At 42.5% G+C, this 138,060-nt stretch overlaps 13 protein-coding genes, 1 non-coding gene and 1 pseudogene across 29 annotated transcripts in view; 7 read left to right on the top strand and 8 right to left on the bottom strand.

The window, feature by feature from the left end:
- LOC104933162 (plexin domain-containing protein 1) overlaps positions 1 to 7,247 on the top strand; it is a 17,543-nt gene extending 10,296 nt beyond the window's left edge. The window contains exons 3-13 of the mRNA XM_010748544.3: positions 1,147 to 1,290; positions 1,377 to 1,446; positions 2,685 to 2,807; positions 2,896 to 3,014; positions 3,136 to 3,235; positions 4,119 to 4,214; positions 4,309 to 4,390; positions 4,477 to 4,537; positions 4,623 to 4,746; positions 6,169 to 6,332; positions 6,452 to 7,247. Of these exons, the coding sequence (XP_010746846.3) occupies positions 1,147 to 1,290; positions 1,377 to 1,446; positions 2,685 to 2,807; positions 2,896 to 3,014; positions 3,136 to 3,235; positions 4,119 to 4,214; positions 4,309 to 4,390; positions 4,477 to 4,537; positions 4,623 to 4,746; positions 6,169 to 6,332; positions 6,452 to 6,577 (1,209 nt within the window). The 3' untranslated portion in view covers positions 6,578 to 7,247. The remainder of the gene's footprint in view (positions 1 to 1,146; positions 1,291 to 1,376; positions 1,447 to 2,684; positions 2,808 to 2,895; positions 3,015 to 3,135; positions 3,236 to 4,118; positions 4,215 to 4,308; positions 4,391 to 4,476; positions 4,538 to 4,622; positions 4,747 to 6,168; positions 6,333 to 6,451) is intronic.
- Positions 1 to 8,605, bottom strand: part of LOC104933161 (dickkopf-related protein 3) — a 31,978-nt gene extending 23,373 nt beyond the window's left edge. The window contains exons 1-2 of one of the 3 annotated variants that reach the window (XM_027289075.1): positions 8,588 to 8,605; positions 101 to 203 (exon numbers count right to left, since the gene is read on the bottom strand). In XM_027289075.1, coding sequence (XP_027144876.1) covers positions 101 to 121 — 21 coding nt within the window. In that variant the 5' untranslated portion in view covers positions 122 to 203; positions 8,588 to 8,605. Of the gene's footprint in view, positions 1 to 100; positions 204 to 8,491; positions 8,510 to 8,587 lie in introns of those variants that run through there. The other 2 variants (XM_027289074.1, XM_019259248.2) reach the window with 2 other exon arrangements.
- A 261-nt stretch (positions 8,606 to 8,866) lies between these two features.
- Positions 8,867 to 8,938, bottom strand: trnac-gca (transfer RNA cysteine (anticodon GCA)). The gene has a single exon. It is a non-coding gene; the product is annotated as a tRNA-Cys (tRNA).
- A 706-nt stretch (positions 8,939 to 9,644) lies between these two features.
- LOC104933163 (LIM and SH3 domain protein 1) lies at positions 9,645 to 19,492 on the top strand. Of its 2 annotated transcripts, XM_019259147.2 has the most exons (8): positions 9,645 to 9,855; positions 11,167 to 11,261; positions 12,585 to 12,669; positions 14,814 to 14,921; positions 16,031 to 16,138; positions 18,290 to 18,359; positions 18,467 to 18,555; positions 18,907 to 19,492. In XM_019259147.2, exons 1-8 carry the CDS (start codon positions 9,787 to 9,789, stop codon positions 19,078 to 19,080), a joined length of 798 nt encoding a protein of 265 aa, XP_019114692.1. In that variant the 5' UTR covers positions 9,645 to 9,786; the 3' UTR covers positions 19,081 to 19,492. The 2 variants fall into 2 exon arrangements, with proteins under 2 accessions (XP_019114692.1, XP_019114702.1); XM_019259157.2 differs by lacking the exon at positions 14,814 to 14,921.
- Positions 19,493 to 20,350: 858 nt separating this feature from the next.
- LOC104933164 (kelch domain-containing protein 1) lies at positions 20,351 to 26,862 on the bottom strand. The gene is made up of 14 exons (XM_027289062.1): positions 26,701 to 26,862; positions 26,474 to 26,609; positions 25,457 to 25,527; positions 25,254 to 25,371; positions 24,116 to 24,228; positions 23,923 to 24,013; positions 23,719 to 23,817; positions 23,561 to 23,635; positions 22,889 to 22,947; positions 22,684 to 22,796; positions 22,095 to 22,167; positions 21,851 to 21,935; positions 21,406 to 21,485; positions 20,351 to 20,613 (listed from the first exon to the last, which is right to left on the bottom strand). Exons 2-14 carry the CDS (start codon positions 26,573 to 26,575, stop codon positions 20,481 to 20,483), a joined length of 1,212 nt encoding a protein of 403 aa, XP_027144863.1. The 5' UTR covers positions 26,576 to 26,609; positions 26,701 to 26,862; the 3' UTR covers positions 20,351 to 20,480.
- A 786-nt stretch (positions 26,863 to 27,648) lies between these two features.
- Positions 27,649 to 38,610, bottom strand: plekhm1 (pleckstrin homology domain containing, family M (with RUN domain) member 1). 2 transcript variants are annotated; one of them, XM_019259292.2, is made up of 12 exons: positions 38,388 to 38,610; positions 36,611 to 36,700; positions 35,087 to 35,328; positions 34,205 to 34,876; positions 33,630 to 34,122; positions 32,516 to 32,663; positions 30,108 to 31,073; positions 29,863 to 30,008; positions 29,601 to 29,794; positions 29,453 to 29,516; positions 29,206 to 29,363; positions 27,649 to 28,834 (listed from the first exon to the last, which is right to left on the bottom strand). In XM_019259292.2, exons 2-12 carry the CDS (start codon positions 36,662 to 36,664, stop codon positions 28,726 to 28,728), a joined length of 3,246 nt encoding a protein of 1,081 aa, XP_019114837.2. In that variant the 5' UTR covers positions 36,665 to 36,700; positions 38,388 to 38,610; the 3' UTR covers positions 27,649 to 28,725. The 2 variants fall into 2 exon arrangements, with proteins under 2 accessions (XP_019114837.2, XP_027144843.1); XM_027289042.1 differs by lacking the exon at positions 38,388 to 38,610 and adding an exon at positions 36,842 to 36,896.
- Positions 38,611 to 41,674: 3,064 nt separating this feature from the next.
- LOC113747816 (interferon a3-like) lies at positions 41,675 to 43,179 on the bottom strand. 2 transcript variants are annotated; one of them, XM_027289077.1, is made up of 7 exons: positions 43,090 to 43,179; positions 42,907 to 43,009; positions 42,705 to 42,798; positions 42,503 to 42,595; positions 42,230 to 42,379; positions 42,005 to 42,088; positions 41,675 to 41,874 (listed from the first exon to the last, which is right to left on the bottom strand). In XM_027289077.1, exons 2-7 carry the CDS (start codon positions 42,918 to 42,920, stop codon positions 41,776 to 41,778), a joined length of 534 nt encoding a protein of 177 aa, XP_027144878.1. In that variant the 5' UTR covers positions 42,921 to 43,009; positions 43,090 to 43,179; the 3' UTR covers positions 41,675 to 41,775. The 2 variants fall into 2 exon arrangements, with proteins under 2 accessions (XP_027144878.1, XP_027144877.1); XM_027289076.1 differs by lacking the exons at positions 42,907 to 43,009; positions 43,090 to 43,179 and having other exon boundaries at positions 42,705 to 42,898.
- A 2,295-nt stretch (positions 43,180 to 45,474) lies between these two features.
- LOC113747818 (interferon a3-like) lies at positions 45,475 to 46,600 on the top strand. The gene is made up of 5 exons (XM_027289079.1): positions 45,475 to 45,668; positions 45,780 to 45,854; positions 45,956 to 46,105; positions 46,247 to 46,326; positions 46,423 to 46,600. Exons 1-5 carry the CDS (start codon positions 45,537 to 45,539, stop codon positions 46,517 to 46,519), a joined length of 534 nt encoding a protein of 177 aa, XP_027144880.1. The 5' UTR covers positions 45,475 to 45,536; the 3' UTR covers positions 46,520 to 46,600.
- A 111-nt stretch (positions 46,601 to 46,711) lies between these two features.
- Positions 46,712 to 51,661, bottom strand: cd79b (CD79b molecule, immunoglobulin-associated beta). 2 transcript variants are annotated; one of them, XM_027289071.1, is made up of 5 exons: positions 51,508 to 51,661; positions 49,544 to 49,879; positions 49,321 to 49,439; positions 48,052 to 48,108; positions 46,712 to 47,266 (listed from the first exon to the last, which is right to left on the bottom strand). In XM_027289071.1, the coding sequence occupies exons 1-5, from the start codon at positions 51,557 to 51,559 to the stop codon at positions 47,177 to 47,179; spliced, it is 654 nt and encodes a 217-aa protein (XP_027144872.1). In that variant the 5' UTR covers positions 51,560 to 51,661; the 3' UTR covers positions 46,712 to 47,176. The 2 variants fall into 2 exon arrangements, with proteins under 2 accessions (XP_027144872.1, XP_027144873.1); XM_027289072.1 differs by having other exon boundaries at positions 48,052 to 48,105.
- Positions 51,662 to 55,685: 4,024 nt separating this feature from the next.
- Positions 55,686 to 79,220, bottom strand: scn4aa (sodium channel, voltage-gated, type IV, alpha, a). Of its 4 annotated transcripts, none has more exons than XM_027289032.1 (27): positions 77,375 to 79,220; positions 70,738 to 71,041; positions 70,351 to 70,469; positions 70,162 to 70,251; positions 69,960 to 70,088; positions 69,591 to 69,682; positions 69,202 to 69,495; positions 69,057 to 69,120; positions 68,802 to 68,943; positions 68,507 to 68,704; positions 68,194 to 68,364; positions 67,945 to 68,071; positions 67,170 to 67,408; positions 66,895 to 67,068; positions 66,447 to 66,803; positions 63,720 to 64,184; positions 62,232 to 62,273; positions 61,994 to 62,126; positions 61,744 to 61,898; positions 61,454 to 61,627; positions 61,234 to 61,356; positions 59,999 to 60,280; positions 59,851 to 59,904; positions 59,346 to 59,483; positions 59,139 to 59,243; positions 58,488 to 58,758; positions 55,686 to 58,399 (listed from the first exon to the last, which is right to left on the bottom strand). In XM_027289032.1, exons 2-27 carry the CDS (start codon positions 70,990 to 70,992, stop codon positions 57,099 to 57,101), a joined length of 5,694 nt encoding a protein of 1,897 aa, XP_027144833.1. In that variant the 5' UTR covers positions 70,993 to 71,041; positions 77,375 to 79,220; the 3' UTR covers positions 55,686 to 57,098. The 4 variants fall into 4 exon arrangements, with proteins under 4 accessions (XP_027144833.1, XP_027144834.1, XP_027144835.1 ...); XM_027289033.1 differs by lacking the exon at positions 77,375 to 79,220 and adding an exon at positions 72,980 to 73,044; XM_027289034.1 differs by lacking the exons at positions 69,057 to 69,120; positions 69,202 to 69,495; positions 69,591 to 69,682; ... (3 more) ...; positions 70,738 to 71,041; positions 77,375 to 79,220 and having other exon boundaries at positions 55,689 to 58,399; positions 68,507 to 68,727; positions 68,802 to 68,864.
- Positions 79,221 to 80,241: 1,021 nt separating this feature from the next.
- Positions 80,242 to 90,075, top strand: dydc2 (DPY30 domain containing 2). Of its 2 annotated transcripts, none has more exons than XM_027289065.1 (8): positions 80,242 to 80,447; positions 87,920 to 88,042; positions 88,252 to 88,422; positions 88,620 to 88,880; positions 89,021 to 89,188; positions 89,448 to 89,582; positions 89,743 to 89,863; positions 89,944 to 90,075. In XM_027289065.1, exons 1-7 carry the CDS (start codon positions 80,301 to 80,303, stop codon positions 89,839 to 89,841), a joined length of 1,104 nt encoding a protein of 367 aa, XP_027144866.1. In that variant the 5' UTR covers positions 80,242 to 80,300; the 3' UTR covers positions 89,842 to 89,863; positions 89,944 to 90,075. The 2 variants fall into 2 exon arrangements, with proteins under 2 accessions (XP_027144866.1, XP_027144865.1); XM_027289064.1 differs by having other exon boundaries at positions 89,445 to 89,582.
- A 168-nt stretch (positions 90,076 to 90,243) lies between these two features.
- LOC104928461 (peroxiredoxin-like 2A) lies at positions 90,244 to 92,396 on the top strand. Its single transcript, XM_010742753.3, has 5 exons — positions 90,244 to 90,604; positions 90,696 to 90,787; positions 91,401 to 91,541; positions 91,729 to 91,893; positions 91,979 to 92,396. The coding sequence occupies exons 1-5, from the start codon at positions 90,454 to 90,456 to the stop codon at positions 92,090 to 92,092; spliced, it is 663 nt and encodes a 220-aa protein (XP_010741055.2). The 5' UTR covers positions 90,244 to 90,453; the 3' UTR covers positions 92,093 to 92,396.
- A 132-nt stretch (positions 92,397 to 92,528) lies between these two features.
- On the top strand, positions 92,529 to 94,973 carry LOC104928474 (peroxiredoxin-like 2A; annotated as a pseudogene).
- Positions 94,974 to 95,152: 179 nt separating this feature from the next.
- Positions 95,153 to 105,218, top strand: LOC104928475 (PDZ domain-containing protein 7). 4 transcript variants are annotated; one of them, XM_027289048.1, is made up of 19 exons: positions 95,153 to 95,186; positions 95,294 to 95,353; positions 95,783 to 95,859; positions 95,966 to 96,194; positions 97,448 to 97,585; positions 97,668 to 97,842; positions 97,927 to 98,103; positions 98,186 to 98,333; positions 99,964 to 100,024; positions 100,157 to 100,331; positions 100,459 to 100,649; positions 100,736 to 100,873; positions 100,964 to 101,064; positions 101,147 to 101,238; positions 101,428 to 101,519; positions 101,606 to 101,677; positions 101,895 to 102,470; positions 102,626 to 102,726; positions 102,925 to 105,218. In XM_027289048.1, the coding sequence occupies exons 4-19, from the start codon at positions 96,032 to 96,034 to the stop codon at positions 103,066 to 103,068; spliced, it is 2,544 nt and encodes an 847-aa protein (XP_027144849.1). In that variant the 5' UTR covers positions 95,153 to 95,186; positions 95,294 to 95,353; positions 95,783 to 95,859; positions 95,966 to 96,031; the 3' UTR covers positions 103,069 to 105,218. The 4 variants fall into 4 exon arrangements, with proteins under 4 accessions (XP_027144849.1, XP_019118375.2, XP_027144850.1 ...); XM_019262830.2 differs by having other exon boundaries at positions 95,158 to 95,220; XM_027289049.1 differs by having other exon boundaries at positions 95,158 to 95,220; positions 95,777 to 95,859.
- Positions 103,860 to 132,834, bottom strand: LOC109139384 (leucine zipper putative tumor suppressor 2 homolog). 3 transcript variants are annotated; one of them, XM_019262831.2, is made up of 7 exons: positions 132,617 to 132,834; positions 119,918 to 120,042; positions 109,114 to 109,674; positions 108,425 to 109,030; positions 108,139 to 108,261; positions 107,214 to 107,360; positions 103,860 to 106,471 (listed from the first exon to the last, which is right to left on the bottom strand). In XM_019262831.2, the coding sequence occupies exons 3-7, from the start codon at positions 109,645 to 109,647 to the stop codon at positions 105,764 to 105,766; spliced, it is 2,118 nt and encodes a 705-aa protein (XP_019118376.2). In that variant the 5' UTR covers positions 109,648 to 109,674; positions 119,918 to 120,042; positions 132,617 to 132,834; the 3' UTR covers positions 103,860 to 105,763. The 3 variants fall into 3 exon arrangements, with proteins under 3 accessions (XP_019118376.2, XP_019118378.2, XP_019118377.2); XM_019262833.2 differs by lacking the exons at positions 119,918 to 120,042; positions 132,617 to 132,834 and adding an exon at positions 116,965 to 117,121; XM_019262832.2 differs by lacking the exons at positions 119,918 to 120,042; positions 132,617 to 132,834 and adding an exon at positions 110,799 to 110,856.
- Positions 132,835 to 138,060: the final 5,226 nt, after the last annotated feature.

The following is a 138,060-nucleotide window of genomic DNA, read 5'->3' as shown; positions in this document are numbered from 1 at the left end:
TTATGTCTTTGTTTTGTGACTGTTGCTTCTCAGATTGACTGAATATTTATATAAGAAAGATAAAAACAGAAAGAAAAATCTCAGATTTTGTGTTTCTTACCTTATACTTCCTCGGGTTCATCCTGTGGGTTGCCAACTCTCAGCTTGGGCACTGCTATCCTCGTGCGGCATCCATTTCTGATTCACCATTGATGATTTCATGACTGAAAATAAATAAACAGACATGTTGACTTGTCAAAGCCAGCTGGCTCCAGAAGTGAGTCAGTCTCCATAAGTCCCCATGTTAAAAACTTCACAGCAGAAATAAACATGTTTACAGCCTGGTACAAAAACAGTTTTGGTCTCTGTAGCTAATTTCCCCGTTCATGACAACTGTACTGAGGGTGAATTTATATACAACTCACCTGTTCACATTATATTAGGTTAAACTTAAACTTAAAGTTATGAATAATTAACAGCGTGGTCACTGAAAGGTAGGCGCCGTTACAGGTGGCTTGTTTGAGCACCCAAGCTTCATTCAGTCCGCCTTAGGTCCGCTGATAATCAACGTCTTTTCCGATTTTTAGACTAGCCGGGAGGCGGAAGAGGCCAACATGGCGCCACCACCGTCTCAGCTTCAAAACAGCTCTTCAGAAAGCTTTGGCTGACGTCACGGATACAATGTCACAATCTTTATATTGTCAAACGTCGGATCCAACCAACCAGTTTACTATCACACGACAAAGAAACACCGAATGCTCACCTCTAAAAGGCTGTAACCAGCAAAAGTTTGTCATTTCTGCTTGATAAATGAGTTTAATGATTAATCGATTAATTAAAGGATTGCAGAACAATTTTTTCTTGATTAACAAACAGATTATGTTTATAGGCAGCTCCAATCCATTCCAGTATTCACCACTGTTTATCCAAATTGGTAATAAATCATCTCTTTTCTGTACAAAACTGTGCTGAATCACAATTTAAATAATGTTATTAACAATTTCTTAACAAGCTGTGAAACACTGTGGACAGGCTGTTGCTGTTTACTCAGCTGTGTCTAATTACCATTAATTCTCTGAGCTGACCGAACTTCAGAACTCCACCTCACCCATAAATAATGTTTTATGAGAACTTCACTTCTTCTAATGAGTGTCCTGTTTCTCTCAGGAGGACTCCCAGAGGTACTACAGATGGCAGAGTTTTGGTCCAACAGACAGACGGACTGAGGACTTGTGGGTGGATCTGAACAACCTGCACAAGAGCCAAGTTCAAATCCACGGCATACTGTCCAACAAATACCGACAGGCAGCAGTGAGACGAGCACAAACACACACACATACATACATAACCGTCTGATTTAACACCCAGCCATGTCTGATATATTTTCTTTTCCACAGAGGGTAGCGCTTTCTTTTGATTTCCCTTTTTATGGACACTACTTGAGACAAATTATCGTAGCGACTGGTGGTGAGTTTCACTTTACATTATTTGATATCATAGCAGGACTCCATCCATTGTGCTCTTCCAAATAAGAGATTGGTGCGTCTACCAGTATGCTGAAGGAGACTTTGTCCTACCCTGGGGAAATATTCAAGCATACCATTTTAATTGCTTAAAGACTTGCTGTGCATGTCCTACATTTTTAACCCCAAGAAAATTACCATGAGAGTTATTTGTTCAACATTCCTGCTTCAGTTACACAAAAATAAGCGAATGTGCAGCACAACATTTGTTTAGTTTCTTCATGCCTTTATACCTCATGATGAACAACCAAAAAACAAACTCATACTACACTGCTGTTATTTATGTTTGTGCTGAATTGCTGCACTTTCATCACATCACATCACACAAGCAAAATAAGATGTGTAGAGAGAAACCAGTTGACCCATGAGTGGTACCATGCATCTGCAGCTTTTACCTTCATTACTACAAATCACCTATACTCTGCATCACTGACTGTACAATTTGTTGTGTATTCTTCCTCTTCCACGTGACCAAATGGAGTTTGGTCTATTGTCATTAACATGGGGACTTATGGAGACTGACTCACTTCTGGAGCCAGCCTTGAGTGGACGTTTGAGGAACTGCAGCTTTAGGCTTCACTTCCTTTTCCTTTCGCAAAAGTTACAGTTACCAAGGACTGAGTCTTCCTGATGGTGGTTTGTGCTTTCTTGATGACCAGTGCCCGCAATCGAGTACACGTCCTTCTAACGGGTGATGCGATTTGATATGTAGCTCCTCTTGAAAGGTCACTGGAATATAGCAAACTACATGATCTTTCTCTGAAGCAGTGTAATATTCCCAACCCAACCAACACAAACCCACATGTGCACGTCAACCCTCTTGCGTCCAGCCAGTGGTTTCTCTAAATCAGCAATTGGGTATGTGTCTACCATTGTCCGAATTCAGGCCAATAACTAACACGCAACACGCGCAAAATTGATGCGACACAACCGATAAACATTGGCCACTGCCAATGGTGAATGTCGTCTAATTTGCAGATAAGCCGATGGCAGTAAACAACAAGGTGATTAGCAGCTGAACATTGCTATCAGTTGACATTGGGTGCTTCCCTAAACGCAATACCTGTACAAAGGTTTTGATTAATAAAAGAACCCAAAGTTCTCAAATGCTGAATTTTGGTCTTGTACTCAGCAGTCATACAAGAACTAAAATAAGATAAATTTTGTATATCTGCTCCCCAGGCTTCATCTTCATGGGGGAGATTACTCATCGGATGCTGACGGCTACACAGTACGTCGCTCCACTCATGGCCAACTTTGACCCAAGCTTTTCCCAGAACTCAACAGTGAGGTACTCGGACAACGGTAGGTGGGAGTTCCTAAGTAAAGTCAGTCATGTGTGTGGGAGCTCCTGGTTTTTCTTTGACCAACCTCTGTATCCTGCTCCGCTCAGGTAATCTATTTGTTGTGGAGTGGGACAAAGTGCGGCTAAAGGACCGAGAGGCTGAAGGATCTTTTGTTTTCCAGGCAGCGCTCCATAGAAATGGAACCATTGTTTTCAACTACAGAGATGTAAGTAATTCATTTCGACTGTTTGCTCTGTCGTCTATGAATGGATTTTACATCTGCGAGGGAAACCACCTGAAGATCCCATGTCACATTTAGCCAAACAAACACTGTTATTATTTTTCAGATCCCTGTGCCAGTGGTGAAAATTAATTCCACCGAGCATCCAGTGAAAGTGGGACTGTCTGATGCTTTCATGGCACACGTCCCCTCCTCACAGGCCTCAGGTCAGTCCTCTAAATCTTTCTTTAAACACTACCTCATCCAAGATTTATCTATTGGCAGGAATGTAAGATAATATTCTTTAATGCATAACGACCTGAAAACAATAAAAATAATGGTTTTGTTGCTATAAATGAGCCCTTTTAAAAAGCAGATGCATGAAGAGAAAACATTAGCATGCGGACATCAGGCACATTTTTGATTTTATGTCTATTTTTTATTCTAAACAGGATTTATTGAGCAGTCAGTGGTTTTCTTTCCTTGTGGGCATCAACTTGTTCAGAAACCTGTTTTCTTTTAGCTTTGTACACAATTTTATACCAAATTTATGACTTTATATCTTTCTAGGTTTGTGTGTTTTGCTTTTGAAGTGGGCAGACTCAGTTTGTCACATTTCTGTCCAGCAACTCGACTTTATCAGCAAAAGTTTGAAGCAAATCTGATCAGAGTTATGGGGTTGTTTGCTTATGTTACCAGCACTGTGAAGTCTAAATAAATAAATGCTTCATCTCTTCTCAATCTCAACTTTGACATTGTTATATAAAGATACTTACTTTAAAGGTTATCTGATAACAGACCAGACTTATAATCCTGAGTGTGTAGCATTCTTGCATTCTTCGGTGTCTACAGTTGATCAATGAGTACTTCTAAGAAGTCAGACTGACATGTTCAAAAGATAATTACTGCTCACTAACAGCAGAATCTCACTGTGTCTCACCCCAAGTATAACATGCAACTTAATTGGTGTAAATGGGTCATCGCCTGTTTCTCTTTCCTTTTGAGGCCTTGTCTGGACCTTTATGACATATAATGACCAGCTTCTTTCTAACTTCTCTTGTTATAATGAGGTACAGCAGAACACGCTAACATTTTATATTTGTGTTGAAGATACCAAGCACCGTACTATCTATGAGTATCATCGTGTTGAGATTGACGCCACAAAGATTGTTAGCAGATCTGCTTTTGAGTTCACGCCTTTGCCCAGTAAGTATCCTCACAAACCTGAACAGTGTATGGCAGCATCGCCTCATTGTTCATCCCTTTAACTGTAGCACACTGGTTTATCCGATTCTTCCAGCTTGTCTTCAACACACAACCTGCGATCTCTGCCTATCATCCAACTTGACAACCGGCTGTGGCTGGTGCAACACACTTCAACGGTAGGGTGAAAACCTGAGAGCTTTATCTTGTAATGATAAATCTTAGAGAGCCCGGCTCCTCTCATTGTGTCCTCGCTGAGTTTCAGATGCTCTGACGGCATCGACCGGCATCGACAAGAGTGGTTAGATTATAACTGTCCTGAAGAGGTGAGATACATTTTCCCATTTATACGACAGAGAAATTAACAGTGTTTCGTTCTTTCTTGAGTCATTCCTGTGGGTATTCACTCAGGCTAAAGGCACATGTGAGGACTACAACCAGGAACTACCTGAGGGGTCTATGATCTCCTTCAACAACTCTTCCCCAGGTCCAACACCAACTGCAGTGGTGGCCGAAGACCAGCCTGTCACTCGAGGTACATTTTCTGAAGCAGGAATCTATAGACCAATTTCACAGACATGAAGTATCCTCAAAATATCATGACGCCTTGTGGTACAAAGAGTAATTCTGGTTTATTACAACTTTGGTCTTATTTTCTTAGTTTTGGCCATCATTGTTTTTGGTAATTGTAGCTTTGTACCCATAAAGTTAATTGCTAAGATTTGAAAATACAACAACACTGCTAAAAGGAAGGTTATCCAAAGTTATTTGGAAGAGAAACAGTATAATTATTACCAAAACTGTTGCTTGTAAGTAAACTTAAAACAAACAAATGTCAAATGTCAGCAATTCTGACTCAAAATGTGAAATAAAAGTGGATCAGGAGTACGCCTTTAACACCAGATGAGGTCTGGTTCTTAAACCGGTTCTGTTCAGGATCCCACAACAGTCAACAATGATTAATCTTCTTCACGTCTGCAAACTGTCTGTAGTTGAACACAATAGTTGTTTCCAGATCTTGGCAACTATTTTGGCACAATGTTATTATTATTAGATTAATTTATGAGAAATTGCCAAAGCAATGAAAAAAGTTCCAAAGATGTAATAAAGCAGAATTGAAGCTGGCTATATACTATCTTTGGCTTTATTTGTCAATAAAGTTGACAAAGCAACACAGACACTAATTTTCTTTCCTTTTTATGTTGTCATCTGTTTTCTCTTGGGTAAACTATGATGTGTGCAAAGTGCCGTATAAATAAAGCTGCGCTGAGCTGAGATGTTTTCCTGAACATATGAAAGCTTTTAGAAATACTATATAAACACACCGACATTAGCTGGCAAGTACAAGTACTCCGGTCGCCTTTCTCAACAACACTCTGGAACTCTTTCTAGTACCAGAGACAAATCCACGTGGATGAAGGCTCCACCTCCAGCTGAACCTGTCAATAACTGAACTGCTGGTCCTCCCAGTCGAACCTACTATACACGACATCAACTGAAAAATTGACTTCCTATCACTGGCCCCTATCAGGGTAGCAAGAAACTTAGGAATCATGATCAATGACCAAACCACCTTCTCTGATCTGAACGACGCCTGGCTCTGCCACCCGTACGCTCTGGGCGATCCAAACTTTTCTTGTCCGTTGTTCCCTGTTGGTGGAACGTCTTACCAGTTCCTACCAGATCACTCGGGGGCGTCCCTCTCTACCTTCAAAAACCTCCTGAAGACCTCCAGCTCTTCAGAGAGGACCTCCTCTCCAACACTACCAACAAATGGACATGATAAATCTATCCCCTCTTTAGAATTGTCACTTGCTTCTATGCGAGTAGCACTTATTGCTGCATTAACAGGTCCTTGTCGAACTGTACTTTGTTTGTTTCCACAATGGCCTCTTTAAGCAGCCACCTCTACATGCAGTATTGCTCTAACAACAATCTCTGCTTTCCTTTCTTTCAGATTCACAGACCGGGGGTCCTCCAAGTCATAAGGGGATAACTGAGAACACGGCCATCATAGCAGGTGTAGTGGCTGCGTTGGTTCTGCTTGTAGCGCTGACCTTACTGGCTGTCTACTACATCAACACACACCCCACAGTGGCTCCACCGTTCTACCTCATGCAGGTAAGAAAACTAAATCCACACAATCTGTAGAGCATGTTTAATAGTTTATAGATATCCCACATGCACATTCATGTCTGTCTGCTGCCTGGCCTTTAGCAACTACTGTCTGTTGTTCGTAGCGACGCACCAATAACTTCTGGCCCTCCATGAAGTTCCACAACCAGGGCTGTCACTCCAGTTACGCCGAGGTTGAGCTTGGGGGTCACGAAAAGGAAGGTTTCATTGAAGCTGAGCAGTGCTGCTAAGGGTCCTGGACCTTCAGGACTCGGACAGAAGAAGAAAGGACACCATCTTGAGGACTGTAAAGGTATAACAAGGGGATGTATATGGACGATCAGGCCGACCATCGACACAGAATGTCCTCACTCCAACCTTGGCGGCTGGACAGTGTTTACTGTAACTGCTCTTGTAGCTCTTGCCAGCTTTCTCTGTGTCTTCTGCTCTTTGCCATCACACAGGGGATTTGCCATATTATCCAAGGGTTGGAGGGTCTGAGCGGAAGACGACTGTACAGAAATAATGAGATGCAAACGTGTAACTGTACGAAACCAATCAATGCAAGGGGATGTCAGGGAACGAATCGAACAAGCCTTCATACTGCAAACCAATGTACAGCTCAACTTAACTATGTGTTTTTATTTTGTTTTCATTCAGTTTATGTTATTAATTATTGTTATATTCAGTTACTTTTGTTTCATGAAACTTCCACGCGACCAATGACTGGTTCATAACATGTTATATCTCTGTGGACTTCACTATAACAGATATTTAGCTATATAACTGATAGTGATTATAATGAAATTCTCTGGAGAAATGTTGTTGTTTGGATGAATTTTAGAGGCATCAAGTTACCAGAGTTTTCTTTGAACCTTTCTGTTTAAATGTCTTCTAATAAAAGCTGGTGGTGAGTGTTGATATTAAATCTCATGCTTTGGTCAAGAGATGAAAACCGATCACTGAGGAAAATTATCCCAGTCACTGACAGGTGAGTGCCATCAGGTAACTATGCTGATATTTAATTTTAATAACGTGTCAGAAAGTGATCCATCGATCCTTTTTCCATAACTGCATGGTCATAGGGGACTGGAGCCGATCCTAGCTGATATAAGGCGAGAGGCAGGGTAGACACATCCACACCTAGTGGGGGATTTAGAGTGACCAATTAAAGGTCCAGTGTGTCAGATTTAGAGGGCACTACTTGCCGGATATGGCAAAATTAATGTATAATTACCTAAAATGAAGAATGTTTTTGTTCCCTTTGAGGGGAATGAGTCTTGTATATCTACTGACACAGCAGGTCCTCTTCTATGTAGTCCACCATGTTGAACCGACATGTTTCTACATTAGCCCAGAATGGACAAACCAAATGCTGGCTCTAGATAAGGCGTTTTACACGTTTTGTAGCCACCATTCTTTCACCTGCACGTCTTTGGACTGTGGGAGCAAGGCCCCAGTCGGCTGGGGGTTCAAACCAATGCTAACCACTGCACCACTGTGCCATAATAGACCCTTTTCACAGCAGCCATTTTAAACACAGGTGTTGCCAATGATACTAATTAGGGTTTGGTACCATTCAGGTCAAACAAGGTCAGGGTGCTGCTGTGCTGCATGTTGACTCACTGGAAAGTGGAACAGAACCTGATTTAGTATCATTGGAAACACCTGTTGACCCTATATTTAGTCGAAATGTTCAGCCGCAAATGAGGTAGTGATGCTTAAAATTACATGTAGCGTTTGAATAACACGAAAAATACAAACGCTCTCAGGGATTAATGACAAACAGACATGAAACTGCCACATGATCGAGCCACAAATCAACAATCTACTCAAAACTGACCTCAAATCTGGTTGTTTTATCCAACAAAACAAGGCCTCATATACAGAAACTCAACATAATGTAACAAGCAAACACAGTTTAGATATTCCTGTGACCCAATTAACGCACAGGCATGGTAACTAATTGAGTGTGCCTGAAATATACTATTCACTGAGGATGCCCAGAGGGCATTCACACTGTTCTATTCACACTACTCCCACAAATCCAGTATAGCTTTCCAGCCTCTGCTGTTATTGGTCCTAATTAGCACTGACATGAAAAACAGTCCAATTATCTCAACAAACGACGAACAAACAAATAATTATACCAATGTATGACTTACAGGTCGATGCACACACACACACACACTATAACACCTAATTTAGGAGCTTAATTAATTAGAGACACAACTACAGCAACTGGTGGAGGTGGGACGTACCATTTCCAGAGAGGAGGGTGGAAGAGTCCAAGTGCACGCTTGCATTTATTTTATATTGGAGTATTCTAAGCGTAGTAAAAGAGAAATACTTTATTTTCGAGTCAAATAAGCGAGAAAACTTTAGGTTTTAGGTCTCATTGTGCTAAGATATGTATGCATTTCCAGCATGGTGCTTGTTGTAGAGGTTGTAGGCAAATAAATTAACCGTTAGTTTCGGATTTGTATTTGTCGTGTGTGTATAAATGTAACAAAACAAACATTAGGGCTGTGCAGAAAAAGAGGGGGCACCCGGATTTGAACCGGGGACCTCTTGATCTGCAGTCAAATGCTCTACCACTGAGCTATACCCCCGATGATGACTGAGGCTGGAAGCGGTACATATTTATCTACGTACATTGAAAGTCATGTCTCGGTTCTAGTTGTTACTAGACAATATATGTATACGTACGTTATACGTATATACTTTATACAATATGTGTATTTCACAGTTGTTACGGTTTAAACCGTAATGTAGCATTTAGCTACGCGTTTGCATTGAAAACAAGATGGCTAATTCAGTTGTAACAACGGTTCTTCCCCGGCAGATGGCGCCAAAAAGACTTATTTAACACTAGCAGTTTGTTTCTCGATTAACTTATATAGTTTTTTTATATTTATATATATTTATATACAGTCACTCATAATGTGATTTAATCGGCAATATCAAGAATTACACCACATTATTTTATCGTGTTTGTCTAATTTGAAGTGAAAGCTGCTGCTCCTTTTAAGGTTATTACGGTTTCCCTTTGATGCTGCCTTCAGGTGCTCCGCAAACAACCCGTAAATTCACGTTTTCAGTGTAATTTATAAATATAAATATATGTTGTTGTTGATTTAATAAGCTTAAATCGTTAAAAATGTCACATGAAATCAAAATATAAACGTATATGTTATAATCTGGATTTTTTGGATGCTTTTGTTCCACAAGCAATAAGTGAAACCTCCTATAATCCGACTGTCCGTGAAGGCACCGTGAGGGCTTCGTGCTCCTCCTCGCTTTGATGGGGTCGCGTCCGTATATTAATTGACAAGGCTGCAGGGTGGAGGAGAGGACTGCTGGTCTCTGCTGCACATCACAGTGTGCACTCCACCTCTGAACACTTTTTACTGGATCAGGGACTTTGTTGTTGTTGTTGTTGTTGTTTTTGTTCGCCGTCATGAATCCGCCTTGTGGAAGATGCAATAAACCAGTTTACCCCACAGAAAAAATAAATTGCCTTGATAAGGTAAGGATTTCACTAATTCCTGTCTGATAATACCTTTCATGTATCTGCAGTATGCACCTCTGTCTAAATATTCTTATTATGTTTTCATTATGATTTGTGTATCCTGTGTTGCAGTATTCCTTCATTGCTTATATGCTTTTTAAAAAAGTCCAAAGATGGCCAGTATTATTACATAAATATTATTTTCTCCTATGCAATGTCTGTTTTCGTGTTAGCAGCTCTTTTGTAAGGGTAGTTCTTGTCATAACTTCTACTTTTAACCCAAGAAAAGCTGCTACTTTGACACCCTTCATGCCATACTCTCCTCTCTGGGATGCACATGCACAGAAACACACATATATATTGTATACACACACACACACACACACATAAAGACACACACTAAGGGAGTGATGATGAGAAAACAAACCCACATCTGATAGATGAACATTAGCCATAAACCACTTAAAGGACACTTGTGCACGCACATTTATGAGTCATTTATTGTCTGTTTAAGATAAAGGTTTGGTCCCTGAGTTCATTAAAGGTGCAATTTGAATTTAAATATTTTATTTTAAATGCTACAGTGAAGTTATTTATTACATTATTACTGATTGATCTTTCTAAAAATAAAAAAAAAGGAAGTTTTGAAATATTAACTTTTACAATTAGAAACGCACAGCCTCAAGTTAGTTAAAACGTCTGTTCAAACTGTCTCTTTGTTGGTTTTTATCAAAAGTAGGTCACATTGCTGCAACTTGAAGAAGCAGGAATCTGTTTCCCAAAGATCCTTTAAAGGAGAAAAATAATAATAAACATAAAAAGTGACGTAAAGAACTGTTAATCTATTTTCTTATCCTCATTAGGGCCGACATATACAGCTCATTCATGCTCCAGAGCACTTATTAGGAACCAGTTTTTCTTTGAGTGTAAGATGATTTCTCTCTGCGATGAACCACAAAGGCCACAGAGCAAACCATGCGGACGATTTTTATATATACGCTCAGTCAGGTGCATGGGTAATAGAGAGAGTTCAGACACTTTTTACAGCAAAACTTTGAAACTAGTTTCTGTGACATATTTTGTGGCAGTAAGATGTTTCCCTCTGGTTGCAGGATGTTAAATCAGAGTGTTTCTCTGTAATCATCTGTTATTGGCACTTGTTCAGTGCAGAGATGACAAACGGAGTAACAGCTGTGTTCTCATGAAGAGCTGAGACTAATTTCTGACAATTCAACACATACCATCAGGGTGTTTTTATTTTCGAGAAGTGCTGAACTTAATATTTCACCCTTTATCTCACTGAGTTTTTGTCTCTTTTCCTCTTTGCAGTACTGGCACAAAGGCTGTTTCAGCTGCGAGGTATGCAAAATGGCGCTGAGCATGACGACCTACAAAGGCTTCGAGAAGAAACCTTACTGCAGTATGTGAGTGTTTACAGCACACAAACAATTCAGATCATCTGACTTAGATCAGTTGAGGTGACTTAAATCTGACCACAGAGTTACACAAATATCGTGTTCTAACTCTGGATTACGTTTTTTTTGTTTCTCCTTTTTTTTTATGAAAGCAGAAAAAAGTTGCAAAAGTTTTTTTGGAGGTTTTCATCACAAATAAAACGACGACTATCACGACACGAGTAGACGTTCATTTCCGCAGTTGCGTTGTGTGTTTAGCGAAGTCAGTGTGTGAGTCACAGTTCCTCTAACGTCCACTTGAGGCTGGCTCCAGAAGTGAGTCAGTCTCCATAAGTCCCCATGTTTCACAGCAGAAATAAACATGTTTACAGCCTGGTACAAAAAACAGTTTTGGTCTCTGTAGCTAATTTCCCCGTTCATGACAACTGTACTGAGGGTGAATTTATATACAACTCACCTGTTCACATTATATTAAGGCTTAAAGTTATGCAGGATTAAGAGCGTGGAAGCTTTGATTGACAGGTGGATGCTGTTACAAAAGGCTTGTTTGAGCAACCAGGCGTCATTCATCCTCAGGTCCACCAATGATCCACATCTTTGCCCATTTTTAGATCAGCCAGGAGGCAGCGGAGGCAGGACTGCCAATGTCACGCATACGCTGTCCACAGCAGCTCTGCCTCTTCACTGTATATTCATCCATACTCTCATTTATTCATGGATAAGTCATATTTCACTGTCCATATGTTAATGATGGAAAACAAAACAGATACATCCATTCTAATCGGTTAACAATAAGAACATAAAGGTGACATAAAAACTAGACACACTACACAATACTACTAGTATTAATTATATGGTGGAAAATACAAAGAATTAAATTATTAGATTTGTATGTATGAAAGTATAAAGAATGGACAATGTATATGTGCCTCAGTACAGTTGTCATGAACGGGGAAATTAGCTACAGAGACCAAAACTGTTTTTTGTACCAGGCTGTAAACATGTTTATTTCTGCTGTGAAGTTTTTAACATGGGGACTTATGGAGACTGACTCAAGTGGACGATTGAGGAACTGCCAAACTTCTGCCAAAAGTGGGGTTTGTAAATCCCAATAAATCTTGTTTTTAAATAGATATTTTGTCAGAAAAACAAACAAACAGCTCTTCAATTTGTTGGTTTTACATGTTTTATTAGTTAAAAAAAATAATTAAATCAACTCTAAATTGAATCAACATAAAGCTTTTGATAACTGTTTGTTTGTCAGTGTACCCGGACTAAAGTTTATCTCAGTATCTAACATTGATTCTTTCTTATTCTCCTCTTTTCCTTCAGGCATTACCCCAAAACCTCCTTCACCATAGTGACCGACACCCCCGAGAACCTGCGTCTCAAACAACAGAGCATGCTCAACAGCCAGGTGAGACGCCCACAGGTCGCTCGCCTCCGTCTTCTCTGTTGTCACGTCTTGCCTCCAAGCCTCTGTCTCCTGTCAGCGGCAGAGATACTCGTCCTAATCTCGTTGACTCGGTGTATCTTTCACGTTCTGTCTGTCACTTTCACTCAGCTCTATATCTGTCTGACGGCAGGAGACGAGCACGCTCCTCTCGGGAGAATTGAATTTGATTGAATGGAATTTAAGCCCTTTGTCCAAAAATACAAAGTAAAGTTGAGGCTCAAACCAAATCTGAGCTTTATAAAGTGTAAAAGTGTCCTAAGTGATGATAAACTGGACGGTAGTTTTAAAAATATCTCTTTAATTCGGTCTCTCGTGCCTTCACTCTTCTTAATCTCTTAATCTAATCACACTTTTCAAGCCAACAGTTTAACCTCATCAACGGGATCAAGACACTCCTCTGCTGCTTTATCGTCTTTGTCACTCAACATGTGGAGGCAGAAGATCTATTGATTACTGCAGTTAAGCTATCGATTGATTTATTCCAGCATGTTCATCACGGAGAAGACGTGTGGTTGATCAAACACAGATAGACAAACAGCGGAGGGGGAATGGACTCTGTCGATTTTGTGGCCTGCAAAGTGGAAACAAAACATTTCACCGAGGCGGTTTTCCAAAAAAGTGAAGTTGATGAATATCTACGAACATTCCCAAAACGATGCAGAAGGAAGCAGATGGGAAAGTGAAAAACCGGAAAGTTTCTGGCAAATTTCTATGCGAAAGATAAGCTGGGGGATTTTAGAAATATTCCAATATTGGTATAAAATATAGTCCAGGTTCTAGAAATCAACTGTGCATGTGACTGAGGGATAGCAGACGTGTAGTGTAGGTGCATGAAATCTGGTTGTTTCAGTCAATATCATGCTCAAACATATTCGACTATATTTAAGCTCAAATTCACAGTTTATTCCCATAAATTATTGTTAATTCCCAGAATTTTGCAACCCTAGTTATGAGGCAGTGTCGGTGGTGAAGGAGTACGATATATGCAGCAATCGACGAAGCTACAACCAAAAACGATGCAGCTTCATTGTGGCTGAAGGAGTCACAGAGCTTTGCAGTGTTAAAGATGAACATCAACCAACCACAGACAAAAAACTTTTAGTTTGTAAAGAAACAACAGGGCAGGAGTTAAAGAACCACAGCGCATCTATATTTTTACATCCATACAAATAAAATTTGTACCTTAAATAATGAAGAGACAATATGTTAAGGAGTAGTTACATTCGTACGTTACAAGGACAGTTTGGTTTCCTTTGGTCTCACTTTATCTTTAAAATAAAAAAAAACTCCATCCTGTTTTTGAATGTTTGTTTCAGCTCAGTGCAAAGAAAACAAAACACACAGGTTTAAATAAAGGCACGACTGTTTGCTGGGAAACACAGACATGACTTACATCTACCGGTCCAGCATCCACAGAACACTTTACACAGCGACATCGAGCTGTTTTTACTCATACAAAGTATAATTATTTTTAAAAAACAGATGATTTTCATGGATACGTGAAGCAGTATTACTTCTTATAGCGTTCATACAACATACATAATACTCTTAAAGTACACTTTAAATGTTCAAAGATGAGCTGAGCGCTCCGGTTTTTGGTTGAAAGCCTTTAAAACGATCATGTAACATAAGTACGCTACATGATTGTTATGATAACATCGTGATCAGATTTACACCGAAGGCTGTTTCCTGCTCTCTGTCCGTCTGTTCTTTCCTCTCGCCTCATCCAACCGACCCAGCTCATTGTTTATAACCATAAAAGTCTCGGCAGTCGAGCTCTCCTACCGAAGCAACATAGTCCTCATAGCAAGAACATGACTCATGTGTGTGTGTGTGTGTGTGTGTGTGTGTGTGGAGATCTCAGATTTACTCTCAAGTAAACATTTCGGCTTTGTTTAATGTTGCAAGTGTTTCCCCCCCGGGGTCTGAACCTACAGGGAGATTTGACAAATGTCCCTCTGAAGCACTTCATACATGTGTGTTTGTGTCACATTAAGTGTGCGTGCAGCCTCATGAAATCTATCTGTTGGAAAACAACCTCACGGAGGGGTTTTTTTCTTTTTCTGTTTGAGTCTCTCGAATCCTGACGAATTACAAATTTACAGGCGCTCTATAAGGAGGACTTTGAAAAGAGCAAGGGGAAAGGTTTCAGCGTGGTGGCTGACACTCCGGAGATGCAGAGAGTGAAGAAGACACAAGACCAGATCAGTCACGTATGTCCGGTTCACCGCAAAGACCGTCGAAACCCATCGAATCTAATAACACTAAATCTTCATAACAGCTCTCCTCCTTCGTTTTTTACGTGTTCTTTCCGACCTCTGTGTATATATATGTCTGCATGTCTGCATGCACTTTTATTAAACTGTACTTTAACATGAAAACTTCCTTTTTTAATGGTTTTAATCCAATGCTGCATTCAGGTTATGTTGAATTTATCGTTGCCTTCAAGTACACTGCAAAAAATAAGTCCCACAACCAAGAAAAGGAAACTTTTTTGCTTTAAATTCTGTTTATTTTTTAAGATTTAATGTAATTTTTTTGGCTGAGAGAGCTGATCTAGTCGATGTTTCAAGCAGCTCGCCTCAATCTGCACAGAGCAGCTCGAGCTGATGGGAAGTCAGACACAAAAAATTCATAGGGAATCCAGTTGATTTTCAAAATAAAACATCCTGTCCAAACTAACTACATATTTAGAATCACACGATCAACTCTGAGCAAGTTAAAGTCTGACGGGTCAACCAAAACATGTACTCTTTAAACTGAAGGGAAGCAAAGAAATCTTTTTAATGTTTGGTGTCATTGATACCAATACACCGTGAATGCAGCTTCTTGTTCTCAGCTGAAGGATAAAACTGTGCATGAATTCAAAACATAACAAACCTTTCATCCTGTCACATATTTGTGCAGCAATCTTAAAGGTTCCACATTACGGGAAAGAGCGTTTATCTGCTTTCTTGTCGAGTGTTAGACGAGAAGATTGATGTGACTCTGACTTCCATAACTTAATAATATCTCTCATGTTCCCACACAAAACCTGTTGTGGTGTTACGGTCGGGTGCAGTGGTTGCCAGGCAAACTCACAGTGACGACAAGACTCCAGGAAGTCTTTGGATTAAACAAACGAGATCTATTGTGTTAATTAACGAGCTTTAGAGCTGCCAGCAGGTGGATTTCATTACCTCTGGGCAGAACCAGGCGAGTTCCTGTTCATCATGAGAACATGAAAGAATTAATCTTCTCGTCGAACTTGTCAAGGAAGCAAATCGGCGTATTTCCCAAAATGTCTATGAATGACTAACGTGAGGTTAACTGTGCGTTTCAGGCTCTTTACAAGGAGGACTTTGAGAAGAGCAAGGGGAAAGGCTTCAGCGTGGTGGTCGACACTCCAGAGATGCAGAGAGTGAAGAAGACACAAGACCAGATCAGTAATGTAAGTGTTGTAATGTAACCTGCAGTTCCTCAAACGTCCACTTGAGGCTGGCTCCAGAAGTGAGTCAGTCTCCATAAGTCCCCATGTTAGACAGCAGAAATAAACATGTTTACAGCCTGGTACAAAAAACAGTTTTGGTCTCTGTAGCTAATTTCCCCGTTCATGACAACTGTACTGAGGGTGAATTTATATACAACTCACCTGTTCACATTATATTAAGGCTTAAAGTTATGCAGGATTAAGAGCGTGGACAAGTTAAAATGTGACGTATACATATTAAAGAAGCAGTACTTTAACCTCTGATACCTTAAGTACTTTTACATAAGCGTGAATATGGATGCAGGATTTGTACTTACTACATATTTTTATTAAATCACATTGCTGGCGTGCGGTGTGTAACAGTCATTCAGGGTCAGGATGACCCGGTCAGAGGCGGAGAAGGAGTGCTGGGATTCTTAATAACGCTCCCACCACTGGAAGCTGCAGCAGCGGCGCCAATTTTAGATTTGTTATTTCTGTAAATTTCGTTTTTTTCTTTTCTCACAGACCTCGGTCAGCTTAATCAGCTGTGCATGTTTGAAAAAACCATCGATCCAAACGTCTGAAACCAGGTTTAGATGGTTCACAGTGAAACATCTGGGAGATATCACTGCAGTGAAACTGTTTTTAAAAGCACACAGGACAGAAAAAAAACAAGCCGATGACAGGGCCAGATCCACGCAGAGAGTTTCAGCCACAACAGGAAAACATCGAGTAACGGTCCAGGATGTCAGAGTGCAGCTCTGCAGAGACGCTCCGAAACATTTCAGACATTTCTGCTCGTCCAGCGAGGAGCAGCTGCCCTATATGGTCAAAGTCTGTCAGCTGTGGACACACACACACACACACACACACACACACACACACACTCACACACACACACACACACACACACACACACACACACCGTTTTTTCTCTCATGGTTGCCTGAAGGAATGACGGACGATAAGCTGCATGTCAAAAGAGCAAAAATCTGCTAACCACTTTTTCCACTGGAAGTTTTCTTTCTTTCTTTCTTTCTTTCTTTCTTTCTTTCTTTCTTTCTTTTCTTTATCTTTCCTTCTTGCTATATTTCTTTATTTCCTTCCTTCTCTTTATTTTTCTTTCTTTCCACCTTTCTTCTTTCCTTTATCTTTCCTTCTTGCTATATTTCTTTCTTTCCTTCCTTCTCTTTATCTGTCTTTCTTTCCAGCTTTCTTTCTTTCCAGCTTTCTTTCTTTCTTTCTTTCTTTCTTTCTTTCTTTCCTTCCTTCTCTTTATTTTTCTTTCTTTCCACCTTTCTTCTTTCCTTTATCTTACCTTCTTGCTATATTTCTTTCTTTCCTTCCTTCTCTTTATCTGTCTTTCTTTCAAGCTTTCTTTCTTTCTTTCTTTCTTTCTTTCTTTCTTTCTTTCTTTCTTTCTTTCTTTCTTTCTTTCTTTCTTTCCTTCCTTCTCTTTATTTTTCTTTCTTTCCACCTTTCTTCTTTCCTTTATCTTTCCTTCTTGCTATATTTCTTTCTTTCCAGCTTTCTTTCTTTCTTTCTTTCTTTCTTTCTTTCCTTCCTTCTCTTTATCTGTCTTTCGTTCCAGCTTTTTTTTTCTTTCTTTCTTTCTTTCTTGGTTTGTCTTTTTTCAATCTGTCACTCTCATCTCATCTTGTTCCCATCATCATCATCATCATCATCATCATCATCATCATCATCATCCTCTCTCTCTCTCTGTGTTTAAATCATGTCACATTCAGGTCATCCTGTCTGTCTCTGTGTTCTCTGAGCGTCTTCATTGTAACGTTGCACAAACGTTTCACCACAACAGTTTCTCTTCTACAAAGACGTCTGAGCGCGTGAATCTATTTCAAGACGCGTTGATCTTTGAACCGTCACTTTTGTTCAGTCACAGTGTGACTCATAGTTTCTTCTGTTATTATTTTACTTTATTCTACTTTAGGCTGCACGTCTGAAAACAGATCCCTGCTTCTCGAGCTGTTTGATGGTTGGAGGTTTCTAACCCCCCTCATCATCTCTCAGCACCTCCTAAAATGGTGAACTACCTCTGGCAGTGAACTTGATTAACGTGTGTGTGTGTGTGTGTGTGTGTGTGTGTGTGTGTGTGTGTGTGTGTGTGTGTAGATAAAGTACCATGAAGAATTTGAGAAGAGCAGGATCCGAAGTGATGCACCTCCTCCTGAAAACAGACAAGGTAACAAAGCACGAGACTTAATCCTCTAAATAAACCAAATTTAACTGTTTATATATTTGTATTAACTGTGTGTGTGTGTGTGTGTGTGTGTGTGTGTGTGTGTGTAGACAATGAAGCGCAACCACCCAACCCTGAGAGATTCAGTCAGCCAGTCGGACAAATGCGTCCTGCTGCTGTAGCACCACCTAGTGGAGGGGTAAGGCTAATGCAGAAGAATACATTATATGTCCAAAAGTATGTGGACACCTGAACGAGCATTAAGGGTATAATTTTGGGACCAGCCTGCAGGAAGGTCCAACACTGATGGTGCATGTATTTGTTATGATTACATTACCTATGATCAAAAACTACTAGTCCTATTACAGCAAGAAGCCCAGAACTCATAAATGCATGACCTTTAATCATGTTCAAAGTTTTCCCATGTGTGAATGTATTCATGTTTGTGGTTTGAGTGCCGCTGTATGTAAAGTTTATATGTCCTGAGTGTGTGTTGCAAATTCAATGCAAATCAAGCTCTGTATACTTTTTATCTTACACGTCAATGCAGAAGCGTTTCCAGGCCATATACAGCTACATGGCAGCAGAAGCGGATGAGGTTTCCCTCCAGGAAGGTGATCTGATCTTAGATGTGGAGCCGGTAGACGACGGGTGGATGTTCGGATTCAACCAGCGCACGGGGCAGCGAGGCTTGCTGCCTGCCAACTACGTCCGACCTGTGTGAATCGGAAAAACACGCCTGTACGAATCTGCTGTCACCAACAACAATCAAAATTTTGCAAATAAAAAACAAGTGGTTAGTTTTTGAAATATGTCTGGTTCTGCGTTGTCCCTTCTCACTGTAGGGAAGAACAGTGATGCTAAAGATTGAAGTGAAATCATCCATCTGTAAGAGAAACCTAAGAATGTAAAGCAGAAAGAATAAATAATTAACCTACTATTTGCTACAATGCTTCACATGTAATGTTTTTAATCTCTCTCAGGTAACATTTACCTTTATCCGTACGGCAGTAACATGCACACAAACTGATGAACCAAAGACATCCTGAATTGATGTTTTGTAAAAACCCATTTAACACTTTTAAACCATACATTAATGATTTTATCATGTAAGCAGATTTAATTAAAAGTGGAATATTTAACTTTGTGTGTTAAAAGATGCTTCTGTTCTACATCATATACACCAATCAGCCATAACATTACGACCACCCAACAACTCTGACCTATCAAGGCATGGACTCCGCTAGACATCTGAAGGTGTGCTTGGGTGTCTGTCAGCAGATCATTCAAGTCCTGTAAGGTGCGAGGTGGACCAGACCACAGATGTTCATCATCAACACCTTGAACTTGGAATACCATGAAAGGGTCCACATGGTCTGCAACAATGCTTTCACGTATACGCAATATGTACCCAAGATTTCCCAAAGCTTCACACCGCTTGCCTTCTTCCTATAGTGCATCCTGGTGCCATGTGTTCCCCAGATAAGCGACACACTCACCTGGACATTCATCAGACCAGGCCACCTTCTTCTTCCATTGCTTTGTGGTCCAGTCCTGATGTTCCATGCCCATTGTTGGTTCTGACAGGAGTCAGCAGTCTGTCAGAACCAGCATTAACATGATCTACAGCAGCATTTCTGTTGGATCGGACCAGCCTTCGCACCCCACATGCATCAATGAGCCTTGTTTGCCCATGACCCTATTGCTGGTTCACCACTTTTGATGGTATTGACCACTGCAGACTGCAAACACCCCACAAGAGCTGCAGTTTGCTCTGACCCAGCTGTCTAGTCGTCACAGTTTGGGTCATATGAGTTCTTACTTTGGAGCCACGATAACGAGAAAATCTTGAGTCAGAAGTTATGTCATGGCTGATCGGTGTTCATGTAGTAAAATGACGACCACAGTAATATACAACATATCAATACCTTTATTCAAAAACAGATTGCACATCAAATCACTATAGGAGTAAAACTTTACCCAATATAAACTGGTTGTTTAAAATAAGGCAACAAACACTTTATTTACAAATTATGTTTAAGTTAAAACAATAGCACCTTTTTTAAGTCTTTAAACATGAAAACAGATTGGCTCAGAATCTCGTCACTTATAAATAAAACATATTCAAGCTCTAACAGGCGTCGCAGCAGAGAAAAACGCCACTCGCTTGTCGACTTTGTTGCGCAGTTTTGGTGGCAGCCAGTCGAGCAGCAGCCCGAACAGCTCCGGGTTTCTTCCTAAGAAGTCTTCACATAATCTAAAAAGCAAAGAAAAGCACCGATTAGACGCTCTGACACATTCTCTAGTGTACTGCCTCATGCGTTAACTGTAGTTCTGCTCAGACATGCTCTTCTACTGGTGGTGTATTTCACTATCATTTGCATGTTTATGAGCGACCTTTGGACGACCTGACGGCTGCAATGTTGCCTGTCTCCTTGATTTCAGGAGGCGTTCGAGACTGATTCAAAACGGTTTGTCTGTTTACTTTGGTTCATAATTACTGTACATCTTTGACACAGTGGTAGCCATTTGCATTACAGTCTTTTTGTAAGGTTATGCAATACTTAAAAAAAAAAAATATGCCACCATCTTGCATGTTATCAGAGGTCAGCATTTGGCTCAATCTGAGGTCCACATTTTAAATTGTTGGAGCAATTATTTTCTTTTAATTGACCTTTCAAAATAATCTTTTCAGTGTTCTGAGGGTCAAATGTACACAACACTAAACATTTTAATCAGTCCCATTGTCCATCCACACGTAATATCAATGTAAAGCTCATTAGTTTAACACCATGTCCTCTGTTTTTGTACATGAACTAGTACACAGGTCCCACAGTGAGAGACCGCATATAGCTCCAAGCGTTTTAAAGGGTCTCTGTGGACTTTGTTAAAACCGCTTAATCATGTGTGAACACGCAAACGTGCTCTCACATGCTGCAAATGTACATAATGTGCAGAGCTAACAACAAATACATGTGACCGACCACCACATGGAAGTTGTAGGAGTAGAAGCAGTCGTAGTATCATGAACATGGAGGGTTGAACACACCTGTAGAGGGAGTACGGCTGGGTCTGGAAGATGAGCACGTCTTTGCAGTGGTTTTGTGACGGAGCCCTCAGAACAGTCATCTGATAAGAGGATGGATGACAAAGTGAGATACTGGAGGTATTTTAAGTTTTTGTACACACAAAGTTCATGATCCCAAGAGGAAGAATCTGTAAAACCTTTGTGATCCTTTAACTTCTCATTTAGCACCATTATCATCAGGTAAAATTCTTAATCTGTCTTGGTTTAGATCATGACATTCCCATCAGCCTCAGTTTTGTTTCCATACTTTGTTAGATTGGGATATTTATAAATATAACAGAAGGAATGAGGAGTTTAAAGTCTGCACAATGCTAAACGATTATGTTGCATGTTTGACCTTCCCGTGGAGTTAAAAATAAAGCGACTTTAATTAAAAAAAAGCACAGTTAAGATTCAAAACACGTACCGAGTCCATGAGGAAGTGCATGTCGCTGCTTCCCCCGAACACAACAACATCGTCGTCACTTCCCAGGCACGCCGTGTGACACACCCTGAAGGAAGACAAATATGTGGGTGAATAAGGACACGATCACCGTTTTTTACTTGGAGCCATGAGACTTCAGCAGGAACGAATGGTTTAATAGCTCAATACTGTTTTTAACAAAGCGAGCAGAAACAAGCAGAACTTTAACGAGCTTCAAATTAACTACCTGGGCTTGTCCTTGTGTGGGTGTGTCATCTTGGTCCACTCTTTCTTTTGAGTGTTAAACTGCCAGGCGTCGTCTAGAAGAAGGAGATCAGTGATAAATAAAATAACTCTTAGTCATCTGTGAAAACAAAACCACCTCAGCAGCAATGATTGTGTCCGTCTATTTTTAGAGGTGTATTAAAAACAACACGTACTTCAACCAACCTTGGGCACACAGGTCCAAGGCAGATTAGGACAGATTAAGACGATTAGAATATACAGAGCATGGATGGATTACCGAGTGGAGCTACCGGGCCTCATGGGTCAGAGCATCTGTTTGAAGTGATTTAGTATTTCTTGTTGGAAAGTCAATGAAACAACTACAAACAGACGGCACCTTGTGGTGATTTTGTGCCTCTTTGTAGTCAGCAGCAGAAGACTTGAAGTTAAAACGTAGAGGCATTTGAAATACTCACTGAGACGATACAAAATAAGCCCAGGAAGAGACGCAAGACACACAAAACTCATTACTTTCGTCACTCTTTGCATTTGTCTGCCTCAATCCGTCCATGAGTCTCATACATGCAGCGTAAAGACTTTGAGATACTCACTGAGAGTGTTTCCGTCTGTGCCGAGACCTCCGTATATGAAGAGTGTGTGATCCGATATGGACGTCATGGTGAACATGGAGCGGCCCAGAGGTGTACAGGACTGTGAGAGGTCACTGGTGGAAAGTAGACAGAATTAAAACAGTAAAATCATTGGACCAAAAAACAGCTGAAGAAATCAACTGTATGTCTGAGAGTGAAGGCTTACAATTGAGTCCAGGTCCAGGTCTCCAGGTCCAAGCAGAACATGTCCAACGCTGCCGTTTCCTGCAAAAACACTCATTTATAAGTAAAGACAGTCAGTGATCAGTCATCACTACAATACTATGATGTACGGCCAAAAGTATGTCGAGTGTGATTGCTAAACATCTCTAAACTATGGGCCTCAATCTGCTGCCTGCATGGGGCATTAGTGAAGTTGGGTGATGAAGTCTGGTTCATTAGTTCATCCTGAAGGTGTGGGATGGGGTTGAGGTCAGGTCACAACACACAAAACTCAATGAAAACCATTTCTTCATAGATCTATCTTTGTGCATGCGGGCATGGTCAGGTCACAACAGGAAAGGGATGTTGAAACAGGAAAGGACCTTCCCCAAACTGTTACCACAAAGTTGCAAACATACTATTGTCTGAAATATCTTGGTATGCCGCATCATTAGGATTTCTCTTTCCATGAAAAAACACCTCACGAGGCATGTATAGTGTAGATGATCTGTAACATTTTCTACCATAAAATAAGTTTAAAACCATGTTGATGCTACACGGACTTGTCAGACAATGTAACCGGGCTCAGCAGCCTCTATGAACATAACGGCAGAGGAGAAAAGACCGAAGAGGACGCCGTCAAAGGTCGCAAAAGTGTTGCTTTAATCCAACTCACCACACCACCAGAGATGTAACCTTTGTTCCCCAGGAGGGCACTCGCATGGCAGCCTCTGGGGGCAGGAACAGGACCCTGGACATAAAAAAACCAAACATTAAATCCCCCATTGTCTAAAAGTAAATATCATACGGAAAAAGTCAAATTATTTTACACACCCGGGTCTCTGGCATGCTCCACGTAGCAGTATGTGTGTCAAACACGTTGACTTCATTGTTCCAGCCCCAACACCTGAACAACGCGTTTCCTATTGCCGTCTAAAAGACAAGATTGGAAAAACATGGGTACCAGACAAGCTACATGCGAAACAGTGAACATGTCGAAGTATAACTGATGATCGTCAGTGGCTGTGATGGATTTACCCAGGACATCTCCTCCACAATGAAGCTTGTCGATGATGTGTTTCGTACCTCCCCAATGGTCTTACATCCATACCCACCAAAGTAGATTAACCTGCAGCGAGACAACATTTCACATGTGTAAGGCTGTGAACATGCATTTTTAAAAAGGAGGTACACAATGAGCAGAACTTGGGAGGAACTTTCTCAGACTGACCGGTCTCTGTGCACCCAGCAGGAGTGTTTGTTTCGCGGTGACGGCGTCGTTCCATTGGTGTCGGTCACCATCTTCCATGAGTAGAGCTGCTCCGTGAGGTCAAGACTGAACATCTACGAAAACAAGAGTCATGAGATCAGTTCAGGTCTGTCCATGTAACATAACATCTTTTTCTCCTTTTCTGTACGTCTTCAGCTTTAAAGCCATTCCTGTCTACCTCGATAAAAACGTTATCAGACCAGATGATTCATCTCTGAGCCTGACAAAACTCTTACAGTACACACCGTGAGATTAAAATCTTTTAGACGACAACACAGCGTTCATAAGGCCACATTTAGAAGGTTGCTGTGTCTCAATTCACATACTTAGTAGACTGGCAGTTGTGGCAAAATGCAGTGTACTATGAGTTCCTGAATGGTCTTCTAATAATGGTTAAAATGCTCAATGTGTTGGACACTTTTAGCTACATAGCAGAAGAGGACGGACCACCGGCAAGAGAAATGTGTGTTTTATATTTAGGCACTCATGCTCTGCCAGGTTGAAGTTTGGTGAAGAAGAAGAAGCAGTAAAATATTGAGCTGTGCACCAACAGCCGTACTAGAATTGAGACAACGCTACCCTGCTGAAATTACGCTGGGAAGTACACCACGTACTACAATGAAATGTGGAAGTATCTGAAGTGAGGCACAGCGTGTTATTGTTTTACACAGACAGCACCAACTATTTCACACATTTTGGTGAAACTGGAGTTTCCTGATGGACAGTAAATAAAACTGTAGCCGCTGTTAGCTCAGTCTGTTAGTCAGGCTGTGCGAACTGTGAGCTCAGAGGAAAAGAAGGTTTTCAGGTCTGCATGGGGGTGGGTAGCGGAGCTGGTGTTGTGCCAGGCTCAGCACGCTCTGTGGACACAATGGCAGAGGAGAAAAGACTGAAGAGGACGACAAAAGGAGAGCAAGAAGCCGTCGGACAAAAGTAAATCTGGGCTTTTTTTTAAGTCGCTGGCGAGAGCTCTATCTGTCTCAGATTAAAAAGTTCATCTCGTACACTCAAATGTGATAAGTCATGACGGGCACGACCTGATACCAGCTGCTTTTTACAAAACAAACAGCCCGACCTGTGGTCGTCAAGGGCAACTCACCTGGTTTGTGTATCCGACGGGGTCGCATCCTCCAAAGATGTACAGAGTGCCGTTAACATGAGCGCCACAGAAGTCTGATAAGTCTGGAGGTTTGTCTCCGGTGATCTCTTTCTGCTCCCTGAAGCACACAGAAAAACAAACAGTTAGGTTCAGATACAACAAACGCAAACTTTATCACACAAAATGTCAAGATGACATCTCACCACGTCCCGCTGTCCAAATCACAGAGCCATATCTCGTCACCGGGCAACATGACGTCCGCTCCAGCAACTACCTGTAAAAAGATAAAAAACACACAGTGTACATGTAACGACGAGATACAGCTCCAGAGAAACGTCCTCTTGTTCAAACATGTTCGAGCTGTGAACGTTTCACACCGAGCTCGTTGCCATCGAGTCGCTTGAATTTCTTCATGTTTTTGTTTCCAGAGTGAGTCACAGATGGAAAAGTTAAAAAACTGAATGTGCAGGAACGAGGCGAGTTCATAAGATCAGGTCGACAGAACAGGAAAACCTGCCAACAAACAGCCCTGAGCTGATTAGATGATGTGAAAAGTGGCTCACAAAGAGGATTCTCTCCCTTTTTTTGGATGCAAGTTACATTAAAACAGACCTAAACACATTGTCTGTGTTTATAGTGCTGAGGTGACGGCCTGTGTCATGGTGGTTTGTCCATGACAGCTGGTGCCTATAATCTGTGATGGATTGCCATCAGCATTTGGCATCTTTATGAACACTTGTCTGGCTTTTGTTTGATATTATTTCATTTTAATTAGTGGAAAATAAACTCCACGTCTCTGTATTTTTAATCATAATTCATGAGGGAACTTTTAATCCAACTTTGAGGCTCGCCAGACTCACAATTAGGCCCCGGTTACACGTTTACATAAAAAGCACAAGTTTGTCCTCATCAGCAGTTATTTATATGCATATTTTTATGAGTTAATCATAATAAAAAAGCTTCAAGAAGGTGTTCATTTACACAGTATAAGAGGTGTTGAGTCATTTCTAAAAGGCTGAATGGTGTCAAAGCATCTGTAATATTTTATAACCTCACTTAGATTCATAATAAAAAAAAAAAGTAGATAAATATTATATTAACACCACAAACAACCTCCAAATGACCTCTCTAAAACAAACACAGGATCTGCAGAAGCCAGAGGCGGTGTTAAAAGGCTTGTTTACCTGCACAGGTGTCAGTTAAACAGAGACTTTCCTCACCTGGTAACCTCCCCAGACAAACAGAGTGTTGTTGTCTATGAACGCCGTGTGGCTGCTCCTCTCCAGCCGGCTCACCGGGGCGGTTTCCTCCGCAGCATCCATCCCAAACTCTCTCCTTCTCTGCCTGTCTCTGTCTCTGTGTGTGTGGATTGGAAATAAAAACGAGTAAAAAATGTTTCCCGGAGCGTTGCAGGAATGCAGGCAGGAATGTTTGCGGCAGCTCAGACCTGCAGCTCCGGCTGCTGCGCACAGAGAAAGCCGACTGGAGCGCACAGGTTGCGGAACGAGTTTTACAGGCTCGGCTTTACTCCTCCTCCCATCAGCTGATGATACACACCACCTCACTCATATAACACCTTTAGGCTTTGAGCTGTGTGTGTGTGTTTTAATGAACTTTTATTATGATTGAGTTTATTCATGACAAAAGTTTAAATGTTCAACAGAGTTAAAGCGACGTTCCTCAATCACAGGTGGAGCTAATTAAATGAATAATGAGGGAATGACATGAGCAAGGATGGAGCAATCACTGAGGGATTAGTTTCACCTGAGTTATATCAGGTTCTGTTTGGAGTCAACAACAGTTCATGCACCCACCCAACCAGCTCCACGTTTTTAAGCAGGCTTTGAAATAATAATAAAGTTGAATTTTAGTTTAAAGTCATCAAGTTATATTCATTAAACTTGGTATTTTTCATTCTCTAACTTTTTAAGATAGATAAACTATTTAAACCCCCTCACTGTAAAATTTATTTACGGTTGCTGTTTTATTTTACCATATAAATATAGATTTCTTTGTTTGTTTTGTCGCATAATTGAAATATTAGTGTTTTACTGCATAATCAACAGTCTCTAATATGAAATATAACTGTGTAAATTTCCTTAAAATCGTCACAAGGCCGTTCTGTGCTCATGGAAAGTTGATTTATTTTTTTAGAGAGAGATACACAGCAACACAAACAGAGCACTTTAAATTTGAAGTTCTGTTTTTAATCAGTATTTAAGTCTCTGTGGTGTCAGCTGGGATCGGCTCAGCCGTCTTTGACCCTGAAAAATGGACGGACATGCCATTGTTGATTGTTTTTGTTATGTTTAAGAAATAAAACATTAAAAAAAGGATTTTAGGATTTTATATTTTCATCATTAATGCCATAAAATGAATCTAAAGTACGACACAGTCAGAGAACTCCTTTTATTTCCCACACATTAACAATAACACCCCCACATGTTTTTTATCCTGCATGTGTTGAAAAGGTCGATAAACACCAGCGAGGCTCTGAGGAGAAGCCACCGATTCAAAAAGTAACACAGTGACATTCATTCATAATTTCTTTTATACATCAGACATAATAAATGATACAACAATTAAAAAATAACAGGTGATCTGTTCTGCATATATCAAACTGGATCTGATGAGTAAACCTTCTATGTTTTTTTTTTAATTCTTCAAACTCGACGTCAGATAAAAATGAAATAAAATGAGAAATAAAAAGTCAGGAATGCAGATTTGTTTGTTCATTTGGGGATAATTTCATGTGCTAGAAGATATTTACAACTGAGTCCGAGTTGTGAATATCGATTTAACAGTCAGAGCTGAGTGCAAATATGCAAAAATGTTTCCACACATTTATTTATTATTAATTTACTTCATCGCACGAGCAGCATAACAAACATCTTCTTTAAATCTCCCCTCTGGACTACAGAGCTGCTTGTGAGATTCAGAAACTTGAGTAAATACATTAAAGAGAGAGAAACATTCCACAAAGTCTTCTTGGCAACTGATTTTTAACTTTACACATCAGTGTTTAATGCGGTAACGTCGTGTTGTTTATCAGAAACGAGCGAGCGACAGCCTGCGTGAAGTTTTCTGTGAGTGTGAAGCTCAAATTAAAAAGAAAGCACCATCGAAATGTGTCAATCTGAACATTTCAAGTGCTGTTTGTACCCAAACCCTTCGCTTAATGCTGTGTTTAAATATGTGACAGAAGCAGAGTGTTTATGGTGAACATGATGGTTTAAGAAGACAAAGTGTGAAAAGAAAAAAAGTGACCTTCACTGCTGTCCGGTCTTTTGATTGATGCCGTGGCTGAATCGGATGTCAGAGAGGTATTAGAGTCACTGAGAGTCAAGCTGCTGCACCGTCCGCTCCAGTTTTAAAGGTCAGTTAGAGCAGAGGGGGTAAATCACACTCATAATTGCACTTGAGGTTACTTCATGTAAAAACTACATTTCCCGTTATGTCTCTCTCTTCGTCTTCAGTCCTGCAGGTCTCTCTCCAGGTATTTCCTCATTCGCTGACAGCGAGGACACGACACCCCGGGAGCTTTACAGGCCAGGTGAAACACAGCTTTACAATCTTTACACCTGAGGCAGAAATAAGGGTTTTAAAAACAAGTTTTAAAACAAGTTCCAGGACCAAAAAAACTCCACATCTCAAATACTTAAGAACACCTCATCTGTTCACGCCCTCTTTGACTCGGGTTTCACATCCCTCCCCCCTCAAAATTATTTTTCTTTGTCTTTTCTCCACCTCTCTCTCCTTTTTCTCGTCTCTCTGTCATTCGAACAAAGGAACCGAGAGCGCTCGGAGGCAGAGAGCGACACGGAGACGGTTCCCACACTCTGAGTCTCCTTCACAGTTCGCTCCTGTCTTCCTGCCTCTCATCCATCCTATGAGTCTATCCAAGAGTAATTGAGGGGATGAATGAACGAGGTGAGGGGTCAGGATGACTCACCTGGTGGTGGTGTCGAACTGAAAAGGGAAGATGATGTCGTCAGCGTGGCATATCTGACAAATGAAGCCGCGCTGGGTGCACAGGTCGCAGTGGGACACGTGGGTGGAGGCGTACTGCGACTGCGTCATCAGGTAGTTTGCGTATTCGCCCTCTGCGATCTACAAAACAAAACAAAACAAACACGCATCAGGATGTTTCAAAGAGGCAGATGAACGCAGAAATAACATAAACCACACCGGGAGGATACCTGTCGTAGATCCTTGACACTGTACAGATGGCTCGACTCCAACAGGTACGTCCGCTGCTCCAGTCTGGCACGATCAAGAAGAATGACGTCAGAAAAAAGTTGTAATAAAACATCAAATATAAACACACACACACACACATACACACACCTGGCTTGGAGTTTCTTGCAGGCTCCGCTGCGGCAGGTGAGCAGGTAGTCGCCCAGCAGGCGTAGCCTCTCCCGCAGGCGGTGAGCCTGAGCCATGGACTCTGAATGCCGCACCAGCTCCGGGTTCAACAGCTCCAGGTTCAGCAGCGGCTCCCGCTCCACCTCAGCCAGCAGCTTCAGGGCCTTCTTAGACACCTGCGCGGACACACACAGGTGAGGTGTGACGATGACGAGCACGTAGCAGATGTTTGTTGTGCACCTACCTCTCGCTGTGTGAGGTCCCAGTTGTGCACCATGCGTGAGGGGATGATGGTGGTGTCGCCGTGGTGACAGGAGTCACAGTAGTACTGGCCTGAGAACTCGCACAGCCGGGCTCGGCCCAGAGACGGACCAATCTGCTGAGGACACCCTGCGTACGACGACAAACCTCAGAGTCACCCAGACTGTCGTCAGTTATGCTGGTTATTGTTGCATAATCGCTGTACCCTCATGTGTGTTCTTGTCTTACCTGCACATTTGAAGCTCTGCGTGTCGAGCCCCTTCTCTGACGGCACGGTGCACAGATGAACTAGAAGCGCTCCGTCTTCCTTCAGTCTGTGCTGCACCAGTCTGTGGAGGTTTCCACGTGTCATAGCCGGCTCCTCAGAGATCCCGTCCTCCCCGCTGTCCAGGTACGAGTCCAGAGCGCCGCGGATCAAAACCCTCCACGAGCGAGCCTCGTCTGCGTTCTCCGCCCTGAGTCTGAGCGTCTCCCTCACGGTCAGGAGCTTGAAATAGGCCGGTCCTCCCAGAGAGACGTCCGGCACCACGTCCCGGATTTCCTCGATGGAGTGGATTTGACGCAGCAGCTTCCTTCCCTCTTGTACCCGGAAGCCTTTCAAGGCCTCCAAGGACAGGGAGAAGACCTGAGGCGTCCACGTCCGAGCTTCAGGATCTGTGGAGAAGTACAAAACAGCTTCTTTGATGGAGTCAGTTTCCAAATCAGAGGTCCGAGCCCAGTTGAGTTCCTGTGGAGTAGGAGGTGCCTCCTGCCCGCCACTCGTCCCCGTGTCAGAGGGTGATAGACCCCGCTCAGGGCTGGATGGGGCGGAGGACGGCGACTTCGCATCCACACCGTTCTCACTGGTGGGTTGCAGCACCTCCCACTGATCATCGTTTCGAGATGCTGGCCGGCATTTGTTGACAGCCTCCACTATCCGGTCCACCCAGTCCTCGGCTTCATCTCGATTGGCCGCCCGGAGGTACAGCCTCTTCCCGGGGAAGGCCAACTCGAAGCGTCCCTCTGGCAAGGCGAGGCGAGCGTCCTCGCAACGCACCAGGGAGCAGTTGTCGTAACACGTCCGCTCCTCGGCATTCAGATACAGGCGGAACTCGAAGGGCGACAGCTCGCAGTAATAATCCCGCCACAAACCCATCGCGCCTCGACGCTCGAGATGACCGAGCTTCAGCAAGCCACGGAACGGGTTGGACAGCCCTGATGGACAGACAGACGGACACAGAGGACAGGAAGAGAAGGAGTCAGCGTCATTTCATCAGAAAAACATGATAATGAACAAAAATACTCAGTTTTGGTAACAATCATTTGATTTTTGTAGCTTGTGTGTGATTCTTTAAATGCAGAGCACCATGGCTGGAGATGAAGATGATTTGTACTTGCTGATATAAAAGAGCTGCCGCAGCGGTAGACGTTTGCATGATCAAACATTGTCCAGTAAATATTGTGCACTGGCCTGCGGGCTCGGACTGGTTACACAGCGGACTGTGTCACAGCAGGAAACTCTTGTTTCCACTGGGGTGTTGTCCTGCTATTCTGCACGTTGGTTCACTTAATGGAACAGAGGCAGAATTTTTGTTTTTCAGGCTTTGACAAGACAACACGTCTGCCGTGCAACCAGTCCACTGCCTCAACAGACCATTAAATAAAAGTGTTTGAAAATTTAAAGCTTTTATTATTGCCTACAGAGCGAACACAGGGACTTCAACGAGTTAAACCAGAATGTGTAACGAGGAAGTCTGGACAAAATATTACACATTTTTTGTCTTGGAGAGCGTTTGGCTGACAGAGTCTCATCACTCAGAGTTCTTGAGCTGCTCGAGAAAATGAAGCGAACACGTATCCACCAACATGAACACAGAACAGCTGCTGAAAATCAATTACAAAGAAACAGCCGGTCTACAGAGGAATGGATGGATCTTATTACTGAGATCTTTATACTGGAAAGAGTCGAGTCAATTTGGGAAAAGTGGAAAAAGTATATCGTCCATAAACTTTTGTGTTACGTGTGTTTTAGTGTGCTGATAATATATCATGTTGATGACCAGTGAAATGGTTAAATAATGAAACGTGGTGTAGTGAGATCACACATTAGCTGCTCCCTGTTCTAACGTTATAACGTTATGATGCACAGCTCAAAGGTTCGGCGGCTCGCTGAAGCGACGTCTTGAAAGAAATCTAGTTTTATTACACATCCATTCATCCCCGATGAACGATGAGACTCGTGTTTGGACAGCTGTTGGAAAATACACGCGGTGACATCACGGTTTCCAGTTCTGCAGGAATTTTCATCCCTGCGTGAAATCTGTGATATACCCTTCAAATGATTAATGATCCACGGTGACGGAGGTGTGTTTATGTTTTAGGGTTTGACTAGTGTTGCTACGAAGCAAGAAACTAAACTTTTAAGAAGTATCTGTGATGGAAACATTCGTCCTCAAGAATACACTGATGGGAAACAGGAACTTTACTTATAAGAAAGCTCCACAGGCACCTTTAGTCTATGAAACTTCAAATATCCAAATCTTATTTGAGAAGCCCAAACCAGAGAACAGTTGGCAATTTTCACCACTGTTGTTTAAAAAAAATAAATAATAAATAATATAAAATCATCCGTTTTTCTAATCGTGCAGATGAAATACCTATCTGTCTTCGGTGGACGACACTGGGCGGTGAGGGAGAGACCCTGAGCTCGGCGGTGGGAGCAGGAGGAGGCGCCTCGTCGTGGTCCAACACCTCCTCCAGATGTGGCTTGTAGATGTCGTCCTCGGAGATCCAGGAACGAGAATGCTGAAAAAGACAAAAGTCTTGAACCTCTTTTGTTTCTGTCGGACTGAAGAATGACAACAACGTCAAAGCACTCAACCAGTACTTTCTATTTAGGGCTCCTAAGACGAGAAGATGAATTAATTATTAGTCTGCAGCTATTTTAATCATCGATTAATCATTTAAACATTTGAAGACGTTGACTTACAGTCTAGATTATCTTCTAGTATTTCCTGTTATGTAGATTTAGAGGCAGTAAGTAAATAGAGAACACGACTACGGGAAACTATTTGTCAGTAATTAAAATGACCGACGTGTCACAAGCACAGAAAGTCCTAAACTTAGAGGAAACGTTACGACATCCTGGAGCTGTTCGTGCTCGGACATCACATGAACAGTAAAGACTAAAGATCTTAATGTTTCTTTTAGTCGATGCTGGCATGTTTTTCCCTCACTGCTGACTGCTGGAAACTTGCAACAAGAGTTCATGTTGGAGAGGAAGAAATGGTCCAAAGTGTCGTTTTATGATAAAATGATCAAACAGGAGCAAAATGCTGAGACATCTTTGGTGGGCTTTACTCCAGGAATGCCACAAAGTCTGAGTGACAGAGCAGCACATCCGTTACAGAGGAGAAATATCCTGTTATGTTAATATAAAGCACGACGCAGGCGGGATTTTAAAGTGAACAGCTTCTGCAAACAGATGCAGGCTGCTTTTTCTTTCACATGATTGTTAAAGGGGCCTATGACTTAACTTGGTGTTTTTCCATTCAGACTTCTTTATCTGGATTTGTCCTCAGTGGGAACAGCCAGAACGTTATTTATCGTAACACCGGTAATTCTGCATTTCCTCTTTTTTTTTTCCCTGTGTGAATTTGTCGTCAGGAAACAACCTTTATCTCAGTCAGGAGAGTGTGTGAGCAGTCACATGATGTGACTTCACAGACAGCAGCCTGAGGTTTTGCTATTTTCAGCCGTGAACATACTCACTGATAGAGAGTCTGTGGATAACTGCCTGCTCAGGACGCTGGTGGACCGATGTGGGCCGTGGTGTACTGAAGGCACCGAGGCGATCTTCTTCGTGATTTCTGTTTCTTTCTTTTCATGGATCGGCTCGGTACTCTCCTGAACGTCAGTCGTATGTACTTCCTCGACGGGCACCACAGGCTCACTGACTGTCAAGAGTACGTCTGCGTCCAAGTTTAACTCAGAAGAGGCACTGCCGTTGACTTCGGGGGGAGAATGGTTAACATGGTTCTCGTCAGATGACGGCAACTCGAGGGTTGCCGGCAGAGGCTCTGAATCGGGCAGTGCAGAGTCTGCTTGGTCTTGGGATGGCGTAGGAGGACCCTGGGTCTCGCTGTCAGAACCGCTGAAAACAGCCGTCTCGGAGAACTGATCCAGACCCGTGCTGGAGACGAAGGAGTCTTCCCGCATGGAGTCCTGACTGCAGTGGCCGCTCTCCCGAAACTCGGCCTGAGAGCTGCAGAGACAAGGACAAGTTGTAATATATTTCACTACAAGAAGAGTTTCATTTATTTAACACGGCTAGAAGACACACTCACTCTTTCTGTGGCCTCTTGGTGCTGAGGCTGACACTAATGGGCACGTCCAGGTCACACGAGGACCACTGCTCTGTCGGGCTGCGGGGGTCCTGCCCCTGCAGGAGGCTGTCGGAGCTCAGGCTGGAGGAGAGCTGAGAGGAGCCTGTGGTGTCCAGGCTTAAGTTAGATGAGTTGAGAGCAGTCCGGTCTCCTTGTAACACGCTTTCCAACCCTCTCCCCATCAACACCGGGCACCCTCTCTGCATATCCAGCGCATCGGATGAGCTCGACGACTGAGACACTGTGTCCCACGAATCTTTGTACGTGGGCTTGGAGGTGGGAAGGTCTCCGCCGTTGAGCGGCAGGTCGAGCGCCTCAGCTTGGAACAAAGGACAGAGTCCGGCGAGAGCGAGCGGAGTGGTGGTCCATTCGTTGAGGACAGCTGACTTGTAAGAGAGGCTGAATGTAAGCGACGCCAGACCCTGGAGGTAGCTGAGCAGGACTTCCCGCTCCTCTGCATTCAGGAGCAAGGCGCTGGGCTGATAGTGCGCCCGCAGCTTGGAGTCCTCCCGAAACAGCGACGCCAGGTAGCACTCCAGCAGGCCGTGGTTGAGGGCGAGCCGCAGCCACGCTCGGCAGCGACCCACGTCGGTGCCCACGAAGCTGATCTTCTCCAGCTCTGTGATCACATCACTGGAGATTAACAGAGAGTGTTAGGACACTTTGTACCATGCTGAAACTTATTTACAGTGTCTGAAACTCAAAGAGATTCAGTTTACACATCAGAGGGGCAGGAATCAGTGACACGTTTATTAAATTAATTGTCTGTTGAGCAACTTATCGATTAATCAACTGATCATTTCCGCTCCAATCATGTCTTTGTAGCATAAATGTGCCGTTTACCGGTGGGTGACGGTCTTCAGGAGGCTCCAGAAAAACGGCTGAGGAAGGGGTCCTCGGTCTGCCTTCCTGCCCCGGCCGCCAGCGTCCGAGCGGACGTACTTGCTCTTGATCCCGTGGATGAAGATGGCCTCCAGGGCGCAGCACAGGAGGTTGGCGTCGCCGTCTTCGCTGGTGACCACGGCGTCGGACGTTACGTATCGTTTCTGCAGGGCCTTGAGCGAGTGCGCCAACTTCTCTTTGATCTGCGTGACAACGCGAGGCAGAGGAAAACATCAGGCTGGCAGGAAGGAGACATTTTTATGTGCACAGCCGACACATTTACTGCATTCCAGTGTTATAAACCACGGTCTGTACTTTCACCAACCCCCCGTCACGTGACCACTGTCAGCTGACATGGAAAGACAGAGAACATGCACATATAAAAAGCAACATTGTGCAACAAGTTGGAGAATAAAGACACTTTGAAACGTCGAGGTCTGGCTGTTAATCTACAAAGCTAATGCTGATTACTACACCACATTAAAACAATTATCCATACACTATATTCTGCAAACTATTAACTAAGTTGTGCAGATATATCTTACTGATGACTCCACCCTGTCGCCCTCCTCTCGGAGTCATCTTTAACCTCTTGTTTGAGGTCACCTGTCCGTCACTCTTCTTCTTCTCTGCTGTAGAAACCCTCGTCCACACCTTCATCACCTCCAGAATCAACGACTGCAACAGCATCCTCCACGGCACGCCACCCAAAACTTTAAATAAACTCCAGTACATCCAAAACTCTGCTGCTTGCACCACATTATGCCCGTTCTCCAGAACCTCCACTAGCTCCTGGTCCCACAGCACATCCAGTTTAAAACCCTCTTCCATAACCAGGCCCCCCTCCTACCTCACTGACTTGACCCATCCTGACTTGCAAACCATCCCGATCGAGCACCGACCCTGAGCCGACAGAGCCTTCTCCTCAAACATATCCATGACTGTACCAACCTTCAAACCACTCACAAAAACAGTAATGTTTAGCTCAGTCTAAAGTGTTTTTCGTATCTTTGAGTATCTAGAGATTGTAAATAAAATGTATTATTATTATTATTACTTCTGGACACATCTTCCTGGAATCGTCGGATGTTTTCGGGTCATTCAACGCCACACACACCCTCCTCTGAGTGACTCAGCTGAGGCTGATCACACCCAAGCTTCTTGTTTAGATGTCAAACTCTCTCTCTACCAGCACACTAGGGGCTCCCTGTAGAGATAGTATAGAGACTCTTTTGGGAAGCATCTTGCTCTCCAGCCATTCTCCGGTGCTTTATCGTCCCTCCAAACTGATTTGATTCTGTATCTGTTAATCATATTCTACCATCAGTGTGAATAACACATGCAGGCGAGCGTTCAGTGGTGTAACGTACAGTTACAACAGAAAAATGACAACATATTCCACTTAAATGTCACAACCTGAGTTAAAAACCCGACACAGGTTCGAATGAAGACGATCTTCCTCCAGCAGAACAAACGTGGTTTTACCTGTTTGACATCTTTGGCCTCTGGTGGCGTGTCTGGCATCTGTGTGGCGAGCATGGCACCTCGAGGAAAGGGTTACTCCTACATGGCACGCTGAAACGAAGAATGCAGCAGCTTATTAATAACACACATACCGAGCAATGCTTCCTCTGTTGACGTTATTTCAACATTTTCACGATGGATAAACGAGTATTGCGAGTGTGACAAGCGAGGCATGTGACGATGAGGAAACACCTCATGTTACCGCGCTGCATTATTTGTCTCCCGTCCCGAGTCCCGTCGTTACATTTTCCAAATCACAAGACCGCATGCGGCATATATATCGGCTGCAAGGTCACGGTTTCACTGAGTAACCGCTCTGTGAGTGAGTCATGTGAGGCGCGCTGATTAAGAGACGCTGTCTGCAGGGAAGTGGGTTCAAACACTAACTTCCCCAATCAGAGAGCACTGTCACATGAATCAAACAAAATCAGGAGCAATGACACGATCACACCCAGATAAGACAGCTCCAATTACGTCTAATGAGTAACCAACAAGCAGCGTGTAGAAGAGTACAGCAGTTCTGGGGGAAATTAATAATCAGACCTGTCCATCGCTGACAAACTTAAAATCAAACTTCACCTTGTGCTGGAAAGTGGATAAAGCTCCATCATGCTCGAATACGTCGCTTTAGACTGTCTGACGTGCAAAGACGATGCTTTTTGTAAAACGCGGGAACCCTTTTTGTCAAAGTTTGAATATCTCTAGGGTTTGTATCATAGAAGGTTGATTGTTTTTCGTGTTTATTGTGTTTATTGTGCAGGTTATAGATATTTCTGTCTGTTTATTGTGTTTTTTGTGCAGGTTATAGATATTTCTGTCTGTTTATTGTGTTTTTTGTGCAGGTTATAGATATTTCTGTCTGTTTATTGTGTTTTTTGTGCAGGTTATAGATATTTCTGTCCGTCTTTTTTACCTTTTTCTAACTCTGTAGTGTGTGCTACACTTTCCTCTGCTGCTGTAACGAGTAAATCTCGCCGTGGTGGGATGAATAAAGTGAATCTAATCTAATCTAGATGACGTACCATTTAATGTGAATGTATTACGCACCTTATCTTATTTTTAAGGGATGACAGATTGTCTTGCCTGTTCAAATTTGATGTGAGCCACATGTATGTTGTGTTATATTTTGTTTTTATCATGTCTTATTTCTTGGAAATTTAATAAAAATAGACAATACTACTAATATACTGACATCATGTAACACTGCTGATTTAACAGCAGTGTTTAGGCATGCATTAGCCTCATATTAAGACATGTTCAGGTCACAATGTCTAATTTAAAGTTGCTTTACATTTAAAAAAAGGCAACAAGTTGCTCATTTTATCAACAATTTAGCTTTTTAACATATTATACCATTTATTTAAGAAGCGTGTGTGACAAGTCAAGCTTGACTTAAGATAAATAAATCTTATTTATGAAGCACGTGAAGCCCCAAAAACAAAACAGAGGTGTGTTTTTAAAAGAAAGTTAGCTGACAGTTAGCGTGTGAAGGCGGTGTTTCGGTTTACCGCGCGACCGTGTTAACTGGCGTCCCCTCAGACGTAACGTATATGCGGTGTGTTGTCGTAGTTACGACGTTGTAACGTTAACGGGGAAATAACAGCAGGTGTATTAACGAGGACAGCTATTTAACTGTCTGTTTTCAACAGCTATGAAAACCTCGATAAAGGGTCAACGGTTAACACGGTCGCGAGTTAAACCGTAACACCATTGTTAAAAAGTCGCTGTATTAGCTTACCGAAACAAGGGTTTGGCTTTAGGCGCGTCTCCGCTGTGAAACACCACAAACTCGGTGACCGTACGTTAAAAAGAGAAGTCAGTGTGTACAGTCGCTCTCCATTTCTTCTGTTATAAGCTCCCAAAAACGGAGAAAAACGGCGATAAATGACGGTTTGTACCGGAGAGCTGAGCAGCTCCGCTGTCACCTAACTGACCGCAGATGCATCATGGGAGCTTGACTTAGACCCGTGATGCGTTCAGGGCTCTGTCGTAAATCCGCGCATGGTGAAACAGCGTGAGAGAAAAGTGTATTTACGTTTGTTTCTTGTTTTATATTATGCAAAAAAAACACACTAATGTGGCCAACAGACATGAGGATAATCTATTATGAATATCGATCAGTAAACCGTCGCTACTGCCTCGATTAACGCTTAAAACGAGCAGCATTAACAGTGTGACTGCAGCGGTGGTGTAGTTTACGAGTAGCACGCAAACGCAGCAGGTTTGAGGCGTGCTGGTGTTGTTGTTCTGCCATGTGAGGACTTCATGTTCCCTGTCCTGTTTCCTGTTAGACTGCCAACACACACATCCAAACACTGTCACACACACTTTGACAATAATAATAACTCATTGTTTTGTAATAACCAGGCGACTTCTATAAAGATTCAACCTCAGTACAGTTGTCATGAACGGGGAAATTAAGCTACAGAGACCAAAACTGTTTTTTGTACCAGGCTGTAAACATGTTTATTTCTGCTGTGAAGTTTTTAACATGGGGACTTATGGAGACTGACTCAAGAGGAACTCTTTGTGGTTCAGGAAACCAGATTTTATTCCAGAAAGATCAATCCACTTTATTTATATAGCCCAAGGTTTCCAAAGTGCTGCACGACAAGAAAAAACACAATAAATAGCACAATAAAAACATGAAGTATACAATAGAAAGTTAAAAAAAACAATAAAATAAAATAAAATGAATAAAAAGCACTGTCCGCACAAGATTAAAAAAAAAAATGCATGTGTAAAATAAAATCAATACTCTACATGGTGTCAAAGCCAATGAGAAGAGGTGTGTTTTAAGAAGGGAAGAGACAGAGAGGAGGCCTGTCTAATGTACAGCAGCAAAGTTTTGGAGGTGCAACGGCAAACGCTCGATTGCTCGAACATCCCTGTAGTCATGGTCTCGGCTGATCTTGAACTAAAATCCAGAATCTTCTTTATCCGAGACCGAGGCAAGACCTTTAAAAAGTGGTTCTGAGCCTGGTCTTGAGTACTACAGTACAACACTGATATTCTACTTAATGGTCAAGTCATCACATCTGTGACACATATTAAATATTAAGGTTTATTGGGTCGTCAGCAATGTTAGATTTCATTTGAATAATGTTAAGAGCATCAGGCAGCAGTTGTCTTCCTCTGCTGCAAAGCCTTTTGTACATACATATCCTGATAAAGTATAACTTCCTCTATTTTTATAACTTCTTCTTTTTCTGATGTATGCCTGATGTTTCAAATTTTCACACACCATCCTCTTGGACGATGCCGGTAGGACGTCTAAGAGGCACCACGAGTTTTGAACGACAGCCTTTGGTTGGTCTGCTTTGGAATTTTATACCTGCAAATGTCAAAAAAGTCAGAAAGCTTTGCAGCCTCAAACTCTGAATAAAGTCTTTGTATCTATCAGACTTTAGCTAACTCAAATTACTTCTAACTGTGTACTGTCCCTGTAAAATAATCCACAAAAAAAAGACATTTAAATCTCATATTTAGTTGGTTACTTGGTTCAACAGGGGGCGCCACAGTACAGCTGAATTATATGTCTTATTGTGATTTCTTTATCAGCTCTCCTCTATCTGGCATATAGACTCACATTATTATCACTAAACTTCCACTGTAAAAACTGTCTGTAGATGTTACGGGGAAAGACGTCATGCCAAACCATGACAGTAAAAGACGGTAAAGACCAGAAAATATTCTGTATACAGTAAAAAACTGTAATATTTCCTGGAAAAACCTTTATTTCATAAAGCATTCATACAGTGATGTGAATTATACAGCAAAAAAGCTTTTCTGTAGATGAAAGACACTTGTATTTATACCATAAAATGCGGAATGTCAACTTTAAACATCAAATCAACAGTACTAATGTCTTATTAGAAAAATATATACTATCTGTAGTACGGTAAAAGTCTTGAAACAGCAGCTGACAGCTGATTTGGGGATTTCTCTGGTGACATTTGGGCATTTTCAGACTTTTCAAAGTCTGAAAATGACTAAACCAATGTGACTGTAAATCAGCACAGATATATGGAGAATATTATACTATCTGTACGTACTTATTATTATGTTTTCTTTATTTCTCTATTCATCTGAGTGCCCATGAAGGTGTTATTCCAAGTAAATAACATGGAGGTGATGAAATAATAGAAAACAACTATATATATATTGTTTAAAGAAAGTAAGAGTAAGAACATTATCCACCATCCCAAACAGCCTCATTTTTGTCTCTGAATTATAAATAAACATCGACCTGAATCTATAGAGCAACAAATGGAAAATGCATTTTAATAATGCCATAAAAGCAGATGAACCTTCTCCTCAATAAAGTCTTATCTTTCTTTCTTCACGTGTGCTCGTGCTTCACAGAAGAGATTCTCATGCTACGTCACTGTGACGAAACGCATTCAGCCACATTCACTTCCACTTTCTCTTCTGAGGGAAACACTTTCTTTTTATGATATATTTGTGACGTGGACAGATCTACAGTCTTACAGGTTTAATCATGAGTATATTTGCTTTTGAACCACGTGGTAATAATGGCAATACACACATAGTTTCTTTCCTCGATTATTCAAAATAAAGAAGAAGTAAATAAATGTCTAAATGACCCTGATTAAACATTATGAATTAATGTCAGTTTTGGCTCTCATATTTATGACATCAGATGTGATATTAAAAAAATTAATTCGACAATTCAGACTCGACAGATGAGGTTTTTGGGGGAAAGAAGAGACAGTTTGATTATTTATGTTTGTCACAAATCTTTATGACAGAAGTCTGGTGTACATCAGATCCTGAGCAAAGCCCTTCATGCTTCTGTTGTTCGATCATATTTTACATTGTTTTGTTTGTGTAACAGAAATAAAAAATTAAAAACGTGTCCACGTGCTGGAGAAAGTCTCATTTTTATTGTTTTATGCAGGTATCCATGTAAAAAAAAAAAAAACTTAAATAAATAAATAAGTTGATCAACAATATATTCATTTATAAAAATAGTAGCTGTGTAGAATATCAACCAATAAATAAATACACAAACTGATCAATGATTCAATAAATAAATAAGTTAATAAATATTCTTCATGTCAATAAATAAACAGATTGTTCATCTGACAGTCAGATTACAGATTTTAGTTGGTGTTGAGCAGAGATGAAACCAGCTGGTCTGCTCTCATCAGATGGGTCCTGATTTCCTTCCTGATCAGCTCCCAGGCTTCAGCACTGTGGCTCTACAGACACAAGAAGAGGATCAATATTAAAACATGATAGATAGATAGATAGATAGATAGATAGATAGATAGATAGATAGATAGATAGATAGATAGATAGATAGATAGATAGATAGATAGATAGATTTACCATCTTCTTCAGGACGTGACTCGACAGTCTCTTGAAATACATGTGCAGCTTCTTGTTCTTCTTCTTGTGGCCGTGACTCCCAGTCTAAATGAATTACAGATCAAATATGATCAATAAATAAAACAATAACTCTCCATCACTCAGTCACCATGGACCTGTGAACTTGTACTATTCATTGATCTTTTCTAGAGAACAGGTGAGGTGTTGATCCACACTGAGACTTACACAGGAGCGAAGGCCGTCAGCCTGCTGGTTTACAACATTGACAAAGTTCTCCACTGTGTTCTCCTCCCATGAAGCATTGCTGTGATCCTCCTCAAACAGGGCAGCCGCCTCCTCCAGAACCTGAACTGTGAAATGAAGTTTATCCTCAGCCTGAAACGACAAGAAGAAGAAGATTAATAACAGCCATGATAACACACACTTTTCTATACAAGGAGAAGAAATCACTCATCACTTGTTCTGTCTGACATCTGATGACAGTTGAGGATGACTCACTGATGCTTTGGACGCCTGGCTGTACAGATCATTAGGGAAGGCCACAGTGTCCTCCACCTGAGCATCCTCAGTGCTGTTAGTGGAGTTATTAGCCTGCAGGACACACACACACACACACATGATGTGTTGAAGGACACACACAGCAAAGTAAAGTCATTCAGTGAAGATCATTCAGTGACTTCATCCAAAGAAGTCCACTTACCATGGTGTTGAGTAGATCCAGAGAAGTTTCACTGTGCTGTCTGAATTTATGATCCACCCATCTGCAGCTTAGCGAGGAGCCTGCACTGTACAGACTGAGAGACAGGCACACAAACAAGATCCTGCTGAGCATCTTTACAAACAGACAAAGTGTCTTTGAGTGGCAAAAGTCGGATGTGTCCAGGTGTTGTGTTCAAACTCACCTGCAGCGGCTCATTTATACTGTAGCAGGACGCACCTATTTCATTTTCCTCACATCCACCTGTGGGAATCTACCAGCTCACACACTTCGGATTTGAATTATTCCTGGGAATATGAAATGTCACAAAATAAAAACATGAACAACAAAGTTAAAACATCATTTGAAACAAACACAGAAACTTCACCTGTGGGAATCGCGACGTGGACTGTGGCTAACGCGGCTCAAACCCAGGTCACACATTTCGGATTTGAATTAATGTTCCTGGGAATATGAAATGTCACAAAATAAAAGCATGAACAACAATAACAACAAAGTTAAAACATCATTTAAAAAACATAGAAAATTAAAAACATAAAGATAAACACAGCTCACTCTTATTTGAGTAATTTATGGATTATTATCGGAATATTTCAGATCAAATAGAAAATGACACTGTAAATGATCCTTGAATTAAAATCACCTTCATAAATAATGATTTAAACTTTAGTTTATCTGTTAAATTTAATCAGTTTACAGTGTTTCATATTTATGATGATCACGTATGTTTTGATGTCGTCATCACGTCTGTTTGTGTTTAATTGACTTGCATCATGACTTGTGTTGATTGGTGATGAATGAGGAAGAGGAGCCATAAAGCGGAAGTTTCCCTGCAGAGAAAATGAAAGTGAGCCGTCACTGTGGCCTGACGTTCATTGATGAGAGCTGCGTGACATTTCACGTTGTCTTACCTGAGAGCATGAAGCTGCTGCTGCTGCTTCAGTGTCTGCAGTCTGTCTGTGCAGGAGGGGATTCTCCTCCAGCTCTTCATCAGAACACCTGAAACAAATCAGCACTGTGTCATATGAGGGCTGGGAGTCACTGAAGTGCTGCAGTGTTGACAGACACGTGTCTTTAGATAAGATAAGACTTCATGGGAACTTTGACTGTTGCAACACCACAAGGACAGAAAGAAAGAGGAAAGGCAAACAGCTCTAAATGGTGTGAGGATCCTCATTTCAAAATGTCACTGAGTAAATAATCCCTACATATTTAAAGAGTTATATCACATCAATAATAATAACAATAAAGCAATAAAACAGTCATTTACTGTATATTATTACTGTCTTCTCAAGAAATATCTAACTACTGTTTTTTGAGTATCACCACTGAATACTTATACTTCACTATTTCAGAAGGAAATATAGTACTTTTAAATTTTCAATTTAAACATTAAATATGTTATTAAACTAACTAAATTACAGATTTTTTTTAGAAACATAACGTTACATTTCTATGTAAGATTTCACTCTTTTTTAAACTCTTTACACAGTTCAATAAAACAACAGTTTATCTGCAGTTAATGCAACCAAAACATCTCAGAATAAACTCAAGCAACATTTGTCTCAAACAACACTTTATTATAACAATATATATATAGGTAGCATTGCATGGATTGTGTTATTTGACAGTAGACCTATATGTGAAATGAGAAATGCTGAACTAAGCTTCAGTTTTTAAATAAAAACTAAAGTTATTCCACTAATGCGACACAAAACTAAACATATTCTCTATACCTGTAGGAGAGCTGAAACACAGCAGCTTGTCTTGTCCATCACACCTGATCTCTGTTGTAATCCACCTGTAAACATTTTGTCTGTCATGATGTCTGTCCAAAACATCCAGTGTGTCCAAGAGGGACATCTGATTATGTAACTGGTGAATGAACTTTCATGAATATTCCTCTGTGAGATTTGAGAGATTTGGAAAAGTGACACCATCGTCTCTTATAATTAAAAAAATATTCTGACCCACTTCCCTCATCTGGCATCAAGGAATAAAAATTAGTTATTTTTTTAAAACTACAATGTTATATATTATTAGAAGTTTGATTTACAACACATTTGTTATGTTTGTGAAAGAGATATAAAACATATTATATAATTTTAATTAAGTATGGAGCTGTGATTTTTCTTATTACAGTCTGAAGACATCACTGTGACGTAACGCTCACTTTCAGTTTCACTTCAGGGAAACACTTTCTACTTACTACGTGTTTGTGATGAGGACACGCTGAAGTTATATCCACGGTTTGTAGTTGCATAATATAATCATGAACAATTACGTTATTAAAACGATGGCAATCCAAACAAAGAGAATCATCGTTTGTTGACACAGTTTACTGGCATCGATCTGCTGCGGACTAAATAAAACAAATAAAACTGAATAAATAAATAAATCAAGTTTCTTGCGTGAAATCTCCAAAATACAAAACAAGTAGCATAAAATCACAGACCAAATAATTAAATGTCTAAATAATTAAATTAAACTCTCAATCAGCGACACTGATGTAATTCCAGAAAAAACTTTACTTTGAAAATCATAAAAGAAAGCTTCTTTTCTATTTAAATGTGACATCATCTTATTCTAGGATAAATATATATTATGAGGACAGTAATTCAAATCCGAAATGTGTGACCTGGGTTTGAACCGGGTAAGCCACAGTCCACGTCGCGATTCCCACAGGTGGATGTGAGGAAAATGAAATAGGTGCGTCCTGCTACAGTATAAATGAGCCGCTGCAGGTGAGTTTGAACACAACACCTGGACACATCCGACTTTTGCCACTCAAAGACACTTTGTCTGTTTGTAAAGATGCTCAGCAGGATCTTGTTTGTGTGCCTGTCTCTCAGTCTGTACAGTGCAGGCTCCTCGCTAAGCTGCAGATGGGTGGATCATAAATTCAGACAGCACAGTGAAACTTCTCTGGATCTACTCAACACCATGGTAAGTGGACTTCTTTGGATGAAGTCACTGAATGATCTTCACTGAATGACTTTACTTTGCGGTGTGTGTCCTTCAACACATCATGTGTGTGTGTCTGTGTGTGTCCTGCAGGCTATTGAGGATGCTGAAGTGGAGGACACTGTGGCCTTCCCTAATCATTTGTACAGCCACGCATCCAGAGCATCAGTAAGTAAACTTTAGTCTACTGATGAGTGATTTCTTCTCCTTGTATAGAAAAGTGTGTGTTATCATGGCTGTTATTAATCTTCTTCTTCTTGTCGTTTCAGGCTGAGGATAAACTTCATTTCACAGTTCAGGTTCTGGAGGAGGCGGCTGCCCTGTTTGAGGAGGATCACAGCAATGCTTCATGGGAGGAGAACACAGTGGAGAACTTTGTCAATGTTGTAAACCAGCAGGCTGACGGCCTTCGCTCCTGTGTAAGTCTCAGTGTGGATCAACACCTCACCTGTTCTCTAGAAAAGATCAATGAATAGTACAAGTTCACAGGTCCATGGTGACTGAGTGATGGAGAGTTATTGTTTTATTTATTGATCATATTTGATCTGTAATTCATTTAGACTGGGAGTCACGGCCACAAGAAGAAGAACAAGAAGCTGCACATGTATTTCAAGAGACTGTCGAGTCACGTCCTGAAGAAGTTGATAAATCTATCTATCTATCTATCTATCTATCTATCTATCTATCTATCTATCTATCATGTTTTAATATTGATCCTCTTCTTGTGTCTGTAGAGCCACAGTGCTGAAGCCTGGGAGCTGATCAGGAAGGAAATCAGGACCCATCTGATGAGAGCAGACCAGCTGGTTTCATCTCTGCTCAACACCAACTAAAATCTGTAATCTGACTGTCAGATGAACAATCTGTTTATTTATTGACATGAAGAATATTTATTAACTTATTTATTTATTGAATCATTGAGCAGTTTGTGTATTATTTATTTATTTATGTTATTTTTTTTACATGGATACCTGCATAAAACAATAAAAATGAGACTTTCTCCAGCACGTGGACACGTTTTTAATTTTTTATTTCTGTTACACAAACAAAACAATATAAAATATGATCGAACAACAGAAGCATGAAGGGCTTTGCTCATCAACATAAATAATCAAACTGTCAATCAAAAGTCATTATGAGATCACACACACACACAAACACACACACTTTTTTACAGAAACAGTAAAAAGTCTCTTCTTGAAGCACCAAAAAACCTCATCTGTCGAGTCCGAATTGTCAAATTTACACTTCCGTGGACCTCGAATCACATCTGATCAATTAAATTACACAATTAAAACACTCAGAGTCACTAATTAGCATAAAATCAACAGCACACATGGAAAGCAAGTTGCCACATTTACAATCAAAATGCGCTTTTCACTGGAAGAAATGTACAAATCTCTACATCTGACCGTCCCCGCGGGACTCTTGACAACATCTAACTTTGACTTTTACAATCATCAAACTTCGTGAGGTGTAGTCGTTCAGTCTCACTCCCATGGGGCCTCAGTTCCTTCAGCCTGGGCGTACACAGAGAGTTCCTCATACAGACCTCCACCACACGTCTCAATCGTCAAACCCTGAGAGACAGAAATAAGTCCGTTTTAGTCTGGTTAACATACATATATATATGTGTATGAGTAAGTGACACATGGCTTTGAGGATTCATAGTTAAAGTTCAGTTTATGACTATGTTTGGGCACATATAGCTTTAATTTGCATAGACTACAGGATGCTAAATGTCACATTAGATTTTCTCACACCTACTTGAACTTTTCAAGGACTTTCCAGGGCATAGGTTAAGAAACAGATCAAGGTTGATTTCCGGGAATGCAACATAGCCTCAAAAACCTCAGAGGAACTTAAATTTCTGTTATTATTATTACACAGAATACATAAATTCAAGGACTTGATTTTCCCCCTTCTTGAATTCACTAACTTTCAAGGATTTCTAGTACCATTGGAAACCTTGCTTAGAGTTTAAGTCCAAATTTATTTTGTCTCTAGCTTTCCAGTCCCATTTGAAGCTCTGTAGTAAATGTGCCATGACAGAACTTCTCTGAGTTCAACTGAAGCTCGTTCATGTTTTCCTGACAAGGTTTGAATATCAAGTTGTTCTTGTATGTTAACATTAATCTGATTTGAAAGGTGCTACATAAAGTCACCAAGGATATGTTTATAGAATTAAAAAAAACCTGAAACCTGCATTGACAGCACAAGGTACAATTGTGGTTCAGAGCTCGGCGGCGCGTGTCTTGTATCTGTCTGTCTGCTTCTTGCACATTTTATGTAAAAACACAGCTGTGACATGTCTTCTCAGACGTAACCAGTTCAAGGACCTCCTTTTTAAATCAAACCAACGAACCTCATAAATGTGATCGGTCTCCGGCTCCTCATATATGCTGTCGCTCTTTTCCAACTGCTTAAAAGAAAGAAATTTTAAAAAATGAATGTCACTGACAAACTCACTGCACAAAGCACAAACATTTTGTCTGAGGTTACATGTTTTAAAATGACGTACGCTTCAAACAAAGGTCAGCCAAATCCATCTGTGGTTGTCATAGTTACGACAATTGTTTTTTATTATATGTTATAATTATTTAACAAAGAGGCATTCAAGGACGTATCTTCAGCAGTCTTAACTACACTGTAAAACAAACCAACAAAAAACAGTTTTTACGGAAAAAACTGGCAGCTGTAGTTGCCAGAATATTACGGTATAACTTTTTATAACCTTTTCTAATATTACGGTAAAAGGATGTTAGTACTGCTGCCATCACGTATAAGGTAGCCGTTTTTTTCCATACTTTAAAATATCTGTAGATATTTTAAAACCGTCACGGTAAAAGACCGGTATGAAATATTACGGTGTTTTACCGTACAGTTAACAGTCTCTGATATAAAATGCTTATATTTATTATGTATAAATTCCCTTAAAATGTCGTATAAATAAAGGTTTTAAAGGATTTCGTGGCATATTTTACTGTCATGGTTTGGCAGTTTTTCACTGATATTTTTAAATATGTTTGCGTAAAATGCTCGGCATCTTTGCACTTAACATCAGTTAGTTGTTACAGGTGTTGCTGTGATGCCACACGTACTGCGGGCACAGTTACAGGTGTTGAACTGCTCAGGTGTACCGGCAGTAACTAACCTGGAGAGACTGGTCCAAAGTCTCAGTCTTAACTTTCATGTTTCTGTTTTTATGTTGTGGTTGTTACTGATTATTATTTTTACTTTTTCTTACATTTAACTTTATTTGAAGCATGACTGCAATACACAGCACACTTTCTATCTATTATGACTAACCTGTACAAGGACAAAACATGTTTGATATTCGTTGAGAATATTGTAATCTGGTGATGCTGTTTCTCATGTTTCTGGACATTTGTTCATACAAAACAAGCAACGTGAAGCTGGGAACTTGTTAATGATTAATATCAATTAATTAATTAATCAAAAGGTTAATGAACATAATCAGCAGTTGCTGCTCTATGTGTTGGCCTACAGTACCTGCTACCTGTCTATCTAGATCTTTTGCCTAATATCTAAAGCCTCTTTTTCTTATGACAGTCTAAACCACAGTGCAGTCTAGTAAAGCACAGATAAGTTTTGTTCTCATCTTGTTCCTCACCAGCGTTCGTTTGCGTAGCAGTACAGCGCCGATGAACACAGCCAGCAGCACGGCTTGTAGGATCATGAGACCATCCTTCATCTTTGTCCTGTAGGCCGCATTCTTAGGGTTAAATCCTCCTGTGACGGAAGAAGATGTGTGTTAGTGGTGTGTGTTCTCGATGTAACAATGCATCGTGTGTCTTATAGGTCTGTATGAAACACATGTCGTCCCAGCCACTTACTGTAAACCTGAAGGTGAGTCCCGGGTCCCCATGTACCGTTTATCCTGCAGAAGTACACGCCTCTGTCCTCAGTTTGCACATTATGTATGACGAGAGTGCCAAGTTGTATCTTGTTCTTGAAATGGGTGTTCTTGAAACGGTTGGTATGAAACACAATCCTGCTTCCATTTGTCAGTTGGGCTTTTGTTGTAGCGTTGTACTCCTCCAACTTGTACCACTCCACTTTGCCCATTCTGTGTTCCATAGTGGTCCAACACTGAAAAATCACATCGCGTTTGGCTCTCATGACATAGAATCGGGGCATCTGGTTCACTCCAATGAAGTCTTTTAGGGCCACTGAGCAGACAAAGGGACATCGTGACACAGTTACAGCAGCAGTTACATGTGTAAATCTCTCTCTCCCTCAAACAAATATGCAAACTATGTGGCTTTGATGCAAAGGAGATGTTTGTGGATGTAGAGATGTACAATTGATTGAGCAGAGATGCTTTAAAGTAATGAGTGAGGTCAAACATCTTGGTCATCATCAACATTTTAAACAGTTTTTTGGATTTTACTGATCACTTTTAGAGCCCATTCTGCTGTGTCTGCTGCTCTGCAAAGCACTTTGTAAGCTCTGATTTTTAAGTTATAAGTTATTTTATTATTATTATAACTTTACAGATGACAGACCTGTGTAGAGAGAGTCAACACTGATGTGCATTGATGTTTTCAAGTCATGTGTTTGTGTTTTTTGGGCTGACTTTATGCTCATATTTCTCACCGGTATGCAGAGACTTACATAGATATGATGCCGCGCACAGTAAATGTAACCATCAGGGTTGCAACTCTTATTTTTTCTTAACGCTTAGTTTTTAATTTAGTCAATAAAGGTGCAAAAAAAAGATTCTTCCTCTTCCCAGAGCGCGTGGTGATGGCACCACTTTGCTTAAAGTGGCAGATTCTTATATTTGACAACCTACAACCACAGAACGTTTGGCACTTTACATGATCATCAATGAATTCTTGCCTGTGAATTTACTCATGAATGAATCAATTAACTGTGTCAAAACTCTAAACACTGTGCCGAGACGGTTAGTTAATTAGTTATTGTCCCCTCAGGAGAAGACACACACCACCAGACAACGGACGGAAATAGATGAAGTAAACACACAACAACAACAGGAAATACATGAAAGCAAAACTTGTAGCAGGCTTGTGCCAGGAGGGAGCTCTTCTCCTGTGACAGCACTGAGTCATCACAGACCAGTGATTAATTACATATTGCTGGTGGACTAGATAGATCATCAACAATCAATTAATCACTGAGGTCATTTATCATGAAGAAAATGTCAAACATCTGCTCATGGCAGCTTCTCAAATGTGAAGAGTTGTTTCTTTTTCTTCAGCTTTGGGACATTTTGTTGCCTATTTTTCACTTTTCATCCTTTGAACGTTGCATAGACTAAATCTGTTACTAATCTATGAGTAATCTATAGATTAATCTCATATCATCTCAGGATAACACCGGTAACGTAAGGGTTAATTAATCATAAAGTTGTAGCAGATTTAATGTTCTGTTCTATTCATCCACGTTGACAATAAGTAACTTATTCAGTGTTTGCTGCATATATTTTTTGTTCGAGGTACACTGTGTGTACGTTGTGTTAAAATAAACAAGAAAACAAGTCTTTGTCTCAGAAGAGAACTTCCTCTTTCCCCCCAGATGTCCAGGAAGTAATGGTATTGTGGAGTCAAAAATAACATGCAAAACAGTTTTATGCAGTGTAACTGTGGTTAAACAGACGTAAAAATTATCATTTCATTACACTGTAAAGCATTCTGAAATGTTATTTTTGCTGTAGTAGTATTCAGTGTTACTAATATTAATATTTTGTAGCAAGATGCATGATCTTGTATGCATATTTTTAAATTTTTCAGTCCCTAATTCAAAGTATCACATTGAAAGAAAAGTTAATATTTACCTGAAATACTGATCAAAGCAAGCCCACAGTATCCAGCCAGCAGCCAGCGCATGGTGACATGCAAAAAGAAAAAAATGTCTCGAATGCTGACGTCCACGCGCGTGTCTCTGCAGTCTCTCTGCAGTCGTGAAAATGTTGTGAGCGAGGAGAAGGAGTGTTTGCACCAGTGGGTGTGTTGTCTGTTACACATGCTTTAATGTCAGGCAAATGAGGGGAAGAGCACCGTAACGTGGGACCAAAATAACTTTCAGCAGCCCACACTTTTAACATTAAACACCTCTCTGCTTTCATTCACGTATATCCCATTTTTAGGGACGACTGAAACAGAGAAGTAAACCTGAGCAGAGGGTCATCATGGAGGACTTTTGAAACAGTTTGTGGGATGACGAGAAACATAATATGACACCTAATTATGACTTGGTTTTGGTTGGCATTGACCTGAGTTTCAGTATCAATACCACAGCAACTTGTTTGCTTTTTAGAGAGTGGACAACTTCCACGTCTGTGGAGGGAAAAAAAGGGGAAATATTCCCTGTTATAGTCATTTATGTATCAGAAAATATGTGCATATAAAAGGAGGGGCCTTGAATCAGCTTGGGTGGTGGGAGGAAATAGTTTATTTTAATATTCTGGGTATCTATATGATTTTACATATTTTATATCAGATATTACCGTCTTTGGTCTGTTTAGTTGTATTTTTTTTATCTATTTCTGCTGTCAGTCACACTCTTTACAGTAATATTTCATCATCTGGGCGTCGCTTTGCATTGTTCTGCTCAACACAGATGCAGGCAGGCAGGAAACTGGCATGAATGCACCACGAGCAGATCTGACAAGAGAGCGAGTGTGACACAGAACAAAGTAAATCCAAACAGGAGAAAGACTCCGACCATCCAGGACAACACCAGGAGGTCGTACCTAAAAGTCACATAGATGTGGTTTGGGTGTGAAAAGTCTGACACAGACCAGAAAACCAGACTTTGCAAATTATGCCGCAAACTTGACTTCTGGAGAAGATGGAGAACAACTTCTTCAAAGGTCAACCTTGCAAGTCTGTCTTGTCCACTGGATTGAATTCTTGAATTGTCCATTATCACAGGACTGAAGATAAAGTCCTTTAGGGTAAGACATATTAGTTCTCATAGCTATTCATAAAAAAGGAAAAAATCCAGTGTAGACTGTGTTTTCTTTTCTAATATCACATTTGCGTTGCAGCGACTCCCATCAGGATGAAAGTGTCGATGTATGTTTGTGTCGTTGGGTGGATGAGTCAATCCAAAACTTTCGTTTAGATTCAAACACTATACCAACTATCTCATGGTCCCCAGAGGATGAACCCTAATGACTTTGGTGATCCCCTGACAATACCTCTTTTGCCACCAGCTGGTTTTAATCTTCACTTATTTGGTGAAACAATTCGGTACAGACATTCGTGCTTCCGAGATGTTGTATTCCAACGACGTTGGCGATCGTCTAGTCCCACCATCGCCGTGTTAAGTTTTATTTATCCGACACTTTGATTTAGTTTATAGAGTATTATAGAGTTTATATGTACAGTCTGACAGAGTTGCGAGCATGGCATGGCAGTCGTCTTGTTAAGAAACTTCCGCATGCAGTCAAGAGTAAAGCTTCAGGTCAGCCAAGCTCATCACATTTACCTAATTCTCTTAGCGCCCAATGAGTTTTTATCTACGGTATGAAGTTTGATCAGTTTTAACAGATTACTTAGAGTATATGATATGATAAATATGTATAATATATCATAAATATATATATTATATGATAAATCATGAACACAGTATAAGCCAAGATGTCTTTTGTGCCTAAATCTAACCACAGCGGTGTAATATCGGCGCTGAATCTCAACTAATCAGCTTTTATATATATTTCTTTTACATTTTCAACCCACGATATTAACATCATTAACGTGTGCCAGCCCCACAGATCTGCCTGCATGGTGGTAGACTCTCAGTCCTGTTAAGAAACATCCACATGCAGTCAAGTGTGAAGTTTTCAGGTCAGCCAAGCTGATCGCATTTCCCTAATTCCCTTAGCAAATATTCATTTTACAGCACCCGCTAAGTTTTTTATCTACTGCATAAAGTTTTATCAGTTTTCACAGCGTGTGAGCAGGAGATACGCTGCGGCCTTCAACCATGTAACGCTGACAGGAAGTACTGTAAGAAGAAACAGAAAACATTTGAGTGAGCGGTGACTTTAGATTATCAATCTCAAATTTACGATCAGTATTTAGATTATTTTTAATCTCTTATCTTGTATGAGCAGTGGGTGCTGCCCCGGAAATGATTTAAATTAGTTCAAAGTGGGAAATATGAGCTGAAAAGCTGCAATGATAAGTCAATTCATAGATCAGTGAATCAACCGAAACTTAACAAATTCAACTCGTTTGATCATCGATTAATGATTCAAGTACATTTTCTAAAAAACATCAGCTTAACCGATAATTAAAACAGTCGTTAGTTACAGCCTTAATTATCTGTGCTGGTTGGACATCAAGGCAGCCAACGACGACGACGACGACGACGACGACGACGACGACACACATTTGGAGAGCAACTTCTCCAGTTTAGCCCACATTTCTCTTGAGTAAAAACAAACATGCAACCACAAAAATATGCAAAGTAAAAGTTTTGCATTGTTTAGATTTGTCTGTTGGCAACACACAAAGAAAAAAATAGCCACTGACTTGAGTCAGCTGAGCAGTTGGGTTCAGAGATGAAAACTTAAACCAGAGAGCCTGTAGTGTGACAAGTGACAAGACTTTGTTATATTATATTATTCATATTTTAGAAATAACTAAATTGAATTGAACCTACTGTACTAATGAGTATTGTCTGTGTAATCATATTCATCTGTGCCATCCAGCTGTTTGTTGGTATATAAATATTTGCATTATTTACTATTCATCATCTATTTTAAATGCATCAATGAGCCATACTTCCTTTGTTACGATAAGTGATAATACATTTTTATTTTGAGTCATCCTGCTGCTCGATTTACTCACTGCTAACATACCAAACGTGCGATTTAGTACTTCACACAAACTCAACAGAGCAAAAATAAAAAAAAGGGACAGTCTTGATCGTCTTCCAAGTCTTTTCCCTCAAGTTTAAAAATAAAACATGACAGTCAGAATCGGGTGTGTTAACCACCAGAGGGCCTCAGTGTAGCGGTGTAGTTTCACAGGCGACACATAATACAGCTACCGACTACTTTTCCCTACAAGAAGTATTTTATTCTCACAATATAGTTACAGTTTTTACAATAACAAAATGATATAAATATACAATACAGACAGAAAAAAAGAAAAAAAATGTATATACAGGCAACACTGACTGTGGGTGTACCAGTAAAGCTCCCCTTATGGCTCGTCCTCCATTAGAAATGTAAACAATAGGAGGTTGTGGGTTTGACTGTAGCATCAGAGGAGACTATAGCTAAGTGGTGCAGCAGTGTGTCAATCTCAGATAGGATTGCTGCAGGTCACATTACAGACTTCTGACAGGAATAACTCGCCATGCTGCGGCAGCAGGATAAGACAAAGAGAGAGACCCCTCGTAGAGGAAACATTCATTCATCATCTCTTTTTTTTTTTTTTTTTAAATCCCCCAGGGTTGATGTTAAAACAGTTCTGAACACATAAACAAGAGAAGAGACAACCCTCTATAGTCTATTGTAAAAAACAAACAAACTAGAAACTGTAAAAAGTGCTTATGTTGTTCATGTATATATTCAGAGTAAGACATTTTAAATTCAGTTAAGACTTACACAACAGCAAGTGAAGCGTACCTTTCCCCACGAGGACAGTCTTGAGGTGACTAGATACACTTGTGCTTTTTGTGAATATGTAAATAGGTGTTATCTAAAGTTATCTGCACATTAGGAAGTTGGGTATTCTTAAAGTTTGTGTAAAGTAAGTTTGTCAGACCAAAGAAGAAAGTGTTATTAATCACCCAGCTAAGTTTGAATGATTAAAAATAGAGTTTAGGAAATTAGGCGTCAAAATCAGGTAAAATTGAATTCTTAGCTTCAGGACTGTGAGCTCTATCTCTCTGCTCGGGGTGGCCTCAGCGTGTCATCGAGCCACCCTTTAAGGACCGCCCACAAAATCCTGAGTCTGAAAACTGATGAAAAAACTAACTCCACATTTCCGTAATATATCGTTCAAAGTCTTTTCAGCGACTATTTTCCAACATATTTTATGTATTTTGAAAGAAATCTCAGCTTTGCCTTTACACAGACTTTAACTCCAGAGTCATTTATTTAACTATGCTATGCCACGTTTCAGAACTTCAGCCGAAAGACAAACTCTGCACTTGATATAACCTGAGGCAAAAACGTTCAAATGTACTTGTATCATTAGTATTACTCGGTAGACAAATACAGAAAACACGTCGAAATGAGCTCAGCTGTGTTAATGTAAACATCGCGTCTTAAGATTACAGTCACAGATAACGTTTGACTGCTTGCTGGGAGTTTTGAGATCTGTCTGAGGGGACCAGAAGAAAACAGACAAGACATTTATAAGACATGCATATATCAGTGATGAAGTCATCTTAGAAAACAGGAAGGTCTCTCAGTCTTACATAGTCAACTGCTCTAACTTGACCTGGAAGGGATATAAATAGTGCAATATAAACTGGGCCATTAATGAGCCACTCAGGGACAGATGTTAACTGCATTAGCTGGCCCAAGTTATTGTTAACTAATAAAGAATAACAGAGATCAGGGTTCCACTGGTTGACTTGAATAAAAAGGTGATCAAGATGAGCCTTAGTTTCATTTTTACACGTACAAAACTCCACCATAGAAAATCAGTTAGTGTCTAATTAACATAAAAAGTGACTTAAAGTAAGCAGGAAAAGGATTATTGGATATAACTGAATCACAATTTTACCATTCGTAGCCATCGTGGCTCTGTGTGATGAAGTAATGCTTAATAGTGCTGCATTCATTGCTGCAGTTACTCTTTGGTTAGAAACTGGAGCACATGGTTTGTTTTTTCTGGCACGCGTGACAAAAAGCTAAATGAGTGCTCGCCTCAATAAAGGCGTGCATTAAAATCCATCAGACCTCTTAATTTGTGAGTAGTATAGTATTATTACAATTTCTAGATTCATTTTTCACATCACAGATTCTGGTCTAATGTTTAAAAGTTGAGAAATCTTACCCTCACCAATGCTACAATAGGTAACTGGTCTTATTATCATATTAAGCCAAATTAATTCTTATTTAACGTGTTTATTTTAAGTCGTTTATCTCTGCTTCTCATGTAGCACGGTGGTTATATTTGCTCTTTATGGTTATCAGAGAAAACCATGCACGCCAGTTGTACCTTCCACCCAAAAAGACACTTGCATGATATTGCATTTTTTTTAAAAAACAAAAACAAAAAAAAACAGGAATTGTTCGTTAAGAAATTTAAAAATGTAGTTTTGAACATTCCTTAGCACTGTGTAACCTCTTCTTCTAGTGTGGAAAATTCAGCTCCATTGGTGAGACTTTGCATCAGCTGCTAACACTACCTCCTCGACTGGTGAAAAACATCATTAAACGTCTTCGGCTGTTTGTTATACGATTGACTCTCTCAAGTTTGCCGGTAGGGTCAAGAGGTATTGGCTGGGGGCAGAATGTAATAAAACCTCATTAGTAATTTCTACAGGTACAACCATGATATTTGGCTCAAGCGGTTCTGGATCACACTCGGCCCCTGTGTGATGTGACAATGTCTCAGGACTAGGAGGCTGTTGGCTTGCTAGAGTTTCTAATGCAGCCTGCTCCATCTCCTCTGCAAGGTCCACATTGCTGCCATACAGCACTCCCATCCTTTGCGCAAGCATCCCCTCTTTCTCTGGTGGATCTTCACCTTCGTCCTTTCTACCCATCCTCTTACAGTGGTGAAGAAAAGCGGCGTGGCGTATGCAGCGCTTCAGTAGGTGGTTGCGGTAAGCCTTTTGAATGACCACAGCAGCCATCTGCTCTTCTTTGTGGCGCACCGTTGTAGTAATCGGCGCAAAGGAGTCTGAGGTGGGGTTGTTCAGGATGAACTTAGCCTCGATGCTCTCCCGCATTGCCGCCATCTCCACCGTGTCTCCCAGCACCATCTGTGTGACCGCCAACAAGACATCCAGGCAGTGGATCCTGTCCCCGATGACCAGGGGCAGATCCATTTCAATCAAGCGAAGACGGTTGGGCTTAGCAACCCTCAATGGCTCCTGCAAGGTATCACAAAAATCTGAGAGCTGGCTATACTCAATGAACATCGTTCCATCCAAGTCAAACTTCTCCCAAGTCTCATTGAACATCTCAAAGTCTTCCTCACAGAGTGCGTCGCCACTCTCCTCCTGAGCCACATTGAAGTTCTCCAAGATAATGGCGATATACATGTTGACCACCACTAAGAACGAGACGATGATGTAGCCACAGAAGAAGATCATGCTCATGCCCGGGTTGCCACAGTTGCCCTTTACATCTGTGCCTGGGTTCTCAATGTCTGGATCACAATCTGGAAAGTCCTTGTTCAGCATTGGAAGTAAAAGTCCATCCCAACCAGCCGACGTTGTAATCTCAAACAGGCAGATAATGCTTCCACCGAATGTCTCAAAATTAAATATATCATCAATTCCGGCCCCCTTTTTGACATAGGCAAAATTTGACATCCCAAATATGGAGAAGATGAACATAATGAGAAAGAGCAGGAGACCAATGTTGAAAAGGGCAGGAAGGGACATCATCAGAGCGAAGAGAAGCGTCCGAATGCCCTTCGCTCCTTTGATAAGACGCAGAATCCTGCCTATTCTTGCCAGTCTGATCACTCTGAACAGAGTTGGTGACACAAAGTACTTCTCGATTATATCTGAGAGCATCGTACCTGAAATAAAAGAAGATAAACCACAGTCAGAGACAATATATGAACACTTGCAGTCTGTCTGAATGCCTGTGATGACTTGGGTACCCACCAGCTATGGACAAGATGACCACAACGAAATCAAAAATATTCCATCCGTTGGTGAAGTAGTATTGTCGCAAGGCAAAAAGCTTCAACACGCACTCCCCAGTGAAGACAATGATGAAAGCCACGTTTAATTTGAAGAGGAATTCTTCCTTCTCTGGACTTTGGTTGTCTGTCTCCACCATCATGGACACCATATTAAGGCAGATGAGCACCATGATGAAGATGTCAAAAAACTGCTGACTGATGAAGTCAAACACCATTCCCTGGATTAGGTTCTGCAGGTCAAAGGGAGACGGGGGGAGGGAAAGAAATACAAATCCAATAGGGTCATTTGGCCTACAAGTTGTGTGCTGAAAAGGTCAGTGCAGGGGTCAACGACGTCATGGTCATGCCACGCATGCCCAACTTATGTGTCATTACTTTGGTTTAGGGATGCAGCGATGAACCGAATTCACTGTTAACGGTTTAAAATGTCACAGTTTTGTAGCCGTAAACAATCCAAGTTTTAAGAGTTTTCAGTGCAATGGAAACCAGTGGCAACAAAGCAGGAAAATCTATAATCGTATCATCCCTACTTCAGCTTACAATGTAGTCAAACTTTCCCAAACGATATAACAATAATAAGTAATCATGCAGTTGTTCGCGAATTACATACAGTTGGACGTGGAATTGGCTTCTGTGGCTTCTTGGAACCAAGTTTCTTCATGGCGTCGTAGTACTTTTTTTGTTCCTCAGTCATGAAGATGTCTTTATCTCCAAAGTGCAGACAAAACATAAAAAAGAAACACGATCATAAGTATTTAAAATTAGGTTGTTATATTGGTGCAGACCCCTTATAAAAAAAAACAACTGTGATACTTATCTTTTTCTTCTGTTGGTTGAAATTGTCAATAATGACACCAATGAAGAGGTTGAGTGTGAAGAAAGAGCCAAAGATGATAAAGATGACGAAGTACATGTACATGTAGAGGTTGATCTCGTAAGAAGGTTGTTCCTCTACCTACGAGTGATAAAATGTTTAAAACATTAGGAACATTTAAGAGAAAGCAGTCCTGTCCTTGTTCAGTAGAAGCAGTTCAGTAAGTAAATAACACACTGGAATATGATACTAGGCAGGACGGGCACTTCCAAAGACCAGACTCTCTTCACCACCACCATCTGTCACATATATATTACATATATATTCAATTAACTTAAAGTGCAGGGTGGTGTTAAAAGAGAAGGGATAATATTTGATCTCCTGGCTGAGCCGATGGAGTCCTTGATGTTACTGACGTCATTTCTATACATGAACTTAATTAATTTGAGCTTATATTTAATGCTAAATGTAATATTTCAATACTGATATAACCGTAAATAATAACTACCTCTCTTGAGTCAACAGCAGCGTACATGATGTCCATCCAGCCTTTAAAAGTCGCCTGAAAATACAGAGCATTGGTCCAAAATCTGTCACTGAACACGACAGCTTTTAAATCACAGTTATTTTTGCTATAACATAAACAGCACTCCTACCACTTGAAGCAGAGACAGGTAGCCCTTCCCTACGTTGTCGTAGTTGACTTTGACGTTGACCCAGCGGGCGTCCTGTGTGGCTTCCTTGACGGCCATGCAGTCGCTCCTGTTATTGACCTCAGACATGGGGAAAAGCTCCTCCGTGGTGGTGTTGATGCAGCGGTAGAACTTCCCGGCAAACAGGTTAACCCCCATGATGCTGAAGATGAGCCAAAAGATCAGACACACCAGCAGCACGTTGAAGATGGAGGGAATTGCTCCAACAAGAGCGTTCACTACCACCTGGCCAAAAGAGGACTTTGTTAGGATTAAGGAACTCAACAGGTTTGTTTTTGATCCCATTTTTCATGAGATGAAGTAAAATATCGAAGAAAAGAAGGTTTATTTCTCTCATATTTGTTCACAAACCCGCCCTACTCTGCATCTGATTGGCGAGTACACCCTTGTCTTTGTTGTAGACAGGTCATGACTTTGCTCTGCTCTGTAGCCATATGTGAAATATAATAAACGTCTACCTAAAATAAAACATTATAGAGCTTCCATATATTGCGACCAGTCAAAGGCGCTCCTATATCATATCATGTTTAATAGGCATGTTGATATTCCACACCTGTCAGGTGGATGGATTACTTTGGCAAGTGAGACGTTCCCACCAATGCCGGGGCCAGACTTCTCCATATTATGGTCTGTTAAAATTGTCACTGTGTCAGATTAGACGATTGTAGATGAGTCATAAATTCCTGCGCGGCAGAGAGACACGACAGACCACGCGTTGCTCGCCCAGACCGATCATTCCTTCCCATCTTTCATGACACACATGATGTTACGGGAACAACACTGTAAACAAATACTCATGTGTGTGCGTGATACTGCTTGTCTCGTGTTTGGAAAGGCCATTGCAGCACCAGTAACGTCACTCCTCTTTTGGAAGAGTGAAAGAATGTAGATGCAGCGTTGGTTTGGGTCCACAATGACACACTACAACACTCAACACCCTACATCTACAACAGATCGGGCTATATTTGGCCTAATTTTGTTTATATGAAATAAACAAACTTAAATTTTACCTGTGCTCTTACCTCAGTCAGCTCTGTTACAGCAGCCATGGTGTAAGCATGCACACAACACACATTGTAGGGGAAAGCCAGTTAGATTAGTAAGATAACGCATTCAGCTATGCAGCTTTTCCATCATCTAAAATCAGTGTTAGCCACGCGCATTGATCCAAAACTCACCCTCATCCCTTCAAATCTCGACAGGGCTCGAAGAGGCCTCAACGCCCTGAGAGTCCTGAGGGATTTGATTGGTCCAAGTTCGGAGTAGCCCATCCAGTTGGCGAATAAACTAATCAGGGAAATCTGTGGCAAAAAACAACAATCAACACATTTCCTATTGAAGTGTCACAGACTTTATCATCTACGTATGATCTGTTGAAGGTTACACGTCAAAACTTACATCTACGATGAAAAAGTCTAACCAACACCAAGCGTTGGTGAAGTAGGTCTTGAAGCCATACGCGGTCCATTTAAGGAGCATCTCGATGATAAAGATGTAGGTGAAAACTTTGTCGGCAAACTCCAGAATAATTTTGATGGTTCGGCGTCTTTCTATGTGTATGTCTTCAAAGGCCTGCCAAAAGAAAACATGAGATACCTAGATACATGTCCCGATGGTGATAAAGTTTCTTAACACTATCATGAAACAGTCAACTTTTCTAAATTTGTTGCACTGATGACAGCACTCACCAGAGCTCCACTGCTGAGGAGGATCATAAAAATGATGAAGGTTTCAAACCAGTCATGCTCCACGATGGTGAAGCAAGTCTTACGGAGGTTCCACCATTTTTTGCCTTTACCTTCGGTGATATCCACGGTCAGACACGGCCAGCGCTTCACGCAGTCTGAGGGGAGAGGAAAATCACTCAGCATTACACTCCAAAAGATTTCAACAGCGTGAGCGGTTCATGGTTAAATGACTCCGCTTTATTGTTCATACTGTCAGTGAAGCAGGCCTCTGGCTCCGCGGGGTCTTCTTCTTCTTCTTCTACTTCCTCTGGTTCAGGCTCAGGTGGTTGATAGTCCACTGTGCTACACACTGAAGAATCCCCATCAGTCAAAGCACCCATCAGCTAGTCAAAGATTACAATCGAAGCTCGGTTACAAAGCCACCATGCACAAAGTAATGACCTCAACATAACATCAAACTACAGGGTTTCTTCATGTTGGTTACTCACTTTGACGGTTTCCAGCATGCTAATTTCATCTGCTGCGTTTTCCTGAAATAGCACAGGAATAGAGAGTGAACAAACATATCCTGCACGCGTTCCTAAAATATATGTTTTTGCACTTTATTTGCTTTGAGTTATAAGTATAGATCTGGTTGAGGGTTGATTCCCCAGTGAACAAGACTATTATGGCACTCCACCTACTACACAGGTGTTTTCACTTGTGTTGCCCGATTAGACCTCTTTTCTAGACTGTGTGGGTGTTTACAGACAGTGATTCATAGACGTCGCCCTCATACTCTGCAGGACGACATGCTCTTTTGCTATTTACTTTGCTGACGTTCCTGGTATATGAATATTTGTTGCGTCTCACATTCGTTTGCAAATGATGGACAAATTCAAACATGCATTTCCTGTTCCACTGAAACATCCAGCCGGCTCTGACAAATGTACACGTCACCTTTATTCAACCAAAAGATATGTGCTCTGTTATGTTATTATTCTAGTTTTATCACCATGTTTAGTGCATTATCACACAACGTCGTACTCATACACTGTCAATAGTTTGTGATAACTTTGACCAAAAACAGCAAAAACAGAAAAATTAAAAAGTATTCAGTATTCAGAATTTGCTCTTAAAAATATGAACAGTCTCTGCCACCCTCGGCTGTCCAACAGTGAGAAAATGATGCATCACCGTGCCTTTTCGTTCTGACTTTTGGATTATATTAGGATTATACTGGAGTGCAGATGTTTTAACTCATAAAGTGTGTGTGTGTGTGTGTGTATCCTGTCTTTTGCATGTCTCGTGCACTTCCCTTTGTGTTTTACTGAGGCTGGCAGGGAGAGATGATTATAAATCAATAGTACAAGGACAGGAGAGACAGGCTAGGGAAGTGTCATTTGGATATGAATCATAATGCTCATTACTGAGCAGAAAACCAAAAAAAGGATGTTACGATATTATCTGTATCAGTGGGGAGGTGTTCCAGACAGCCCAAAATGTATAACCAGCTGTTAGAGCTCCTCAGGGAGCCTTTTCTCTGTGTTGCACTGTTAAACGCTTCTTCTTGTACAAGAATAATAAATTCAACCTTGATACTTTGAATCCAGTCTTCCTTATTCAGGGGTTTTTCTTTAAAGAAATTCCTATACCAGTGTGATTAAAGGGACACTCACAGAAGACCTGAGGGTCCTTGAGGGTTCACATGTGGGACTAAGACCATGAAGATTTATAAAACAGTAAATAAATCTGGATAGATTCATGTTAGGGAGACCAGAAAGTCGAGCATTAATGTCTCTGTGTTCACTCGAGGGGGGAACAGTCATACTTTGGCGTTATGATGTTACGTTAGGCAAGGTTTTTTACTTCAAATTCAGTGCTTGCATTGCATTTATATTGTTTAAACATTTCGACTGGATGATTGGTGGATGTTGAATTGCCAGTGCATGTAGAGAGATAAACAGAGTGAATGTTGATGGATCGACTGAACTTACCAGGTAAAGTTGGTTGTTTTTTTCTTCTGTAAACTCAGAGTCATTGGTGTCTTCGTCGTCCTCATCATCCTCGCCTAGGTTTTCAAAGTCGGACTCTCCCAGGGCGATCGGCACATTGAGACCGCTGAGCTCTCCGTCTACAATAAATCCAGAGGGCCGGCCTTCAACCAAACAATTAGCTATCCCATCGGCCATTTTTAAATCCCCACTGGTGTCCAAGTGGTTCATTTCGATACACTCCATTTTAGCGTCCCCGTCGTCCGTCAGGTCCTCATCAGGCTCTTTGGGCTTTCTGCCAAGAAGCCGCAGGACCATCCGAACGACGAATGCTTTGAGCCAGTCGATTCCCCGAGTGATCCTGCCGATGGCAATCTGGAGGTTGTTCATCTCGCCGTCATCGTCCCCTGCTGAGAGGTTGTCTCCACTGAACGAGCTGAGCAGCAGGGCCAGGAAGAGGTTCAACACCTGACAAGAAACAACGTGAGAAATATACAGTGAAATGCATATCTGATGTAAAACTACACAATAATATTTAGAAGTTTGCAGTTAATATCTGTGACCAATGGATGGTCCCAACTCTTTTTTTCCAGGGTTGGGGTCAGGGTCAGCGTTAGTGAACCAGCTCAAATACACATCACATATCAAATCGGTTATGTGATGGCGCATTGATGTCGTCTGCCTTCTGTTGCAGATGCAGCTATCTTTAGTTTCTAAACCTGATAGTCAATTTCTCGGTTCCTATTTCTTAGGTTTAGTGGGAGGCGATCCCTTTCATTCCAGTGCAGGAGCTGTGAATTGGTAAAGAAGACTGATGGGACCCGATAGTTTAGGAGTGGAAAAACAGACATGATGACTACTGATGGAAAAAAAAAGCAGTCATAGCAGAGTTTTCTGTGTTGTCATGCTCCCAGATTCTCCGAGAAGTGATTATGTAACCTGACGATGAGAGAAATTCAGTCTTTATCTTAAAGTAATGGGAAAATAAGCGTGTTTAAAGAGTTAGAGCTAATACAACTCTCATGTCTATCAGTTAAAGAGACTGTAGCTTACCTGCAGGGTTACAAAGAAATCTTGTTTAATTCATACAAAAGAATATAAATTACTGTGACTTTCAGTCTTAATGCTAAGCAAAGACGTGACTGTGGTGTTCTACATGTTCTTGTAGTGATTGTCCCAGCCCTTAAAAATGATAGAAAGTGGAGTGGTTTGTGGGATTCCCAGCCCTTAAAAATGATAGAAAGTGGAGTGGTTTGTGGGATTTTAACTAAAAACGCACTTTTGATCAGCACTCTGCTCCATATGTTGCGGTGTTGATGGCCCAATATGATTACCTCTTCATCAATTACGGTTCAATCTGCTATCAAATTACTTTCCCTTAACACCCGGTCCCCCGGCCACCTGAGCTCTGCTCAGCTCAGCTGTCTGTGTTTGTTCCCTCAGTGGCAGCATGCTTACTTGAGCCGGATCTTAGCACATACTCAAGGTCAAAACCACTGTTTGGTAGCTCAAGTCATTTGATTTAAATAGAAACCCCCCTCCCATGAAGCGTGTAAGTATACTATCTGCCTTCATGTCAGTGCAAATAGTGTGCATGTATGTGTGAGGTGAGTTTACGCTGGAGTAAAGGGGGGGTGGGGGGGTCGCTGTGAGACACAAAAAAAGACTCGATGATTTTGGCACGGAGCGCCCATCGCAATAGTTTTGTCATCTTGACGATGAGCCATTTCCTTTCCATTTCTATGAATAACCTAACAGGAAATGGTTTTGGCTCTAGTCATTAAATATGATGCTAAAATGATGGCTGAGAGTGATCATAGTCTGCGTTATAAGTACGTCCTTGTTCTGCGAGGCCAAGATAAAATGTCAGGGACGGTATTTCCATGCTCCAGACACCCAGGATTCTTCACTAAGCATCACAAACTCTGCTGCCTCTTCAAATTCAGCCAGACACTTCGAGAAAAGGTTAGTGAATCAATTCAACAATAATATGTGATGATATTCTTTGTGATCATCACCGTGTAGCTAAAACCTCTTTTGAACGTTTACTGCTCAAATTTTGCAAATATTCCGTGTTGTGTGTTTTTAGCCCATACCATAAGGCCTAAGATTACTCTAATGCCCCCTGCTGGGTGCAATTTTCTTTCCCAGCTGTGTCTGTCCGTCCTTGGCATCCCTCACATCGAGGGGTTAACAATAAACTACTGAGACGCACAAGCTGGAAAATCTCTTGGCATTATAATAAGATGACTGCTAGATTTAGAGAGATTGTTCTAAACAGTTTGTCAGCTTTACAGCTTCACAGTTTAAAAACTGTACCGTGTAGTCGAGTGGCAGCGTCTGCAGGCTCAGGAATGACCATCTACTTGAGATTTACTATGTGCTGATATAAGCACTAATTATAAAGTGACACACTGACAACACAGCCACGAGATAAGAATTATCATTTCTGTTTATCCTGATTGTAAACTGAGAGAATTATTTTTATCCAAGTGAAATTGAGCTGCGTAACTGTATACAGTCTTCTCTGTTTCCTCATATATATATATCAGCTTCAGGCAGACCGATAGTAACACTGCCTCCTTAATTCATTTCAAAGCGACTGTGTGACACGTGATTGTTGCCACAATAACTGTTAAGAGTGATAAAATCCTGTCTCTTTTCCCAAATGGGCCGTTCTGGATTATATTACAAAGGTATCAGCAGTGCGTGATTAATAGTTGCACTCACCACTAGATTTCCAATGACCATGACCATCATGAAGACAACTAAACACATCCCAGGTCCGGCCACCTCCATACAGTCCCACATGGTCTCGATCCACTCCCCACACAGGATGCGGAACACGATGAGGAACGAGTGGAAGAAGTCGTTCATGTGCCAGCGAGGCAGCTCGCAGTCTACGGAGATCTTGCACACGCAGTCCTTATAGCTCTTGCCGAAGAGCTGCATCCCCACCACGGCGAAGATAAAGACGATGATGGCCAGCACCAAAGTCAGGTTTCCTAAAGCTCCCACTGAGTTGCCGATGATCTTGATCAGCATGTTGAGTGTGGGCCAGGACTTGGCTAGTTTGAAGACACGAAGCTATCTCCAACACAGGACAGACACAAAGACAGTAAATAATAACGTTCATTGTGGTAAATACATTCAAATAAGTTCAATTATTGGTTCTCACCAGACGGAAGGACCTAAGAACAGACAGTCCCTGGACATTTGCCAACCCCAACTCAACCAGACTGAGAGTGACAATGATGCTGTCGAAAATATTCCAGCCGACTTGAAAGTAGTAGTAGGGATCCATGGCGATGAGCTTGAAGAACATTTCAGCTGTGAAGATTCCAGTGAAAACCTGCAGGAGCATACGCCTCTTTTACAGACACTGACAAATCAAGTCTGAGACGTAAGAACATTTCTGCGATGAGATTCAAAGTTGATGTAGCACATATTTACCAGATTCCCCACAGAGAGCATGTAGTCAAACTCTGGGGTCATGGGGTAGTGCTCCATCGCCATGAAGAGGGTGTTGAGCACGATGCAGATGGTGATGGCCAAGTCAACAAAAGGGTCCATCACCACAAAGTGCACCCAATTTTTAAAGGTCACCCACGGCTTGCAGCAGTCCCACTTCAGAAACATGTCGGCAAACTTGTACCAGCCGGGCGGGCACGGCCTCTGAGCCTCCTCCAACTCTAGACAGGAAAAAAAAAACAATTAGGTAGTCTACCATCATTTAAAGTTATCTTTAAGTCATATGCATCATGCAGCTAACAGAGAGCAATGATGAGTGGCTTTAAAATTGATGTCTCATCTGTGCCAAGTTATATTTGACCTGGAATAGCCAACGCTTAACACCATGAGGGCATGGCATTGAATGTTGACAGGGATTTCTTTAGCACACAATGTGATTAGCTCAACTATGGTGAGCTCAAGACAATGCTACTGTATTGGCCTTGGTTAAATGAGTGTATAATGTTAGCAACTCCTAGATAATCTAGGCAATAACAGCTCAGATTAGAGCATCCCTACTGAGAACCTGCAACTAGGCCTTGTGTATTTCTTAATTCCCTGGAGGAACTTGACACTCCTTTATGCTGCGTGGCATAAAATCAGTACCCTGAAATAGACATGTTGTGTCATCTACTTATTTTAATGTAACCAAAGCTAAAGAATTAAACCTGTACGTAGGGAAATGTCAATTGCCGGTGCTTCTCCATTGGCACTGTACCTTCCATAGCTGTAGTGAGCACACTTAGAGCACTTGCTCTTCTCTGTGCCAGGCCTGGTTCGTCCAGATGAAGCATGCTGTGCACAGAGCCGATTGACCTCTCTCTGAGTTCATTATCTGCAAGAGGCTGTAAAATATGTCCATAAATCTGTCAGTTGCATGCTCGCGATGGGAACCTCAGAAGCAGAAGATGTATAAGTTGCAGTCGGAATTTTGATTGACTGAAGATCGAACTGAAGACTGACTAACCTTGATTATGGTGGGCGCTCTGATTATCAGGCGGGGGATGACTCTTCCATTGCAATCCTTGACAATTTCGTCATGTTCAAGGCTCTGTTCATCATCTGCCAACTCGGACGTGGTGTGATGACTAAGCGACTTCTTACTGGTTAGAGTGGCTCGGCTCCCAAGAAGGTGAGCCTGTTACAGTAGATAAAAAAATACATTACTTCAACTGTTCTTCTTCAGTTTTACTACAAATGAAAAGACTATTAAACAACCCTTAAATATTGCTCTTGAAGAAGTTATATTAACATAAATATAGCTGTCTCCTAAATGTTACCTGTTCCTGATTCTTGAGTTGCTCTAGTAGCCGCTGGAACTCCTCCTCTTTCTCTATGGCCTCTCGCCGAGTTGCCTCATTCTGTTCATCGTAAGCCATGGCTACCACAGCCAGAATGAGGTTGATGAGGTAGAAGGAGCCCAGAAAGATAACCACCACAAAGAACAGCATGTATGTCTTTCCAGCTGCCCGCAGGATCTGTGTTTGGAGCAAAAAAGAAGCTACGAGAACTAAGGACAAATTTCTTTTGTCAGAGGTCATACATCTGTTTGTAACAAATGAACGAAGTGCCAACCAGCTGGAAAAGGTTCTCCCAGTAGTCCTGGGTCATGAGTCTGAAGAGGGCCAAGAAGGACCAGCCAAAAGAGTCAAAACTGGTGTAGCCAAAGTTGGGGTTCCTCCCAGCCTTCATGCATGTGTATCCTTCTGGGCACTTTCTATCAACAAAGAGTCAGCATGCTACAATTGTTCTCCCAGCCTCCAAACACCTTACTATTGAATAAAAGTAATCCTTGATTGATTGACCTGCCATAGTGTGAATAATACATACCCAGCATCAGAGCTGTTTCCACAAAGTAGGGCATCTGGGCTTCCTTCCAAATAATAGTGATTCTCTAAAACCAAAAAAGAAACATTGAGATCTATTCTACTGAAGATAATAGCAGCTCAGGAGATGTAACGTGTGTTAAACGTACCTGTGTTTTCAATATATTCAATGAAATTGAAGTTATTGTTGGAATATATCGTATCATTGACCCCCATGGTGTTGTTGAAGGACGCGGTGTCATTAAACGCGTTGGTGGCGTTGAAGAATTCAAACGCAGTTCCGTTTGTTTCGATGGGCCATCGCACACATTTCTGACGCAGATTTCCCATAAAAAGTTGGAGGCCAATGAGGGCGAAAACAGCGAGAGCGAAAACGGTCAGAATCATGACGTCCACCATTTTCTTCACCGACTGGATCAGAGCGGCCACGATGGTTTTCAAACCTGACAAGATACAATGGATGTCAGAATATTTAACAAAAAACCAAAAGAAATCAAAGAATGACACCCTCGTAATCAGTAATAAATGACATACATACCAGGAATCACAGTAATTGTTTTAAGGGCTCGAAGTACACGAAAGGTCCTGAGGGCTGACACATTGCCAAGGTCAACAAACTCAGTGATGTATCTGTGGAAGGACATAAAACAATTAATTAAATCCAATTGCAAATAACTTATCTTCTGTTAATTTTCTTGTTTTAATTGGAAAATTATCGTCACATACAAAAATGTTACACAAATCTGCACAATATCATCTTTTATAATGTCCCCAAAACCCTTTTTGAACTGTCAGTTCTGTTCCGTTCAGTTTTGAGTCGAAGACGTGGATAATATATAATGACAAGAACTGTTTTTGTGATATGAACGCAACTACACAGTCAGATGAAGGACGCTCGGATACTTACGCCATGCTGATCACCATGAAATCCAGCCAATTCCATGGATCTCGAAGGAATGTAAAAGATCCAACACAGAAACCTCTCGACAACACTTTGACTGTTGCCTCGAAGGTATAGATACCAGTAAAAACATACCTGAGAAGAACAACACATGTTAGTAAAATGTGAACAAAGGAATTACTGAAAACTATAACGACGATGTACTCACTCAACAGTTTTACTCCATGCTGGTGGGTTGCTCATCGTCATGAATACACAATTCGACAAAATTGTAATCATGATGAACATGCTAAATAATTTAATTCAGGGTTAAGGAAGCAGACATTTCCACTCTTTATTCATTACTCACATCACTTTATGTCCAACACACTGAATAAATCAAACACTTAAAGGATATGAATGTATGAGAATTTTGATGGCTCCTCTCCTAACCAAACTAAAGGGGCTCAGAATGTAGCAAGCCGGTTCAGCGTTGAACCTGAAGATTGTGTTTCCTTTGGTGATCACAATGAATGTCTGAAAAAGAGATTATCAGTGCAAGTTAATGTATATAGTCCAAAATGCTTACTACATTTCAATAAATACTCAGTGATGACAATCTTGTAATGATACTCTAACATTTAACTGTAACATATGCATACCGCACATGAAATTGTATACATTGCGTAAGGGTATACTGTATGCAGCTGTAATAACTGAAATTTAAGGAATACATCCTGTCATATTTCAAGCTCATTAAACACTAAGTGTGTTTCCATGTGAGCACAGATGTGCTCAGACTGACTTTCTGTGGTTTGTAGAAGGGGTCCAGGTCCTCCAGAGGTGTGTTGAGCAACTCTGGTGGAGGGTCTCCATAGATCAAGGGCAGACTCTTGCCCGCCTCCAGATCAGCGTTCGGGGCCAGTGACTCTTCCTCCTCACGTCCCTCTACTTCTGCGGCCTTTTTTCTTTCCTCCGCGAGCCTCTCGATCTCCACCAGCGATTCCTTGGTGAAGCGGCGGAACGCGTTGGTGCCTGGGGGAGGGAGCAGGGTCGCCATCTTCGCATTGCGAAGGGATACCGCCACACCGGGGTTTCCCTAGAAGGTGCTGGAGGGAGGGACAATGAACAAATACAGACTATACAGTCAAAATTTGAATGCTTTACAAACACCTCCAATTTCAGTCTGTATGAAATTTTGTATAAGGAGAGAGATTAACAAAGGTCCCAGGAGTCAATATGGTTCATGGTCAGCACCTTAACCTCCTGGCCACCATGGCATCTTGTGTTTGGTACTAGTACTCAAAAATGATCTACTAATCAAAATCTAGAAGTTTAACTCAATCGGTTGCGGTGGATGACCGTCCACCAATGAGCTTGGTTCCGCTCGAGGTTTCTGCCGGTTAAAAGGAAGTTTTTCCTGCCACCGTCGCCAAGTGCTTGCTCGTGGTGGAATTGTTGGGTCTAATATTATAAAGAGTACGGTCTAGACCTGCTCTGCATGAGATAACTTTTGTCATGATCTGGCACTTTATAAATGAAACTGAACTGAATTAATTTCCTAATTCCTTGAGCCCTGGTGTGTTGCAGAGTTTTCAGTTTTCTCTGATGGACATCTGAAACCTGTGATGGAAAAAAAAGAAAAATGGGAACCACCACGTCTCCATACAGGTCCGGGGGGTGTTGGTAACCATCATCGGTCTAAGTTGCTTTGATCTTGCGTCCACACCCCTCACACTCCCTCATTCCTGTCCTCCACCCTTTGCCCTACATCTCCGACCCTGCGCCCCCTCACGACACCACAAGTGCTTAAATGTGTCCAGATGGAAACAAAACAGCTAGACGCACTCAGGAAGATAGTTTTGGTACTTTCCCACCGTTCTAAAGAGACCATGACATTACTTGTGTACATCAGATTACTTATTAGCTTAGCAGACGCTCCATATCGGGTCCAAGTGGCATTTGCTTTCATCCTTTGATGTGTTTAGCAACCAGTGTGGCTTCATCTGGAGCAGCTGAAGTTAGGCTCCTGCTATCGTGGACGTAATGAAGTAGTACACTTTCTGGCTTTAAATATAATTTGGAATAGTTAAAACATAGGACGGACCCTGCAGGATTAAACAAAATATCAGTGCTTCCTTGTGTATTTTATAATTTTACAAATACTTAACCTGAAGGTTAATCAGTAATAATGTATGTGCACATTTTTGTATAACTGAAGTTGAATTAACTGTACATCTGCATTGATATGCATTAAAAAAACACCATGACTAGGGCATGAACATGAAATGTATTTAAGGAAAGTTGTACAGCAAAATCCTTTCAGAAACACGACAAAGCATCGTTTCTTCTGTTACCTTGAGACCATCTGTGATAATTTTCTGAAGATACAGAGACTACACAAAGAATACCAACATGTCATTAATCATCAAAGCAGACAAACAAGCTGGTAACAGGTTGTAAGAAGAGACGAGTTCTTGAATTCATGCATGTGAAGACGCAGAGAACAGCCCGAGCGATCAAAACGTGGCAACGACAGACACACACACGTCGATATATACGCGGGGATCACACGCACATTAATGTGGGATAATACACGGCCTCAAAAGAGCTCAGTTGAAGAGAAAAGTTTTGCATTCACACACATGTGAAGAGACGCACACGTTCGCACAGATACAGTGGCTGCCCAGCTGCTACAGGCAATCAAGACGGAGCGTCGTGTTACAGAGGCCCGATGACTCTGCTCATTCCTTCCTGGCTGAGCCTTTGCTCTGCGCCTCACATCCCTCCGATAAACAGGACAGCATGCCAATTTATCTTACCAAGCTGACTCCACTCTCTACTACCTTCTATTTTACACGGGGCCCCAAACACACTAAGCTTCCGACTCCGCACCCTTACCCACACTTGACAACCCCCCACTATCCAGCTACATGACACTTGAGGCTCGAAATCCCTCTTTCATACAACGCAGACTTCAGTCATTCCACCTTAACGCGATCACTCATCAAAGGCTGTGTTCATAATCACTCACAAGCACAACTTACAAGGTCTCTTTTCTTCTTAAGCAGCGGTACTACGTGGGTTAGTATTGGTACAACGACTTAAACTATAGTAGCACTATCAACAGTCTCAGTCATAACCTGGGCAGCCCTCCACACTATCTTCCAAGCCCTAGTTTCTCCTCTCATCATCCCATTTCAAAACCCCCATTCTAAGAGCACTGGGCCCCGCTGCCGTCGACCGTGAGCCAACCCTAAAATACACCTCCTGAGAATGAATGCGTTTCTCTATGGCTTATGGGGAACATTTCCTGATTGCATTACATCACACCATGGCTGCTGAAGCCATCAAATATCCTTTTTTAAAAAGCTTAGTACCCCAATTGAAAGCCTGCCAATCTCAAAAAAGTCCTCTCGAAGTGGTCGTTGCCTTGTCTCTCACGCCAGTAAGGTCAATAATACGTTTTGCCGCCGTGTTAGGTTTTGTAGCTACATTTATCAGCGTTCGTTTCTGCACACGAAAGGGCCAAGATATTCAGTATCAGTCAAAATAGATTCGGTATATCATGCTTATACTCGCCATAAAACATGTCCAGAAAATACACTCTTGTATCAGTGGTGGAAGAGGCAGACTCCTGCCTTCACAACTCTGCTTACTATAAGGAAGACTACAGAAGTATTATCAGCAAAATATAGTTATCAAAAGTAAAAGAGTTCTTTCTGTAGTAAAATGGCCACTGTGACTGATATATTATTATATTTTATGGTGTCAGACCCCTCTTAAAGTTCACAATATAAATCTGAGACGTCAAAGGTAACACAATCATAAAACACTTTTCACATACTCGTAACTCAACTGCACGTCACCCAAGAAAGAGTTACATAAGTTTGTCAGACCAAAGGTCCACCCAACTAAATTTGAATGATTAAAAATATCGACAAGTTTATGAAATTAGGTGTCAAAATCAGGTAAAATAAAGCTGCTGAATACGCTGAAGTCACGTCCTCTTGTGAAACAAGTCAGGGTGGCCTCAGCGTGTCATCAAGCCACCCTTTAAGGACCGCCCACAAAAATCCTGAGACTGAAAACTGGTGAAAAACTTCTCGTTCATTCAAAAGTCTTTCCACATTTTCAGCAACTGTTTTCCAACATATTTAATGTATTTTGAAAGAAATCATCCAGTACAGTCGTCTAGTCGCCTACAAAGCTTGATTTGTTCATGCAGCATAGATCGGCTTACGTAAAATTTGGAAACAGTAAGATGACTTTAAATATCGCGATCTCTCTGATCTGTCTAAAAAAGTAGAGATATCACAATCTCCAGCTAATATGCCCCCCCTCCTCCTACTGTCAAACAAATGTAATGCTGTGAAAAGTCTGAAGTTTAGTGGTAACACAGAATGGATGTACTTAAGTACAAGTGCCTCAAAATGCTACTAAAGCACAGTTCTTGGGTGAATCTACTTAGTTGCTTCCCACCAGTAGTTTGATTTCGAAGAGTCCAGCTGAAGACAATCAACTCATTTCACGACCATGCTCGTTGAGTCTCACTGTGTGGACAGGTGGCAAACTGAGGAAGAGGGGGCGAATGTTAGATTTCAGAAGCCTTGACCGACAGTAATATATATATCATCTTGCATGTCAGGGAAGGCCATGTGACCTGTGACATTCCGTTTGAGGATATAGACGGGGTAATGTAGACACCTCTCCGTTACACTAGCTGGTCATGGAATGCGAATGCCAATATTCACCTCCGGAAACTAACCGAACTAGTTTTTGGCTTTTGTCACAGGGGCAACACGAGTTCATACAGCGACAGAGTGAAGAAGTTTGCTGCACTAGATTTCTTCTTAAGTATTCAAATTGGCTGAAACATGAGGTAGCAGTTTGATTTTTGTACTTTCTGTGAAGAAAACAAGCAAACCAGTATAAATCAGAGTCAGACTTGTTGAAGTTGTCATATTTTGCTCACTTTTAATGACTTATTGGCTTAACTCCGGTGCCCTGAAGATGCCAGTGGGGTTCAAACCTGTCACTCCGCTCATTACACAGCACTAACCACTCCTGGAATGTGGTCAAGTTGTAAACAACAGATCTACAGAGCAAACAAGGGCTTTTATTCACACGTCCTTTGACATTTGCCATGCTCCTGTTCCCCCCCGTTTTCTCACGGGGTCAAATCGCAACACTGCGGTTCGCTCTCTCCCGGCTTGCTTCAACACCCTGTCACCCACCAGTTAACCTTGTATTTCAAACCCAATAGGGGAGCCACATTAAAACAGACCTCTCCACCTGTTCCTACTTCCTACCGCGTCATTGTATGTTGCCACAGTTTTGCACTTCAAAACCGTAGCTGCATGCTCAGTCGAACCGAAAATGATCAGCATGTTTGAGGCCTCTGTAACTACACTGGGTCAAGACCCTTTGATGTCTTTATAAGATGTGTGCACAGTGGACCGAGTCCTACATGCATTATGCTGCTGCTAAGAGGACAGCTGCTGTCACTCGCGGTATGCCTCTGTTGCTGCATACCGAGGAGCTGTGAAGACCTATCGTAATCTCCCTGGTGCAGTCCGATGGTCAGATGGCTAACAGAGACGTATAGAGTTATAAATCTAGAGATGCAACCAAACATTTAGTGTCTGGCTGACCACGACCGAGTCAATGTTTCACCACGACACAGCAGAATACGAGCCACTAGTAGATGGCTAATAGTGTAAATAAAGTTGTTGGAATGAATCATAAATACACCAGGAGGAATAGAGTTTGTTATAGTCTAAGGCAGCTTTCTAAACAGATTTCATGCTGTCTCGATGTGACCCATTTGGCCTTTGCACTCACTGCACAGTAATCTGAGAAGATTACATGTGGAAGTGATATCAAGAATATTCCATCCAACTTGTGACAGACCAAGGGGGGAGCTATTATCATATTCATAACACCAATTAAGTCCTTAAAAAACACAGACATCCATGAAGGAGCGACTCGTGTCCGAGCCATCGAGGTAAAAACCTGAATCATCTAGTTTGAACCTTTAACCAAAAAAAAATGTTTCTGTCACTTGTACGTCGAGCACAGTTACACAGAATTGGGGAACTGAACAAAATGAGATGGTGAATTTTGAGAAAAAGGGTTTGTGTTTATCTTTAACCTCATCTCACCTTTTGAATAGTCTGGAAAATACAGAGGCCTAGCCAGGCCAGTCACATGGGTTCACTTGGTGAAAGAAACTCAAAACCGACACCTTCTGCGTCCAAGAACATGTGACGCGAGACACACAAACACTCTCGGGCAGAAGAAGACATTATTCATGTCAAAAGACACAAAAATATGTATTTTATGACATCTAACACGTATATGATGACACATATACGTGTGGAGAACGCAGCACAGAGGAGGGTTTACATTAGAGATATTAAAGACAAATGACGCAAACAAAACTCACTCTAAGAACTTATAAACACCACATGAGGATCCCCATCCATGTTGAAATCTCGCCTCATCCTGTTACATAAGAGTTGCAGATGCACCTTTGACAGGATCTAATATGAACACACACACAAGTCTCCACATCTTCTACTGTGTCCAAAGATCTGCTTTGCCTGCACGGAGCCGGGCTGTCTCTGCAGTCCCACACCTCTGATTTGGGCAACATGGATTAACGGCGGGGAAATGGTGGGGTATGAGCATCCACAGCATCACAGTATCTCGCCCATCTGCCATGAAGACATGGACTAAAAATAAACCTTTTGCCCTGTGGGAGGAGGCATAGTGGGAGATTGAGAAGGTTGCAAAGTGTCCAGACTGGACATTACAGCCATGTGCCTCGAGGGAGATATTCACCTGGCAGGTGAAGACGTGGCTCTGTTATGATGCCCGTGTGCAGGTTCCCTCTCATACTGTAGCGAAAACACTAGTTTGCCGCTGCACGTCCATGTATCTTAACAACACAGGCACCCACACATTTAAAAACAGAGCTGAGAAGCCATAAATCTACCAATTCCAAATTTGACCTGAGCTCAATTACAGGTTCATGTTTATAATTAGAACAAAAGGAGCTCGCATTAAAACACATCTTTGCGTTCAACCACTTTTTTACAACCTTTTGCTTTAAATCAGAACTGCTCTCTACCAGAAAGCTAAGTAGTTCTCTGTTACTCAAGTTAAGTTTCACCACAGTTCAGATGAGCGGGAGGGAGAATTAAACCATTACACAACATAGTCAAAGCAAAACCCTGCTAACTTAAAGTCAGGAAGATGCCATATTAGTCCATACAGAGCAAGGGAAGCATAAAACCAGTGAAAACAAACTGTAAATATCAAAAGCCACTCTGAACCTGCAAGTAAAACCCCTTAAAGTTTTATATTCTGAGGTTCATGCAGCTCATCTTCAAGCTTCAACAACTCATGGAAGACACCAGAAGGAGGTGGCAGGTTACCTTGCACGGTAAAGCAAATAATTCCACAGAATCCAAGAAACTTGAAAAAAAAAAAATCAAGTCTTCCGTCAAGCCTTACACTGAGGACGTAATTCTCCCCTTGTGGCAGCCAGCACGGGGCTGCAGGACAGCTGTTGCTGACGCAGTGGTGTCCTGCAGTGAAACCGGAGCAGTTGCTCCAGGTAGGATCAGATCAGACCTTTGACACTTCAGCAACGGAACTGCTTACCGTTCCCACACAGCTGGTCGCTCCTGCGTGCATTTCCACGGGGAGACGAGCACATTTACAACTTGGTCACAAAGTAAAGCCGGTGTTTGAGCTCCAAGTGCTGCTGCGGCTCAGAGGAAACGTCCTGCTGCAGCCACCACGGATCTCTGAGCACAGATTCCTCTCATCTTAAAGTGTTTTTATTCGACTGATCCGCCTGCAAGACCTGCTCTAGAAATGTATTAATTATGTTATTGTTGTATCGATGATTGTTGTGTTTATTCATTCATGAATTGCTCTTCTGTAAAACTTTCCTCACTCATGCACAGGTTGATTTTGCAGAAATTCAAGTACTTATCTGATCAGGTTTCAGTTCTTCTGTTTCTGTTTATAGGCCATTGAAACATCTGCCAAAATGTATAAGCAGCTGATACAAACACAGCAAACAGATCTGACCACAGAAATGAAACATTCGCTGATGAAGCTGCTTTGTTCTTCAGCTGAAACACTGTTGACGACTGAGGATCGAAGTAGTTTCCGTGGTTATCAGGTGATGAATGTAGCTTTTTTATTTCTTAGTTTTTTATGAAATAACTGTAAGGACAAAGAGGGGGGAAACATATGGAAGGATGACAACCTTTCTCTCTGTCAAGACATGAAAAATTTTGAAGTTTCTTGTGTTTTCCTGATAAACAATCCTCTAGGAAGAGTTTGTTTGAGTATAAATCAGGTCTGTAATGCACAAAAAAAACAAAGAAAAGAAAGAAACATGTCCTAAAAGTCCAACACTAGGCACTAATAAAAGAATTGTTACTTTTATATCTCCACAGAAAGTTGCTGTTTCTGATACAACCACCTGAGGGCAGCATATATTTCTTATTGTCCCTACAGTCGCTTTATTCAAATCTATGCTGAGTTTTTGTTGTGTGTTTGTAACGATTGATCTCTCGTGGTTGAAGAAGGTGCACAAATTCTGTGCATATGTGTGGATAAATATATATAACATTACAATCTCAGTACTTTATACACCCCTTTATACACTGACCCACAAAAAGGCCCCAAAAACTGCTAAAGGATTAATATTTGTGGTGCTTTGGCATCGACAACAACATTAATAATCCACTCAATGATGTCGGGGCACAGCTGTCAAAGATCAGACGCATATTTTTGATTACATTTGATAAGATAACCTCTGTATGAGCAGTGAGGGGGACAGGACTGCATCGGCGCACTGATTGGACGAGTCCTCCTGACGACGTGAAGGCTATATTTGGCTGAAAGGTGTGTAGTATGATTATACAAGGAAAATGATATCTGTATTTACAAATACAAGTTAACTGGGTGTCATCTGTTTCTTGGAAATCGAGCCTTCCTTCTCTCCCTATGTGAGCAAACTGTCCCAGTTTCAGGTCAGGCTGTGTGTAAAATGACATTAAAGATTGAAGAAATCTGAGCGAGGGCTTTGTCACCGTCAAAGATATTAGACGGGTACGTAAGAATAATGTTCCACAGCCTGCTCGTATGACTTCCAGACTGGGTTGGTATCATCATGGTGAGCCCTGGCAGTTATTTAATTTATTATTTCAGCTCTTATTTTATTTGTTACTACTTTTGCCTGCTATATTTATACTTTAATACTTACTCATGTTTGGTTTATGTCTCGCCCTAAGTCAGCTGGTTGGTTTATGTATTTATTCTATTTTATTTATAATTTATGTAGACATATAGTAGTTCTGTAGACGGTTCTTGTGTGAGGTCTTAACATTTCTTTTTAAAGAATACATCAAACAAACTTTTGTAAAGTGTGAAATAAAAGAATTGCAAAATGTCACTGGTATAACTCTAAAGGTCTGTGTTTATGATGTAGTAGTGGTATCAACGGTGGGATAGTAGATAGTAGATACATCTCCAACCTGTGTCCATCGAGGGGCTCGACGTGGAGCTGCTCAGGACTGCAGCTGGACTGGACGGTCTCAACAAGGGAAGGCCAGAGCCGTCTGGACTTCATGAGCAGACTGAGGTCCTTCAACATCTGCTGCAGATGTTTCACCAGTCTGTGGTGGCCGGTGTCTTCTTCTATGCTGTGTTTGCTGGAGAGGACAATGGACAATGGACCCACCACCGTCTGCAACATCAGGTTCACCAGGCAGAGGAGTCTATCTATCTATCTATCTGTCTGTGTATCTACATGTCTGTCTGTCTGTCTATCTACCTGTCTACATGTTTGTCTGTCTAGCTATCTGTCTGTCTGTATACCTGTCTGTCTGTCTGTCTGTCTATCTATCTATCTATCTATCTATCTATCTATCTATCTGTGTATCTACATGTCTGTCTGTCTGTCTGTATACCTGTCTGTCTGTCGTTAGCTAGGAACCGTTAAAATCACTGAGGGGAGCATTAATGGCGAGACACCGTTACCATGGAGACACAACCGCTACATCCGGGAGCTGCGTGAATAAACGGTTTGTTTTGGTCTTTACATTTAATGTTTAAATTACATTTAATGTTTAAATTAGTCGTTAATTTAACTTTTAACGATACAAAGTAAAAGTACTACGAGTACTCACCGTGTAAAAATAACTGTCATTTGTTTGTTTTTCCGGTACATTCCTGTTAAACTGACTGTGTTTTCACTCGTGACGCAGAGAAACAACAACAACAAACAAACAAACAAACAAACAAACAAACAAACAAACAAACAAACAACAACAAACAAACATGGACTCTGAGTATTTAAAGAGACACCTGGGGAAATGTCTGGCCGACGGGCTGGCGGAGGTGGCCGAGCAGAGGCCGGTCAACCCCGTCCTGTACCTGGCTCACTGGCTCTACAAGCACAACGAAAACCTGCAGCGGGAGGCGGAGGTGAGAACACACCTGTATACACACAACAACACACCTGTATACACAACAACACACTATATATGAGGCCGAGGTGAGAACACACCTGTATACAAAACAACAACACACCTGTATACACAACAACACACCTATGAGGCGGAGGTGAGTGACACAACAACAACACACCTATATATACACAACAACACACTATACACACAACAACACACCTATGAGGCGGAGGTGAGTGAGCTGCCAGGCCGGGCCGGGCCAGCAGGGGGCGGTACACAACAACAACACACAACAACACACCTATATAGACAACAACACACCTCGGTACACAACAACACACTTATATAGACAACAACACACCTCGGTACAAAACAACACACCTCCATACACAACAACACACTATACACAGTAATCTAATACTAATACTAATACTTCCATGTTGTAGTCTTTAAATGTAGTTTAACAAACAAAAGTAACTAAAGGAAGAAAGAAAGTAACTAAATTAAATTAATTAAATTAAATTTATTTTCTGGTTAAAAAAAAATGTCCTTTAAATCACTTCTTAAAACACTTTTTGGTAACGTCAGGGGACAACGGAGGTTACAGGCAGAAGTGGGGAACTGAACAAAATGAGATGGTGAATTTTGGGAAAAAGGGTTTGTGTTTATCTTTAACCTTATTTCACACCTTTTGAAAAGTCTGGAAAATACGAGGCCTAGCCAGGCGCCAGTCACATGGGTTCACTGGTGAAAGAAACTCAAACCGACACCTTCTGCGTCCAGAACTGTGACGCAGACACACAAACACTCTCGGGCAGAAGAAAGCATATATTCATGTCGAACGCACAAAAATATGTATTTTATGACATCTAAACACGTAATGATGACACATATACGGTTGGAGAAACGCAGCACAGAGGAGTTTACATTAAAGATATTAAAGACAAATGACACAAACAAAACTCACTCTAAGAACTATAAACACCAATGATGATCCCCATCCATGTTGAAATCTCGCCTCATCCTGTTACAATAAGAGTTGCAGATTGCCACCTTTGACAGGATCTAATATGAACACACACACAAGTCTCCACATCTTCTAACTTGTCCAAAGATCTGCTTTGGCCGCACGGAGCGGGCTGTCCTCGCAGTCCCACACCTCTGAGTGGGCAACATGGATTAACGCGGGAAAATGGGTTGGGGTAATGCAAAGCATCCACAGCATCCAGATACCTCGCCCATCTGCCATGAAAGACATGGACTAAAAATAAACCTTTTGCCCTGTGGGAGGAGGCATAGTGGGAGATTTGAGAAGGTTGCAAAGTGTCCAACTGGACATTACAGCCATGTGCTCGAGGGAGATATTCCACCTGGCAGGAAGACCGTGGCTCTGTTATGATGCCTGTGCAGGTTCCCCTCTCATACTGTAGCGAAAACACTAGTTTGCCGCGCACGTCCATGTATCTTAACAACACAGGCACCCACACATTTAAAAACAGAGCTGAGAAGCCATAAAATCTACCAATTCCAAAATTTGACCTGAGCTCAATTACAGGTTCGTGTTTATAATTAGAACAAAAGGAGCTCGCATTAAAACACATCTTTGCGTTCAACAACTTTTTAAAACCTTTTGCTTTAATCGAACTGCTCTCTACCAGAAAGCGATTAGTTCTCGTTACTCAATTAAGTTTCACCACAGTTCAGATGAGCGGGAGGGAGATAAAAACCATTACACAACATGTCAAAGCAAAACCCTGCTAACTTAAAGTCCAGGAAGATGCCAATTAGTCCATACAGAGCAAGGGAAGCAAAAACCAGTGAAAACAAACTGTAATATCAAAGCCACCTGAACCTGCAAGATAAACCCTTAAAGTTTTATATTCTGAGGTTCATGCAGCTCATCTTCAAGCTTCAACAACCATAAGACACCAGAAGGAGGGTGGCGGTTACCTGCACGGAAGCAAATAATTCCACAGAATCCAAGAACTTGAAAAAAAAAAATCAAGTCTTCCGTCAAGCCTTACACGGAGGACGTAATTCTCCCCTTGTGGCAGCCAGCACGGGGCTGCAGGACAGCTGTTGCTGACGCAGTGGTGTCCGGCAGTAAACCGGAGCAGTTGCTCCAGGTAGGATCAGATCAGACCTTTGACACTTCAGCAACGGAACTGCTTACCGTTCCCCACACAGCTGGTCGCTCCTGCGTGCATGCCGGGGAGACGAGCACATTTACAACCAGGTCACAAAGTAAACCGGTGTTTGAGCTCCAGTGCTGCTGCGGCTCAGAGGAAACGTCCTGCTGCAGCCACCACGGATCTCTGAGCACAGATTCCTCTCATCTTAAAGTGTTTTATTCGACTGATCCGCTGCAAGACTGCTCGAGAATGTATTAATTATGTTATTGTTGTAGCGATGATTGTTGTGTTTATTCATTCATGAATTGCTCTTCTGTAAAACTTTCCTCACTCAGGCACAGGTTGATTTTGCAGAAATTCAAGTACTTATCTGATCAGGTTTCAGTTTCTGTTCTGTTTTAAGGCCATGAAACATCTGCCAAAATGTAAAGCAGCTGATACAAACACAGCAACAGATCTGACCACAGAAATGAAACATTCGTGATGAAGCTGCTTTGTTCTTCAGCTGAAACACTGTTGACGACTGAGGATGAAGTAGTTTCCGTGGTTATCAGGTGATGAATTAGCTTTTTATTTCTTAGTTTTTTATGAAATAACTGTAAGGACAAAGAGGGGGAAACTTATGGAAGGATGACACAACCTCCCTGTCAAGACATAAAAATTTGAAGTTTTCTTGGTTTTTCTGATAAACATCCCTAGAAGAGTTTTTTTGAGTATAAATCAGGTCTGTAATGCACAAAAAACAAAGAAAAGAAAGAAACATGTCCTTAAAGTCCAACACTAGGCACTAAATAAAAGAATTGTTACTTTATATCTCCACAGAAAGTTGCTGTTTCTGATACAACCACCTGAGGGCAGCATATATTTCTATTGTCCCTACAGTCCCTTTATCAAAGCTGATTTTTGTTGTGTTTTGTAACGATTGATCTCTCCTGTTTGAAGAAGGTGCACCATTCGGTGCATATGTGTGGGATAATAACATTACAATCTCAGTACTTTAACACCCTTTATACACTGACCCACAAAAGGCCCCAAAAACTGCTAAAGGATAATATTTGTGGTGCTTTGGCATCTACACAACATTAATAACCCCAATGATGGTCAAAGTCAAAGACAGACGCATATTTTTTGATTCCATTTTGATAAGATAAACTCTGTATGAGCAGTGAGGGGGACAGGACTGCATCGGCGCACTGATTGGACGAGTCCTCCTGACGACGTGAAGGCTATATTTGCTGAAAGGTGTGTTAGTAGGATATACAAGGAAAATGATATCTGTATTACAAATACAAGTAACTGGGTGTCATCTGTTTCTTGGAAATCGACCCTTCCTTCTCTCCCTATGGAGAAAACTGTCCCAGTTTCAGGTCAGCGGTTGTAAAATACATAAAGATTGAAGAAATCTGAGCGAGGGCTTTGTCACCGTCAAAGATATAGACGGGTACGTAAGAATAATGTTCCACAGCTGTTCCCAGACTGGGTTGGTATCATCATGGGAGCCTGGCTGCTTTAGTGGTTTTTTAATTTATATTTAGCTCTCATTTTATTTGTTACTACTTTTGCCTATTGCCTCATATTTATACTTATACTATTCATGTTTGGTTTATGTCTCGCCCTAAGTCAGCTGGTTGGTTTATGTATTTATTCTATTTATTCATAATTAGTAGACACATAGTAGTTCTGTATAGACGGTCTTGTGTGAGTCTTATTGATAACACTTCTTTTTAAAGAATAAGTGTGAAATAAAAGAATTGCAAAATGTCACTGTGTACTCTAAGGTCTGTGTTTATGATGTAGTAGGGGTATCAACGGTGGGATAGTAGATATATACTCCAACCTGTGTCCATCGGGGCTCGACGTGGAGCTGCTCAGGACTGCAGCTGGTCGACAGGTTAGAGGTCAGAGCCGTCTGGACTTCATGAGCAGACTGAGGTCCTTCACATCGCTGCAGATGTTTCACCAGTCTGTGGTGGCCGGTGTCTTCTTCTATGCTGTGCTTTGCTGGAGAGACAATGGACAATGGACCCACAACAAGGTCACCAGGCAGAGGAGTGTGTTCAGTGGCAGACTGTCAGCTGTCCATGTCCTGCTCAGAGACAGACTAAAGAAGACGAGAGGACAACACACTCAGTCATGGCAGGGAGGACGCAAAGGACAACAGACTGTTGACTAACGAAACTGTCATTTTCTATTTGTAAAGATCTTTATTTAAATTAAATTATAGTTAATTTGAATGTATGTGTTCGATCTACTATCTATCTATCTATCATCTATCTATATCTATCTATCTATCATCATCTATCTACTATCTATCTATCTATCTGCTGTCTGTGTATCTACATGTCTGTCTGTCTACATGTCTAGCTATCGTGTCTGTGCCGTTAGCTAGGAACCGTAAAATCATTGAGGGGAGCATTATGGCGAGACACCGTTACCATGGAGGACACAACCGCGACATCCGGGACTGCGTGAATAAACGGTTGTTTTGTCTTTACGCTAAATGTTTAAATTACATTAATGTTTAAATTATGTTTTAATGTTTAAATATGTACATTTAATTTTAAATTAGTCGTTACATTTAACTTTTAACAAGTACTACAAGTACTCATCGTGTAATGTATAAAACTGTCATTTGTTTGTTTTTCGTCATTCCTGTTAAACTGACACTTTTTTTTCACTCGTGACGCAGAAGAACAACAACAACAACAACAAACAACAACAAACAAACATGGACTCTGAGTATCTAAAGAGACACCTGGGAAATGTCGGGCCGACGGGCTGGCGGAGGTGGCCGAGAAGAGCCGGGTCAACCCCGTCCGGTAACCTGGCTCACTGGCTCTACAAGCAACAACGAAAACCTGCAGCGGGAGGCGGAGGTGAGACACAACAACAACACACCTAATAACACAAAACACCTGTATACACAACAACACACCTGTATACACACAACAACACACCTGTATACACAACAACACACCTGTATACACACAACAACAACTGTATACACAACAACACACTGTATAACAACAACCTATAAGAGGCGGAGTGAGAAACACCTGTAACACAACACACACCTGACACACACAACACACATTGAGGCGGAGGTGAGTGAGCTGCAAGGACAGGCCGGGATCAGAGCCAGGCCAGGCCGGGCCAGCAGGGGGCGGTGAACAACAACAACACACACATACACACTACACATATACACACAGACAACCCCCATACACAACAACACACCTCTATACACAACAACACACCTCTATACACAACAACACACCTCCATACACAACAACACACCTCCATACACAACAACACACCTATATATACAACAACACACCTCTATACAAAACAACACACTATATACACAACAACACACCTCCATACACAACAACACACCTATGAGGCGGAGGTGAGAACACACCTGTATACACACAACAACACACCCTATACAAACAACACACTATACACACAACAACACACTCCATACACAACAAACCCACCTATGAGGCGGAGGTGAGTGAGCGGCCAGGCCGGGCCGGGCCAGCAGGGGGCGGTACACAACAACAAACACACACAACACACCTATATAGACACAACAACAACCTCCACACAAACAACACACCTCCAAACAACCACCGAACAAACAACACACTATAGAGACACCAACAACACACCTCCAAACACAACAACACACCTAGATATAAAACACACACCTATACACAAACAACACACCTCGGACAAACAACACACACTATAGAGACACAAACAACACACCCAATACACACCAACACACCTATATACACAACAACACACCACATACACAACAACACACCTATATACACAACAACACACTATATACACAACACACAACTATAACACAAACAACACACTCACAACCACACTCTATATATTATACACACAACAAACACTATAACACAACACACACTAAAGACACAACAACACACCTCTATACACACACAACACTAAACACAGTAATCTAAACTATACTAATACTTCCATGTTGTAGTCTTTAACAGGTAGTTTAACAACAAAAGTAACTAAAGGAAGAAAGAAATAACTAAATTAAATTAATAAATTAAATTTATTTTCTGGTTAAAAAGAAGAGTGTCCTTTAAATCACTTCTTAAAACACTTTTTATACTTAGTCTATATGTAACGTTATATATGTTTACACAATATTATGTATGTAATATCGTCTTGTCATTAAAACAAAAGGTGTACATACTATCTATTATTTATTATTATTTATTCTTTAATTGTCTTGTTATTTATCTTATGGCTCCATTTTTATTATTATTTATTTTTAAATCTTAATCTTAATTCCTGCCACTATTGCTATTTTATTTGTATTTATTTATGTTTTTTGCCTGAGTATTCTCTATGTGTTTGTCGTCAAAGCACTTTTAAACTTCTATTTTTAATATTTAATAGTAATAAACAATATATAAATAAAAAATAAACATATATAAAAATATATAAATAAATAAATAATAGTAGATAAAAAATAAAAGTGTCCAAATTCAACTTCCCAAACTTATATAATGTGTTTAAAATTAGATGCACGTCTGCCAGTTCCAGCATTAGCCTAACCTGTCAACTAATCTGAAATATAATCATATATACAGTAATATACCTGCATAGTTTGTTTCATAGCTGAAATCAATGTCTTTATTTTAACAGTGAACCACGTGACTACTTGTATGTGAAGCTAGTGACTCACTCGAATCCCCTGAGAATTATCACCCAACAGTTTCAGTTCCTCTCAGCTCCACAGAGCTTTCTAGCACCTTTCAACATATTTTGGTTAACTCTGAGCTCGAAGCTTAAACAAATCCACTAATGTGCAGTGGATTTATTTATCGAAACCGGCAAAATTAGCGACTAAATGCAGCTTTTGGTTAAATACAGTCATATAAGCCGAGTTTGAACGCAAGACATTTACTTGTAATAGACTTTTACTGGCAGTAGACTGGCAGTAACGCAGTAAGTTCGTCTCATACCTCCACTGGCACTAAAGCTACTTTCAAAGCCCTGATCTCCAAGTAGAACTGTAGTAAAGGTTGTCAGACTTAGACAGTCTGAGCTCCTCAGGCTGAGCATTATAAAGGTTACTGGGGCCGTTGCAACAAACACTGAGTCACCTTTTACCTTTAGCTCAGATTCAGAAGCTGCAAACAGAGCTCTGCACGCCAGGGGATCTGTCCTGCCTCAGGCTGATAGGAAATAAAAGGTCAGAGGGTCGTCTTTTTGTAAATCTACAGGTACTGAGGGGCACTCAAGGTGGAGTAGGGTATGTTTTCTCAGGCTTGTTGTTGTACCGCTTTTTGATTTGTAGAAGAAGGCCCACTTGGCACTCCAGGAGCAGGAGCAGGCGAAGGCCAGAGAAGAAGCGTTGCACCAAGAGAAGCTGAGGGAGGAAGAGCAAAAGATCCTTGAAGCCTTGGAAGAGTCTAAAAAAGTATGTTGTGTGTCGAAATCACTGTAACACTCAGTTTGTTTGATTTAATGTAGTGGACCTTCAGATTTGTTTTGTTAGATAAAAGACCTACAAGGAACATCGGACAGAAAGAGAAGAGAGGAAGGTTCAGAAAAAGCAATGTCATCATTGTAATGTGCTCTCCAATTGAAGTACACTTCAAGAGCATATCAACATCACCACATCAACAGATCCCTGAGAAGGAGCCCACTGGGTCTGAGGCACCAACACAAGCCACAACAGAAGCTACCGAGGACAACAAGCCTGTGATAGAAGAGAAACCAAACACCCCTGTTCCAGAAAACCAGCAGGGCACAGACGAACGCCCAGCCGAAGCTCAGGGAAATGACACCGAACCGGAGGTGATCAAATCTGTGTGCCTCTGGTGGTGCTGCCTCCCTTCCTATCTTTTGAAATCACTTCTCTGGTTTGGTTTTCTCTGATCTTTGGTTTGGACTTCTCGGTGGTGGGTTTATTCTAATGCATGACTCGGCTCGAGTGGTGTGGAAAAGGTCATCAGATTATTTCAAATAGTTTAAGGAGATGGTGTGTCCGCCAGGTGAAGGTTACAGATGCTGTAACCACTCCAGAGTCTCCTGAGGGTAAACCTCTGGAGCCCGGTAGCTCTTCGCTCTCTGAGGCCCCCATCACTGAGGTCAAAGAGGAGTCTACAGAAACGCCTGTTGAGAAAACCGAAGTGGAGCCGAGGAGCGATGAAGCAGAGGAGAAAACAGAGGTGGAGCCAAGTGACGACGTAGAAGAGAAAACGGCAAACACCGATCAGATAGACGTGAAAGACCCCGACCAAGACGAGGATAAGGTGACGGATGTCTGGATGATCTAACATTTGATTCATACTGTAATAAACCAAAAACAAAAGGTTTTACGTTAAACGTATGTTTCACTGTGATGCTAAAATGGTTGAATCACGCGTTATTGTGTCTCACGACTGCTCTGCAGGTGGTCGAACAAGCTGACACGACTGAATCTGAGCAGACTGAAGCGTTACACTCAACTGCCGACCAAGACGCTCATGACTTAAAGACGGACAAACAAGGAGAGCCAGACGACGAACAAAGTCCTCGTTCCGCTGACCAGAAACTCACAGATGATGCTGCTGAAATACAGGTCATGTGCTGCTCGTTTAAGTTGCCATGTGTACAGACTGAGGATGCAGGATACAGAGCAAGGAAAGACAAAGGATAGAGCAGTGAAGAAGGTTTGAGGCAAAGTGAGCTGAAGAGGTTAAACTTCAGATGAAGACAGCAAGGAACAACAGCTGAGAAGAGAGGCTAGATGTTGCATGTTCATGGCAGTACAGGCAGGAATCAGGCTGAGCAAAGGCAGGTCTGCTCATCTCATCGTTTTCACACCATTTCACCAGCAGGTTGATGAAGATCAAACTGGTAAGTTGGACTCGGCGCCACAGAGCGAAGATCTCAAACCAGAGGAGACAGTTTCTACAGAAGCTGGACAGGAGACACAGAAATCAGGTTCTCCACCTCTGCAGGACGAGGAAAAGGTGTCTGACTTACACAGTTATTTATCTTTGGAAAGTCCAGAGGAGGTGGCAGTGTTGAGTTTGAGAATCGAAGGGAAGAATGTTGAGAATGTAGAGACAGGAATACAAAGACACCTTTGTTTAATACTTAACCAGAACTGTTCTGATCGCCTCACGTCAGGAGCCAGACGGGCAACCCACAAACGAGACCGCTGATAGCTCGGCTCCAGCTCAAAGTGACGCAACAGAGACGAGCGAGAGACCTGAACCTGAAAACTGACGTGGAAGACGTCCAGGAGAAGGTAGACGCACCAGACAGCAAGAGAAAACACACTTCAGATAGATTGAAGACGTTGTAACTGAGCTCTGTGTTGCTTTTCAGAAGGAAGACAAAGACGCAGAGCATCCATGAAGTCAGTTTCTGAAGATCCAACATGAAGCTTAGATTGTTTTACACATGTGCAAATGTAAAATGTGCAAGTTAACAATAAAAATAAACTTTTGTCACCGTTAATCCTTTGCAAAGTTTTTTGTGGGTGGTTCATAAACACATTTTATTGGAAATAATGAGTCAGGCAGCAACAGTTTGTATTGTGTAAGCCTGCAGTGACTCTGCAACTTTTCTTTCTCCTCAGTGACCTTTGCACTGGAGGAGGAGGGCTGACGTCGGTGCGTAATGACTTTTGATTTTTGCGTTGAATACATCAGTATCCATCTGCAGACGCTGATCAAACACAGCTGCGTCTAATCGAGTCGTCTGATCAGAACCCGGGTCCAAAGTTGAGGTTCGGGTTTGTGTAAACAGTGTGGAGGATCAGCGTCAGCTGGGATTTAAATGCGCTGTTCTGAAATGCGTTAAATCAAAACCGACAGACGGAGAAGAAGGAGAAGGATGGCAGTGGCGCTCGTAGCCAACGCTTTGGCTACAGTCGGCAACCTCGTCGCTGCTGTTATGAATTATTTCACTGACATGTTCCTGACACCACCTCTGAAGGCCACAATCAAACATTTGGAGGAGACTGAACTCAAAACTTTGCAAGGAGGTAAGACGCATTCATAGTCAAACTGGTGGATTCACTTGGCATCTGTTCTGTGTTTAATCTGTTGCGCAACTTTTTTGCCTCGTTTGGTCAGAAACGAGGATCCTGAAAGCGAAATCTCTGTGGGAGAAGTCTGGAGCTGTCGTCATGGCAGTGAGGAGACCTGGATGATTTTTGTGCAGAGAGGTGATGTCCACACACACACTCCATGAGTTAGTTACTGAGCTCATCATCCCCTCTTTGACTCCTGTGAACTACAAAAACAACAAAATATAAAATAGTTAAATGAGTTAATTTGCAGAAAAAGGAAGTGAAAATGTGTGACATTTAATAGAATATTAAAAAATAAGATGAATAACAAATATAAACTGGAGGTATCAGTGCTAATGTGTCTTAGTTTGGGACGTGTGTGAAATATTCAGATCCAGTGTTTCACATTTTATAAACATTTATCCTGACATGTTGGGCATCTTTTAAAAACTTTGGAATCTCCTTGAGATTTTAATATTAAAATGTAATATTTATTATTAGGTTCTGTGGGTTTGAACAGTGACGCATCAGCCTGCGGGTCACAAAGGAGTCACAAGTCTTATGAAAAGACGGCACTGACACTTGCATGTGTTCCAAGAGGATGTTAGTGTAGCTTGGTCAGTCATAAGTGATGAGCCTAAACACAAGAGTACATTAAGAATCATGCACCACGACGTATTTTAAATCTACAGTTGTAGGCCTCGTCTATTTACCAGACACACGGTGAGTTTTTCTGTATCTGACGGTTTCACGTCCTTGTTGGCTGCAGGAGGCTGCAGAGCTGTCCTCTCTGAAACCCCAGCTGGACAAGCTCGGGGTCCCTCTGTACGCCGTGGTGAAGGAGGACGTCGGCACCGAGGTCCAGAACTTCAGACCGTACTTCCAGGGGGATATTTTCTTGGATGAGAAGGTGGACTGTTGTTTCTTTTCTCTCTAATGAATCATTACATTGTGCCACCTCCTAATTCTGAAGGAACAGATTCAGCCAGTTCTTCACCGTCGCTTCTTGTGAATGAAGTCATTCAGGATCTGTGGGGAATCGGTTTAGGTTCGCATGAATGAATCAAGGCCTCTGGTTTGTCTCTTCTGCTTTGCAGAGGCGTTTTTATGGACCCCGTGAGAGGAAGATGGGTCTCCTGGCGTTCCTGCGTGTCGGCGTGTGGATGAACGGCCTGAGGGCCTTTAAGAACGGCTTCGTGGGAAACGTCCTCGGAGAGGGCTTTGTCCTCGGCGGGGTGTTCGTCATTGGACGAGGAGAGCAGGTGATGGATTACATTAAAACTTGTGTCGAAGAAGAATCAAAACAAGCACATTGTAACTCTTTAATCTGTCTTCACTCTCTCACAGGGAATACTTCTGGAGCACAGAGAAATTGAATTTGGAGATAAAGTCAACATCCTAGACGTCATCCGAGCTGCCAGGAGAATATCACAAGAACTTCTGCCTCTAGAGAAGAAATAATTCTTTGTATTAGAGGATAATCTCTATAAAAATCATGTTCTTGAGGAAATATTTGTAAATGTGCATTAGACTTGTGAGCTTGGCGTGCTGGCGGTCTCGGGGGAAATCAAGAATGCATGTTGCAGCGTGGCTGTGTGGTATGAGGCTCTGGGTGTGTTCATGATGGTCTGTCTTTAAACTCAGGAGAAGAAGCAGACTTGATATCTAACACTCGCTTTCTTGTATTAATCTGCGATGCTGCTGTGTCATCCTTGGAGCCATGAAACCGTAACCTTTCACCAATAAACAGTTTTTGTGCTCTGCAGTTTGTTTCTATTATTACTCACTGCTTGGAGGGGGAAAGGTCGTTCAGACTGTTGCTAAGACTGACTTCCCTCGATCAAAACCTAAACTTCACTGGAAGGTGGGTGGGAGTCTTTTCAGAGCCAACATCAGCATGAGAGAACAGTCCAGTTTCCTGCAGGGGTTTCTTCCACATTTGGTATTAGAACTCTCGTCCCATCTGCACAGAACAACGACAGTTTTTGGTGCGTTCACATTGCAGTAACTGGAGCAGGTTTCTGCATGAATAAACTCTCACAAGATACTTTTTTTCATGCAGCCTGAACAGCTATGGAAACAGGTTGGTGTGTCTTTTGTTTTGAAGCATGTTCAGGGTGTGAAATGCAGGATCTTAACGTGTGGGTCTACTTTTTTATCAGCTGCTTTTTTGAAAGTAACATGTTTTTCTGTCATGCTCATGTTTGCTATGTAGCTGTAGAAGTGAAAAACTGTTGTTGCAGAAGAGCTCACCCACATGAAGGGTGTAGTCCTTCAAATACACTATCTACTTATTTTGTAGCAACTTTAACACACAACCTTTTAATACAAGAAGACATAAGATGGTTTGTTTGCGTTTAAAAGAACGGATCTGGATATTGTCTTGGGATGGAGTCAGACTTTAGGTGTACTGTGGCAACTGTTTTTTAATGTATAAAGATTAATTTATTTTCTCCACTCCCTCCAGTTGTGCCTTTTATTCTGAAGGGGGAGCTGTTCAACATCTGGTACGTGGCTCTGGCAGTTGTGGCCACTCTGATGGTTGCAGTGGTCCTCGCCAACACCGACTTACTCCTAACTAAGTCAGCACCGGCCTCGCTGGAGGAGCTGGGTACTGCTGATCTTCAGACAACAACAGGAGGTGAATAAAATGGACACATGATGGAAAGATACCAAACAGCTTGTGTTGGATTGTTTCCTTTAACTTTACTCACTTCTCTGCAGATGTGAAGACAGTGAAAGGTCGGACTTTGTGGGAGAGAAACGGAGCAGTGATTCTGGTTGTGAGGCGTCCTGGATGAGCCTTGTGCAGAGAGGTGAGTGATTTATGAAACATTTTAGTACTAGATATATTCAGCCTTGTCTTCTGGGGCTGCTAAAACTGAAATGATGCAATTGTGTGTCAACTGTCGAGGAGCTAAAACAGAACAAACAGGATCCGTCTGTCTGTTCTGTTTATATTGACCTCAAGTGGTTCAACAATGTTCTCATCTGCTCTGTCGGTCAATGATCGGTCAGTGTCATGGGCGTACTTCAGTATTTGTACCGGAAATATGGAAAAGACGTGTGGCATCCTGCAGACGATTATGTTGCTGCTTTGAAATCTAAAATGATCTTGGTGTGGTTTGTGAGCAGCTTCCTGCCAAAGTTTTCCTTTGAGATTATCTCATTAGAGGTCTGAAGAGGTGAAAGTACAGCTGGGATTCAGACCAAAAACATGCAGTGTGTTGTTTAAGGTGACAGTTAAATAGTAGCAAATTAATGCATTTATTTAAAGACTTACAACTAGTTAGGAGGCAACCATTTTTCCTCACAGCAATCATGAGGTAAACAGTCGAAATATGGCGTTCACATAACACTCAGGAGTGTTAGAGTTCATGTATTTGCAGCAGAAAGTTGAGCCCAGTTCAACATTTTTGCCAGAGCCTCCGTGTTGCACCAATAGATTTTGTCATACAGGGCTGGAGTCGTTCTGAACGTGGCCTTTCAGATTTACCATCCAGTCCTGACCCCAGGTTTGGGAAGCACTGACCGTGCCCTCATCCTACACACTTTAAAATCATGAAGACCAAGCTTTGGCGACCCCTAGTGGGGGGTCAGGACCCACAGGTTGGGAACCAATGCAGTTGTTTATCATCTCTTGTCAGGAGGCTGCAGAGCTGTCCTCTCTGAAACCCCAGCTGGACGAGCTCGGGGTCCCTCTGCACGCTGTGGTGAAGGAGGACGTCGGCACCGAGATCCAGGACTTCAAACTTCGGTACTTTAACGGGGAGATCTTTGTGGATCACAAGGTATTTGTACACTGAGTTCAATTAATCAGAAACTATAGCTTCTGCTCTCTGTTTATTTGTTCTGTTTGCTTTGCAGAGAGTTTTCTATGGTCCTAAATACAGAAGAATGGGTCTGGGTCTGGGTCTGGCTCGTCTGGGGGTTCTGCAAAACCTGGTCTATGCTCATAAGAAGGGTTACCAAGGCAACAGAAATGGAGAAGGTTTCGTTCTTGGTGGCTTGTATGTCATTGGGGTAGAAAAACAGGTATTTCTAAACATTAAACATGCTTTATGTACAATTAATTTCATAGTTTGTGGTCTCTGACGTCTCCCTTCTCTCTCTCAGGGTGTCCTGCTGGAGCAGAGGGAGAAGGAGTTCGGAGACAGAGCTGATCTGTCATCCATCCTGGAGGCTGCAAAGAAAATCAATAAAAGACAATAAACTTGGAGAATAAGTCGAAATTCAAATTGCATTGTTGTCTGTTAATGCTGGTTTGTTTATGACAGTCTGTGTCTAAACCGCTGAAGAGGCAGACCTGATGCTGCGAACCACAGAACATGAACAATAAATCTGATTTCAGTCAAAATAAAAAGTATTTTGTGTGAATTCTTGCAGTATTATTAAAGTGAATGCATCAGTACCTGCTGTGCACACAGCTCCGACAACGCTGTCCGTTGATTGACAGCTTGTGCTGCCCAATCAAACTCTCCTAATTAACGCACAGTCCGACCAATCGACGCGCGTCATGGGGGCGGGTCTTTTTACTCGAGAGAGAAATGTCCAGGTGCGTCGGATCATTTTGCACAACATGGACTCAGGTAGGCCAACAAGCCGCCTCAGTTTAGTTCACTCACAGAACATGGGCTGAATTTTACTCATTTTCTTTTTCAGTTTTCTGTCCCTGCTGTCGAGAAATATTTAAGAAGAGCTGCCTGAAACGTAAAATGTGTGGTAAGTAAATGCGTCTTTTTTTTTGGGGGGGGGGTCATATTTATTAACCACAGGTGTCAGGTGTTACGCAGTGAATTAAGGCGCACATAGACTTAATTAACACTAATATTGGCGCGCTGTCATTGGCTGTCCGTGGTGCTGAAACTCAATGAGATGTTTAGGGGAACCCCAAGGTGACGACATGAGGACACTCGTGTTATCACGGGTTAACTTCAGTGACATGTAACCATGGCATCAACACCATGTGACGCCCTGACTCCTAAGTGGGTCAGGCCCGAGCTAAACAAACCCTCTGCACTGACAAATACTGCATATTTGTTGGATGTAATGTGAGCTGCAATGAAATGAAATGTTGGATTAAAGATTGAAAGCATGCATAGATGTGTCACTGTGTTTTTATTTATCCACTTCTCTCCCTGTGAGGCTCAGACAGGTGAGAGAGAGATGCATCATGGGCAAGAATGGACCAAAGAGTCAGCCAGCATGTCCCCAACGAGCCTGCATCTGTGAGTGTGCACCATGAGAAAACACAATGTTGTGAACATAATCCAAGCGTCAGCATGCAGGGAACACGCCTCAGGGTCCACTTCCTTCTGCTGTGTGCCGCTCTAGTCTCCTCCACCCGGAGCTGAGCCCCCTGAGGTGGAGTGCGTGTGAAAGGGGACCCCGACAGCCTCCATGGCTCACTCGTCAGACCCGTCCCGTAGGGAGAAGACCCCCGGGACCCAAGGGTCACACACGGCTACGCGTAACCTCTTACGGAAGAAGGAGCAGCGCAGACGTGGAATCCGATCCTCCTCACCCATGGGCCGGGTCATCCTCATCAACTCTCCTGTGGATGGTAAGGAGAGGTTGGGCTGCAGTGCATATTACAGCCTGCAGCCGCCTGCAGACGAGACGCTGGAGTTCTTTTTATTAGACTTAATACTTAATGTGATACAGCATTATACTGATCACTGACACATCTTTATGTGCACGCCTCAGGCGGCAACAATACATGAGATAATATGTCAACATACAAACAAAGTGAGTGCAATGAATACAAAGTTATGTTTTTTTATTATTATTATTGCACTAACTCACTGAAGATTTACAACCAGGTTTTTGATCAACATTTAAGTCTGTTATCCTTTTTAAAAGAATCTCAACTGTAAATAAAAGTGTAAGTGGTGAAAACTGCCAAACAATGACAGTAAAATACATCCTGAAACTGTTTTACTGTCAAACAGTCATATTTCAGAACCTTTATTTAAACTGCATTTTAAGGGAGTTTATTCAGAATAAAGTAGTATTTAGTTTAATATACAGTAAAGCGCTGTAATATTCAGTCTTACTGTCGTGGTTTGGCAGTTTTTCACCGTAAAAATCTACAGACATTTCAAAATATGGACTAAAACACCAACCTTAATGTGCAATCATCAGTATTAATTACCTTTCACTGTAATATTAGAAAAGGTTATATTGTATTTATTACGGTAATATTCTGGAAACCACAGCTGCCAGTTGTTTTTTTAGCTTTTGGCAAAACCGTTATTTATACGGCATTTAAAGCAAGTTTATACAGAATAAAGCAGTGTTTTATATTAGACTGTTAACTGTACAGTAAAACACTAATATTTAATGGTATACTTTACAGTCTTATGGTTTGGCAGTTCTTCAATCTACTGACAAAGACAGAAAATATGGAATAAGTCCAACGTGATACAATAGTAACATCCTTTTCTTGTAATATTAGAAAAAGTTATCATACCATATTATGATAAAATTCTGGCAACCGAAGCTGCCAGATTTTTACCGTAAACCTCAGGCAATAAGATAGGCGACCTCTTTATTGCCTGAGAGGTGAAATCCAGGGCGTAAAGTCTGCAGATCACATGATGCATACTCATAATTGACGGGAAGTTTTTGGGGAGCATGTCAACAATTTTATGATCGCCTCCTCGGTTCTGTCATGTGGATTTCATGAAAGTTTCTTATCTTACAGAGTTTATCATTCGATATGTTCAGATACAAGCTTGACCTTTTCATAATTATGACGCAGCTGAGATTTCTGAGCATTAACGGCTCAACATCCATGTGATTCTATTTCTCTAGGTGGAGATGACAGCGAGGACCTCCACACGATCACAGTGGATAAAAGTGTGGACGGCAAGCTCGGCTTCAGCGTGCGCGGAGGCTCTGAACACGGCCTCAGCATCTTTGTCAGTAAGGTGGAGGACGACAGCACCGCGGGTAAACCGACGCGATGTGGAAATAACGTGATTTATCATGAGGTGACTGCAGAGAGTGATGTTTGCTGTGTGTCTGCTCACAGAGGAAGCCGGCCTGCTTGTAGGTGATAAACTGGTGGAGGTGAACGGCATCAGCCTGGAGAGCATCACGATGAGCAGCGCCGTGAAGGTCCTGACGGGCAACAACAGGCTGAGGATGGTGGTGAGACGCGTGGGCAAAGTTCCCGGCATCCGCTACTCCAAGGAGAAGACGACCTGGTGAGAAGGAGGAGCTACTCCTGTTGACATGAACTCAGTTTATTACAAAAGTATCAAACTCTAACCAGCTGGAAAATCTTCCAGGGTGGACTTGATACACAGGCGTATGGTGGTGGAGGAGAGCGGACGGACGCCGTCGGAGACCAGCTCAGGAAGCGCCCTCCAGAGGATCGTGCACCTTTACACCACCTCAGACGACTACTGCCTGGGCTTCAACATCCGCGGGGGGAAGGAGTTCGGTCTGGGCATCTACGTCTCCAAGTAAACACCTCCGCCTTTTAAGACCGCGTTACTGTTCACGTTCTTCACCGCCTCTTCACCGCGTCCTGTCTCGTTGCTTCAGGCTGGATCCCGGCGGTCTGGCTGAGCAGAATGGAATAAAGATGGGGGACCAGATCCTGGCGGCCAACGGAGTGAGCTTTGAGGACATCAGCCACAGTAATGCTGTGGAGGTGCTGAAGAGCCACACGCATGTCATGCTGACCATCAAGGTGAAATAATGAAACGCATCATGGATTATGGACAGCAGCTGTTTAGACGGCTTTACAAAGTTAGATTTGATTTTAATCTTGTAATCTTTTAATAGGAAAGTCAGTTTCTCTCATGATGATTTCGAGCATTATCTACTGTAGGTGGATCGTTCTGTAAACATTTGCAAGTGATTGCTTCTTTTCTGCTCCTGCAGTAAATATTTTCAGGAGGTGAAAACTCATTTTCTGTTGTTCCTTCTGCAGTCGATGTTTTAAATCAAGAAATGGAAGAACAAACAGAATTGACACCAATACATAAAACAAGAAGCAGAAAGATTATATTTTTCCTCGCCTTAATATAGTTTGTTGAAGATGTAGAACCACCTGTACGGGGAATCGTATTATTCCGTTATCTGCTTCATTTTGCGCAGTTTATATCGTCTGTAACTGTAAATATCCTCGTATCAAATATAATTTCTTAACACTGTACTTTGAGGATCAATGTTCAGGATTTCGTGACTTCGCCTTCCTCACATGAAGAAGAAAACAGGTTTCTACTGTAGAAACACGGTGGTGGACCTGCAGCGTCCGTAGTTATAAAAGTCTTATTCTAAGGTAATAGAAACATATTATTTTTAGGTGATTATACAGTAATTAAACCACAGTTATGCATATTTAATTTAATTTCTGCCATTCTGTAAAGAGAGGCGCCTAAATCTGACACACCGGACCCTTTTTTAAAAAGATAACATGGTAAAAAAACACTTTCAGCTGATATGGGAGTAAATATAAAGTGAAGCTGACGAACTGTTTTTATATTTAAAATGAACAAATTTCAGCCTCCGGGTACATCTGTGGAGTTAAGAGAAACAGAAGTCAGCATTAAAACAGTTTTCTAGGAGGGTGAAGTTCTCGAATCTTAAAGAAAAATAAGAAATGATCTCGTGCTTCTCATCTGTTGGTGACTTCTAATGGAAGAGGTGTGTTGTTAAGAAGAAGTGGGAGCTTTCATTGTCAGCAGAAGTAACGTCTCAGCTGAAGAGGGTGTATCAGGTTCCATGTCGACTATTAGAAAGCATGTCGGCTCTTTCATTACCGCCTCGGTTAGATGACCCGGCGTGCATTAACTTTCTGACCCGTTTCCTACCTTCCATCTTTAATTCTGTCACATGTACCAAAAAAAAACCAAACCACAAACTACCCGAGCCGCGTCGGCGCACATGCAGCGGCGGTTTGTGTGGCAGGGCCCGACAGCTGGCACGCAGTCGTAATATTCCTCGCTCACTTTACTTGTCGGAGCTTGGGTTTCGCGCTGTGAAAAATAGCCAGGCCGTGTGCATTATTCACCAGGCAGCCGGGATCAGGTGCTGATCAAAGCTTAGAGCCGCGTTCTGTGCGAGCTTCGTGTCGGGATCCCTCGCTTTGGTCCCCGTGGAAACTGAAACATGCACTAGAAGTTAGAAAGCATCCCAACTATCAAAGGTTACTAGAAAGTCACGAAGGAAAGTGTGTTTTCTCTTTGAGGTGGAGGTGTACGGTTTGGGACCTCTGCACGCTTCTAGGGTTACTCTTTATCAAATATAGCGATCCCATAAAAGTTTCAAGCTCTCCACTGTATCTCATTTGCATATCTGTGTCCATATCTTCACAGGAAGCAGGACGATACCCTGCCTATAAGGAGATGGTGGCAGAATACAGGTGGCTCAATAAGCGTATGTATCCGAAGTGTCATGTGAGCCTTTCTGTTTGTGTTTTTGTCTCTGCACGTCTATCTGTGAATCTGCGGAGAACACAGGACACTCGGCGATAAGCTCAGACGCCGATCTCTTGTTGTTCTTCCTCAGTGGCCAACGGTGCTCAGAAATCTTCCCAGGGGTCAGAGTCCAACTCCTCGGCCTCCTCTCTGTCGTCCGGGACTCCGGTCAGCTCTCTGAGCGGCCTGTCGCAGGTCATGTTCCCTCCCACTTTGCCGTTTGGTTCAGCCATGGTGGATGTTTGCATCTCCACGGAGGACCAGAGGTCAGGCTGAAACAGCACAGTGTTTCATCGACATCTTACTTGTTTGAGGCTCTTAAATTGTCTCTTTTACACAACAGCGTGTTCGCTTGCAGAGCAGATATGATCATGGTGCTTTTTATTTATTCAGGTCTGAGTCAGAGCAAACTGAGACGGCGGGCGCCGACACCACTCGCAGCCTGGGTCGTACCACTCTGCTCAGAGACACGATGATCCGCGAGGCCGGGGGCCCCAAAGAGTCCCCCAAGACGGCCGTGCTGCTGGCGCTCAGCAGGCCGAGCCGACCGATCACCAGGTCCCAGAGCCAGGTCACCGTGGCAGGTGAAGTGGCGAGGAAAGAGCAGGTTGACGTCGAAGAGATTCGGTTGAACTGCATAAATGACCCGACTGTTGCTATCCACTCGTAGAGATCACGCAGAAGAAGGAGAAGAAGCAGAAAGGGAAGGACCCGGAGGAGAAGAGCACCCTGCAGCGCTCCAAGACCTTCGTCAACTTGCTATTCAGGGGCGCACGCAGGAGGGACACGTCCAGGGGACGCTCCAAAGGTGGCTGCAGAAATGCTTGTCGTAGATTTAATCTTATGTTAATACTGATACTAAAATCCGAAGTCCACATCTTCTGTGTGATGTTTTCAGAGGTGATGCCAAATTCAGAGATGCTCGGAGTGGTGGAGGACATGGCGCGCAGGCTGCTGACGGAGGAGGAGGTGGCTGCCGTGATGAAGACCTGCCGAAGGGTGAGAAGCTGACACTGATGACACTGATGACACCGAGACGTTAAGTTTGCATGCTAAGTTTGGCCGTGCTCTTCTTTAACAGTACATAGCAGAGCGGTCAGTGGAGAACTTGATACGCCACCTGCTGGTCGTGCTGGACAGACCTGAGAAGCTTCTTCTGCTGAGGGAGGTCAGGTAAGCCGAGCGAGGAGAAGGAACTCTGAAACATCGTGAAGAGTTTTCTCTGCCTGCGTGTTGTAAGCGTGGATAAACTGTAAATCCAAACAGAAACTGCCAGAAGAGGATTTCAGGATAATCTTCTCAAATCCGCGCTGATGACTCATTCAAATGAAAATGACTCAGCATTTTCTCATTTTTCCTCAGGATGCTGCTTCCTCCTCCGGACCTGTCGGCGTTCAACAACATGGTGACCGCCATCGAAGTCGAGGCCTATGATCTCCTCAAGTATCGCTCGAGTGCGTGCGATTTAAAATCTGAGCAGCAACTTTAACAAACATCCAACACGAATCCACAAATAATCTCTGTCCTCTCTGTGTTGTAGTCCGAACGCCTCCGCTGCGCTCTCCCACATCGGGTCGAGCACCCAAACGGCGCCTCATCACTCCGATCCCAGGTCGGTTTTAGATTTTAAACATAAAACTAATCCTGGATTTTCACTGGAGACTTTTTACTTCTTAAAAAGGTGTTTTTGATGATGGTAAACAGGTGTTTTCTGATTATTAATATTTGTACTCAAGCCTGTGGAAGTCTTTATCTGCCAAGAAAAGAAAGAAGTTGTCAAACCTAAGCCAGGAAAACTGCACAAAGCATGAACAATGTTTTCCCTCCAGATTACAGAGGCGGCTTTGAGCTCCACAATACTGAGGAGGTGGAGAAAGAGAGCCACCTGCTGGAAGAGCTGGAGAAGTTGAGTTTGTCAGCGCCCCGGGAGAGGACTCACCACACGTCCAGGTCCTTCACCCCGCTGCTGGACATCCCCGTGGACGGATATAACGAGTCCAGAGACCGTAGATCCCCGTCCACCAGCGCCATGCTCCCCAACTGGCTGCTGGCCCGCAGCGACGACCCCCGCCCCCCTGTGCGGTCGGACATCGGCACGATTCGCTCCGTCCACTTCGACGAGGTTTCCCTTCACGCGACGTCAGACAGAGGAAGGTCGCCGTTCAGAAACGGCCACTCCAAGAGCAAAAAGGAGAAGAGTGGAGACCGGAGTAAAGAAAGCGTGTTCACGCTGCAGAGCGCCGCTCACAGGAGTCGACCACCGCTGTCTCAGGTGTTCAGCTCAGGTTCAGATCAACAGATGAACGGACACCAGGCCACGCCGGAGAACGGACTCAACGGCTCCGAACCTGAACAGGAGTACATGCTCAAAACTGTCAGCATCTCCAAGACCAAACAGTCCCTGGGTAAATGTGTCTGAAATATATTTAACATAGCACAATCTGTTTTGAGATACTCGTCTCTCTAACTGTACATATTTAGGTCATATTACCTGTGTCTGGTGTCTAGCACGCAGGTGAAACTGTGACCGACTCCCTCTCGTGTTGTCTCGATGTTTCAGGCATCAGTATATCTGGTGGGATGGAGTCGAAGGTTCAGCCGGTGGTGAAGATCGAGAAGATATTTCCTGGAGGAGCCGCCTCCACCTGCGAAGTGCTCAAGGTGATTTAATACCAACCAAAGTATGAAAGTATGATGGAAAACCAACAGAATTTATCATAATTTCTGATGATAGTTAGATTATCATGACCTGGACCCAGATAAACCGCATTACCACCTTTTGTACGTTGAATTTAAACGTACAAAAGTCAAAGTGCGTTTTATTTCTGCTGTATCTGACTCACTCTTTCGTGTCCTCAGGCTGGATTTGAGCTGGTGTCCGTGGACGGAGTCGCCCTGCGAGGAGTCACCCACCAGAACGCTGTGGACATCATCCGAAAAGCCTTCAGTAACAAGGCCAAAGACCCCATGGTGTTTGTGGTCAAAGTCCCTAAAAACTTTTGAAAGCAGACTCAGAGAACTCCGGCTCAAACACACACAGACATGTAATTTTTGCCATTCATGTTAAAGACACTGGTGATGGCCTCACAAAGACATTTACAGTAATGAACTGAAACCTCGAAGCCTGAAACCATGAAACAATGGTGCTCCTGCTGCCTTTAATATTTCACTCATCACAACCCAGGAGCCAACGCCTGTCGAGAACACGACTTCCTTTTTACACGAGTAGATGTGTCATGGATCAGCGGTCAATGCTTCTGATGACAAACTGTAACCGGAGTGCCTTTTTAAAAAAAAAAAAGACTGAACATGCGTTTAAAAAAAGAAAATCTGACTCCATGCTGTTGAAGTTGTGGCTTGTAATCTAAATGTTGACCTGCAGAGGGCGGACACACGCCGCCTCAACATAAACACGAGTACTGTAGGATAAAAAAAACGCAGGATGCCATTGGAGGAAATCACAAAAATAAACTTAATCTTATTTCTGGAAAAACTCAACATTTGGGGTGTGTGTAATTTGGTGCAGTTAGAACGACACACAGCGATTTTAAATTTAGTCTTTTTTTTAATTAAAAACATAGTAGGTTTGTTCAAGAAATGTACAGCATGAAAATATACATTTAATGTCTTCATACAAATATTGTGGATTATAAAATTATACTGAGGAACCGGAACAAACATCCACACAAACATTAATATACAGGCATCATATCTGTAGGAGCAAAATATAATGTGCGACATTGCTTTGGTCTATTCACAGTGGCTATGTTTTTTTTAAATTTCTGGAAGAAAACTTTCTGATTTGTCGAGGGGGGGGGTTTATTTACAGAGGACGAGAATTCGATCAGCAGTAAGAGAGGAACAAAAACAGAAAGAAAAATACACGACAGATCTTCTACTGGAAAGGTTCGGTGGGGGAACAGTCACGCCGTGGTCAGAGGAGTTTACACCAAAACACCCGTCATGCAGTGCAAAGTAAAACGTGTCACACACGGTGATCAATCTGTCATTTGTCTCTGTGCGTGTGCTTTAGTGCTGCGACACTTATTTTAGTGGTAAATGATGTAACAGCAGGAATACTGTACAACATCTGTACTTTAACATCTGCCGTGACTCTCAAAGGTTCAGATTTATTTTCAGACTTTATTCCAATATGCAGAACTCTGTTTTTATTCACCTGAAATCTGAATTATTTATATCTATCTTTATTTCACAGAGCATGCCATGTTTCTACAGCAGCCCAGTTAGAACGAACCAACCGAACGCTGGCTACAATCCTTTAAAATGTTTCATTTAATATTTCAAACAGGCTCAAAACATTTGACTTTTTCTGATGAGCCAAAAAAAACCAAACTTTAACTGACTTTGTAAGAGAGATAAACATCCGTTTAACTTCAGTTTCCCAACACGACTTGAATGATTTAATTAATGTTGGCTGAATTCCATTTAGCTTCTGTGGTTTCGACCTTTTTTCAGCTGCGTTCACACGTACGCCAAATCAACACACCTATAAAACCTGATCGCATCTCTGCCTCACGTGGAGTTCAATATTTGACCGGTGACACGTGTGTGTGGATGATCCCTTAAACCAACAACCAACAACCGACGTTTCACCTCGCAGGCAGGCGATGTTGTACGTGTGATCGCGGCCTTCCACAGCAGGAAACAGCACAGGTGAATCTGTTAACCGAAGGCTCTGTTCCATTGTGTGTCCCAGTAAACTGACAGTGAACCAGTACGCACAGTACCAGGACTCTGGGTCTCTCTTTATATTCTTGGTAATTTCACTTTTTCCTGCTTCAGACACCAAAGTGTCTGCTGTGATTCCAACATCATGATATCAAATATCTCAATATTACTGCGCTAGAAGATTTGATCCACCGCTCCAACACTACTACGCTCCTTTGCACTGGATGTGAGGTGTTAGGGTTGTATTTGTTCCAGATGTTACTGTGTTTAATTACATTAGACTGTACAGATGTTCATGATAGGAGGAGCTTATGCTTTGTTCGCCTCAACATCAGAGTCCAGACACTTGATTCTGTCCACTTAAAGTCATAAAAACATTTGTGCCATGTAGGGTTTTTTGTTTGAGACTGTTCACTTGTTGGTGTTGATGTCATTCACATAAAGGCTTGAGTGGTTTATTCTGTCATCGCTCTGATTCGCTCTCATCGTGACATGCTGAATGTGCGCTGCCCCGCGTTTTACCATCGATCGACAACAGCGTGGGCGCCGTCACAAACTAACTGCACTAATGAGAGCTGGCTGCTAACACACACACACACACACACAGTGGGCGTGTGGTGCTAAAAACCCAGCAGGGGGAAGGTGGAGTCATCGCAAACACAGGAGGGATGGATAAAGGTTGTGAGAAGTTACTCAGACTGACTAAAACTGGGGAAGAGGTCCAACTGATGACTGAACAGAGACGTTAACGGAGGGGCAGAGGACTGTGGTGGCCTACTAACGACTAATGGAGGTCATCGGCGGAGAACAGACCAACGAGGCCGAACGAAAAAGTGTGGCTGCTTTTACACTTTTTACATTTTAATCCTAAACGATGTGTTTCCATCTAACGGCACAAAAGAGATCAGATCTGTGACATGTAGGTGAAAACAAACAAAACAAAACAAAACAAAAACAAAAGTTAGCTGACAGTAGTGCAAATCAAAACATGGAGGGAGAGAGACGAGGGTCAGATTTCCGTGGCGGCGATCTCGTCAAAGTTGATCTCGTTGCCGCTGCCCTCGTCCTCCTCTCTGCTCTCCAGTTCCTGACTGAGCTCCTGCAGGAGCTGCTCCAGCTCTCGGTTCCTGCGGTACATCTGCACGTAGTTCTGCTGCAGCTGTTTCTGGTAGCGGATAACTTTGTCCTTCTCCTCCTGCCATATCTTGCGCTCCTCCTCGAAGCTTCCCGTCTGCTGCTCGGCCCGCTGACGCTCGAAGGTCAGCTCGGACTTCATCCTGTCCATCTGCGCCTTCATTTTCTCCAGCGCCTCGGTGCTGCTCTGCCGCTGGGCCTTCGCCTCGTCGCTCTCGTAGGCGAGCAGGTGCTCCTCTGCTTCCTGGAACACCTGACACTGTCTGTTTCCCGGGCCCTGATTGGCCAGAGCATCTCTGAGATGAACCAGCTCCGCCTCGAGTCGTCCGACCTTTTCTCTGAGCAGCTCCGCTTCGCTCTTGCGGCGCTGGAGCTCGTTCTCGCACACCTCCAGCTCCAGGGTTCGTGTCCGGGTGGTGCCGTGGGCCTCCTGGAGGAGGACCTGGGTGTTGGTCAGCTCGCCGCGAGTCTCTCGGAGTTGACCCCGCAGTGAAACGATCTCTCCGACACGCTGGGCCAACTCTCCCTGCACCTCCTTCAGCTGCTGCTTCAGCAACGAGATTTCCCCCGACTTCTGACAGACCTGAGGGAGCGGAGGCAAACAGTCAGGAGTCAGTTGAGTAAAGCAAACAGTTTTTGGTGCTCAGGGTCATAAATAATAAAGAGACCTAAAATAAACAGTTACTTTCATCATCCTTTATTCTGACACCTAATTTCTCAGACAACTGATGAATGGTTTGGTGTAGAAAACTCCAGAAAATAGCTGTCAGTGTCGCAGAGTTGATGTCAAAGATACTAAACTCTACCAAAGAAGACTCAGAAAAACAGGAAATACTGATGCTGTCTCTTTTAGCGCTCGTGTTTTTCTTGTCAGCAGGAGTCAGGAGGCTGTGAGCTGTCCTCCCAGTGTGACAAAGACAAACATGATCAGCTCATCAGTCTCGGGGATCTGATACACCGACTGAGACGTTCGAGAAATGATTCCTCACGTCGTAATGAATTACCTCAAACAGCAGAGAAGATCGGATTTATTATCGACCGGCGTCTGGAGCCTTTAAAGACACAGAGGCAGACTTTCTGCGTGACTCATGATAGAAACTATTTCTGAGATCTTGTTCAAAGTTCCTCTTTTGTGCATCTCTGCTGTCGCACGAACAAACCCCCTTTTTGTTGTTTGCCTGTCAGACTGTGACGAGGCTCCAAAACATCCATTCACACAACGTTTGCAGCTTTATTTTTAATTAGGGAAAAACAAAAATATCACAGAGAAGCTGCCATTGTCGGATTGATGCACCGAAATAAAATGTCTAAGAAACGCCGCTCACCTCCCACTTGCTCTCCTCCAGCCGGGGCCCCAGCTGGATCTTCTCGTGCTCGTAGGAGGTGCAGCGCTCCTCGAGCTGCTCCCTCTCCTTCAGGAGCTGAGCAAAGTCCTCCTGCAGCTTCTTCTTCTCCTGCTGGAGCTGATACACCTGCAGCCAGGACACAGCCGGTGTGAGGCAGAGCGGTTCACAGGAGGACGTGAGCTCAACGGCTCGAGGTTTAAAAGGCACAGTGTGTGACAGGTTGTGTGTTTTCAGTGGTAAAACAGATTTAGCCTTTTTATTTAACACGGGCTGAACAACACATATTGCTTGTTTGATGGCAAAATATATTGAAATATATCAATAAATCAGGTGTGTACATCACTGTGATGCAAAAAGACTTCAGTTAATGATAAAAAGTGACGCTGTGTTGGAAGAGAAGCTGCAACATTTTATGATTTACACCCTAAAGCAGGCGTAACAATCTATTAATGCATAGATCACAACTTAGTATTGATTCATGTTATAACTTGAAGTTTGAGCCGGTGCGACGGGCTGCGGGACTTCAAAGACAGGCGTTAAATTTAAGAAGCCTGACATCGATTCTTGACGTGATCGATGCACGCGAGTCACAGCAAGTCTTAAAGGGAACTCATTTTGAATGCTGCATACTTTTTCTTCTCTTATTAGGAGACGAATCCTCCGTGACATTTGGTTTGTGGATTTAAGAATTCATGAACTTTTCAACACTTGAGAAAATAGAATATACCGCCATCCTAGTTTCACACAGCGTGGCAGCTGGGTGTAATATATTTAGATAAGTCGTGGGATTCCAATACAGAAGTATTAGGAAGATGCTACCACAGTACAATGACTCAGCTTTTTAAAAGTTCATTCTGTGGCAGCATCGACGGTGTGTGTAGTAAAACCTGACAGAGGTTCTGACCTGCAACTGAAGCACCTGCTGGGCTCGCTGGGCCTTCTGCGAGGCCACCTGCATCCTGGTGGCACAGCCCTGTCTCAGCTCCTCCAGCTCCAGCTCGAAGCGCTTCTGCTTCTCCTCATAAACCTGCAACCAGAACACAAACAGGGCGGTCAGAGGACGTGCAGCACAAAACTTAATTAAAGTTATTTAGTGTCAAATTCTCCAGCTGAGCTCAATTCAAATATTAAAAAATATGAGGCATGAATTTGAAGCTATAGAAACTTTCAAACTTTGTGTTTCTGCCAACCTGACAGATCGCAGCTTCATTCTCATCCAGGTTGTCTCGGAGTTGCTGCAGCTCCAGCTCTCTTTCCCTCAGCTTGTCCTCCAGGTCCCTCACCACCCCCTCATAACCCTCCACCGGGCCAGGGGAGCGCCCGCTGGACCCGTTGTCAGACAGAGGTTGTCCTCGGCCACTTATCGAGCCGGAGCCCGTACTCTTACTGGAAGATGAGCGGCCGCTGTCCGAGTTGGAGTGTCCGTGTCCGCTGACAGGTGGGGCACTTTTCAAGGGCTCCAGGTGGCCTGCAGCGGCCTCTCCCGGCGCCTGACTGTAGCTGGCGGCGTTGCTGTAAGGTGGAAGGCTGGCGAGGGAGTTGCGTCCGGAGTCGGACAGCTGACAGGACTGGTTGCTGCCGCCTCCGCTGTTCCGGGTCCGGCTGTACAAGCTGCATTTCTCAGAGGCGGAGGAGGAGGGCGACACGTCTCTGTGGGTGGGGCTGAGCAGGTTCAAGTTGTTTTGGCTTTCTGAGACGTTGGCACAGTGGCGAGGGGAGAGGTACTGCATGGAGGTACGGCTCTTGGGAATGACGGGTTTGAAGGCAGTGGGCCGCAGCACTGTTTTCTCCATGTTCTAGGGAAGGAATACACAACGGGACAGTTACAACAAGTAATATGTAATATGAAACTTAACCTACTCGAGTTTTTTTGACTCACCCTCTCAAGTTTTCCTGACACAGGGATCAGTTTTGGAGGAGGTCCCCCCATATTCCCATTCAACCCTAACCCTTCTTTAAGCTCGTCTATGTCGCTCCCTGGGCTGGCAGGCATCACGTGGTTGTCATTCCAGTCACCCACATAGTCCTCGTTCAGATACGTATAGTTCCCGTTCCCGCTCTCCTTCTCCAGCCCCCTGCTGGACGTTGTGGAGCTCTGTTTCTTGAGCTGTTCTGTTCTCGTCTGTTCCTTAATGCTCTCCAGTAAGGAGTCCTGGGGCGACTCGGAGCCCAGGCAGGAGGCGCCTGGCGTGGGCCTTCGGACCCTGGCTCCCAGCTCAACACCGGAACGGTGGTCCTGGTAGGGACCGGGGCGGTTGGCGATGAGGCTGCTGACAGAACCCATAGGCTCCAGAGTGGAAGGCGGTGCGTTGATGGGGGGTGAGGAGCCGGAGGGGTGTCGCCTGCGGGCCCCTCCGCTGTGGCCTGGGTTGTGGGGCTCACCAGATATGGGCAGAGCCTGAACCAGGGCCATGGTGGCAGCTCAGAGGGGTCACTCGCTCTGAGGGCGGAAAAACATCAGACGTCTTCATCAGACATGTTCTCAAGCCTTTGGCGGCGAGTCTTGAGTCATTAGAGACAAGTCCAAACGAAGGGTCATGTAATAAAAGTAGTCCAAGTTAGAAAGAGCAGGCTTCAATTCTTTCTAGAACTAGAGAGAGAGAGCAAGTCTCAAGTCCATGTGACACCGTAAGTGTCGTGATAACAAGTCTCAAGTTAAGTTAAGAACTTGAGGTCCACTCCCAAGTGTCAAATCATTTAAGTTCAAGTCAGACAAATCCAAGACTTGTAATATAAAGTCCAAGTCAAGTCCTAAGTTTTCTAAGTCCAAAAGCAGGTCTCTAGTCTTTCTAGACTAGTCCAAGTGAAGTGTCACATCTTCTTATAGCAAGTCTGGTCATTTGAGACTATGCCCATGACGACTAAGTCCATGTTGCACCTTAAGTCTTGAACCTTTAGACTTAGGTTAAGTCTCAAGTCATTCAAGACGAGCTTCAAATCATCAGAGTCGAGTCAAGTTATGTCTCAAATCGTTAAAAAAACAAGTTCCTGCTGTATGAACTCATCTTATCTTGGAAACTAAATCCTGGAGCACGGCGTGTTTTTCTCCCGGACACCGATAAGGTCAAATTCTAGCTGTTCAATCTCCTCACCAGGGCGCTTTCAAGGAATTTTTCCCTGTCCCCAACACACAAAACAACTAAAAACAGAGATACAGTAGACTGAAGCATACAAACGTCCCAGGGGACCACGGTGGCCCACACACAGTGAACCAGGACAGGCCATTCATGAAGCCTAATCAAGCAGCACAAACAGGGCCCAGGGCATGAGGCTGGTGAGGCATGAGGCAGCAGAAGAAAAGGCTCTCTTTTCATTTGAGACATAAAATGGCTTCGAACATGCTGGCATTTCCCCCTGACAGCAACAAAGGCCACTGTCTCCACACATCTTATCAGCCTTGGGAATAACTCAAGAGTTCATAACTGTGGATGAATACCTCGACAAAGACACGCAGAGAAAAGGAGACAGGTTGAACTTGCTGTGATACCACGGGCGTTTTTTTAAAGTTTAAATCTAACAGTACACAAAACACAACGTAGGAAGAACAAGATCTCAGGCACTTACTTCTTCGCTCCCTCACTCTCGCAGCACTGCTGGTAAATATTGACACTTCAACTGGCACATACAGACGACTATGATGTCAGCAATGGACGTGCAAACAGTTTGGGTGTTGTGTTGGAGAACAATGGCCAACAGAGGACGCATGATTATGAGCTCATGGTGCACCAAACAGCAGAGCTCAGTTGTGCTCTCGAAAACATCGCGGTGAGTCAGAATATGGAGGATATCCGACCGAAACGGGCGTGTCCCGTTCTTGAGTTTCAGGCTTGTCTAGAAAGTCTGTGACTGATGGATTTATGACTTGGACTTTCCCTCCTTGTTCACTTTCTTTAAACCTGGAGGACAAGACTGGTTTGTAATTACTGTTGAAGATGGCTAATAAGGTGAAAGAAAGCTGGCCAGACACATTTCTAGACTCCACCTGCTAGGACAGGGGCCATGCCAAGTAACCGTCCAACCTGCCAAGAGCCAACTGCTGCGAATTAACCGCGATTACCACATGTTAATTAGCACATTCAAAGTTCGGCTTATCCCTGCTTAGACTCATAATAACTGGCTAAGTCAACTCTGGTACTGCAGTATTTAGTATTTCAGTAATTGTTGTACAGCATTCTTCTCGTCACGGAGGTGGTACAGCTTTAACGGTATCAGAATAAAACATACAGCAGGTCATTCTTATCTAAAGTCCATTTGCTGGCTCCCTTGTGGGAAAGTCAGAAACGCTCTGCTCATTGATTCTCTTTGGTTATTGGGTAAATGCACTTTGAAATGTGTTGTTAAAGATTCATACTGCGTACTTCAATTAGTGCATCAGTGTCAGTATGAAGGACAGCTACGTTACGCAGGAGCAACATGTGGTGTTTGGAAATGCTGAATTAACCGAGCCTGCAGGATTAATCTGACGTCTTTTCTCTATGCACCGAGAAAATCTGCTTAGCCCATGACGATATTTATTACATGTAATCCTTTCTGAATAGCGGGAATTCAAACTAAATACAAGCTCCAACCAACGATATCAACGGTAAGAGTTTGTCCTCCAATGAATGACACCCGTACGCTTTGGTCAATCCAGACTTTTCTAGTCTGTTGTTCCCTGTTGGTGGAACGTCCTACCAGATCCCTCTCTACCTTCACAAACCTCCTGAAGACCTCCAGCTCTTCAGAGAGGACCTCCTCCTCTCCAACTCTACCAACAACTGGACATGATAAATCCATCTACCTTCTAGGACTCAACTGATTCTTTATTTGTCTTTGTCTCACCGTAGCACGATTGTTTCACCGGAAGATGACTTTTACATACAAACGATCTTATTCAAACAAGTTAAATCAGATTAACGTGAAGACGTGCACGTCAAAAGGGGGCGACAGTCAAACTTTTCTGCGCAGACATTAGAAATTAAAGCGTGCCTCAAACAGCTACACAAACATCTGGTTCTAGTAAAAAAACTTTATGCAGATTGCATGTTTTAAAGAGTGTCTCAGCCCGCTCCTTGTCATTGCTTCCCTCTGATCAGGAGCCCATTTTGTTGCCCTCCAACTCTCTCCACATAAGTGAATGAGCTCTAATCCCCTTTGGACTTCGAGATGACTGAAACTATGCAGAGACTCTACCAAAGGAAGCGAAAGGGGTCTCAAACTGTTTTTTAAAGCCCCCGTCATGATCATGCGGTCCCGGTTTCTCTTTTGTCGTCATAGTGACCAGGGCCTCAAACATTAGAAAGAGGGGGGGAGGGGGGTCAGAGGGCTGACAGGGAGGCCAGGACCCCCTCCTTAGCATCTTAAAGCCTTCAGTCGCTCTATAGCTTCGACAGTCTTCCATACGCTCCCAGTTGGTCCTAATGGAAGATAAATGGACATTAACAACTAATGACTGGTGGATGAATCCGTGACAACTAGAGGGGCGGTGAATGGAGATAATATTCCTATAGTACAGCTTGTAAACTAGAATTTCATCAGTTAAGTATTCTTGCCTTTTTTGCTTGCTACCATTAGAGTTTTTAATAATTAAATAATAAGTAATTTGTCCCTGTTATCCTTTGACATATTTCCCTTGTAGGAAAGGGAGACATCATCTTGGTGGTAGCTCACACTTGAGTCCAGAAAGGCCGTAAGACGGGGCAGGGTCAAAAAAATATGAGTCATTAATTGCCCACAAACTGATGTGCAGTTTGTTTTGATTTTATTTTTGGGGGTTATAAAAAAACAAACGTCTCTCCAACTTTGTGAGTTTGTGGTCGTGGTCTTGGTCTGAAATCATTGGAGACAATTCCTCCAGGGGGATTTCCATGTCCAGTTCTCTTTCTTACTTTTGTTTTTACAACAGATTCCCAATGATTCATCTGCTGGATTCTGGGTTGTAGCTTTAATGAACATCAGATTGTTTTTCCTTACTCCGTCCCTTTACCTCATTTACATAGTAGTGCTGGATTTGTCTAGAAGAATCTTGTCTCTCTCGAAACCAGATTTTTCAGATATAGACTTAAAGTCTCCCAATTTTACCATGATGTAATCCTGTGTATATTTTAAACCTCGGGAAATCCGGGTCATATGTTGGCCACCTAAGTTTTTCTCAATCTTAATTCTTTCTGGCTCTGAAACTTCTTCACAACTTGTACCCAGTCAGTCCGTGTAAAGGCAATTCTGAGATTTCTTTCAAAATACATTAAATAGTTGCTGAAAAAAACTTTTTTCCAACAGTTTTCAGTCCAGGACTTTTTGGGGCGGTCCTAAAGAGTGGCTCGATGACACGCTGAGGTATTTCCCCTTCTTCTTTGGTCTGACAAACTCAGGACACAGATTTATTCTCACTTTACACGGACTTAAACGGAACGATTGATTCTGGTGTTTTTCCAGCTGGCTTCATATTCAGGCTTACACCAAAAAAAATCAATGATCTTATGTGTTTTTTCCCCCAACAATTAAGTATTTTCATTGTCGATTAGTATATTTATTATTTTCGTAATCGTTTAGGCAGTAAAATGTACAAAAACAGTGTGAAAACTATCCACTGCACTGCATGTTAATTATGTTTTAACCTCCCCCATAAAGTCTACAGTGTGAGCGGACGCTGACTGTGAGCCGTTATTGTCTAGGAAAGCCCTTGAAGGTTTTAATGCCTCTCAGCCTGGCAGCAGACAGACAGTCACTCCTCCAGCACGAGGAATGTGCTGCCACACCAGTTAATGAGAGCTGAGACTGAACATGGACAAGTAAGTAGTGGTCAGGCAACTGTACAGCCACTGTTTCCTCTGACGTCTCATCATTCACATGCCACGGCCTGGGAGAGGAGATTTAAAGCAGCATTTCTCCTGCATTGAGCATTTTCTTTTTTTTTGCTTTGCAGTAGCAGCCAGCGGTAGCAGCTTTGGGGATGTGCTGTCACCTCAAGGCTTTAGGATTGTATCCCCAAAGCTTTCAGCGCCGACAGTTTTATGGGATTACGTATATGGATCAAACACAAGGCGAAGAAGCACACAGAGAATCTGCCACTGCTGCAGTTTTATTTGATCATTCTGCATAAAAACAGTGTAGGCCAAAACTTTACAAAGTAAAAGTGAACACATTATAAGGCGCACACTCCAGTTCAACGTTTATAATTGATTTTATATTGTTGCCATGGTGGAAAAACAGTGACCACAGCTCACACCTCTCTACAAGACAGCACGGCGAAACAGGTCCTCGACATTTGAGTTGATTGTGCATCGACTACATTTATTAGCACACTAATTTGCAACCGACCCGCAATGAATGTGAAGATTCAGAGCGGTTGTCTAATCCAGTCCCAATTATTGCATGTATTCAGACAATATATAAAGTCTAGTACCAAATCTGCTTATCACATTTATTCCTTTTGTATCCCTCAAGTCTGTCTAGGTTAAATATTAAGTTAAAAATGAAGAACTACAGAAAATACTGAAAGACTTGACATTTAAAAAGAACAATAGCTCAAAATCAGGCCATCAGATTATGAATTTCCTGTTAACCTAAACAACTACGACATTGTACTTTGCTCTTTAAGTTTGGAGCAGGGGTCACGTTGACTGAATTTAGTTTAACGATGACAGAAAAATATGAAAGTTGTCCCTCATTTAGACAGTTTAACACTGAGACCTTAACACTAAGTCATTCAACCCGCAACACTGTCAATAACCACCAGTAGCTTCGTCTTTGAATTTCTTTATAGGCTACGGTACGTGACCTCACTGTGGTGGTACTTGGAGGAATCGCTGGAATATCCTTTTCATCCAAACACTGCAAAGTTTCTAATGAAAATAAATGACAAGATCGCTAGAATGTCATTTTAAATAAGTTTTGCACATCCTGAAACATCAATATCGTCACGTTCTCGTCTGTTGCGTGCGTACATGAGCTCAGAAGTTACAAAAACATCGTAAGCAGAGGAGAAACATGTGGTTCAAAAACTCTGTGACAGCGGCTTCAGATGGGAAAAAACAGAAATAGAAGTTCGGATCAGGAAAATCACTTTCCAACAAACAAGCACTGGTCAGTCGACAATAAATAATCTCCCTGTGAGGTGGCACACGGCGTAAAAGTCTTTATAAAGCCCAATGATTATGATGTTGTTAACGATGGATTGATGCAGTAACACAATAATGTTCATCAGCAAGTGGCATCATCTATAAGTTCTGTATATTAACTGTTATTAAAAATGATAACGCAGGTAATAACAGAACATGACTGAACTTTACGACCCCGTCAGATAAATGTTTGGTCATGAGAATCAAAGCTTATTTCACATTTACGTCTTATTCCCGTGGTGAAATGGGAGCTGTAGCAGAGATGAGAAATCAATATGCTCAGGTCAATACGTTTAAAAATTCTTGCTGAGACCTCGCTGGACATGAAATGTGAAACACCTCGAACAAAAAGAGGCCCGAGTTCTCTGCGCTGACAGTCGGGTTCGCTCCGGTGCATTTCATTACACATGCAGCAGTAAGTCTGGATAAATTACAGCGACATTCATTGGCATGCGGGGCAACCTTTCGTCTCGCTGCGTCTGAGATTGGCAATCAGAGAAACAAACAGTATAAAAGCCTTTTTATAGAGGCCGCGTTACAAAGATACAGTATGCACCGCTTCACTGGCTCTGAGCTGCAACGTCACACAAACCTGCTTTGAAAAGGGGGCCTGCACTAAATCCTTCTTTGTTAACACCACGCCGTGAACACACATCCACAGAGGTGAGAGTCTAAAAATATAAGTGTTGGTACTGGGGGGCGAAAAACAGAAACTCTGCTATGCTGGGAGCAACGCCACCTCTGACTCGAGGACATGAAGAAGAGGGAACAAACAAATGAGTCTGGAGATCCCCTCCTCCACTCTCCATCTCTCTTCTGAAGCCCACTCTCCCTTTCTGTCCTGCACCCCACCTCCCGTCTCCTTATTCTTTCCCTTCCTCTCCAGAAAAACTGGAACGTGGAGGGGGAAAGTGTGGCAAAGCTATTTTAGTTCTGTAGACAACCTACCTTTCCTTTCGGGCAGACACCTCGCACAACCCGGGCAGACAGTGGTCACCGGTCACCGTGCCAAATGTTAATTTCCAACTAACATTATATTAACTGTTCGGTCTAGAAAATGGTGACAACAGCCCGAGGTGACATCTTTGAATGACTTACTTCATCCGACAAACGGTCGATTTACAGCCCTCACATCTGAGAAACTTGTTAAGCAGATGTCCCTTTGGACTAAAACAAGTGGCATCCTTTAGACAGAGAACAGGTCTGTGTGATGCACTGAACACTGTCAATGATTAGACTGCACTCAAAGAGAGCAGAGGCCTCCTTTTCACCCCCCCATCACACACACAAACACACACTCATCTGGATTAACGTCCTCAGCGTGTCACAGTTTTTGTCTTAATGAGCAGTAACAGAGCAGAGCGATCGACAGAAGCTGGCTTCAACGTGTAAATTTTACATTTAAGCTGCAACTTAACGACTTCAGTCGATGAGATGATAAAGAATAACTCGCTTAGACTTCAAACTTTGTGTCATGCAGCAGAGACGCAGCATGAATGTTTGATTGTAATGATAGATCAATTATTAAAATGTTGTCTCATCGTTCTTTGATTACACATCACCTTGAGTGCCAAAGTAATAAAGTCAACTTCCCTCTTTCTCCAGCGTTTCCTCCCCTCAGAGTTTCTTACCCCAGTTCGTCGCCTGCATATCTGCTCGGGCGTCTGAGCAGCTCCTTCTTATCGTCCGGCCTCGGCTCCTTCAGTGTCTCAAACATTCACTATGTTCTCCTGGATGTTTGGCTCCGTTTCTCACCAAGTCTCCTGAGGAAAACTTCCCTAACCCCCTCAAAAAAAAGTCTCAAGCCAAATGCCGCCAATGTGAATGGGAGCACAGTCCCCTCCCCTCCGCTACCTCCCACCTCCTCCTCCTCCTCTTCAGCCCAGCCTCTCTATGACAGATACACCTCCTCTCTCTCTGGCCCACTCCTCCTCTTCCATTTCCTTTGACCAAAAGAAACTACACTCTGTAAAGTCCTCTGCTGCCTTTGTCAGGCGGTAAAAAGAAGAGAAAAGGGGAAAGAAACAGAACGCCGGGGAAAGGCGAGCTGTCAGTTAAAAAACCTTTCTACCTTCTCTGCACGTTTCAAGTAGAAAGTGAGGGAGAGGAAAAAAAGAAAGCAGAGCTGCATGAGGACATCATCTCACTTTAAAAAACAAACAAGAAAAAAATCTGGGTTTGCTTTATTGATTTCAGCCTTTTCATCTGTCAAAATCAGAGTTTATTCGAGGCAAAACTAAAGAAGATGTGAGCGAGTAAGAGGGAGAATAATAAGAGGTGAAACTGGTGCGAGCTGAACAATGGAGAGCATGAAACTCTTCATCAAACACTGCCTCGCATCCGTGAATCTGAACTAAAACAACACAAATAATTAAAGAAGACGTCACTGAGTTAAAGGAGATCAAGGATCAACGAAGACGAGGTGATCCCGAACATTTTAGGAGCCAGAGCTGATGTACGTATGTCTTCAACATCCCATAACAATGATGAATTTAACAAGAACGTGATGGCAAGAAGGTAAACATCTCCACTGATGCTGTCCATAAATATAGTGTGACAAATTAGGTTTAACGTCATGGAAATCTGGCCACATGGGGGCAGCACAACGAGCTGTAAACCAACGACAAATATGCGATGTTGGCCATCATTGGTGGACTTGAGGCGGGCCGAATGACGCCTGTGTGCTCTAATAAGCCATCTGTAACCACACCCACCTGTCAATCAAAGCATCCACGCTCTTAATCCTGCATAACTTTAAGCCTTAATATAATGTGAACAGGTGAGTTGTATATAAATTCACCCTCAGTACAGTTGTCATGAACGGGGAAATAAGCTACAGAGACCAAAATTGTTTTTTGTACCAGGCTGTAAACATTTTTATTTCTGCTGTCTAACATGGGGACTTATGGAGACTGACTCACTTCTGGAGCCAGCCTCAAGTGGACGACAAGAGGAACTGCAGTTTTCCACTTGGCGTACACACACAACACTGACATCAGCTGCTTCGAGTTTTTCCCTGAGGGCTTCAGCTAACGTTGGATATTCACGTGTTAATTTGTGCCCTCGAGTCTGAAACATCTCTGATAGAATATTTCACTGAAGTGTAATAAACAGAGTCTCTGACATGCTGAGTAACAACTCCATCAGCTTCCAGAAGGCTTCTCTCTCTCGTGACATTCAGCTCTTTGCCTTGACCTGTAATCCGCCATCTGGCTGAAATGAATTAAAATAAAAGAAACAACGGGACGAGATGGTGAAGTCGGAGCTCAGCTGCTCGGCTCCCAGATGAAGAGAGGGGTAAAGTAGGGTACGAGAAGTAGGCTATGCCCTGCCTCAGCCTTACACACACACACAAACACAGATCTGTCCCTCTCCCTTTCTCTTTTCAACTCCCCTCTCTCGCTTCTCCTATAACTGGGTCACGCTGGTAGGCATGAAGTTTGTCCTTCAAGCAATGAGACGTCGGGGAGGGAGTTCAAGGGCATTCTTGGTCACGTCTCCATGGGAGGTCTGGAGAACACTGAATATGCCACAAGCGAAGTCCCGTCCCGCTGCAGCCAAACGCCACAGAAACCACTCTCAGCTAGAGTCCAAGATTGGACGACAAACACCATCAATCAGCCACCCCGAGGCCACCAGTGCTGGGATAAAGAGGCAGGCTGCAAATCACCTCTGTGAATGCCACCATTAACACTACCTCTTTATAGGCTAGAGGGTGGGAGGGGGCTTAACATGACTCAGCCCCTTTTGAAGGGAGCTGATTTAGAGGCGACTCGGCGGCTTCCTTCGCTGTCTGCAGGACGGTGAAGAGAAAAACCAGGGAATTACAGTAAAAATCCAGTTAAAGCAAATATCTCCAGTGTGGCTTTGCAGGAATATTGGGTGCATCTGTTTGGTGGTTTATCCTCTTCGGCAATATAAAGTTGAGAGATGCACAAAACATTTCTGGTGAACGTTGAAAGTGGCTGCAGTTCTACTTTATCTGTATCAATAGTGGACACCCAGCAGGTGATCATCCATCATGAGCCCAGCTGCCATCTCTCTGCGGTCCGTCATCTTTTTTTCATAACAACACATCACGTCTGGGACAAAAAGCTAGGCCATCCATCAATGTCTGCGCTGCCTCTGCGTGGGGACATCACTCCCTCTGGACGCTGCAGCTAAAACTAGCCGTGACCAGGCGGCCCTTTGGACCGCTTACTTCCAAAATAATACACGGCGGCAGCAGGGGGGTGGGGCGGTTCGTCGGTTTTAGACACAAATGAGGAGACGGGCGAGGGAGGGGGAGCTCTGATTGAAATAACTACTCATAGTAAGTCATAAATCCACAGAAATTAGATGGTTGTATTCCGTTGGCGGGGACCCGACTTAGTCACGCTGTATAATGTGCCAAAGAGATTAGGGTTACGCCTCCGGCTCTGGAATTACAGCAAAACTCCAGCCATGATTAATCTGTTGCTGACTCCCACGCAGCGGGAGCGTGCTAATATCCACACATAGTAGGATGCACGGTGTAAAGTGTGTGACAGGCTGCAGCCAACGTCAAGGAGTGAGTGTAGACTTCAAGTTTCAGCGTCCACTTACCTGTCAATGACGCCCTGTCTTCAGCTTCTGGAGGCCTTAGAAAAGCATGGGGCACGGGTCGGTCAAGCATCCCAGGATTTCACACCGGTGAGCAGATCTTCGTTCCTCTCTCGCAGTTTTTTTTTCTGCACAAAAAGCAAAAGAATGCATGTTGTTGAATCAGCAGAAGAGAAGCAGTGTGTGTGAGACAGAGAGAGCTGGAAAACCTGAAATGTGACAAGTGTGTTTATAGAAGTCAGCGAAAAAGAGGAAAATCTGAGTCATGACGGCAAAAAAGCTTCACATGGAGGAAGGTTGAGACAGAGGGGGATTTTCCATGTCAACAGGAGTGAAGAGCGAGCCCGAGCCCAGCGCCCTGTTCACCAAACTGCCCTGAGTACAGTAAAAACCTTACTGTTGACTCTTAACATGTTTGTGGATCGCCACAGTGGTCTGCGGGTTCTTGTCATTGTCTGCGGTCACACGGCGTTTAAACCAAAAAAAGACAAACACGGTGAACAAACCTGCGCTGCAGAAATGAAATAAGAAAAAAAACCTTAATAAAACATTTGGATCAGATTCTAGGTGAGAAGGACACACTGCCACCATCTGGAAAGGAGCGCAGAGTCCATCTGCAAATCATTAAACTGACGCACTCGCGGTAAAGAAATATTTAAGTTTAAAGTAGAACAGCATGAGAGAGGACGACGAGAAGGTGAGTCCAGCAGACAGCCAGACGTTGTTTCAGTCATGATTACGTTTGGCACCATCGTGCTTTCATCAAACAATATCGTGTCGAGCTGAAGGAACGTCTGAAATAACAAGTCAGCACACGGTGCTGGAGAAGTTTCAACTTCAGGTCTGCAGGATTCAGTCTCTCCTCTTTTCAAGGTGTCCTTCCTTGCTCATGTTAAGGTATAATTGAATTTCAGAAATATCTGCAGAACCGAAGCGTTGGGCGATTTGTCGGCTGTCAGCCGGAGATCACATTTCCAGAGATGTGCAATAAACTTTTGCATTATGAATCTTCTTGACCTGAATGTGCTCGTATCACAATTTGCATTAAAACCAGTGACAGCCAACAAAGGAACATCTTTAACCGGTGAATCACTAATTAAACGTAATAAATGTATCAGAGGTGAGAACGAAAACACTACACACGCCTAAGATGTAGATCACTGGATGTTTTCTGGTCACATTCCAATTTGATTGTTTGATTGGCAGCCTCAAAAACAGTTAATGGATGTTTTAATTAATTAATTAATTGGTGGCCTTCATGGTGCTGCAGTGGTTAACAGTTGAGATAATCAGGTACAAACGTGAACGTGTTATTGATCTCCTGAACGAGCTGTCAAGAAAACTAACAAGTTTATTTCCCAGACGGCTAAACCATTAAAAGGTTAGAGCACAGGCTGATAAACAAAGTTGTTTTTGTGAATATGTCTTGGATGCAGGTCCAATAAAAACTAATTTAGAGGATTGGCAGAGGCATGCAGCCTCTGAACACTCTAGTAATGAAAACTGAGGGGAGATAGCAGCGGCCTGGATGAGTTTAAACAGAGGTCCTGTTGTAGCAGCTAACTGGTTAATGTGCATCCTGTTTTATCAGCAGCAGCATCAGGGAGGGATGTTTGCTAAAATTAACGTTACCAACCAACCGCCTGCAGGGTCAGCGCCACTGTACGGGCTTTATTTAAAGCTAAACAGACCTGCAGCTCTTCCCACTGTGTCAAACATACTGTATTAGTATGTTACAGGCGGGAGGGGAAGTGCTGAGGCGACTGTGGCTTCCCACATGTAATGTAGCTCCATCCAGATGGCCTTTAAATGCTGCACCGTGACGGTGCCAAGCCATACTCAAGTAATGCCTCAATAGTTATTTGTTTTAAAGACAGATAATCAACCGATAGATCATAAACTTTACTTTAGAGGGCCGCTCCGCTCAGCTGCTACTCCACATTAAAAGGGATAGACCTCAGAGAGCAGAGGACGCCGCTGTGATTTCCATTTCATTCAAACCTTTCATTCGAACCTTCAAAGACAGCCCGACAAACCTCGCTGTGACATCTTACCTGACCCACAAATCAATCAACAATCAATGCAGAGATGAGAAGTCTCCAGCTCTTCACCATCGGAAAGCAAAGACATTTTATCTGTGAGGGAGAGTCGACTTTACAAGAACTCGTACGAGGTTTCTTTGAAGCGCTTTTATGACAGTTCAAAGCAGGTAACACACGAGCAGTGTGTTGAAATGGTGATTGATTGAACAGGTGACCAAGGCTCATTTAAAGAAGGTTTAATGTCCTACGTGCTTCTTTACAATAACGATAAACTAATCAGCTAATAATTGGACAGGTGCCAGTCTGTTTTTTCCACTAACGTGTCGTGTGGACTGCGTGCATGCGAGAACGTGGTGAAGCTGAAGGTCAAGGTGATATTCTAAGAATACCACATTCAGCCTCAATGTAAGAGATATAAGATGTTTGAGAAAGAGTCTCCCGACATCCACTGCAGGGACCAAATTATTATAAGTGTCACACCTGAGAAGGACTTAAAAAAAAAAAAAAAGACATTAAAATATCATTTCAACCACTTTCAGAGAGCCCGAAAGGAGAGAGAGCGAGTATGAGAGTGAGATAAGTCCGCAGTCCGAATATTTGGGCCAATTCAGTTGATTTCATCTACTCTACTTAACATCGTGTCTATTTACCAAATAAAATCCACCTCCTCCTGCCTCCTTCACCTTTTCACACTATTCAGACTTCTGTGCATGCCAAATAGAGTAACAAGGATCTTCTCACATTGCTCCCGTGCCTCTGAACATCAAGTAAGAAAGAATTACGGTTCACGCCTCGGTGTTTCAAAGAAAGTTAAATGTCTTCTCTGCTCTGGCAGTGCCTGACGAGACAGATGACAGAACACAGATTTAGATTTCAGGAGAGCCGTGGGAGTCAGTGTCCCGACAGAGAAAATGTAAGATTAAGCCTGTTTGGACAAAAATAATCTAAATCTATCACAACAGCACGATTTGTCGCAGCTATTTTGTCATGATTAAAAGTGAGGATTACTTTAATTACCGAGTATAATAACTTACGCATGAGTCGACAAGCTGTGGAAAAACTTGAGTCTCGACTGCTCCGGGTACCTGGGGGCGGCTGCAAAGCCGTAAACACTGACACATCATCAGACATGGCATTAGCATTCGGAGTTGTGTTTTGCAACTCCTGAGGGAAATGTCTAGCTTTCAGGCTAATGAATGCTACACCGTTTTCACCAGCTAGTAGCTTCAATGCCTGTTTGCCTTTGGTGCTGGACATTTAGTAGGTTTTTAGAGCACAGCTGCCTGTTACGACTGGACGCGACACTGATGAGACTGTGCTGCCTGATTAATTTAAAACAATCATCACAGGCAGATTTATGGTGCAAAAAACACGTGGATCTCATGAACACACGTCACATTTAACGCCTGGTTATAATCACGAACGTCTAATATTAGTTTGTGCATGTGAGAGTGTCATGGCATGCAGGAAGGAAATAAAATTTAGATATCTACGGGGATGGGCAGCGTAGTAGAGAAGCAGAAATGAGTTACAGTGTTTGCCAGGCATGTGAACACACACACTAACACAGCTAGTGGACTATTAAGGAACAGGGTGGCGGCCCACTTCTTCCCTATGCAAACACTGCCACCACACAACACTTGGGTTTATTATTCCAGCATTCAGCCGTGTGCCAAAGGTTCCAGACAAGTTAACAAACGGCATCAGAGACGGAGGAACCAACACGCCCTGAACAAAGGCCGCTGAGAAAACAGGGAAGTGATGTCGCACAAAGACAGAGCAACATGTTGACAACGCCGTGCTCTGACTGCATGGATGTCAGAGAAGACTGGACGCCTGTGTGCGGAGATCGTACAGCTGTTTGTTTTATAGAAGACAAAGTGGGCAGAGGGCGGGAAGTCAATCCGCTGGGAAAACTGGCATGTCTGCCTTGTTTGGACAAGCGAGAAGATGGCCTCGCATTCCATGTTAAACAGCACGAAAATCTCTCATTTAGGAATCGTCCAGGCCAAAACCTCAAACATCCTCCCACGTTTTGGAAAGAAAACTCGCGTCCTGTACCGCTGATCCGCTGAGACCGACGACAAGGAGGAAACGAGCAAGGACCAGGAGTGCAGCTGTCAGTGAAGAGGTGGAAGAAATGTGAAATAAGATTAAAAATAAAGCTGAACATGAATCTAACTGGACTGTTGGAGAAAGAAAAGAGAAAACACCCATATTTCAATGTTCAAAGTTGTCTTTCAGTCTGAAAACACCTGTGAACAAGAGACTAAACTATACGTGTAAATCAAAAACTTTTAATCCATTTTAAACTTTGAACAAATGATAATAATAGAAATGATAACATCACATCTTTATTCCACAGATCACCTGTTGGGTTGTTCCTATACTCGAGCGACCTCCATGACAACTAAGCAAACTCCATCTGTTGTTGAAGGCTCTTATAAAAATAAGTGAGTGTATCTCGAGGGGTTCTTTTCGTGAAACTCTAGAAATAGAGTTGATCTAAAGTAATTATCACTCAGTAGGTAAGCAAATTGTTGGCGTAAATTGTAGATAAGAATGGATAAACGTGACAGACAAGTTATTTACTGTAGAGCATCTTTAATTTAGTGTCTAAGCATAGAGTTTATATCATGTTTATATGTTTGTTTGTTTTTTATTTTTGGATTTATAAATATAAGTAAGCTTAACCTTGCAAGGCAGCTCGACTCGTGACAGCTTCAGGCTGTGTGCTTGCCTCCAAACACCAAACCAATCAGCGTCCTATGAGGAACTACGGCAGGTACGGCATGATGTTGTGTGTGTCACAATGGCGGCTGCAGAAGAGGTAATTGTAGATATCTGAACTGGTGAGTATTTCTTCAGAGCGTCGCTGAAGGTGTTTTCGCTCTTCTCTGATCGGTTAAGCGCTCACTCAAACTACCTCCAGCGACGGTTAGGAGGTTAAAGGAAGCCTGCAGGGGAAGGTTATCTAAACCCAAGAGATAAAAATAAGCCAGACAGAAAGAGTCAACAACAGGCAGCCTTGACTGTTTCTGTTGAGCGTGGATGGGTGGTTGAACTGTGCATTGTTTGAATAGTCGTCATCCCCCGTCCTCTCCGAGTGCGCAGGCAGGACTGACAGCTCTCCACGTCAGTTACTTCAGATCCATTCTGCCTGTGCGAGTCCTTATGCAACGCTGTGACGCAGCTACCGCCCCCAACCGTGCATCCCACCGCCCACGTAGCTTCTGATCCGCACCCTCGTTATTCCCTGCCACCTCTTCACCTCGCAGTCTGCCTGCCTGCCTCCCACCACACGGTCAGCCTCTCCACTTAACTTCAGCACTGTGTGTGTTTTTGTGCGTTTAATAGAGAGTGTGTTTGTGTGTCGTCTCATCTCGCGGACTCTTAGAAGGATGATAATCAGGCCAGGAATCACAGAGAGAGAGGGAGAGGAGAAATGTATTTAAAAATATCCAAACAACCAACCTCAGGGAGGGTCGTCCCACTTACACGCCTCCAAACTGCAAGACAACTAAGCGAAGACGACGGGAAAGGGAAAAAGATGGAGACAAAACAACCAAACAGCAACTCCCTGAGTTCAGGACTGATATCACAGCTCTAAACTTAAACCAACAAAGAACACGGGATGAAATATTACTCTGGGTTTCAAACTGAAATGAAAAAGCCATGTTTGGTTTGGACATATTAGAGTAATTGTTGGCTGAAAGTGAACAAAGAGGTTGAAAGTCGAGAAAAACTGAAGTAAATATTGGAACAGAGAAAGGATAATTGTCATTTTTAAAACTTGTTTTCATTATTTTGGCCATTCTTTGTATCATTTACGATACATCTGTACTCATCAACTATCAAGACGTCACTACAGCAAACCTCAGGCAGAAACATGAGTAGTCAGATGATGAGAGGTTTCAGTCGATAATCCCTCATTGCACAAGAAAACTGCACGCATGACTGCAGCGAGTTGAAGTTCAGACGTTTGTCATCACTGACTGTGTAGTTTGTCTTATGCAAAGCGAGTGCATCACTATGCAAATGACTTCAGTATCTGTGAGCAATGAATCACTGCTACTGATTGGTTTGACAAAGGTGATTCAGGATAGTCGGTCCAGTTCAAAAATTCATCGTTGGAGGTGAGTTCGTACATGTAGTGTCTACGTTGAGTCAAAGACGAAGCAAAGACGAATAATAAGTTTGGTTAAACCCCGCCTGACTTCTGTTTAACAATGTTGCCATAAAAACAAAGACCCACGTTGATAACACGATGCAGGAATGTGTTTTTTTTGTCTTTTTCTGTTGGGGAAAATGTCCAATCCAACACACAGCTTCACTACAAATCGCTGACCTGTTTGTCTGTTTCTGTGGTTTCTCGTGTTTTCCGACCACCGTCAGAGAGAACGGCTGTGGGCTACACCACAGTCTGAAGGTGTGAGATGGATCACAGCAGGACGCCAGGCGGCTGACATAGCTAAGGAGTTACATGAGTGGGGAAAAAAAAGAGTGGTAGTGAAACGGGAGATTGAGTGTGAGAGCAACAAGGGAATGAAAAAGTCTCCGAGCTTGTGCTGTACATCGACACATATGGGCCTCCCTGCAGCAGCTGTGAATGTCATGATCACGCTAACTACCGCTGCAATCACAGCTGCTCGTGGGAAAAGCGCCTGTTCTTCTTTTTCCGTGTGGTTTTTTAACACGTGTAATCATCCACAAGTGACAACAGATGATGCAACACACACTCCGTGTAAATGCCATGTGAAAAATGTTTTTGCTGTAAACTCAGACTTGGGACTGAAGCCAAACAAAACTGTGCCCACATTCTCTGACTAACTCTGACGTCTGAAAGAATGTAATCCAACACTGTGCTTCTCTCTGCAGCAGTCAGGGAAATATTGGATCATTCTGAAGGCTGCACATCGGAGCTTTGAGCCGAACAACAACAAGCCTGGTAACATTTGGTCAGCAGCACTAAACACAACATACACCTGAGGCTCGGAGGGATGTCATTGGTTTTATAGGTATTGGATCATATGAGTGTTGGACAAACTAATGACCAAAGTCAACAGGATCAACCAACCGTCCAACCGATCCATCCAACAGGCATTATTAGAAATCCAATTCAAGCACCTCTGATTGGATAGTAGTCATTGCCTTCATTGGTTGGGTTGGTTCTGGTCATGGGTCAGGTGGAGAATTCGACAACCAGCGGCAGAGTCTTCACGAAGAAGACCCAAAATGACTGCACCTCAAGAGACACTGTGGTCATCGGACCATCACCATTCTCAACAACACTGTGTCTGCTATTCAGGTTTCTAGGATCCACGTTCTCCCAGGACCTAAAGTCAGAGTCCAACACCGACATCATCATCAAGAAGGCCCAGCAGAGGATGTACGTCCTGCACCAGCTCAGGAAGCTCAACCTGCTTACTGCTGATCCAGTTCTACACCGACATTATTCAGTCTGTTCTCTGTATAACGGACAAATCACTGGTGCCAACCTGCTCTCCATTCAGGACTTATCCAGAGTCAGGAAACAGGCACAGCAGATCCATCACACGCCGGACACAACCAGTACGCCAAAACAACAGACACAACAGTTTCTGACACTCTGACAGAGCCGGTGTAGTACAAGTTATTCAAAGACAGTGTTAAGTTAGCCCAGGTAAGAAGTGCTTTCCCCTCCAAGGACACTTTTCCCTCAGTCACTAAGTGATGTCAATGACGGCGACTTTGTTCTGTGAAGGCAGCAAAGTCCAGCCATTCTGGCATCTTATCAGGTCTGTTTACAAAACTGTAAATCTAATCAGTGCCGCGGCCGTTCCTTGGGACTCATTCTTAAAGTGGCTGCAGGAAAAGATGCGGTGACGTGGGTCAACTCTGAGAAAAGAAAAAAAAAGGAGGCACGCGTATGGGAGAGAGTTTAAAAATGAATGTGGTTATTAGAAGTGGAGCAGTGATTGATTAAAGAGATGCAGGAGAGCTCCAATTTCTATTTCTCCACACAGCTTATTAGAAATTTACAGGAAGCAGGGTGCTTTTATTGTTTCACAGTCATCAGTATTCAAGGAGCAAACGCTGTGCTGTTTGTAGAATAAAAAGCAGTACTGGGTCGTCACTTCCACTTTCCATCTCGTTCTAGATATAAAAACATTTCTGAACTTTCCTGAGTCAAATTTATCCCGGACAGGGCAAGTAGACGAGACTGCACTGTGGCAAAGTTTCAAAAATCAACTGTGACAGGTGACACAAGCTAGACTCTGCTAAATTCTTCATAAAGGAGATTAAGACGCTGTCAATTAGGAGTAAAAATCGGTTACAGAGTATGCACTTGTTTCTTTGGGTGACATAATTATCGAACTGGTGAAGCAGGAGAGAAAGTTCCAGTGTTCTCTAAGAACAGTAAATTCTGGCAAAAAAGTTTTGGAAGACTGTGGCTGGCTTTCGACATTTTAAAATATGGATGGTGCTTGTTTTGGTACCGTGGTCCATTTACATTGAAATGGGGCCATTAGTCAAAGTGCCAGCAAAGGAGGTGACAAAATATGGCAATCTCAGAGGTAAGAGATGTCCACAGATTAATGGTCGCTGTACTCTGCGGCTGAAAATTGGGACAAAGTAAAAATCACATGAGGTTTGAGCAGAGAGGACTAAGTGGGAGGCCTGTCGGTGTGTGTGTGTGTGTGTGTGTGTGTGTGTGTGTGTGTGTGTCATGCATCTGTCGTTAAATTCTCTAAATACTTTTCCTCGATATTCTTCAAACAATCATAATCACTGCACGGGCCAGGCTGGCTACGAACACCAAAACCAATGCCGGGGAAGAGATAAGGTCACAAGCCCTCCAGAGGATGAGAAGGAGGGTGGTCGAATGTCTTTTTTTGTCCAACAACCAGTCTAAAAGCCGAATATATTCAGTTTATTCAATGATTGTTTTGTGACATGAGACTACACGGATCTGTTTTCACAATACTGTATCATGTACCGCATTAAGTGTCTGACCACTAGGGGTCGTCGTTGTTGTTGTCGTTGTTGTTTCAGAGAAGACTGCTGGACGATGTAAACAACGCTGGGACCAAAATAATAGAAAAGAAAACGCGTGTTGCCTCACGGACACAGACTTTGGAGTTTTTACGGTAAAAAAAAACAGCTGTGGTTGCCAGAATATTACCGTGATAAATAGGATACTAGGATATTAGTATTGTTGATATCACGTATAAGTTTGGCGTTGTATTCCATATATAAAATATTTGTATATTTTTTGGTGCCAAACCATGACGGTAAAAGACCGTAAAATATGGCATTGAATATTCCAGTGTTTTACTGTGCAGTTAACATAAAATACGACTTTATTCTGTAGAAATTCCCTTAAAATGTCGTATAAATAAAAGGATTTGAAATATTTCATGACATATTTTACGGTCTTTTACCGTCATGGTTTGGCAGTTTTTCACTATAAAATCCACAGACGTTAGTCACAGTGCAGGTAGGTTTTTAAAACGAGTCACCAGTTCTTGTTGACAAGAAGAACGTGAACTTGCCCTCATGGTAGTTACAGACACATGGACTGATCTGATCTGATCATCCTGTCAGCATAAAACTTATCTTGTGTTCCACACGGGTTCGAGGAAACGCTAGAAGCTAGATGAAAATCTCTTTGGTTCATATTCTAAAGAAAGAAGAGGATGACTCACGGCGAAGGCCGACCGCGCTCGCTTTGTTTTGTCAACATGCAGCATGTGTTGTGGATTCAGCATAGTGCCTCAGTTTTTCTACAGCGACGCTGTAACTACACCATGAAATCCCCGTGACAGACACAAATAAAGACGCAGCTAGTCTTCCTTCAGCACAATTAAATATGAAGTCTTCATTTCTTTCACTGGTGATGTTTTCCCGCTTCAGTCCTGCACAGACTAAACAGAAATAAGCCAGTAGACTATTTTTGCATCATGGCTCATTGTTTGAAAAGTCCCAGAATCATTATTTCAGACTGTTTTTGAATACCGTGGTGTGGGAAACTGTGCAACATCAGTAATTACAGTAAGCAACCAGCGACAGGAGAGTAAAGTCAACACAATGACACACTACGCAAACAAAGAAGACCACAAAATACTACATCGACATTTCATTTGACATGTTGGGCCCTGAGGAAAGCTAAGAAACATAACAGTCTTCATGTTGCCTGACAGCAAAACACCTCCCACTGTGTTCCCATTGTTGTCCTGCCTCCTAAAGTTTCTCTTTTCTGTTTGTTCTGTGAGGAGACGGTTTGTGTAGCCGAACGCAAAGAATGGAGGGACTTGACCTTCGCTTTACAAACCGCTCAAGGGCAATACGCGCCGCAGCACGACCGCGAGGTATCGCTTACAGAAAACACATTATCTATTATGAAACTCAACCGCACAGACTAATAAACACTCCACAAAGTCAAACCAGAAACCAACAAGGTGCGTTCCTACAGATAGATAATTAAAAAGACCAAACACACACACACAAGCATGTACTTTATGCACACACTCTCCAAACACAACACTCCTTACAGCTGTTTCAACCGTCAGCACATGCTGTACCTCAAGGCTGTCCGTACAGTAACGTCACGTGAAAGAGGTGAGACACCTCTCAGAGTCTTTTCCACTTCTGATTCTGATTATGCAAAGTCGTCAGAGAGGAGGTGAGCGAGAAACGAGTCTGACATCCACATTAAATGAAACCTCACAATCTTATTTTCAGAGTTTTGACAGTGATTTATATCCGCTGTGAGGAGTTTACACACAACAAAGTAACCGAACAGGCAACACGGGGGAAGAAAAGCTTTATCCAGATGATCTAATCCAGTTTATTTGGAGGTTAAACTGTAAGTGAGCTCACCTGAAATGTTTAATAATCTCTCTGTGCGTGCACGATTATGGTAAATACAGCAGGTCAAAGTTGAAGCAGGAGGTCTTTAAAAGCTGTGAAGCAGACAGTTTGGACTAAAGCAGAAGTATACTTCAGTTAGGTGGTTAAATCTGCTACAGATTTGTGAGGCTCGATGTCTTATTGAAGAATTTATCCCCTTTGAGTCGTAGCTCTTGAAAAGGAGGTTTATTGGCAGAATAAGACAGAGATTGAACATGAACTCACTGGCTCTAAAAAAAAGGGGCCTTCGCAGCCACCACAGCTTCTCCTTTCCACTTGATACAGGTGTCAAGTGATCAAACTCTTTGTTTTAACTTCTCTGTTTCCCCACTTCTGATGGCGTAACTGAGAAATAAATGAAAAAGATGTTTACATTCCCGTCATGTACGGGCCAGAGCTCCGCAGGGATGCGAACACCCTGATCTGCTGACGAAGCAGCTCCTCCGAGGGAAGGGTTGCCATGTGCTTATAAAAATCACTTGAGAAATGATCAATGCAAATAAACACGCACACCTCCTATCGTCAGGGCTCACAGTACGGCCTTTTTTGCAAGCTGGCTGAGGCAAGCAGCTCCCCGAGACGTGAATATCCTGCTGATCGCTTTATTTGCTTTTCTTTGTCATCGCTTCTTGTCCTTTTGTTTACAGACGCGTACCAAAAAAGTTAGTCAGAATGAGCACACTTGGGAGTCCTCCTGGTTATAAACACACCACAGAGCTGCCATATATCCCTCTCTCTTTAAACAGAGATCCAGCTCGCCCGACAAGCCGACTTCTGTGTGTGAAACACTGACTTATATTCTTGTTTCTTCTGTGGCGGTGGGGTCTGGTGCTGCTGCTGTGAAAAGTGTCTCTGTGGAGGGAATGCCATTCATTTTAAGAATTCACATGTGTTATTGCTGCGCCCCCAAAGGCAGGTCAGCCAGTACTCGTGAACCACTTTTCTCTGGGCGAGAGAATAGACCACAGATTGTTTAGCGTTGTCACTGGGATGTCAAATTTCCCACCGTTCCCATAGACAATGAATGCTACAGTACAGAAGATTCAGACAAAGTTGCATTTTAAAAGCTCCAATTCATCCATTCATTCGTTCGTTCGTTGTCTTAGACCTAGATTACAAGTCCCACGTGATGCTGCTACAAGTTTCAGGACTCTTTTCTCAGAGATTTCCAGCTTTAACCGAGAAGAACAAACTGTGCCCAGACCAGAGAGAGAAATAAATCAGTCGCCTTCAAAGAAAACTATTTAAAAAAAATGATGAAAATAACTAAGTTAAAAAAAAAAAAAAGCAATAAAGTCCCATAGAGAGAGCCTGAGATAAGATTTGTTTTCCATGTTGATTTATGATGTGGAGCTGAAGCAGGGGCAGGAAATGAGTGTGGATATAGTTACTGCAGGAGGCACTTTGTTATGTCTAAACCCAGCCGACCTGCAAAAGCCTGATGCACACTTTGATAAAAAAGGAAACTGCGTTTTTCTTACTCAAACACAGGACCACAAACACCTCAGGGGGGGCTCCAGCACTGTAAAACACACACAGTGTATGTTTAAGGGGGTGCACTAATCAGAAGATCGACGGTTCGATCCCCGGCTCCCCCACAGGTGAAGCGAACACGGATTAATTAGCGTAACCTCGCACACCTGCGCGCAATAAGTTGATTTACATATTGAATTAAAGTCACAAAGTTACCCAGCAGACGTGTGGCCATCCAGCTGAACATGTTATTTTTTTATTTTAAGTTAAGTTACAGTAAAAAAAATGAACTCACCATGTAGGTTGTGGACAGTCCGAGGCTGCAGCTCTCTTTGTCTTTGTCCGTTTAAAACAGTCTCATCCACAAACTTTGTCGAAATGTGCGTGGGTTCACGTGAATACACGTTAAACGTGTTTCTGTGTCTCTGCTGCTTCGCTTCCTGCAGTCTGAACAGCACGCGCAGACAGGCTCGTGCTTGGAGAGCACGCGTAAAGCCAGCGAGAGGACTAACAGCTGCGTCCGCCTGCTGGATTTTCAAAATAAGATAGCCTACTTATTTTCCTCCAGACTTCCTCATAAGAAGTGGCAACCTTAGCTGCTGCAGGGAAACAATAAAAAAAAACTTTAGCAGCCCATTTGAGGCTGGCTGCAGTACGGTGTTCATTTTAGGACATCCTCGGATCTCAGACTCAGGTGTCAGACTCAAACGAAAAGGCATCAGAGTCGCCTAAAAGTCACTCGGAAAAACCTTTGTCATCCTCACACAAAACTGCCTCATCCTAAACGGCCTCATACTTAACGGCCTCATCCTAAACGGCCTCATCCTAAACGGCGTCATGTGCCTTTTCGTTTGAGTCTGACATCTGAAGATGTCCTAAAATAAACACTGTACTACAGAAGTGAGTGCGTCTACCATAAGACCCCATCTTAAAAAGTGCAGCCTGCGTGTTTGATAGCACTGCCTTTAATGATTTTTAACTTCCACGCGGTGAATTTCTTCTCACCCTGGGAGTCACACTCATTAAATGATTAAGGATCTTTGCACTTTGAGAAGCTCATTAAGACATTAAGATAAATAAAAGTAGACAGCAAATAACAAAAAACAGACAAAAAGAACCATAAAAGTACCAAATTACAAGAATACAACATTAAAAACAGGTTAAAAAAGAACAATGCAGTTGAATCAGATGGAAAAGGCAATTTTAAACATTTTAGATTAACCAGGGGGCGGAAGAAGAAGCAGCACATCCAACATGTTACATATTTTCTGAAACCTTCACATATACGTATAACGTAGTACAACTCACCTGAAGAAATGACGACAAAGTCAAATCAACACGTTTATAAAACAACATAAATAACTATAGAAGCCATGTAAGCTGCACAAAGAAGACCCTTCATGCTACGTTACATGCTTTTATTTTGAACACCAACTTGCTGGCTTCCTGTGTGTGAGGTACTTGACGCACCTGGACTGCACTCACTCACACACACACACACACACACACACACACACACACACTCTCTTACCCTACAAACACCAGTAGTAGCACACTGTGGACAATCTGCCCTAAAGCTCTCTGGGCCCAGTGGGGTCTACTATAATTAAACTACACCAACACCTGGGACAACTACTAATTTCTATGATATCTAATGAGGTACAGGTATTAAGAATACCACAAAGTTATGTCATAATTAGGGCCTCTTAAACACATTATAATATTGCGCAGCGTCTAATAATGACTGAATAAACTGAACCAGTGTGGTTGGGTTGTAAAGGGATTACAGAGGCCTACAGTACAATGCATTGTGATGAAGATAAAGTACCCTAGATTCCCAGCCTGTTCCAGCACAACCAGTTCTTTGCTCTGTATTCTAAATATGTAGAACAAGGTCGTACCTGACTAACCTCAACCCTTTCAGGCAAGCCTTTTCTGCTCCAGAGGAGTAAAACAAGGCTATACACAGTCCCACAGAGAGTTGTCTGTGAGGGTGAATGTCACCACATGGGCAAGAAATGAGATATGAAGCGTGGTAGTAATAGAAATTCCCTGTTTGCTTTGTCGTTTTTAGAGTCGAACTACGACTGCGACTGACCCCTCTGGTCCTACATATCATAAAAATACTTCTGGTGCCGTGCTTGAGTTGGTCACAGTTTTAATTTTACATGCAAAGCCACCATGTAGCAAAGCCCAGAATGATCATTAAAACATTTTTAGGTGCAATAAATAAAGGTACAAACATCACTGAGAGTCTGTGCAGGTCATTGGTCATAAACTAAACCTACCAGAGTTACCAAAGTTATTTGAAATCATCCTAATGGATGTGATCTTAACTCAACAGCACAAGTGACAGTCTCGTGGTGCTGTTAGATGAAAAAAATCACCAAAGTTATTACAATCAATCCTCTGGGGACCACGAATGTGTGCATAAAACTTCAGTAGTTGTTAGATATTTTAGTCTGCACCGGCCAGCTGAACAAACATCCCTCTAGCCGTGCTGCCAGTGCACAAAAAAAGAGTCATATAAACAAATAAAATGTTGCATATTTCGACTTGAAACAAGGATTTATTGATGCAATGAACACAAGAAAATGCAAAAAAAAAAAAAAAAACCTCTTGGGAACATTAGTCAAACATTAGCCCGACTTTTAAATTTCTTTCATAAACTTTCTGCACAGTTAATAAAATGAGCGTACTTCCCCAAACACACACACACATTCTGTGTGTACGTAACACATTCCCTAAGTTTTCCTTAATTTTCAAAGAGGTGAACTCCATTTCGTGAGGAAATTGGATTTGCTGAACTGGGCTGAGCTTTTTTTTTGTGAAGCTGGAGGGGCTCCAGCAATCAGGCCTGACGGGAATGGAGGAAAATTGTCCCACACTTATCTTGGCCACTAGAGAATTCGAGAAGAGTTGTTAGAGTAATTGATAATTGTGTGTGGGCTGAATGCAGCATGTCTATTGATAATGACTCTGAAACCTCTCAGTCTTCTTTCTCCTCTCTACTTCCAGCATTGGGACATCGTGTTCCCCCCGCTCTGCTATCTGCTCCTGGCTGGGCCGGGGTGTGCATGCCCAAGATGCCTATCATTGCCCAAAGCAGCCAGCCCCATCTGTAATTATGTTGTGTTGGCCGATAATGACCCCTCTGCTTCCACGGTCGAGCTCATTTTATTCATAAACATGCCGGATGGAGATAATTGGCGAAAAGTAATTGGTCAGCGACGTTGCAACTCATTGCACTAGATCTCCTCTATTCGAGAATCCATTTCCTGAATGTGAAACTGCAGCACTTTCCATTATGATACATTAGGAACGAGTAGAGGAAGCCAGGAAAATACATTTTTAAGGCTTCCCCGGGAACCCTATTATAGCATTCATGTACTTCATATTCCCATCTGTGCACTTTGCATTTGATTTACATGACATGTGGTATTTTCTCATTTTTTTGCTCGTCTTTGTGCACGGACCTCACATGTTTTCTTTGAGTTATTCACCACCTTCTCTCACCATGTGTGACTGCAGCAAGAGAAACAATAAAAAAATCTTACAGTCAGAGATAAAGAAGAGCCAATAAAAATATTACACCTGCAGAGAAACAAGCAAACACTCGCCGCGCCCAAGAGAATCCGACTGAAAGCTCAGCAAAGGAAGGAAATGAGTTTAACCGAAAACACGTTGCATGAATGTGACGTGAAGTAGAAGAGAGGGGAGGGGGGATAACTAGGTGGAATGACCTGCTGACACCTGAACCTAAAACACACACCGCCTGTTTCACCTTCACCTGCTGCTCACACAGTGCTGGGAGTCCAGAAGAGGAACAAACAAAGCCACGTATCATCGAGTGCTTCGTGCTCTCTGACCTGCCTCCAAGAGCAGTGACTCAGTGAGTGAGTGAAAAGGTTGTTACGACGTCTGCAGCAGAAGAAAAAATGCGTTTATTTCATCGAAAACAGATGTTTTCATGTGGCTGAGTGACACAACATCGACATCAATGTAAGGAGGGGTTCAGAATTTAAAGGATAATCCTGATTTATTACAACTTGTGTCCTCTCTTTATCGGCCCTCCTGTCAGTTGTGATGACGTTGAGCTAATTTCTAAGATCTGGGAACACGCAAAACACGTAAAAAACACAAGCAGCCTGATGAACAGGGAGGTCGTAAAGTTGTAACAGTTACAGCCAGTTGGCCTATAAACCGTGATGGACATTTACAACACTGACAGTTGGGATTCTAATTTCACAGTTCAGCTTCATTTTCTCCTCCGAATAAATGTCAGGGTTTGTTTAAAACCTGATTATCTGAGTGCTTGTGTTCCTTTGAAAACACATCCTCCAAATTAAATGAGAAAACCCGTAGTTTGTCCAGACTACAGCGGGAAGTGTAGAACTTATCTGACGACATCTGTCAGTGTCTTTGGTTGCAAAAGCCCGTGTGGAGAGCCTAGAACAACTTTTTATTGAAGTTATCTGCGTTCATATGCAGATGTCTGTGTTTTTACATATTAGCAGAAATGTGCCTTTTTGGTCTTTCCTGCATATCAAGTTGCTAATCAGACAGCAGAGGAAGTCTCTGTTATCCGTTTTCCGGATATTCGCTGCCAACACTGGAAGCCCGGAAACATCCGTCGTTGCCCCCACCCCAAAAAGAGGCGAACCCGGCGTCAGATGATGGCTGATGGTTTCCGAGGAACTTTGAGCTTTGAGTTAAAATCAGTGCTCTCTGCTCAGATTAGGGGACCTTTGGTTGTCATGGTCCCGGGGAAACGAAACAGCAGCCTCCCATGTTCAAGTCCAACGTTGGCTGTTCAATCAACCCTGATTTTGTGACGTCAACTGATTTCCTGCTTTATTTTCATACAAACCACAGCTGATAGAAAGATGAACTTAAATATTTGCTGACAATAGCTGACACAACAATCTTTAGAGGAGTGTAATAGTAAATTTAATTTCTTTGTTTCAACCACTAGAGACGCACAACCTCCCCCCTTCTTAACGTAAGATACCAGCTCCTTTTGTCTTTGTAAATTGTGATGCCTAGACTCAACTTTGCACCTAAATACAAGATCCTGCAGAATACCTCAGGTGTAAAACACACCAATACCTGCAACAGACAAAAGGGAAAGAGGTGTCCCTCAGGTAGAAATGTTTAGGTCTCCCCATGCTCGGCATCTTTCTTCATCTTTGACCGCTCGCGTGTTGATTGACCTTTCCTTTGCAAAGAAAATAAAACCTTGTCGGCTGGCAGAAGTCTCTATTACATTCTTCACCAGCAACAGTCTCAATTTGATATAAATGATGATCAGTTATCAAAGTTTTGTTCACCATCCACAGCTGGCGTTGCTGTGAAGGAACATCTGGCCTGACAAGAAGTATATTGCTCTTTGTTTGCTCACTAATGGAGCTGAAATGATCACACGAGTGTTGTGTGAGTGTTGTGTGAGTGTTGTGCCATTCCAATACTTTAATATAACAAACAAAACCTTTCGGGTGTTATGACTGAAAGACTATAAACTGTATTTCCATGGAAGCTGCAACAGTCTGTATTATAATTAAGTCTCTCACGCGGGCTTTGACCACCAGCTGAATGGAGCATATGGTTTTTATTCTCCTAATCAAGGGCAAGTCGATTATGAATCATATTTCCATATGTCTTGTAATAACAAAGCAATCAGTAAAGGTCTGCACGTGTCAACTCCGGTCCTCACTAATCTTCGAGAGACAGACGTTGTGC

This window comes from Larimichthys crocea, chromosome XVI, assembly GCF_000972845.2.
Source record: "Larimichthys crocea isolate SSNF chromosome XVI, L_crocea_2.0, whole genome shotgun sequence".
In the NCBI taxonomy this organism is placed as follows: Eukaryota; Metazoa; Chordata; class Actinopteri; family Sciaenidae; genus Larimichthys; species Larimichthys crocea.
This window is presented reverse-complemented; position numbering and strand designations above follow the sequence as displayed.

Bases quoted from the DNA above. Each gene is read 5' to 3' on its own strand.
- LOC104933163 (XM_019259147.2), top strand. From the start codon at position 9,787: ATGAATCCGCCTTGTGGAAGATGCAATAAACCAGTTTACCCCACAGAA. The intron at 11,262-12,584 runs GTGAGTGTTTAC...CTTTTCCTTCAG, and splicing joins AAGAAACCTTACTGCAGTAT to GCATTACCCCAAAACCTCCT. The intron at 14,922-16,030 runs GTATGTCCGGTT...TGTGCGTTTCAG, and splicing joins CACAAGACCAGATCAGTCAC to GCTCTTTACAAGGAGGACTT.
- LOC104933164 (XM_027289062.1), bottom strand. From the start codon at position 26,575: ATGGATGCTGCGGAGGAAACCGCCCCGGTGAGCCGGCTGGAGAGGAGC. The intron at 22,797-22,888 runs GTAAGCCTTCAC...ACTTTCCACCAG, and splicing joins ACCTGGACCTGGACTCAATT to TGACCTCTCACAGTCCTGTA. The intron at 21,936-22,094 runs GTAGTTAATTTG...GTCTTCCTTCAG, and splicing joins CCACACAAGGACAAGCCCAG to GGTGTGTCACACGGCGTGCC.
- plekhm1 (XM_019259292.2), bottom strand. From the start codon at position 36,664: ATGCTCGCCACACAGATGCCAGACACGCCACCAGAGGCCAAAGATGTC. The intron at 34,123-34,204 runs GTGAGTGTGTCT...TTGTCTCTGCAG, and splicing joins ACCAAGAGGCCACAGAAAGA to CTCTCAGGCCGAGTTTCGGG. The intron at 32,664-33,629 runs GTGAGTATGTTC...TGTCTTTTTCAG, and splicing joins TATCCACAGACTCTCTATCA to CATTCTCGTTCCTGGATCTC.
- LOC113747816 (XM_027289076.1), bottom strand. From the start codon at position 42,836: ATGCTCAGCAGGATCTTGTTTGTGTGCCTGTCTCTCAGTCTGTACAGT. The intron at 42,380-42,502 runs GTGAGTCATCCT...TTGTCGTTTCAG, and splicing joins GCCAGGCGTCCAAAGCATCA to GCTGAGGATAAACTTCATTT. The intron at 42,089-42,229 runs GTAAGTCTCAGT...TAATTCATTTAG, and splicing joins CTGACGGCCTTCGCTCCTGT to ACTGGGAGTCACGGCCACAA.
- LOC113747818 (XM_027289079.1), top strand. From the start codon at position 45,537: ATGCTCAGCAGGATCTTGTTTGTGTGCCTGTCTCTCAGTCTGTACAGT. The intron at 46,106-46,246 runs GTAAGTCTCAGT...TAATTCATTTAG, and splicing joins CTGACGGCCTTCGCTCCTGT to ACTGGGAGTCACGGCCACAA. The intron at 46,327-46,422 runs GTTGATAAATCT...GTGTCTGTAGAG, and splicing joins TCGAGTCACGTCCTGAAGAA to CCACAGTGCTGAAGCCTGGG.
- cd79b (XM_027289071.1), bottom strand. From the start codon at position 51,559: ATGCGCTGGCTGCTGGCTGGATACTGTGGGCTTGCTTTGATCAGTATT. The intron at 49,440-49,543 runs GTAAGTGGCTGG...CTTCCGTCACAG, and splicing joins GACTCACCTTCAGGTTTACA to GAGGATTTAACCCTAAGAAT. The intron at 48,109-49,320 runs GTGAGGAACAAG...CTTTCTTTTAAG, and splicing joins TGCTACGCAAACGAACGCTG to CAGTTGGAAAAGAGCGACAG.
- scn4aa (XM_027289032.1), bottom strand. From the start codon at position 70,992: ATGGCGACCCTGCTCCCTCCCCCAGGCACCAACGCGTTCCGCCGCTTC. The intron at 68,072-68,193 runs GTTAGTCAGTCT...CATATTTTACAG, and splicing joins GAGCGCCCACCATAATCAAG to CCTCTTGCAGATAATGAACT. The intron at 59,484-59,850 runs GTAGTTATTATT...TATCACTCGTAG, and splicing joins CTGCTGTTGACTCAAGAGAG to GTAGAGGAACAACCTTCTTA.
- dydc2 (XM_027289064.1), top strand. From the start codon at position 80,301: ATGGACTCTGAGTATTTAAAGAGACACCTGGGGAAATGTCTGGCCGAC. The intron at 80,448-87,919 runs GTGAGAACACAC...TTTGATTTGTAG, and splicing joins ACCTGCAGCGGGAGGCGGAG to AAGAAGGCCCACTTGGCACT. The intron at 89,583-89,742 runs GTGTCTGACTTA...GCCTCACGTCAG, and splicing joins CTCTGCAGGACGAGGAAAAG to GAGCCAGACGGGCAACCCAC.
- LOC104928475 (XM_027289048.1), top strand. From the start codon at position 96,032: ATGGCTCACTCGTCAGACCCGTCCCGTAGGGAGAAGACCCCCGGGACC. The intron at 97,843-97,926 runs GTGAGAAGGAGG...AAAATCTTCCAG, and splicing joins TCCAAGGAGAAGACGACCTG to GGTGGACTTGATACACAGGC. The intron at 101,065-101,146 runs GTGAGAAGCTGA...CTTCTTTAACAG, and splicing joins TGATGAAGACCTGCCGAAGG to TACATAGCAGAGCGGTCAGT.
- LOC109139384 (XM_019262831.2), bottom strand. From the start codon at position 109,647: ATGGCCCTGGTTCAGGCTCTGCCCATATCTGGTGAGCCCCACAACCCA. The intron at 109,031-109,113 runs GTGAGTCAAAAA...TTCCTTCCCTAG, and splicing joins TGTCAGGAAAACTTGAGAGG to AACATGGAGAAAACAGTGCT. The intron at 108,262-108,424 runs GTTGGCAGAAAC...TTCTGGTTGCAG, and splicing joins ATGAAGCTGCGATCTGTCAG to GTTTATGAGGAGAAGCAGAA.